Source organism: Neoarius graeffei, chromosome 6 (assembly GCF_027579695.1).
Source record: "Neoarius graeffei isolate fNeoGra1 chromosome 6, fNeoGra1.pri, whole genome shotgun sequence".
In the NCBI taxonomy this organism is placed as follows: domain Eukaryota; kingdom Metazoa; phylum Chordata; class Actinopteri; order Siluriformes; family Ariidae; genus Neoarius; species Neoarius graeffei.
Genome location: NC_083574.1, coordinates 65,407,322 through 65,516,228, shown reverse-complemented (window position 1 = coordinate 65,516,228; position 108,907 = coordinate 65,407,322). Strand labels below are relative to the sequence as shown.

The 108,907-nt window shown below is 42.6% G+C and overlaps 1 protein-coding gene across 1 annotated transcript; it reads right to left on the bottom strand.

Annotated features, from left to right (window-relative positions):
- Window positions 1-13,418: 13,418 nt before the first annotated feature.
- slc28a1 (solute carrier family 28 member 1) lies at window positions 13,419-74,940 on the bottom strand. The gene is given in 20 exon segments (XM_060922981.1): window positions 13,419-13,551; window positions 13,681-13,783; window positions 65,691-65,789; window positions 66,917-67,013; window positions 67,264-67,278; window positions 67,400-67,585; window positions 67,681-67,849; window positions 67,935-68,065; window positions 69,114-69,239; window positions 69,767-69,847; window positions 69,926-70,006; window positions 70,100-70,177; window positions 72,522-72,635; window positions 73,475-73,616; window positions 73,879-74,068; window positions 74,153-74,244; window positions 74,397-74,470; window positions 74,578-74,657; window positions 74,836-74,883; window positions 74,886-74,940. Coding segments are annotated over 20 exon segments (2,076 nt in total). The 3' UTR covers window positions 13,419-13,436.
- Window positions 74,941-108,907: the final 33,967 nt, after the last annotated feature.

Here is a 108,907-nt window from a genome sequence, read left to right as displayed (position 1 = left end):
AGTACTGTACTTGATGTACTTGAAAAAAATCAAAAGAGGCTATGCATAGCTGCAGTTCTTGCCATTTCTTAACTCCAGTGACTGCTTTCTGAAACAGAAACACCCCCCCACAAACAGAGGAAGAACAATAATATTAAGAATAAAACAAAAGTGAGGAAAAGCATTAAGAATAACAGCTTGTAATGTTAAATATACACAGACTATTGACTGATTGACTATTGATTGACAACTTACTGAGCTTAATGTGATGGGTGTACATGCCTCTGTGAACACAGTCCTGCAACGTCTGGGTCAATGGTCAGCTTCAGTCTCAGGTTTGGCTCAGCATCCACCCTGCTTCTGTACTTTGTTTTTATGACAACAAGTGAAGAGAAGCCTCTCTCACACAGGTAGGTGGTCACAAAAGGAAGGAGAAATCGCACAGCCTTGTCAGAAAGCACAGGGTATTCACTGTACTGCTTTATCCAAAAGTCCAACAGAGTGTGCTTTCTGAAAGATGCCGTCAGTGTTTCATCACAAGACAGCTCTATTAACCTCTCCTGCTCAACAACAGTTAAGTCCATTGAGGCCATGTGAGAGGTGTCGATGTTGAAAGGGTTTCTCATCCAGCTGCTAGCTTCATATTTAGGCATCACTGGGAAATAATTGCAGAACTGTTGTCTGAGTGATGTGAGCTGTGCAGCGATGTTCTCCCTGACTCCATCATCAAGCATCAGGTCATTGTCAGACAAAAAACTCTCCAAAGCAGGGAAAGCTGAAACATCACCCGTCTTGACTTTGATTTCAAATAACTCCAACTTTTTCAGCAGTGCATTGATTTTGTCCTGCACATCAAAAACATTGATGGAGAGTCCCTGTAGTCCCAAATTCAGGTCATTTAAACGTGAAAAAAATGTCAGACAAGTATGCCAATTGACTGAGCCATACAGTATCCTCAAAAATGTCTGACAGGGGGAAATTTGTGTCCTGCAAGAACATCTGGACCTCTCTGTGCAATTCGAAAAGCCTTGAAAGCACCTTTTCTCTTGAAAGCCACCTTACTTCAGTATGAAGCAAGAGTTGGACATGCTCACTGCCCATTTCCTCGCAGAGCACATGAAATAAGCGAGCATTCATCGGTCTGGCCTTGATGAAGTTCACAGTTTTTACAGCACAATCCAGCATGGACTTCAGGTCATCAGGCATCCTCTTCACTGCCAGCGCCTCACGATGGATGCTGCAGTGAGCCCAGCACATCTCAAGTGCCACCTCTCGGATGCGAGCTGCTACCCCGCTGTTGCGACCCGTCATGGCCCTCACTCCGTCAGTACATACACCCACACACTTTTCCCAGTCCAAGCCATGCTCCTGGATGAACTTGTTCAGTAACTTGAATATTTGCTCTGATGTAGTTCTGGTCTCCAGTGATTTACAAAACATAAAGTCCTCCTGCGCCACACCGTCATGTTCATATCTCACATAAACCAATAAATTGGCCAAATCTGCAACATCTGTAGTCTCATCAAGCTGTATGGTAAAATATCTACTGTTCTTAATGCGCTCAGTCAGTGTCTTTTTAACATCGTCAGCCATGTCATTTATTCTCCTTGACACGGTGTCATTTGAAAGCGACACCAAGTTTAACTCTCTGGCAGTTTTCTCTCCACACATGATACGTGTCATCTCTTTGGCTAATGGCAAACACAGCAGTTCCCCGATTGTGTGCGGCTTACCGGCTCTGGTGATCAGGAGGCTGGCACGATATGAAGCTTCCTGTGCTTTGGCTACGGGTGTACCATAGGACAGAATGGTGGACTTGGACTGCTTCAGTTCATCACGTTTTCGTAAAAAAAAATCCATTGGTTTGTCTTTTAGTGCTGTGTGTTTGGTTGTAAGATGTCGTTTGAGATGCGATGGTTTCATGGACTCATTGCTCAGAACGTCCCCGCGTACAACACACTGCGGCCTGGGCAGCTCCTCTGTCCCGCTCCAAATGAATCCCAGTTTTATGTATTTTTCGTCATACTTCCTCCTTACTGGTTTCTGCCGTTTGCTAGCAGTTCTGGGGCTGGTTTTGCCACTGTCGTTAGCATCTGCGCTCGGCTCACACACGTCCTCTTCAGTTCTCCCTCTCTCCTGATCCACGCTCCCATTCGTGGATTTAAGCCACGACAGTAATTTTGTCATACTCGTCATAATTAGCAAAGCCACCTCCACCTTTTCCCATCACAGCCTAGTCTACCAATGGCGGATAACCGTCTGTCAGCGGAACCGGCGGGAATGCGTACGTACGCTACATATGGCTACCCAGAAGCACTTGCAAACTTTTTAAAATTATTAACTTAATTTGTATCTCCTTTCATTTTCTTGTCATCGGTTGATAAGATATTTTCATCCATTCGGATATTATGGATAGTATTTCACGTTTTATTTTATTTTTTAAATTTTATTTATATTTAATTAAGTGATTCTTTGGTGTACCACTAGTGGTACGCGTACCACAGTTTGAGAATCACTGTGATAGAAGAAAGAAGAGCAATTCCAGCGTTATGGACGTGACACTTGAACTCAAAATGGCAACAAATGACCCAGTGCATGTTTTATTGTCTCCCAGTATTTAAACAGGTGTTGCATATTTTAAGGCTGTACCATACTGGAGAAGTGATAGAACAAGAACAATTCCCATAGTACATCTAGGGCATGCCAGAAAACGCCAATAAAAGATGCGTTATGGACGTGACAGAAAAAGTATCACTTTTCTTGGGTGACTGTACATTTTTATCAAACTCTGTGAAATTGTAAACCTAATGTCGAAATGGAGAGATCCATTTGATAGAGGGGTCCAAGGTGAATATTAAAAAATCTTTGTTTAAAATATTTTGTATTTCATGCAGAGTTTCGGAAGGAAAAGTCAGCGTTATGGATGTGACGAAATTCCGTTATGGATGTGACGCGTCTGAAATAGACATGGCATATGTTTAGAAAATCAGCAATTTAACCACCATAACCCTTTGAAAAACTCTCTAAATATCAGCTAAAACTATCAAAGTTCTTAAATAATATTTAGGATGGCTATTGTTTTGCTGTTTTGTGGATTTTAGCATACATTTCTGTGGCTTGTGGCAATAATATAGAATTGTACATGATCAAAGTTGATTTTAGCTTGGGTTTTACATTATAAGAAAGAAAGACTGACAGTGACACATTAGGTTGGTTACAAATTGGTTCAACTTATTCACATCTGTAAAATACAGGCCTAGGTGATATCTCTGGGAGTGGTTTTGATGTATTACATGTTGCTTTATTTTTGCATGGTGAGGTTGACATTTACATGGAATTGCCCAGAAAGAAGAATTTCACACTTGTGAAATTTACTCTCTGCATTTAACCCATCTGAAGCAGTGAACACACACATGCACACACACGTGAGCAATGAGCACACACATACCCAGAGCAGTGGGCAGCCATGCTAACAGCTCCTGGAGAGCAGGTGGGAGTTGGGTGCCTCGCTCAAGGGCACCTCAGCCCAAGGCCATCCCATATTAACCTAATTGCATGTCTTTGGACTGAGAGGGAAACCGGAGTACCCGGAGGAAACCCACGCAAACACAGGGAGAACATGCAAACTCCGCACAGAAATGCCCTTGCCGGCCGCTGGGTTCGAACCCAGAACCTTCTTGCTGTGAGGCGACTGTGCTAACCACTACACCACCGTGCCATCCAGAGGTTTTCTCCTCTCAACCATTCACACACACACACATTCACTCCTACGGGCAATTTAGAGTAGCCAGTTAACCTAACTGCATGTCTTTGGATCGTGGGGGAAACCAGAACACCCAGAAGAAACCCACACAGACATGGGGAGAACATGCAGACTCCACACAGAAAGGCCCTGTCGGCCATGAGGTTCAAACCCAGAACCTTCTTGCTGTGAGGTGACAGAGCTAAACACTGCACCACTGTGCCACCCATTAAATATACAGTGTCTTGCTAAAGTATTCATCCCCCTTGGTGTTTGTCCCGTTTTGTCACATTACAAGCTGGAATTAAAATGGATTTTTTGGGGGTGTGGTATTTTCCCTGTGGGTGGGTGGAGCACAGAGGACGGCAGGACAGAGATCAGGTGAAACAAGGCTTTTATTGCCACACTTTTCAGTCTAACAACCTCGGACGCATAGAGACACACATATATCAGCGTCTCGTCCAGGGATGAGCTCCTTCTGCTCTCGCTCTCCCTCCTGATATAGGGCGCAGTCACTGGGAAGACACACAAACACAGGTTAATTGCTCTCAGGTGACGTGATTCTGCCACTTACCTTCCCTGACTCCGCCCTCCTGTCACAGACCGGCGCTTGACCACGCCCCCGCTGCCACATACCCCCACCGCCCGACTCAGGCCGGGCGGCCGTCCGGCCTGCAGCCGACTCCCCCCCCCCCCCCCCCCTTGACGGGAGAGGAAGTCCGCCACGACCATCTGTGCCCCCGGCCTGTGGACCACCTTGAAATTAAAGGGTTGGAGCGCCAGATACCAACGGGTGATCCGCGCATTGGCATCTTTCATGCGGTGGAGCCACTGGAGGGGCGCGTGGTCCGAACAGAGGGTGAAAGGGCGCCCCAGCAGGTAGTACCGGAGGGCGAGAACCGCCCACTTGATGGCCAGACACTCTTTCTCTATGGTGCTGTAGCGCCCCTCACGCACCGACAGCTTCCTGCTGATATACAGGACAGGGCGGTCCTCCCCCTCCACCCCCTGGGACAAAACCGCCCCCAGCCCTCTGTCCGACGCATCGGTCTGCAACATAAAAGGGAGAGAAAAGTCAGGGGAGTGTAGAAGTGGCCCCCCACACAGTGCAGCCTTTACCTCTGAGAAAGCCCGCTGGCACTGCTCTGTCCACAGGACTGGATCTGGTGCCTCCTTTTTAGTGAGATCAGTCAGCGGGCTGGTGACGTCCGAATAATTAGGTATAAACCTGCGATAATAGCCAGCCAGCCCCAGGAACTGTCTCACCCCCTTTTTGGTCTTGGGCCTCGGGCAGGCCGCAATTGCTGCCGTCTTATTAATTTGGGGACGCACCTGCCCATTGCCCAAGTGGAAGCCCAGATACCGTACTTCCACCCGCCCAATCGCACACTTCTTTGGGTTGGCTGTGAGCCCCGCTCGCCTCAGCAACCTAAGGACGGCCCTCAGATGTTCGAGGTGCCGCTGCCAGTCATTGCTATAGATGATTATGTCATCTAAATATGCTGCCGCATATGTGGCGTGAGGGCGGAGGACTCTGTCCATCAGCCGCTGAAACGTCGCGGGCGCCCCAAACAGCCCAAACGGAAGGGTGACGAATTGGTGTAAACCAAACGGTGTGGAAAAGGCCGTTTTTTCTCGGGATAGTGGAGTCAAGGGGATCTGCCAATATCCCTTCGTCAAATCCAGTGTCGAATAAAAGCGAGCAGTGCCGAGTCGATCGAGCAACTCATCAATATGAGGCATTGGGTACGCGTCGAATTTAGACACCGCGTTGACTTTTCTATAGTCCACACAGAACCGGACCGACCCGTCGGCCTTGGGTACCAAGACCACCGGGCTGCTCCAGTCACTGTAGGACTCCTCGACGATGCCCATTTCGAGCATGGTCTGAAGTTCTTCCCGAACCACCTTTTTTTTGTGTTCGGGTAGCCTGTAAGGGCGGCTACGCACTACCACCCCCGGGGGCGTCTCTATGTGGTGCTCTATGAGGTTAGTGCGACCGGGCAGGGGCGAGAACACATCTGAAAACTCGGTCTGCAACTGGGCGACCTCCGTGAGTTGGGTCGGGGAGACGTGGTCTCCACAGAGGACCGGAGAGGTACGTGATGCCAATGTCCCTTTTTGAACCTCCGGCCCCAGCTCCGCCTTCTCCGGAACTACCGACACCAACGCCACGGGGACCTCCTCGTTCCAGAGTTTAAGCAGGTTGAGGTGGTAAATCTGTAGCGCCCCACCCCTGTCCGTTCGCCTCACCTCATAGTCGACATCCCCGACTCGCCGTGTGACCTCAAAGGGTCCTTGCCACTTGGCGATCAATTTGGAGCTCGACATGGGCAACAGTACGAGTACCTTATCTCCCAGAGTGAACTCTCTAAGGCGCGTACCCTTGTTGTACAGGCGGGCTTGCCATTCCTGGGCCTGCCGCAAATTCTCCTGAGTTAGGTGGGTGAGCGTGTGGAGTTTTGCGCGCAGGTCCATAACGTACTGAATTTCGTTCTTACTTTGTGAAGGTCCCTCCTCCCAATTTTCCCGCAGCACGTCCAGGATGCCGCGCGGCTTATGCCCATATAATAATTCGAACGGGGAGAACCCTGTGGAGGCTTGGGGGACCTCTCGCACTGAGAACAGCAAGGGTTCGAGCCACTTATCCCAATTACGTGCGTCCTCACTTACGAATTTCTTAATAATATTTTTGAGGGTGCGGTTGAATCGTTCTACTAAACCGTCTGTTTGTGGGTGATACACGCTGGTGCGGATCGGCTTAATCCCCAATAACCCATACAGTTCGCGCAGTGTTCGTGACATAAACGTAGTGCCTTGATCAGTCAGAATCTCTTTCGGGATTCCAACTCGGGAGATGACATGGAAGAGCGCCTCTGCAATACTGCGTGCTGAGATATTGCGCAGAGGCACGGCTTCCGGGTATCGCGTTGCATAGTCCACCAGAACTAATATAAAGCGGTACCCTCGTGCTGACCGATCTAATGGCCCGATGAGATCCATCCCAATTCTCTCAAACGGGGTCTCGATTAACGGTAGAGGGCGCAAAGGCGCTTTTGGAATGGCCGCTGGGTTTACTAACTGGCATTCGCGGCATGCCGTACACCACCTACGGACATCGCCGCGAATCCCCGGCCAATAGAGTCGGGCCATTATTCGGGCTAGTGTTTTATCCTGCCCCAAGTGTCCAGCCATGGGATTAAAGTGAGCCGCCTGGAATACCAATTCCCGGCGGCTTTTCGGAATTAAAAGCTGTGTGACTCGCTCTTTAGTTTGAGTGTCCTGCGTCACTCGGTATAATCTATCCTTCATAATCGCGAAGTAGGGGAAGGACGGGGTAGCGTTCGGCGGGAGCGTTTGACCATCGATTACTCTCACTTGGTCAAACGCATGCCGCAGAGTCTCGTCTCGCGACTGCTCTAATGGGAAATCCGCGAGGGATTCCCCAATAGAGAGAGGAGGAGCCGGCGGCTCCTCACTCTGATGCGGAGATGACGTAGACGGCTCTGTGACAGCTGCTCCCGCCAAAGCGACACCGGGACCTCCCCCTGTCAAATGGCAGGACCCACTCTCTACTAGGTGTGTCATTAAACCCCGAAATCCCGGCCAATCAGTCCCCAAAATTAACGAGTGGGTAAGGCGAGGATTAACCGCCGCCTTCACTATGCATTTTTCCCCTCTGAAAATAATGTGGACCGACACCAAAGGGTAGCTGTGAACATCCCCGTGCACAAATAACACCTTCACCCCTTGTGCTCCCCCCAATGCCTCGTTTTGAACCAGGCTTTGGCGAATTGAGGTCTGATTACAACCAGAATCCACCAACGCCTGATATGTAGCCCCTTGGATACTCACCGGTATGCGATACGCTCCGGCCCGATCGAGGGCGGCCTCTGGCGCGTCGGGGATCCGAACCACCGCGCCCACTCCCATTGCTGTGCACTGCTGTTGAAGGTGGCCCGGGTCCCCGCAGCGCCAGCAAACCGGCCTGGGCTTTCCCTCTGCACCGGTGATCTGGGGCTCACTCACCTGAGGTGGGGGAGAGACAGACACAGAAGGGAGAAACGGGAGGGCACCGCGGGTGCGGCGGGCCGGCTGGGGTGGTGCCGGCCCCCGCCTCCGCGGTGGGGGAATGGGGCGAGGATGGGACACAGAAGGAGAGGGAGAGAGAGAGAGAGATGAGGAGAGAAGAGACGATGCCATCTGATGTCCTGCCGCCGGGACAGCCGCCAGATGATCCTCCGCCAGCTCGACTGCCTGATCCAGCGACGCTGGGCGGTGGCACTGGACCCACTCCGCGGTTCCGGCTGGTAAGCGGCCGATGAACTGTTCCAGTACCACCTGGTCGACGACTCCCTCGGCGTCGCGATTGTTGGCCCTCAGCCACTGCCAGCAGGCGTCCCGGAGCTGCTGGCCGAACGCGAACGGTCGGCCGACTTCCTCCAGTCGCAGCGCGCGGAAGCGCTGGCGTTGTTGCTCCGGTGTGCGCCCCACGCGCTGGAGGACGGCCCGGCGGAGGTCCGCGTAGGCCAGCCGGCGGTCGGCGGGGAGCTGTAGCGCGGCCAGCTGTGCCTCTCCCGTGAGCAGGGGGAGGAGGCGCGCCACGCGCTGCTCCATCGGCCACCCCGAGGCTTTGGCGACCTGTTCAAACAACGTGATGAACGCCTCGGGATCGTCCTGCGGGCCCATCTTGGTGACAATGAGGGGAGACGGGCCCGCGGCCGGATCGCTGGTGGACCCCGCCGACGCGAGGAGATGCCGGAACGCCTCGCGATCTTCCTGCTGGGCCAGCCCCAGGGCTTCGAAGCGCCGCTCCTGCTCCTTTCGGAGCGTGACGAGCGCCTGGTGCTGGCTTTGCTGAGCCGTGGCGAGGGCGTGGACCAGATCAGCGAACGGGGAGGATTCCATGGGGCTGCTGGTTTGGTGCTCCACGATCCCGGGTTTCGGCACCACTGTGGTATTTTCTCTGTGGGTGGGTGGAGCACAGAGGACGGCAGGACAGAGATCAGGTGAAACAAGGCTTTTATTGCCACACTTTTCAGTCTAACAACCTCGGACGCATAGAGACACACACATATATCAGCGTCTCGTCCAGGGATGAGCTCCTTCTGCTCTCGTTCTCCCTCCTGATATAGGGCGCAGTCACTGGGAAGACACACAAACACAGGTTAATTGCTCTCAGGTGACATGATTCTGCCACTTACCTTCCCTGACTCCGCCCTCCTGTCACAGACCGGCGCTTGACCACGCCCCCGCTGCCACAGGGGGTTAGCACCATTTGATTTACACAACATGCCTACCACTTTAAAGGTGCGAATTGTTTTTTTTTTAATTGTGACACAATAATTAAGATGAAAATACAGAAATCTGGAGTGTGAATAGGTATTCATCCCCAAAGTCAATACTTTGTAGAGCCACCTTTTGTTGTGATTATCAGCTGCAAGTCTCTTGGAGTATGTCTCTATTAGCTTAGCACATCTAGCCACTGGGATTTTTGCCCATTCCTCATGGCAAAACTGCTCCAACTCCAAGTTAGATGGGTTGCATTGATGTGCAGCAATCTTCAAGTTATGCCACAGATTCTCAATTGGATTGAGGTCTGGGCTTTGACTAGGCCATTCCAAGACAGTTCAATGTTTCCTTTTAAACCACTCCAGTGTAGCTTTTGCAGTATGTTTAGGGTCATTGTCCTGCTGGAATGTGAACCTTTGTCCCAACCTCAAACCTTTGGGTAACTCAAACAAGTTTTCCTCCAGAATTGTCCTGTATTTAGTGCAATCCATCTTTCCTTCACTTATGACCAGCTTTCCTGTCCCTGCAGATGAAAAACATCCCCAAAGCAGGATGCTGCCGCAACCATGCTTCACTGTAGGAAGAGTGTTCTCAGGGTGATGGGAAATGTTGGGTTTGTGCCACACATGGCATTTCCCATGATGGCCAAAAAGTTCAAATTTAGTCTCATCTGACCAGAGAATTTTCTTCCATTTGTTTGGGGAGTCTGCCACATTCTGTTGGGCAAACTCCAAACATATTTTATGTTTTTTTTCTTTAAGTAGTGGCTTTTTTCTGGCCACTCTTCCATAAAGCCCTGCTTTGTGGAGTGTACAGTTTAAAGTGGTCCTATGGACAGATACTCCCATCTCCACTGTGGATCTTTGCAGCTCCTTCAGTGTTATCTTTGGTGTCTTGGTTGCATGCTCCTTGCCCGGTCTGTGAGTTTTGGTGGGCAGCTTTCTCTTGTCAGGTTTGTAATGGTGCCATATTCTTTCCATTTTGCTATAATGAATTTATCAGTACTCCATGGGATATTCAAAGCTTGGGATATTTTTTATAACCCAACCCTGATCTATACTTCTCCACAACTTTGTCTCTGACCTGTTTCGAGTGCTCCTTGGTTTTCATGTTGCTTGCTTAGTAGTGTTGCAGAGACAGGGTCCTTCCAGAACAGGCTGATTTATACAGACATCACGTGACACGTCATGTGACACTTTGATTGCACACAGGTAGATCTTAATCAAATAATTATGTAACTTATGAAGTTAATTGGTTGGACCAGCTCTTATTTAAGGGTTTCATATGAAAGGGGGTGAATACCTATGCACACGCCATATTTCTGTTTTTCCATCTTATTGTTTGTATCACAATAAAAAACAAAACACAACAATGTGCACCTTTAAATTGGTAGGCATGTTGTGTAAATCAAATGGCACTAACCCCCTAATATCCATTTTAATTCCAGCTTGTAATGCAACCAAACAGGACAAACACCAGTTGGGATGAATACTTTTGCAAGACACTGTAGCAACACCCCAACCAAAATGGTTAGTATTGCAATGACCTAAAGGCACCCTAGCAACCAACTAGAATATAACAGTAACCACCTAGGAACCAACTGGGTTAGTATAGCAACCAACTAGCAACACCATAGCAAACAACTTGAATATTCTAACAATGTTTTAACATTTTAATACTTTAATATAGCTTTTAGTCTTTTAACCTTTACATGCTCAACTGTTTATCACAGCCAAGTGGGATAGCACAGAGCATTTTGACACTTGAACACTTTTAAACATGTTTACAATAAAGTTAGCAATGTTAACATTTTGACCATGATGTATTATCAACTTTTACCCTTTATGCGCTTAACTGTTAAGTTTTAACATTTTGAAATCAATGACAAAAGAATTGTAATATCTTTTAAAACTTTTAGCCTGTTTTTCAACGTCAAAGTTTGTTCATACACTTTAGCCTTCTTATTTATTTCTGGTTTTCTAACAATAAGATTCAAGAGCTACAAAGTACACTCAGCAGTCACTTTAACAGGAACACCTTTAACCCTAATCATTTATGCAGTTATTCAGTCAGCCAATCATGTGGCATCAGCACAATGCATATCATGCAGATACAGGTCAAGAGCTTCAGTGAATGTTCACATCAAACATCAGAATGGGTTCCACTCCTGTCAAGCAAGAACAAGAATCTGAGGCATGGCATGATTCATGGGCAATAAGCTTACACAAACCAGAGATTCCAAGACTGGAAAAAGACCAGGTGATATTTTTTAAATCTTCAACTCTTCAGTTTCATGCTAAGATGCTTTTCTGCTCACCATGGTTGTAAAGAGGGATTATTTGAGTTACTGTATCCTTCCTGGCAGCTCAAACTGATTTGACCTCTTCAAACTGACTTTTCTTATCAACTAGGCATTTACACAAAGAGAAGCATTATTTGCTTAGTGTTTTTTTCTGCATTCTGTGTAAGCTCTAGAGGATCTCTAGATCTAGAGATTACAGTGATGTGTGAAATTCTCAGGAGCTAAACAGTTTTAGAAATACTCAAACCAGACTTTCTCGTACTAACATCTATGCCACGGTCAAAAATCAATGAGCTCACACTTTTTTCATAATGTTTGATGTGAACATTAACTGAAGCTCTTGACCTGTATCTGCATGACTTTTTGCATTGCACTGCTGCCACATGATTGGCTGATTAGATAACTGTGCAGGTAGTCCTAATAAAGTGGTTGGTGAGTGTTTAATGCTTCAGTGGGCTATAGAACATATCCTGAACTATATGATGTATGTGTGTCTGAGAAGAAGAGAGTACAGAATATATAATGTATTGTAGTCAATGCTGTGAAGTACCTTCCACTTTGTGAATTAAAATATGTAAATGCTGTTTCAATCTGGCCTTCATTTAAATAATAATCATTTGTATTTAGCATACATTATTCAAGTTATACATAAAGCCATATTTATTTTAGAAATATGCATTTGATGGTTTAATAATAACTTTATTAACATTTTGAAAACCAACTTCAGACTACAGTGTCTGACACAATCAAATATGCCAAACAATTTTTGAGAATCAAGCCTAAAATTGCAAGTCTCATAAGATTTTATTCTTAAAGTTCATGGGGAGGCTGGTAAAGGTGAGCAACATGCTTCCTTTGAAATATGTGAAATCAACCACAGCATCTTTTCAAACTGCTTCTTACATCACAGAGCAGTTGAACAGACAAAATGCTAGTATTGTTCATAAGGAGTCCCACAGAAGAAAAAAAAAAGCTCCAAGTTATTTCTTTTTTATTTTTTTTTTTACCAGCTTGAATACTTTATTGTAAATCTTGCTGATTAAATATCTTTGTTTTAAATAAAAACAAAAACTACAATACAAAATACACTTGATCTATCATACAGGCAAATTACTAGTATACAAGCAAATTACTTTGTTATAGCTACATATTCAGAGCATTTTTTAAGGATTTTCCATGAGGAGACCAACTGGTCTGGGCAATACAATCACAGGCCCCAGAGTCCATGTGGCTGCACCACTGTGGCATATTCTGTGATGCAAATTGCCGCATTACGAATCCTCGTTTCAGCCAGCATAATATCAACATAGTTAATGCAGTGCCAAGTTACCATAACTTCATCATAAGTATGGTAAAATACTAAAATTACACTATGAGTTTAAGTTATTGTTTTATCAACTTTCATAATATTATGTATTTTAAGAAACAGTGAAAAATAAGAAATAAGAAAATCTTCAATTTTATTGCTCAATGTGAAACATAGTATCAAATAACTGTATATTTAGTCTATAATTTGGAAACTGGAAGTCTTGACAACCCAACTTCAATATTTCTTAAACATTCCAATCCAAAGAAAACAATCTTATGAATTTGGACCAGCAATTCAAGCATCTCCCATAATCCCATTTCAGTTTTACCTTTCAGCATCAATCTAACATAACTTGGTTTAAAATTTGGTCTCCCAGTGAAGCTGGGTTGGCATTGACTAGGAGACCAAATCTGGCCACTGGGAGACCATTTGGTCTCCCAGTAACTATGTTAAAAAATGCTCCGTTTATTAGTTTTAATTGAATATCATCCCACATAAACAGAAAATGCTGAAGAATTACCTTATACTGTAAAAAATGATTTGTTGTTTTAACTTAAAAAAAAAAGTTAGTACCCGGGCTGCCTTAAAATTTTGAGTTCACTGAAATTAACAGTTAACACAACGAGGTGAACAATTTAAACTTACTATATGAATTTCAGTGAACTCAAAATTTTAAAGTTAGTACCCGGGCTGTCTTAAGTTAAAACAGCAAATCATTTTTTACAGTGTACAAAAATAATGTGCTATGTAAAACAAACAACATAGCTTATAAAATGCAAGGTTTTCTTTGCACTTCATAAAATTAACATGTTCTAAATGTAATCAGTTTCATTATAAAGATGGTAGCACTCTGTAAAATAAAGAGTAGCGTTTTTCACCATGTGCCAAGATCCCTCGAAGGAAATCACTGTTCCGTTCTTCACAGCACTGTAACACAAAAATTCCATAGTAATACTCAAAGCATCTTGGTAAATACATCATCTTCCACTCTGCAAACATTATTTGGGATGGGTAATTTTTGCCTATATTGCTTATGCAGGTAACCTTTCACCTTACCTTTCAAAGAGGTCAGAACAGCAAGTTTGGATTTCATCAGTGGTGTTGAAAACAGAATTTTTAAACACATCTATACAATCTAGTTGAGGAAGAAAAAGAAGGCCTGGAAGTGGACAGAGAATACAACCATGATGTTAAAAGTAATGAACATAAATACCGAATTGACTAGCTAAGTGCTTCACACCTCTAGACCTCAAAGGATCTGCAGCAAATGTCTAAAATGGTCACAATATAAATATATTTTATAATAATGTAAATAACTATATACTTAGTTTTCAAAAATAGATTATTTAATTTAGCTGATTGAGGTGTCCCCATAAAAGAAATACATCATATTTGAAAATTGTGTTAGTACTACATTTGGTTTGTTTTATGTCTAAAGATAGTCTGAAAGCCATCAGAATCAGCATGCCAGATACGAGGTAGGTGGACACAAGTGCAGAAGCAGTTTTAATAATAATAATAATAATAGTGATGTTTATTTACAAAGTGCACAAACACATACAAAGGCAAACAGTCCAAGATGGTAGGCTAAATCGTAAAACAGGCAAAAGGGTTGGGTGAGGCGCAAACAGGATATCAGAGGCAAATCGAGAACAGGAATGAGAAACAGGTATCAAGAAGTCAGAAGCACAGGTATAAAGGCTCAGTAATGCGTACTGAGCTATCATAATACTTCGCAAAGATGGTGCATCAGCACAGTCCTGAAATAGGTGCACATAGCTCCTTAATTGAGTTCAGGTGCGCATTGTTAATGGCGCGCGTGCTGGAGTCCGCTCTATGCACGCGCAGCCCGGGGCGCACCTTCAGGTGCACGCGCCACAGCACACAGGACTGACACAGCAGGTGTTTTATTCATCAATTAAATATTCCAATGACTATACCTATGTGCATAGGCGGTTTTAAACGGGGGCCAGAGCCCCTGTAAAATTGCTCCTGGCCCCTGTTGTGGCCCCTGTGCTGAACAGATAATAAGATTTATTAATTTTGACGTGCGCTGGCTCGAAGATCGGAACTGACATGACGGAGTGTTCTACACGGACTCCTTAAAGCGCTACACGCACACTGTTACCTGCAGCAGAACGACCAGCAGCAGCGCGAATTGTAAACTTCGGACGTGAGTGATAACAGCTGTCACGTCCGAAGTTTTTTGATTGAAAAGCCATCAGATACAGTAGCGTTGACACGTTTCACTGAGCCATATAAAGAAGTATTTTTTGAGCTCTTTAGACTATGCAAAATAGCTGTGGCACTCCCAGTGAGATCTGCCTCTTGTGAGTGGAGTTTCTCCACTTTGAAACTAGTGAAGACCTACGGTACCTCCGATCCACCATTAGTGAGGAGCGTCTAAGCAATCTTGGTGTGCTCAGCATTGAATCCAGAAGGTCCAAGGCTTTGAACCTTGATGCATTTGTAGACCGTTTCTCAAGGAGTCACAATCGCAGAATCTTGTTGTTGTAGTGTTTCAGCCTGCTGTGAATGCTATAGGGTGATTCTGAGACCACTGTATGTGAATTTATTTTTCTTTCTATTTTCCCCCCTGCTGTACATAAAGAAAGAGTGAGATGATGACAGTGTGATTTAGATAAAGATAGTGATTGTACATTCAAGTCTCATGCTGTGAAAAAGAAAATTCATTCATGCTGTGAATTTAAAAAGTGTCATTGGACAGATAAAAGGTTCATTGTATGCAAAAATAGAAATCTTATTTTACAAAAAAGAGAAACATGGTTTTAAGATTTATTGAGCACAATTTATGTTTAGGCTATTGAGACAGAATGTTTATCTCATTGTATTTATGCTCAATGTATTTTTTTTGGTTTTAAATAAACTAAACTAAACATTTTGAACGCTTAAATATTGCCGTTTTTTCCTTATGTGCCCCCCTGAAAAAATACTGGCCCCACCTTGGCCCCCCTAGTAATTTTGGTCTAGAACTGCCACTGCCTATGTGTGTTGTGCTTGTGAAGTGAGGAGAACTATTGAAAATGATTGACATCCCTTGTAAAAAAATTAGTAAAAAGGGTTAGAAAAAATACACCTTTTGGTGAAGTAGCTTCATTTCATACTGAAAAAAATGAGAAAAATCCAACCTTTAATTGAAATACATTTACTCAGAGAAAAACAAATCCCTCATCTCATCTTCTCTTCCCTAGCCACTTTATCCTGTTCTACAGGGTTGCAGGCAAGCTGGAGCCTATCCCAGCTGACTACGGGCGAAAGGCGGGGTACACCCTGGACAAGTCGTCAGGTCATCACAGGGCTGACACATAGACACAGACAACCATTCACACTCACATACACACCTACGGTCAATTTAGAGTTACCAGTTAACCTAACCTGCATGCCTTTGGACTGTGGGGGAAACCGGAGCACCCGGAGGAAATCCATGAGGACACAGGGAGAACATGCAAACTCCACACAGAAAGGCCCCTGTTGGCCACGGGGTTCAAACCCAGACCTTCTTGCTGTGAGGCGACAGCGCTAACCACTACACCACCGTGCCGCCCAAATCCCTCATCAAGAAATGATTACTTTCAACAAAAACACGTGCCACTATTATTGGCACGCCTGTATTTAATACGCCTGTAAAAATACAACGTATCTTTGCCAGTAAACAGCACTGAGTCTTCTCCTATAACATATTCTAAAGTTGGAGAATACAGAGCAGGGCATCTGAGTCCATTCCTGTTGACAGAATCTCTCCAGATCATCCAGCATCCTAGGCCTGCTCTTGTGCACCCTCCTTTTCAGCGCACCCCACAGATTTTCAGTGGGGTTCAGGTCAGTAGACTGAGATAGCCATGGCAGTGGTTGATTCTGTGGTCAGCTAACCATTTTTGTGTTGATTTGGACATATGCTTCAGATAATTTTCCTGCTGGAAGATCTAATGATGACTCAGATTTAGTTTCCTGGAAATGGCAGCCAGATTTTGATTTAAAATGTCTTAGTATTTCATGGAGTCCATGATGCCATGTACCCTAACAAGGAAAAACAGCCCTAAAACATTACAAAACTTCCATCATGTTTTCCAGTTGGGATAGGGTTCTCTTCATTATAGCCATCCTTCTTTTTATGCCAAACCCACTTTGTTTGTTGCCAAAAAGCTCCATTTTTGTTGCATCAGAAAATTTTTGTTACATTTTTGTTAAATCAGTGTTAGAAAGAACATGGTTCCAGTCAAAGCCGGAGTAGCGTTTCACAAACATTAGGTGCTTATATTTGTGGTTAACTGACAGAAAAGGCTTATTTCTGGCATACCTTCTCAAAATCCTACAATCTGGTGGCATGGAGGTGGAGTGTGATGGTGGTTTTGGAGACCTGAAAACCGTAAGGTTTACTTTTTTTTTTTTAAATTTACCAACAGTGATCCTTGTGAATTTTTTGTGCCTCTCTTACCATCCTCCTCACTGTATATGGGGGCAAAAATAAAACTTGGGTCCTCTTCCAGGCATGTTTGTAACAGTTCCAGTTGGTGTCCATTTTTTAAATTATTGCCCTTACAGTAGAAATGGACATTTTTAGGTGAGTAGCTATTTTCTTTATAACCATTCCCTGACTTATGAATATCAACACACTTGTCCCTCATCTGAGCCCTGTACTACGAACAGAGGTTAACCTACCCAGAAGTAACCCAGGATTCCCCCGCTAAACCGGGGTTGACAAAACCTGGTTATCTTGTTTGGGGTTAAACGGTACTACGACGCCAATTATGAAGTTGATTTGTTGAACCTGTGTTAACCTAATCAGGGTTAATGCGCGTTCACGTTAAAGGGGAGGTTATCAGCGCAAATCACCACTGTTCACAATGGCACGGTCGCCGTACTTCACGGAGGAAGAATGCGCTGTCATAATGCAAAGCTACAAGGAGTTAAAAACAATATTCAGAGTAAAATCTAACACAGCGGCTGCCAATAAGGAGCGGCAAGCATGTTGGCAACGAATTGCCGATCGGGTAAATGCGTAAGTACATTCTCTCTTCTACATGTTCCAGAACAGAAGTATAGGATGAGAGAAAGCTTCATGATCAATCACAAGTCACAGAAAATGGTCCTTCGACGTGGCCCCAGTCATATATAGCTTGTTTAATGTCCGAAAAATCCTGAATAAAATTTGGTATGGTAAATTCATGGAGTAGCCTACTTAAGCTGATATGTGCACAGAGTCACATGAATTAGGATGACTGACTATTCAGTCCCTTTGACTAAGTTGGTGTATGTCCTGTGAACATTTCAGAGGCAACAGCAGTGCCAAACGCACCTGGCAACAGGTGAAAATGAAATATAAAAACATCATTCATAATGGTAAGTGTAATGGTAAGTGTAGCGCGTGCAAGCAAGCATTCATTTGCCTTTTATTTATTCAAGTTTTATCTGTTTGCCTAATAGTTCAAATTGTTTTGTATATAGTTTATAATGTTGTGTGATATTAATGATAATATTGTGGGAAAACTACTTTGCACGGACGTTCATTTAATTTATTCTATCGTCATTTTGTTTGTTCTATTTTTCTGTATTTTATTTATTTATCTGTTTATCTAGTTATCTATTTTTCTAATATTTTTTGCATTAATAGTTTTTTTCCTATTAAAATAATCTTGTGTTCTTGTTATAACTTCTATTTATCTATCTATTTATCTGACCGTTTAGTTGTATCTATTTTTGTTACAATTTCAATATTTTTAATATAGAAAGTTTTTTTTTTTCTATTAAAATGTTCTTGTGTGATAACTAGTTCTTGTTATATTTATTGTAGTTGTATCTATTTGGTATCTCAGACTTAAATATTTTTGTAAAACAAGTGTTTTTCTATAAAATATTCTTGCGTTCTTGATAACTATGTTCTTGAGTGGGTTTTTTTTTTTTTTTTTTACAGAAAAGCTGTTCTGCATGGACATTCATTGAAGCCCTCATTGTTTTTTAATGGTTATTTATGAGCATTTAGGGGTTACAATAATGTAAGTCTAGGTTGCTTTATATAAAAGATATGTCCAGAATTATTGATGTCACTGTCTAAGCAGAGGGATCTAGCTTCTTTAGAGGCTGTCTTCTTAAAACTGAATAAATACAGTGGTGCTTGAAAGTTTGTGAACTCTTTAGAATTTTCTATATCTCTGCATGAATATGATCTAAAACAGGGGTGTCAAACCTGATCCATAAAGGGCCTTGTGGCTGCAGGTTTTCATTCCAGCCATGCAGCAGCACACCTGACTTGGCTCATTCAATCAACTGAACTGTCTTCACACAGTCAAATACTTGCAGCCACACCCACCCTTGATTAAAGGGTGGGTGTGTCAGTTGATTGAATAAGCCAAATCAGGGTACTGCTGCATGGCTGGAATGAAAACCTGCAGCCACACGGCCCTTTATGGATCAGGTTTGACACCCCTGATCTAAAACATCATCAGATTTTCACACAAGTCCTAAAAGTAGATAAAGAGAAACCAGTTAAACAAATGAGACAAAAATAGTATGCTTGGTCATTTATTTATTGAGGACAATAATCCAAAATTACATATCTGTGAGTGGCAAAAGTATGTGAACCTCTAGGATTAACAGTTAATTTGAAGGTAAAATTAGAATCAGGTGTCTTCAGTCAATGGGATGACAATCAGGTGTGAGTGGGCACCCTGTTTTATTTAAAGAACAGGGATCTATCAAAGTCTGATCTTCACAACACATGTTTGTGGAAGTGTATCATGGCATGAACAAAGGAGATTTTTGAGGACCTCAGAAAAAGCATTGTTGATGCTCATCAGGCTGGAAAAGGTTACAAAACCATCTCTAAAGAGTTTGGACTCCACCAATCCACAGTCAGACAGCTTGTGTACAAATGGAGGAAATTCAAGACCATTGTTACCCTCCCCAGGAGTGGTCGACCAACAAAGATCACTCCAAGAGCAAGGCGTGTAATAGTTGGCGAGGTCACAGAGGACCCCAGGGTAACTTCTAAGCAACTGAAGGCCTCTCTCACATTGGCTAATGTTAATGTTCATGAGTCCACCATCAGGAGAACACTGAACAACAATGGTGTGCATGGCAGGGTTGCAAGGAGAAAGCCACTGCTCTCCAAAAAGAACATTGCTGCTCATCTGCAGTTTGCTAAAGATCACGTGGACAAGCCAGAAGGCTATTGGAAAAATGTTTTGTGGATGGATGAGACCAAAATAGAACTTTTTGGTTTAAATGAGAAGCGTTATGTTTGGAGAAAGGAAAACACTGCATTCCAGCATAAGAACCTTATCCCATCTGTGAAACGTGGTGATGGTAGTGCCATGGTTTGGGCCTGTTTTGCTGCATCTGGGCCAGGACGGCTTGCCATCATTGATGGAATAATGAATTCTGAATTATACCAGCGAATTCTAAAGGAAAATGTCAGGACATCTGTCCATGAACTGAATCTCAAGAGAAGGTGGGTCATGCAGCAAGACAACGACCCTAAGCACACAAGTCGTTCTACCAAAGAATGGTTAAAGAAGAATAAAGTTAATGTTTTGGAATGGCCAAGTCAAAGTCCTGACCTTAATCCAATCGAAATGTTGTGGAAGGACCTGAAGCGAGCAGTTCATGTGAGGAAACACACCAACATCCCAGAGTTGAAGCTGTTCTGTACGGAGTAAAGGGCTAAAATTCCTCCAAGCCGGTGAGCAGGACTGATCAACAGTTACCGCAAGCGTTTAGTTGCAGTTATTGCTGCACAAGGGGGTCACACCAGATACTGAAAGCAAAGGTTCACATACTTTTGCCACTCACAGATATGTAATATTGGATCATTTTCCTCAATAAATAAATGACCAAGTATAATATTTTTGTCTCATTTGTTTAACAGGGTTCTCTTTATCTACTTTTAGGACTTGTGTGAAAATCTGATGTTTTAGGTCCTATTTATGCAGAAATATAGAAAATTCTAAAGGGTTCACAAACTTTCAAGCACCACTGTATTTAAAAAGAGCCAAATGAGCCAGTCTTTTGAACGGCTCTTTTCAAAGAACGGATTACAAAGATGCGGATCCCATCAAAGAGCCATAAATCCCATCTCTAATCTGCACTCTGATATCGCACGGGTCATCCAGGTATGCTGGCATTGTCTCTAGAGGAAATGTCGGTGGAGAGGTGGTGTTTAAAAAGGGTGTGGTTAATCGGAAACCTCGGGTTAACCAAGAACATAACCTGAGACGAGCAGGTTTGAGATGCAGCGTAAATTGCCATGGCAGCATACCTCGGTTTGAACATGGCCAACTTTCGTAGTATGGGTTAATCGGGAAGTTATGCTGCACGTGATCAAGTTACTCTCGAAGTTACCCTGGTAAGCCAGAAAACCCGCTTCGTAGTACAGGGCCCTGGTTTGTGTGTTCTGTTATCTTTCCCATGTTGATGGCTGACTAAGGGAATTTCGCCTCTGTGTCACCTCTTATTTGTACCCCAGTTAATCAGGAAGTCAGGGATTACAGCTTGAAAGTTCCTACACAGTCCAATCAACTCAGAAATGTACAAATTAAATGTGAAACATAATTCAGTTATATTGCGTTCATTCTAATTTCCAGGGGTACCAATAGTAGTGGCAAATGTTTTTGTTGAAAATAATTATTTCTTGAGTGATTTGTTTTTCTGGCGGCACGGTGGTGTAATGGTTAGCGCTGTCGCCTCACAGCAAGAAGGTCCGGATTCGAGCCCCGTGGCCGGCGAGGGCCTTTCTGTGTGGAGTTTGCATGTTCTCCCCGTGGGTTTCCTCCGGGTGCTCCGGTTTCCCCCACAGTCCAAAGACATGCAGGTTAGGTTAACTGGTGACTCTCACACCAACGGTCAATTTAGAGTCACCAGTTAACCTAACCTGCATGTCTTTGGACTGTGGGGGGAAACTGGAGCACCCGGAGGAAACCCACACGGACACAACATGCAAACTCCACACAGAAAGGCCCTCGCCGGCCACGGGGCTCGAACCCGGACCTTCTTGCTGTGAGGCGACAGCACTAACCACTACACCACCGTGCCGCCAGAAAAACAAATCACTCAAGAAATAATTCTCATCTCCTCTCATAATCTCTAGCCGCTTTATCCTGTTCTACAGGGTCGCAGGCAAGCTGGAGCCTATCCCAGCTGACTACGGGCGAAAGGCAGGGTACACCCTGGACAAGTTGCCAGGTCATCACAGGGCTGACACATAGACACAGACAACCATTCACACTCGCATTCACACCAACGGTCAATTTAATGTGAGTGTGAATGGTTGTGTGTCTGTGTCAGCCCTGTGATGACCTGGCAACTTGTCCAGGGTGTACCCTGCCTTTCGCCCGTAGTCAGCTGGGATAGGCTCCAGCTTGCCTGCGACCCTGTAGAACAGGATAAAGCGGCTAGAGATTATGAGAGGAGATGAGAATTATTTCTTGAGTGATTTGTTTTTCTGGCGGCACGGTGGTGTAGTGGTTAGTGCTGTCGCCTCACAGCAAGAAGGTCCGGGTTCGAGCCCCGTGGCCGGCGAGGGCCTTTCTGTGTGGAGTTTGCATGTTCTCCCCGTGTCCGTGTGGGTTTCCTCCGGGTGCTCCAGTTTCCCCCACAGTCCAAAGACATGCAGGTTAGGTTAACTGGTGACTCAATTGACCGTTGGTGTGAATGTGAGTGTGAATGGTTGTGTGTTTGTGTCAGCCCTGTGATGACCTGGCGACTTGTCCAGGGTGTACCCCGCCTTTCGCCCATAGTCAGCTGGGATAGGCTCCAGCTTGCCTGCGACCCTGTAGAACAGGATAAAGCGGCTAGAGATAATGAGATGAGATTTGTTTTTCTTTGAATAAACTTATTTCAGTAAAGATTGAAAATTTTTTTCAGTGTGAGATGAAGGTACTTCACCAAAAGGTGGATTTTTTTCTAACCCCTTTTACGAATTTGTCCCACTCAAGTTTCAACTCAAATCAAGTTTATTTGTAGAATGCTTTTAACAATAGACATTGTCGCAAAGCAGCTTTACAGAAAATTAAAGGCTTTAAACATGGGCCAATTTTATCCCTAATTTATCCCCAATGAGCAAGCCTGTGGCGACAGTGGCAAAGAAAAACTCCCTCAGAAGACATGAGGAAGAAACCTCGAGAGGAACCAGACTCAAAAGGGAACCCATCCTCATTTGGGTGATAACAGATGGTGTGATTATAAATAACTCGCTTCTATAACTGTGTCCTATAGAGCACTGTTTCGCAGCTACTGAACTGCGGCACACTATACCATCTGGTGTGCCGCGAATTTGTTTATTCAAATTGAAGCTAATTTTTACTCATAGTAGGGTAAAATTGCTAGGTTTCATCTGATGTCACATCTGCCTCATTAAGCTACAGTCACACTACAGCTCGCGATGGTTATCGATGAAAATGCTAAAAGTTGTGGTCACACAGCAGATAAACACTTGACTGTCACGCCTTTGTGCGCTTGAGTGTGGTGCAGTTTGAGTGGCCACGCACACTCCTGGAGCTTGTTGTGTGCACTCTTGGGACCCATTCGTTATGGGAAACACCTGATACTGATTTGAGCACAATCAGCGTGCACAGATACAGACGCTGTTTTTCACAGAGGCTTGCAAAGTATTATCATCACTGTCATGCTTGTTTCTAGTCATGTTCATAACACTGGTTAAATACTCTGCTTTGCTTTCATTTGTGTTTTGTTTTTGTAAATATCACACCTACTGATAAACACTCTTCCTGCACTTAGATCCATCTACCACTGTCTATCTTGTAGTGTTCTGATCCCCAGATCTTTAACCCAGCCACATATAAAAAAATTGTATGCCTCCATGCTCTTCCAGGTTTTCATCTGTTTGTCCATGTAGAACAATGTCTGCAGCACAAGGTAGTTTGAGATGTTGGGGAACTCGATGGATGGATAATTTTCCAATTCACAGGAAAAATCCTTCTTTGATAGCATGTAAGGATCTATCCCATTGAGTGGTGTCTATATCCACTTCTTTTGAGTGTACTTTTTAGTTTTAATAACTTTGCTGTACATAAACATGGCAATAAGTTTTCATGTTAATCGACCAGAGTCCACTTTTGGATCATTTAATCCCTTTTGACTGAGAATACCCCGCATAAATGGTTTTATGTTGGCTTCTGGCACATCCATACAGTTTTAAATACATTACATACAATTAAAAACGGTTTGTTTTTAATTTTATTTATTTAATTCCTGGGCTCCCATCTGTAACAGGGAGTGATGTTGCATTCCATTAATACACTTTCCAATAGATTATTAGATTCTAATAGAATAGATGAACCAAAATAATTGGGGATCTTTGATAACGGGCTCTGACCCGTTACAAGTATGAATAGGTGAGCTTTAAAGGAACAGTCCACCGTATTTCCATAATGAAATATGCTCTTATCTGAATTGAGACGAGCTGCTCTGTACCTATCCGAGCTTTGCGCGACCTCCCAGTTAGTCAGACGCAGTCAGACGCGCTGTCACTCCTGTTAGCAATGTAGCTAGGCTCAGTATGGCCAACGGTATTTTTTGGGGCTGTAGTTAGATGTGACCAAACTCTTCCGCGTTTTTCCTGTTTACATAGGTTTATATGACCAGTGACATGAAACAAGTTCAGTTACACAAATTGAAACGTAGCGATTTTCTATGCTATGGAAAGTCCGCACTATAATGACAGGTGTACTAACACCTTCTGCGTGCTTCGGCAGCACATTGATATCTGAGCTCCGTATCAATGCGCTGCCGAAGCGCGCAGAAGGTGTTTGTACGCCTGTTATTATAGTGCGGACTTTCCATAGCATAGAAAATCGCTACGTTTCAATTTGTGTAACTGAACTTGTTTCATATCACTGGTCATATAAACCTATGTAAACAGGAAAAACGCAGAAGAGTTTGGTCACATCTAACTACAGCCCCAAAAAATACCGTTGGTCATACTGAGCCTAGCTACATTGCTAACAGGAGTGACAGCGCGTCTGACTGACTGGGAGGTCACGCAAAGCTCGGATAGGTACAGAGCAGCTCGTCTCAATTCAGGTAAGAGCATATTTCATTATGGAAATACGGTGGACTGTTAAAGCAGAAAAGGTTGAGAACCCCTGCTATAGGAGTCACAAAGTATAACTGTAAAAACAGGAACATTATAGTTTTGACATGAAGTCTCTTTTTTTTGAAGTTATAAACTGTTCATTGATGGAAACTTGAGTGCAAAACTGTTCATGACAACTGCAGTCCTAAAGTTAGTAAGTCAACTGTAGTCCTCAGACATAAATGCATTACTGCATGGGTCCAGAGCCATCTTCCAAGTGTGACTTTCAACTGTCCCTATGGGGCCATTCTTCACAGGAGCAATGTGATGAGACTCCAACTAGACATAGGGCATCAGGATGGATCAGGCAGGTCTGAGGAGCAGAAGAGGTCAGCATCTTACTGGTGTCTCAAGATCGATATGTAACTCGGAGGGACCGACAGGAATGCCAAAAATCATGGAGGTCACTGTATAAACTTAAGTGATGGTCAGAAATCTTTAAGATGCACAGGAAAGGTGCTGCCAAAAACTTGGATAATAAGTGACACTTTTAGCATGATATTCACCCCATCACACAGCTGTACTAAGGCCATCTCCACTGTCTCACAATTTGTTACCACAATATTCTAGCCAGAAATGTCTGCTTTTTTACACTGTAAATACACACAAAATTGAATTCCTCTGCAGAGATTGGAGGACCTGCTGGAAGGACAACCATCTCAGAAATACTTCATCAATCAGGCCTTGGGAGAATGGCTTGATGGAAGCCACTCCTTAATAAAAGGCATGTGGCAGGTACTTAAAGGCTCATATTAGAGAGCATGAGGAGAAAGATGTCTGTATTCTGACACAAAAATTGAACTTTTTGGGTTGAACTCAAAGCACAATGACTGTCAAAATCCAGGTAGTCCTCATCATCTGGTTAATACCATAATACATATGGGTGCTGTGTGAGACGGCTGCCTCTCCAGTAGCTCTGTAGTTTTTAGCTCTTTAAACCTCTTTTTTCCACCTTTTTTTTTACTTTTCTGCTCTTCTTACGAAGACAGTGTGTTTTACTATATAACATGGATATATTTAACTTTAACACGCAACCAGGAGCCAGTTTTCTCACTTATTCGAGAGAGAAGAGCTGCTGGCCCTGAAAACAATGGGCCGAGCCAGGATACGACACCCCATCCCGGCCGAGCTGAGGAGGAAACCCAGGGGCTGCAAGGCTGGAGCTAAGCTAAAGACTAAGCTAGCGGACAGCTGGCGGCACTACAAACCATCCATTCCCTCCGTTATCATGGGGAATGTGAACTCGCTGCCGAATAAAGTCGACGAGTTTTCCGCTCTGAACAACCAGCGGATTTACTGGGAGAGCAGCTTATTTATCTTTACGGAGACATGGCTAACACGCCTTGTACCGGATGCTAACATGGACCTGCAGGGATTCACTGCTGTGAGAGCTGACAGAGACACTAACACATGCGGGAAAAGCAAAGGTGCGGGACTCATCATTTATGTGAACAACTGCTGGTGTAACCCGGGATATATCTCCGTAAAGACAGTCTTATGTTGCCCAGACTTGGAGCTGCTAGCTGTTAGCCTGCAGCCATATTATCTGCCGAGGGAGTTCAGTCATGTGATCACCATCTGTGTTTACATCCCTCCGAGGGCAGACACAGCCGCTGCATGTGAGAGGATTCACTCTGTCACAGCAAGGCTGCAGACACAGCACCCTGAGGCATTTATCATCATTTCTGGGGACTTTAATCATACTACTTTGGACTCTACTTTGGCTGCTTTTTACCAGGCTGTGGATTGTCCAACAAGGAACAACAGGACAATTGACTTGCTGTGTGCTAATGTGAGGGATGCATACAGAGTCACACCCTTCCCCCCCCCCACTAGGGAAGTCTGACCACAACCTGGTTCTTCTACAGCCGAAGTACACCCCCCTGGTTCAAAGGCAGCATGCAACAACTAGCTCCATCAGGAGGTGGTCCCCTGAAATGGAAGATGCCCTCAGGGACTGTTATGACATCACGGACTGGGATGTGCTGCTTAGCCCATACTGTGAGGACATAGAGGGGCTGACACACTGTCTGACGGATTACCTTAACTTTTGTGCAGACATGGTCTCCCCCACTAAGACTGTACGGTGTTACCCTAATAACAAGCCATGGGTAACACAAGAAGTCACAGCTGTCTTCAACAGGAAGAAGGCTGCCTTCAGGAGCAGAGATAGGGAGGCAATGAAAGCAGCACAGCAGGAGGTAAAATGCTGCATGAGGGAAGCTAAGGACAGCTACAGGAGAAAGGTGGAGCAGAAGCTGAAGGAGAACAGCATGAGGGAGGTCTGGGAAGGTGTGAAAACCATCACAGGCCACAATACAAAGACCAGAATCGTTGAGGGGACAGTGGAGAGGGCAAATGAGTTGAATGACTTTTTCAATCAGTTCAACCAGCCCACGTCCCCCCCACCCTCTCCCTCACTGCAGCCATCTCTCCTTCTTCCCTCAACACACCTCCCCCCAGTCATCACAGCAGCCTCCTCCTCCCCCACCTCAACACAGACTCCTCCATGCATTAATGCAGACCAGGTCAGAGGTCAACTGAGGAAGCTTCACTCCAGAAAATCAGCAGGCCCGGACAAGGTGTGCCCCTGTGCTGCTGAACTGGGTGAACCACTCCAACGCATCTTCAACCTTAGCCTGCAGCTGGGGAGAGTGCCCAACCTCTGGAAGACATCATGTATCGTTCCGGTTCCCAAAATGAATCGGCCCAGCGAGCTGAACGATTTCCGACTGGTGGCACTCACTTCACATCTGATGAAGACCTTGGAGAGGCTCTTCCTCAGCCTCCTCAGACCCCAGGTGCAACATGCCCAGGACTGTCTGCAGTTTGCGTACCGGGCAGGTGTTGAAGACGCCATCCTCTACCTGCTACACTGAGCCCACTCGCATCTGGATAAGGGAAATGGCACAGTGAGGATCCTCTTCTTGGACTTCTCGAGTGCCTTCAACACCATCCAGCCCCTATTGCTTCAGGACAAACTGAACAGGATGCGAGTGGACCCCTGCCTGGTCACCTGGATCTCCAGCTACCTCAATGACAGGCCGCAGTACGCCAGGCTGAAGGACATCATGTCTGACACTGTGATTAGCAGCACCGGAGCACCCCAGGGCACGGTGCTGGCCCCTCTTCTCTTCACCCTGTACACTGCGGACTTCTGCTACAACTCGGAGCTGTGTCACATTCAGAAGTTTGCTGATGACACAGCCATCGTTGGGTGTATCAGTGACAACAGAGGAGAAGTATAGGAGCCTGGTGAGGGACTTTGCTGTGTGGTGCAACAGGAACCATCTGCAGCTCAATACCTCGAAGACCAAGGAGCTGGTCATTGACTTTGGGAGGTCCAGACCAAGGTCACGACCAGTTCTGATCGAGGGAGTCGAGGTGGAGGCTGTAGATTCCTACAAGTACCTCAGGCTGTGGCTGGACAGCAAGCTGGACTGGAGTTGCAACACCAAACACTTATACAGGAAGGGACAGAGCAGGCTATACTTCCTTAGGAGGCTGCAGTCCTTTAACATCTGCAGGAAACTACTGTGGATGTTCTATCAGTCTGTGGTCGCCAGTGTCCTGTTTTACACCATGGTGTGCTGGGGGGCAGCACATCCAAGAAGGACACATCCAGGCTGGACAAACTGATCAGGCAGGCCGGCTCTGTGGTTGGCATAAAGCTGGACTCTCTGGTGGCAGAGAAGAGATCTATGGACAAACTATTGAACATCATGGACGATGCCAGTCACCCTCTGCACACCGTCATCAGCAACCAGAGGAGCCTGTTCAGTGACAGAATGCTCCTTCCCAAGTGCAGGATGAACAGACTTAAAAACTCCTTTGTCCCTCATGCCATCAGACTGTACAACTCCCCTCTGGGGGGGAGGAGGGGTAACAGGAGGACAGAGGATGGGAAGGAGCAGTAGCCTAGCCTAACAATAAGCAATACCGGACAATGTGTAATATAAAGTATATCTCTCCTGCCGCCGCCCCCCTTCTCTTTTTTTTTTTTTTTTAAATTTATTTATAACACACAACTTCAGAAGTTCACCTTTCAGCATGACAATGACCTGAAGTATACAGGCAAGAAAAGAAGTCTCTGAATGTCCTTCAGAATCTCAGCCAAAACCTAGCAGAACCCCACTAAACCCCTGAAGACATCAGAAGATGGCATAGATGCTTCCCATCCAAAAGAATGTCACATTAACAGACATTATAAGTGCATTCAAAATGGGGAAAAATGCTGTCTCAGGAAGATGTCTAACAAGACAGCAAAGCATCAAGGATCATTCAAAACTGATCAAACTCTCGTTTCTTGTCTTCTATGATGTCTTCAAACTGCTCCCAGTTTTATCCCGAATGAATCCCTGATGTATCCCTGATGCCCCCAGTTGGAGACCCTGATGTTTCCTTGATGCTGCCTATTACCCATAAATCCATGCAGCAGCTCCCTGAAGCAATGGAAAAAATAAAAATAAGATGGTGGATATGGCAGCAAGGCAACACAGCAGCAACCTTCTATTTTGAATGCAGTGTAAGATTTACTGACCTTGATTTAGTATCCAACTGATCATAATTTACATTGTGCAAACTGTGTGCTATCACACAGGGCTATTGCAATTGGTGGATGGGAATCAGGGCACTAATCATGCGTAGTTGTGGCAGGCCACAAAGTCAAGCTCAGCCTCAATCCCAGCTACATCAGTTGACTGCTGTAACTTCTCCCCTTTCATGCTGTCTGACTTTAATCAATGTCATTTCTGTATCATTTATGACAGCTCACAACCCAGTCCAGGCCACCTTCTTCCATTGCTCCATGGTCCAGTTCTGATGCTCACATGCCTATTGTAGGCACTTTCCTTGGCAGACAGGAGTTAGCATGAGTGCCCTGACCAGTCTGCCAGTTCCTCAGCCCATACAAAGCAAGCTGTGATGTGCTGTGCATTCTAACACCACCTATCATAGCCAGCATTAACTTTTTTTCAGCAGTTGTGCAGGTGCTCCTCTGTGGTTCATGGATTGTCCTTCCTTAGACCACTTTCTCTTTCCACTTTCTTAACTCTGACAAGACAGAAGTACTTGTACTCGGACCACATGCAGTTAGAAGTAGGTTTTCTGATTACACAGTAACTCTGGATGGCCTTTATGTTTCTTCACATGCAGCTGTAAAAGACCTTGGGGTGATCGTTGACTCCAGTCCTTTATTTGAAACTCATATCGCTAAGATAAGAACTTTAATGTTACTACACGACACAGAAAAACTAGTTCATGCTTTTGTTACCTCTAGGTTGGATTATTGTAATGCCTTACTGTCTGGATGTTCCAATAAGTGCATAAACAAGCTCCAGTTGGTTCAAAATGCAGCAGCAAGAGTCCTTACTAGAACTAGAAAATATGACCACCACCCCTGTCTTATCCACACTGCACTGGCTCCCAATCAAATTTCGTATTGTTTATAAAATACTACTATTGACCTTTTAAAGCACTGAATGGTCTTGTGCCACAGTACCTGAGTGAATTTCTTCTCCTTTATGATCCACTACACCTACGTAGATCAAAAGTTGCAGGCTATCTGCTGGTACCTCGTATAGTGAAGGCTACATCAGGGGGCACAGCCTTTTCTTACAAAGCCCCACAGTTATGGAACAGCCTTTCAAGTAGTGTTCAGGACTCAGACACGGTCTGTGTTTAAGTCGAGGCTGAAAACATCTGTTTAGTCAAGCCTTTGTTAATTTTATTAGGTAAAGGAGTAGATCTGGAGGGTCCTCAGGCATAGAGTGTTTTGGTAAACTGGGATGTATGGATGCTGTCAGTCTCCACTCACTTGCTCACTCGAGTTTGTTGGCGGTATAGTGGCTGGCTGCTTTATGTCCCAGGGCGCCTTCATGCCCGTGTTACCTTCTGGCTCTCCCCTTTTAGTTATACTGTCAGTTAGTTTTGCCAGAGTCTCTGCTTACACTTAGCGCAAAATGTATACTGTTCTTACTCATCAGGTGACATTGGGCATACCGAACAACCTGTGTTTTCTCTCTTTCTTCCACCCATAACTCTGTCCCTCTGAGTTACATGTCAATCCTGAGATCGAGATGCTGACCTATTTTGCTCCTCTGACCTGTCTGATCCATCCTGATGCCCTATGCCTGGCTGGAGCCTCATCACATCGCTCCTGTGGAGGACGGCCCTATATGGAAAGTCACACTTGGAAGATGCTCTGGACACTTAAAGTAATGCTTTTATGTCTAAGGACTACAGTTGACTTGCTAACTTTAGGACTACAGTTGTCATGAACAGTTTTGCACTCAAGTTTCCATCAATGAACAGTTTATAGCTTCAACAAAACAGACTTCATGTTAAAACTGTTAAAATGCTATAATCACACTATCTGTTATCACCCAAATGAGAATGGGTTCTCTTTTGAGTCTGGTTCGTCTCGAGGTTTCTTCCTCATGTCATCTGAGGGAGTTTTTCCTTGCCATTGTTGCCACAGGCTTGCTCATTGGGGATAGACTAGGGCTAAAATTAGCTCATGTTTAAAGTCACTAAAATTCTGTAAAGCTGCTTTGTGACAACGTCTATTGTTAAAAGCGCTATAAAATTAAACTTGACTTGACTTTCTGATAGATGATAATCCCTGCATACTGGGAACATCCCCATGACCTACAATTTTGGAGGTGTGCTGAGCCAGTCATTTAACCATTGCATTTGGCCCTTGTCAAAGAGGCTAAGATCCCTAATCCATGCATTTTCGTTGCTGCCACCCTCCCTGCTTTAGCTGTTCCATGCAGGCACATGGAAGGGCAGGGATGTGCTCTCTCTGCCTCAAGGTTTTCCATGTAGGCACGTGGAAGGGCAGAGAGGTCCCTTAATCCATGCCATTTCTGCTGCTGCCGCCCTCCCTGCTTTAGCTGTTCCACACAGGCACATGGAAGGGCAGGGATCTGCTCTCCCTGCCTCAAGGCTTCCACACCTACAGTAGATACATGGAAGGACAGGGAGGTCCCATATTCCGACCTTAATCAATGTCATCTCTGTCGTCATTGATGTCTGCTCTGTTCTGTACCCTATAGGGGGTTTTGCTGCATCTGTCCCTACTTTAGCCTTTCCGTGTAGGCACATGGTAGGACAGGGGGGCATGCTCTCCCTGCCCCAAGGCTTTCCATGTAGGCATATGGAAGGGCATGGAGGTCCCAGGACAGAGCCACCCGGAGACAAGTGTGAAAAAAATAAGCACTCACTGTAATTCAGTAATATGTAAAACCACCTTTAGCAAAAATAACTTGAAATAAATGTTTTCTGTAGGGGTTTATCAGTCTCACACATCATTCTAGAAAAATTTTGGTCCACTCCTCTTTACAACATTACAACAATGCTGTTCATTGATGTTTTATGGCATTCATTAAGCACAGTTTGTTTACATCCCACCACAGTATCTCAATGATGTTGAAGTCTGGACTTTGACTTGGCCATTCCAACAACCTTGATTTGTTTTTCTTCTTTAGCCATCCACATGTCAATTTGCTGGTGTGCTTGGAATCATTGTCCTGTTACATGCCCCAGCTTAATCTGGCTGTACATTTCTCTCAAGAACATTCTACACTTTAAAAAATATTTGTCGTTTTGAATTTAAAAAATGAGTAACCTGGTTGCCTTAAAATTCTGAGTTCATTAAAACTCATATAGTGAGTGTTGGGTCAAAATTTATTATATGTAGATTATGATCAGAATATGAATCAGAATCAGTAGGTTAAATCAGGATATATGTAGGTGTATATGTAAGTTTAGTGAAATAGTGATTCTTAGCTTATTCTGTGTTAAGATTTAGTTTGAAATGACCTTAGGTCCGGCTGGACATTGTTTGGGAACATTTTGTTTATGAATGTGTATTTTTGAACAGAGACGTGTCTGAAGGTCTGTTTTAGTGTCAGATCGACTAATACCACACTCAGAAATAGTAGAATTAAAGTTCATGATTATGCTTATTCATTCAGTTGAATCTTAGGTCATGGCTTCATAAAGGCTATGAAATACACTGAAATATATTGAAATATACTATGGTAATGATTAATATTAGTTTTATAGATCCCGTAATTAATGAATACATTCCGTGATTAATGTTAATTTCATAGTTCTAGATTAGTTTCATAATGACATTATAATTATAATTAAGATCTCATGATTCTAAGGATTTTTAGTTTAAGAGCATTAACCTAATTTAGTTATAAGTTTAATCCTGTTAGTGGTTTAATTGTTCTCTCTCTTTCAGACATATTCTCATTGTACTTGTGGTTAAGTTGTTCCTTTTTTTTATGTTTATTCTCTTATAACATTCATTATTAAGAGCTGATTGTTATTTGTTAATTACTTATGTTGATGGAATCAATATAATCAAGATGTAATTTACTGACTGACCACACATTCATGTGTTAAGAATTATTCATGTTAATTATTAAGAATTAGTACGATCCTTTCTGTGCAAACTAGTGTTTTTTGACCTTCTTCGTAGGCAAACATTAAACATTATCTATGTTTATACATTCCAAACTATTCCACGAAGAATCAGACATAACATCTATCTGTACCTTATTGTCAGCAAAAATATGTTATTATATTATTATGATTGATTCAAGATCATTACACACTTCTACATAGACACACACACATAGACACACACACACACACACACGAAGACAAAACATAAACACAGCAACACTATAAGACATTCCCACAAATGTTTTCATTCAGACGAAGCGAGCGAATAAACTGGCATGTGAACAACCCACACGTGTTCTCCTGTCTGTTTCTGAGCGATTCGTCTCCTTGTCTCCTTGTCTCCTTCGGGCCCGAAGGGAAGGCATTCACGAAGGAATCCAGGGTCTCTTTCTGGGTGAACCCAACAATTTGGTATCAGAAGTGGGATACTGCCAACCAGGTGAGTAAATTTAATTTTAATTTATAATTTGATTGGTTATTGATTGGTTGACCGCCTGGTTGGTAGTAATTTCAAAAATAGAGACCCAGTAAATTCAGGTAAACCTCGTGTGGAGGCACGGGACGTAAGGACCCTCGTAGACTGAAGATTAGATTAGACCTTTATTTATTTTAGACTCTTGTTTACGGGACGAGACGGGGCTAGTAGAGCCACGGGATTGGGCTGGTAAACCTCGTAATATTTGTTTACGGGACGGTAAGCCTCGTGAAGACACTTCAAGGGGGAGAACTGTCACGAGAAGAGCGCGCTTTTAATCTTTGATTCCTTCGTGCAGCCATGGGGGGTAGTTGTGGTAGTAAAGAGGTACTCAGACCCGATTCTGAAGACACTCCACGGGATTGGATGAATCGATGTGATTTGGGATTCTATACTGCTCCTTGGCTGGACCTTCTAGCCGATTGGTCTACGAAACAATTTCAGTCTCGGTTAATTTATCCTCGTGCAGGGACTTTTAGACCAGAGTATCTAATTTCGGCACACAAACAGATATATGAAGGATTTGGCAACCCAGAATGGGATTATGATTACATGACCAAAGGTTATTTAGAGTGGATTAGAATGAAGCCAATTTGGGATCATTTTCAGAAAATTAAAGAGACGAAAGAACAAAAGAATTCAATACCACATCCCAAGCGCAATGCAGAGGTGCAACCTGCTTTATTTCGATCCCTAGCCTCTGCTCCTCCGCTGATCGAGGAAACAAGAAACATTCCAAACATTCCTGTAGATACACCGGCGAACGCTTCATGTCCCGCTGATAACGTTCCTAGCGTATCTCATAACACAGGCGCTAGAAGGAAAACTGTAATGAGCAGAAGAAACGAGACAAACGAATCTCATACGGATTCTGACGATGAAATAAACACAGCTTGTGTGTGGGCGCGAAGAGGAAAGGGATTTAAGATCTATCCGCCTTCAGCATCAGAATTAAAAGACATTATCAAGCTATTGCCTTCGATAAACAACCCAGTCAATTTCGTAGACATGCTCGTAAGAATGTGCAGGCACAAACAAATGGTTGGTGCAGATTATCGCCTTCTCATGCATGCTGTTCTCGGTGATAAATATGATGAAGATGCATTGCTAGCAGCCGTCCCTTGTCTGAAACCGGAGAATGACGATTATGCTGTTACGGAGGTTAAAGAAGAAGAAGACGGTCAGACCACGACCAAACAGGTAATGAGGTTTTACTGGAAAGATATTGATAGAGCTATGAGAGAATTAAGGGAACAATTGACGCGTTATCTGCTCTCACGAAGACAGGCTAGCCGTGATCTTTCACAGGTTACTAATTGTAAACAGGAGAAGGCTGAACTCACTTCCAAGTTTTTGACACGCTTTAGCGAGACATGGACTTGTTTGGGAAATATGCCACTGAACCAGCAGCAAAGCAATCCTCTCTTTATCTCGACATTTCTGAATAATTGTCGTCCTGATGTGCAGAAGGTGTTGAAACATCATTTGAGTGACCGGAGTAATATGATAGTGAGAGCTCTAGGGGAGAAGATTAGAATTTTGGAGGGAGATGATCTTTTGGATACTAAGCAGGTGGCTTGTCTTTCCGTTGCTAGTGGTTACTCACAACAGAATTGGGGTGATCCACAAGGACGGGCGGGGAATAAGGGATTCCCCAGTGATAGATTGTGCTATTATTGTGGTAAAGAAGGACATTGGAAGCGCGAGTGTAGAAAGAAACGGATAGATGAGGATAGGGCACGTCAAAGAGCTGCTTCTGCTTCTTCTTCTAATCTTCAGCGTGGTGTGTCTTTTCCTTCTCCTCCCCCTCCTTCTCCTGCTTTGCCTACTGCAAGCGTAGGCCCATATCGAGCATAGAGCTGCCTACAGAGCTGTGACCCCATGATGTTACATTGTTCTTTCGACTCTTATCTAGCTAGTGATTTGCCTGTTGTAGAATTGGTTGTGGATGGAAAGGTGCTCCCTTTCTTAATTGACACTGGTGCTACAATGTCCTCGGTGGGAAAGTCATATGAGGGTCCGATGTCTAACAAAACCGTTCGCTCTGTGGGAATTGATGGGGTCCCTTTTCCTTCCCCTTGCACTCCTCCGTTACTGGTAACCTGTCCCGCTGACCCAGCACTTCGTAAACATCACTCTTTTGTGTTGATGTCACAGTGTCCTTTTAACTTAATGGGACGGGATCTAATGAGCCTGTTACATTTATCCATTTCGTTTCAGGGATCCAAGATGACAATTTGCACTCCTGACTCGCTGCCTCCTGCTTTATCTTATCTTTCTTCACATGTGACTGTGCCAAATATCCCTGCTGTTTGCATGACTTCTGTAAACTCTGTTATTCCCTCTGCTGACCCTTCTACGGCTTTGGCTGAAATTCCCTCCTCTCTTTGGGCTGAACAGAAGGATGAGGTAGGCCTGGTTAATTGTGTTCCTTATGAAGCTAAGCTGAAACACCTGCTCCCTGTTTATGTTAACCAGTATCCTCTCTCTGAGGATAAAGTCAAAGGGATCGATGTCATCCTACGGTCTCTCCTTGAACAAGGCGTGGTGAGAGAGTGTATCAGCCCGTATAATACACCTGTCAACCCCGTGCCCAAGCCAGACGGTACCTGGCGTTTTACGCAGGACTTGCGTAAGATTAATGAACTAATTGTTCCTGTAGCACCTATTGTACCTGACGTTTCCTCTGTAATATCACAAGTTCCTGCTGATCATTGCTGTTTCTCCGTCATTGATCTCTGCTCTGCTTTTTTCAGCGTTCCGGTTGGAGAAAACACACAGCCTTTGTTTGCGTTCACGCACAGACGGAAGCAGTATACTTGGACACGCCTACCACAAGGTTTTATCGACTCTCCAGCTGTGTTTTCAGCTGTAATTCGTAACGCACTTTGTGACCTCTCCCTCCCCCAGGGCTCTGTGATCCTGACCTACGCCGATGATCTTCTGATATCCGCTGAGTCCCCAGAAATCTGCCAAGCCGCATCATTGCACCTGCTCCAACATCTGGCGAAAAAGGGTTTCAAGGTTTCCAGAACCAAGCTCCAGTTCTGCAAAGACACTGTTCAGTATCTGGGCTTTGAACTTTCACAAGGTTGTCGTAAGCTGTCAGCTGATCGGGTGCAGGCGATTCTAGACACGAAACGCCCTGCCACTAAGCATGCCCTCATGTCTTTTCTGGGTCTTATCAATTACTGCAGACAATGGATCCCTGACTGCTCCTCCTATGACAAGATTCTCCGTGCTGCAATCTCTCCTCAAGACCCACAGCGACATCCTTTGACCTGGACTGACACTATGATTAATGCTTATCACTCCCTCAAAAGCGCTATCTGCTCCGCCCCAGCTCTGGGTTTACCTGACTACTCCAAGCCCTTTCATCTCTACTCCTGTGAACAGCAAGGTACGGCGTCTGGTGTTTTGGCTCAGGAGCATGGAGGGGGGATTCGTCCGTGTGCGTTCTTATCTAAAACATTAGACACTGTTGCTCAAGGCTTGCCTGCGTGTCTAAGAGCTGTCGCCGCCTGTGCTATGATGGTTTCAGATGCAGAGAAATTGGTTTTGTCTCACCCACTGATCTTGCACTCGTCACATCAAGTTAAACAGGTATTGCAAAATTTGCAGACTCAGCATATGACTGCACAGCGACGCTCCGGATATGAAACCATTCTCCTTTCTACTGATAATCTCGAAATTCGAACCGCATCCTCTAATACTGTAGGTCACGCTCTCGCACGCCTTCTTAACTCTCAGGACGACACCTTAGAGGACACTGATCATGACTGTCTATCTGAAATCTTGCATACTACCAGTATCAGGCCTGATCTTTCCTCCAGCCCTCTGGAGACTGGGGAAGTAATCTTTGTTGATGGCTCTTGTTCTAAACCTTCAGATAATGTTTTCCTCTGTGGCTATTCTGTGTGTTCCCTGCCTGACATTGTACATGAGGCCTATGCTCTCCCGTTCTCTTCCGCTCAGGCAGCCGAATTGTATGCACTAATGCGTGCCTGTATTTTGTTTCAGGGCAAGGACGTCACTATCTACACAGACTCTCGTTATGCCTTTGGGGTGGCTCATGATTTTGGGAAGATTTGGCAGTCACGGGGCTTCCACGCAGCAGATGGGAAGCCCATTTCACACTCAACCTTAGTACAAAATCTTATTGATTCTTGTCATCTCCCTAGGTCACTCGCTATAGTCAAGACTAAAGCGCATGCTTCGGGAAACACCCCTGAATGCATGGGTAACTCTCTTGCTGATCGTATGGCGAAATTTGCTGCTGCTTCTGGTGTCATGTCTCCTGGTCTAGACTCTTCATCATGTAATACATCTTGTCTTGCTAGTAGTTTGATCCCAGATTTAGACCTTATCTCTTTACAGGCTTCAGCTTCTCCAAATGATTCTGCCTTTTGGCAGCTACAAGATGCTTATGTCGCCTCTGATGGCCTATGGTACAGCCAAGATGGCCGTCTTTGCCTTCCATCACATTGCCTTCCTTTCCTTGTGCGTGAATTTCATGGCGTAACACACCGTGCACGAAGGGGGGTAAAGGGGGACATGAACAAACTTTTCTGTATAGCTAATCTAAACAGTTTGGTGGATTCAATTCTCGAGAGATGCCTCATCTGCGCACAGAACAATCACTCCAAAGCAGTCGCGAAACACGAGTGTTTACCCATACCGACATCTCCATTCTCAGAATGGCAAATTGACTTCACACACATGCCTCCCTGTGGGCCGTTTAAATATCTCTTGGTGATTGTGGACAAATTTTCTAAATGGGTAGAAGCCTTTCCGTGTTCTAGAGAGAATGCAAAGGTAGTGACTCGTACGTTGGCAAAAGAAATAATACCTCGTTATGGGGTTCCTATTGCCATAGACTCAGACAAAGGTACCCCTTTCGCCTCAAAGGTCACACAAGATCTGTTTAAGTATCTTTCACTAAACTGGCGCTTTCACATTCCATACCATCCTCAATCTTCTGGTATCGTAGAGCGTACTAATCGAACATTGAAAGACAAACTAACTAAGGCTATGCAGACCACGGGTTCCAGAAATTGGGTAGACCTATTGCCAGCCACACTGGCCGAAATTCGCATGACATCGAAGCCTAGTCTCGGCGGCTATTCCCCCTACGAGATCATTTTTGGGCGACCGTTCCCTGTCCCCTGGAGAAAAGGGACTCCGGCTCTGGGTACCTCTGATTTGAAGACACATATGGATGAGTATTCTGCAGCCCTTATCGATAAATTGCATGAAATTTGTAATTAGGTCAATAGTACAATATCACTTCCACCATCGGCAAACACACACCCCTTCCAAGTGGGAGATAAGGTGCTGGTGCAATTTTTTAAATGATTTGGACAATTGGGAAAACCTCGATATAGTGAGCCTGCAGAAATAGTCGCCATTACTCGTACTGCTGTTTTAACTGACCTTTTTCCACAGTGGATTCATGCCACCCGACTGAAGAAGGCTCCGTAATAAAGTTGTGTTACAATCAGTTGCTATTAACGCTTTTTGTGTCCCTATCTAGTCTCTTTCTCTCTCTCTCTCTTTCTCTCTCCCTTTCTCTGTGCTATAGAATTGACCTGTGTGCAAGCGCTGACTGAGTTGTGCAGCCCGGCTGACTGAGAATCCGTTACTGCCCGTGAGACGTTGTGAACAAAGGGGGGGAGAGATCTTGCGCCCAGATTTGGAACCGTGGAACCGAACCACCTCACTACAATCCATGATGGTCCACATCGCGGGTCTCATGACATCACTGCTCGGGGCAGGGCTACCCGCCCGAGCCTTCAGGATCACTTCCTTGCTCGGGGCAGGGTTACCCGCCCGAGCATTCGTGTCCGCTTCATCTCTGCTCGGGGCAGGGTTACCCGCCCGAGCCTTCGTGGCTGCTGCATCTCTGCTCGGGGCAGGGTTACCCGCCCGAGCCTTCGTGATCATTTTCCTATTGCTCGGAGCAGGGTTACCCGCTGGAGCTGGACCTCGGGACAACATCTTCTGGCAATTTGCTAACTGGACTGCACGGGCTCACACAAATGAAAGTTGTTATGTATGTCATTTGATGCCATCCTCCACTATTATTACACGCCCACCTTTGCCGTTATGCTCTGAAGCTTTATATTATGCTTGGGGGCCAAAAGGCCAACCTTCTAAATTTTGGGGCCCTTTCTGTAATTACTCTCCTCACCCTTCTGTGGTAGCAAAGTTAAACCAGACTTCTTCAGTACATGGCACAAATACCCCCGACATTATATTACAAGATTCTATTCTCACTACTCTGAAAGTAGATATGCCTTCTAATTTCACTTTCCCTCATTGTTTTAGAATGAATTACTCTCAAAAAAGTAATATTTATTTAGGACACATTCCTAAGTCTCAATGTAAGCAGATATATGATCAGAATTCCGTCACCTCTCCATGTCCTCGCTGGATCCCAAATTCATGCCGATGTAAACCTCCGCTAACTGATTGTACACTCAACAGTATCGGATATATCAAAAATACATGTAGAGCTCATCCTAATTGCGTTCCACCACACCCTAATAATTATCCTGGTGTTAAATTGGCATTAAACTGGTATTGGTACTGCGGTAATAGTAATCTCCTTGTTTCGTTTCCCACTAAGTGGTCAGGCATTTGCGCTCCCATACAACTCAAAAACGCTATCACTGCTATCCATCCTCTCTCTGCTCATCGCCCAAAACGAGATGTTATTCATAATTTTCCACCCCTGGAACATCATCTTACTACTCGGTGGCACAGGTTTTGGACATCAATGTTTCCTCATTTTGGTGTAGCTGATCTATGGAAGAATGTAGAATTAACACATTATCGCTTGGCCAGCTTTGTTAATGAAACCATTAAAGCTGTCGATGGTATTAGAACAGAATTAACCTCCCTGCGTCTAATGACTACTCAAAATCGTATGGCCCTTGATATTTTGTTAGCAGAAAAGGGGGGTGTTTGTGCTATGATTGGAGACAGCTGTTGCACTTTTATTCCCACTAATGATAACCCGGATGGTGAAATAGGTGCAGCCGTACATCAAATGAGACAGATTGCTCAACAATTAGAACATGATGAACATGGGGATACGGCAGGGTGGGTGTGGTTTTCTGGACTGTTTGGTAATTTGTCTAGTTGGTCTGCTATTTTTTCTATGTGTATTCCTGTAGTGGTGATTGTTCTTTTGTTTATTTTTCTGGGACCTTGCATTCTGAGATGCTTGATGGACAGAATGCATAAGATGATTTATAGTCTTACCCGCAAACCTCTGCATAGAGAGAATAATGTATATTATCGTCCTGCTAGGGTGTAACACTAATCTTAATCATAATCTTACTTACTTACATATTTACTTAAAAATCTAAAGTTAATACTGTGATTAGTATTAAAGGGGGGGATTGTTGGGTCAAAATTTATTATATGTAGATTATGATCAGAATATGAATCAGAATCAGTAGGTTAAATCAGGATATATGTAGGTGTATATGTAAGTTTAGTGAAATAGTGATTCTTAGCTTATTCTGTGTTAAGATTTAGTTTGAAATGACCTTAGGTCCGGCTGGACATTGTTTGGGAACATTTTGTTTATGAATGTGTATTTTTGAACAGAGACGTGTCTGAAGGTCTGTTTTAGTGTCAGATCGACTCATACCACACTCAGAAATAGTAGAATTAAAGTTCATGATTATGCTTATTCATTCAGTTGAATCTTAGGTCATGGCTTCATAAAGGCTATGAAATACACTGAAATATATTGAAATATACTATGGTAATGATTAATATTAGTTTTATAGATCCCGTAATTAATGAATACATTCCGTGATTAATGTTAATTTCATAGTTCTAGATTAGTTTCATAATGACATTATAATTATAATTAAGATCTCATGATTCTAAGGATTTTTAGTTTAAGAGCATTAACCTAATTTAGTTATAAGTTTAATCCTGTTAGTGGTTTAATTGTTCTCTCTCTTTCAGACATATTCTCATTGTACTTGTGGTTAAGTTGTTCCTTTTTTTATGTTTATTCTCTTATAACATTCATTATTAAGAGCTGATTGTTATTTGTTAATTACTTATGTTGATGGAATCAAGATAATCAAGATGTAATTTACTGACTGACCACACATTCATGTGTTAAGAATTATTCATGTTAATTATTAAGAATTAGTACGATCCTTTCTGTGCAAACTAGTGTTTTTTGACCTTCTTCGTAGGCAAACATTAAACATTATCTATGTTTATACATTCCAAACTATTCCACGAAGAATCAGACATAACATCTATCTGTACCTTATTGTCAGCAAAAATATGTTATTATATTATTATGATTGATTCAAGATCATTACACACTTCTACATAGACACACACACATAGACACACACACACACACACACACGAAGACAAAACATAAACACAGCAACACTATAAGACATTCCCACAAATGTTTTCATTCAGACGAAGCGAGCGAATAAACTGGCATGTGAACAACCCACACGTGTTCTCCTGTCTGTTTCTGAGCGATTCGTCTCCTTGTCTCCTTGTCTCCTTCGGGCCCGAAGGGAAGGCATTCACGAAGGAATCCAGGGTCTCTTTCTGGGTGAACCCAACAGTGAGTTAGCATAATGAGGCAATCAAGTTGCATTGTGCTAACTTGCTATACGAGTTTCAACAAACTTGAAATTTTAAGGCAACCAGATTAATCACTTTAAGTTAACACAACAAATTACTTTTTTTACAGTGTAGAGTTTGTTCTAGAAATCTAATTAATATGAAATTAGCTCATACTGATTGCACAGCCACTACCAGCACCTTTGATCTAATGGTAGGACTATTAAATATTAGATCTCTTACATCTAAAGTGCCAATTGTTCATGAACTTATTACTGATGAGGAGTTTAATGTACTGTGTTTAACAGAAACATGGATTAAACCAAATGAGTATGTAGCATTAAATGAAGCTAGTCCTCCTGGATACACTTATATACACCAGCCTCGTCTGAGGGGCAGAGGAGGTGTTGCAGTTATTTATAATGATTATCTAGGTGTGACACAAAAACCTGGATGTAAATTCAATGTTTGTAGTTCTTCATACTAACATAACATATGCAGCCACAAAAAATAAGTCTACCCAATCAATTCCACAACTTATTAGTTACAGACCCCTGGGGCCATATTCTGAGTTTCTTTCTGAATTTGTGGATTTCATCTCAGACCTAGTTATTTCTTTAGACAAAGCCTTAGTTGTTGGAGACTTGAATATTCACTTCAATAACCCAGAAGACCCTCTGAAAACAGTGTTTGTGTCCATTTTAGATTCAGTAAGAGTTAATCAGAATGTCATAGGACCTATTCATAATGGTGGTCACGCTCTTGATCTAATACTAATGTCAGTAAACCCGCTGAGAGTAAACAAACTACTAACATGGATACTTTGAACTACAGTTCCCAAGATTCACAGCACCCTCTGTCTCCCTCCTACTGAAAGTCAGCGGTTTCTCATTTCCTCATTTACCTGGTCACCTATTTAAGCTCCCCTAAATAACACTCCAGTGTGAAGTTTTGTTCTGTCTTTCCAGTTCATACCAAGCCTCGTTTCTTCTGACTGGCTCTCGTTTCTTCTGACTCTTTCCCTATTTCTCTCATGTTTTCGCTCTTGCCTTATCTACCCTGTGTTGTTCGCCAATCGCCTGACCCTTGCTTGTTTACTGACACTGATTCCTGTCCCTCGCTTTGGCTTCATAATCAGTCTGCGTCTCGCTCGCCTCTGCACATACATCTGTAAGTGCCTGCATTCTAACAGGATACTTTGCCACAACATGGATGTAGCGAAGGATTCAAAACAGACTGCTCTCATTGCGTGGGGCATTTGCTAGGGGAATATCAGTAGATGCTCGCTGACCTTAATACTTGGATGAGACAACTCGCAACTGTGATATCACAGGCCCTCCTAGCATGCCCTGAGTCTCCTCCCAGCCCTGTGTTACAACTACCCACGCCAGAGAAGTTCACTGGAGATGCCGTCGCATGTAAAGGTTTTTTACTTCAGTGTTCTATGTATTTCGCCACCATGTCTAATCTGTCCAATGAGCACAAGATCGCTAAGTTTTTGTCCTTTCTCACTGGCAAAGTGCTCCGCTGGGCTACTGCCATTTGGAACAGGGGCAGGAAACAAACCACTTCATATGAGCAGTTCCTCTCCCTCTCCCTATTCAAAAGGGTTTTTGATCATGAACCTGAAGGGATTGAAGTGGGAGAGAGTCTACTTGCCTGCTCTCAAGGATCTCAGTGTTGCTGAGTACACCCTGGATTTCAGGACACTAGCAGCAGCCAGTGGATGGAATAACCCAGCACTTAAAGCAGTTTTTCGCCAAGGTCTGCGACCAGAGATAATCAGTAAACTGGCCTGTAGAGACGAGAGAAAACTCAGCTCTAAATCCTTTAAGATTCCAGTTTTACTAAAGATGGCATCCTCCACACATCCTATCTGCTTTTGTTGATTCAGGGGTAGAGGGGAACTTTATCAGCAGCAACATGGTAGAGAAGCTCAACCTACCTATAACCCCTCTGCACAGCACACTCAACATTAGAACCATTGATGGAGGACCCATAGGCGATGGGCTCGTCACCACTCGCATCCATCCTGTCCAAATTCAAGTAGGAGCATTACACAAATTCATTTCTCTGTGTCACCTCAACTGTTGATCATGACATCATCCTTGGATATTCCTGGCCGCAGCTATATGATCTGTTACTCTCTTGGCAAAGTAAAGAAATTCTGCAGTGGCCCCCCCCCCACGTGCTTCCTTGCGTCTTTCTTGTCCTCAGGTTAGGGTGTCTTCCACCTCAGTAGACAGTCCTCGGCCAGACTCCATAGACAATGTTCCTGACTGCTATCGGGACCTTCTGGAGGTCTTCAATAAGGGGAAGGCCTGCGGACTACCACCACACCAGCCATATGACTGCATGATTGACTTACTACCGGGTATGTCAGCACCACATGATTATATTTACCCTCTATCCCAGAAGGAGCATGTTGCTATGGAGGAGTATATTCAGGAGGCCCTCAAACAGGGATATGTCCATCCTTCCAAGTCCCCTGCTTCTGCTGGTTTCTTTTTTGTGGAGAAATGAGGAGGTGGTCTAAGGCCTTGCATTAATTATATAGAGGTCTCAACCAGGTTATTGTTAAATACCCCATCCTCTTCCATTAGTCCCTGCAGTGCTTAAGCAACTCAGATCCGCAAAGATCTTCTCGAAGCTTGATCTCTGAAGTGCTTATAACCTGATCAGGATCAGAAAGGGGGATGAATGGAAGACCGCCTTCAGCATGACCGCTGGACACTTTGAATACCGGGTAATGCCTTATGGCCTTTCTTCGGCACCCAGCATGTTCCAGTGTCTTATCAATGACGTGCTCTGGGACATGCTGGGCAAATATGCTATTGCGTACATAGATGATATTCTGATATACTCCTCAGATATCAAGAGTCACCAGGAACACGTCTGAGCCATTCTCAAGTGTTTACTGAAGAACCACCTCGACGTAAAGGCAGAGAAATGCGAGTTCCATCAAAGTAAGATCTTCCTTGACCATATTATCAGCACAGAAGGGGTAAGCATGGACTCGACCAAAGTATCCCCTGTCACCTCCTGGCTGACACCCTGTGGCAGCAGGGGCGTGGTCAAGTGCCAGTCTGTGACAGGAGGGCGGAGTCAGGGAAGGTAAGTGGTAGAATCACTACACCTGATGTCAATTAACCGGTGTTTGTGTGTCTTCCCAGTGACCACGCCCTATATAAAGAGAGAGCAGAGGAAGTGAGCTCTCTCCTGAACCAGACGGCTTGTGTGTGTGTGTGTGTGTGTGTGTGTGTATGACTGGGAGAGTTATTTTGTGTCTGAAAAAAACAAATAAACCATAAGTTATGGAACTTTTATTCTGGCCTGCCGTCTTTCTGTGCTCCTCCCCCTCCTATGAACTGCCACAGTGGTGCCGAAACCCGGGAAGGAGCACAGGAAAAGAACAGCCCCATGGAGTCCTCCCTCTTCGCAGACCTGGTCCACACCCTCGCCACGGCCCAGCAGAGCCAGCACCAGGCACTAGTTACCCTCTGGAAGGAGCAAGAGCGCCGGTTCAAGGCCCTGGTGCTGGTGCAGCAGGAAGATCGACAGGCGTTCCGGCACCTCCTCGCGTCGGCGGGGTCCACCATCTCCACCACCGCAGGCCCGTCTTCCCTCACCCTAGCCAAGATGGGCCCGCAGGACGACCCCGAGGCCTTCCTCATGCTCTTTGAGCAGACAGCAGAGGCCTCGGGCTGGCCAGTGGAACAGCGAGCAGCGCGCCTCCTCCCCCTGCTAATGGGCGAGGCACAGCTGGCCGCGCTACAGCTCCCCGCTGACCGCTGGCTGGCCTACGCGGACCTTTGCCGGGCCGTCCTCCAGCGGGTGGGGTGCACCCCCGAACAACAGCAACAGCGCTTCCGCGCTCTGCGGCTGGAGGAAGTCGGCTGGCCGTTTGCATTTGGCCAGCAGCTCCGGGACACCTGCTGGCGGTGGTTGAGGGCCAACAACCGCGACGCCGAGGGAATCCTCGATCAGGTGGTGCTGGAGCAGTTCATCGGCCGCCTGCCAGAGGGAACCGCGGAGTGGGTCCAGTGCCACCGCCCGGCGTCGCTGGATGAGGCCATCGAGTTGGCGGAGGACCATTTGGCGGCTGTTCCGACGGCAGGACAGCGGACATCCTCCCTCTCTCTCTCTCTCTCTCTCCCCCTCTCTCCTCCTGTATCTCGTCCTCGCCCTGTTCCCCCACCGCGGGGGCCGGCCGCACCCCCGCCGGCCCGTCGCACCCTCGGTGCCCTCCCATTTTTCCCTTCTATGTCTGTCTCTTCCCCCCCTCAGGTGAGTGAGCCCCAGGGCGCCGGTGCAGAGAGGAAGCCCGGGCCGGTTTGCTGGTGCTGCGGGGAGCTGGGCCACCTCCAACAGCAGTGTTTGGCAATGGAAGTGGGCGTGGTGGTTTGGATCCCCGACGCGCCAGGAGCTGCCCTCGATCGGGCCGGAGCGTATCGCATACCGGTGAGTATCCAAGGAGATACATATCAGGCATTGATGGATTCTGGTTGTAATCAGACCTCAATTCACCAAAGCCTGGTGCAAGACAAGGCATTGGGGGGAGCACATGAGGTGAAGGTGTTGTGTGTGCACGGGGATGTTCACAGCTACCCTTTGGTGTCGGTCCACCTTTTTTTCCGAGGGGAAAAATTTATAGTAAAGGCGGCGGTTAATCCTTGCCTCACCCACTCGATAATTTTGGGGACTGATTGGCCGGGATTCGGGGAGTCGATGAGTCATTTAGTGAAGAGTGGGTCCTGCCGTAGTTCAGCAGGGGGAGGTCCCGGTGTCGCCTTGGCGGGAGCAGCTGTCACAGAGCCATCTACATCTCTGCGTCAGAGTGAGGAGCCACAGGCTCCTCCTCCCTCTCTCGGGGAATCCCTTGTGGATTTCCCATTAGAGCAGTCGTGAGACGAGACTCTGTGGCATGCGTTTGACCAAGTGAGAGTAATCGATGGTCAAATGCTCCTGCCGAACGCCACCCCGTCCTTCCCCTATTTTTCTATTATGAAAGATTATACCGAGTGACGCAGGACACTCAGACGAAAGAGCAAATCACACAGCTTTTGATTCCAAAAAGCCGCCGGGAATTGGTATTCCAGGTGGCTCACTTTAATCCCATGGCTGGACACTTGGGGCAGGATAAGACACTAGCCCAAATAATGGCCCGATTCTATTGGCCGGGGATTCGAGGCGATGTCCGTAGGTGGTGTACGGTATGCTGCGAATGCCAGTTAGTAAATCCAGTGGCCATTCCAAAAGCGCCTTTGCGCCCTCTACCATTAATCGAGACCCCGTTCGAAAGAATTGGGATGGATCTCGTTGGGCCATTAGATCGGTCGACACGAGGGTACCGCTTTATATTAGTTCTGGTGGACTATGCAACACGATACCCGGAAGCAGTGCCTCTCCGCAATATCTCAGCACGCAGTATTGCGGAGGCACTCTTCCGCGTCATCTCCCGAGTTGGAATCCCGAAAGAGATTCTGACTGATCAAGGCACCTCATTTATGTCACGAACACTGAACGAACTGTATGAGTTATTAGGTATTAAGCCGATCCACACCAACATTTATCACCCACAAACGGACGGTTTAGTTGAACGGTTCAATCGCACCCTCAAGAATATAATTTAAAAATTCATAAGTGAGGACACACGTAACTGGGATAAATGGCTTGAACCCTTGTTATTTGCAGTGCGAGAGGTTCCCCAAGCCTCAAAAAGGGGAAAAGGAGTGCCTCGCGATCAAGTGGGCGGTCCTTGCCCTCCGCTACTACCTGCTGGGACACCCTTTCACACTCTGTTCAGACCACGCACCCCTCCAGTGGCTCCACCGCATGAAGGATGCCAATGTGCGGATCACCCGTTGGTATCTGGCACTCCAACCCTTTAACTTCAAGGTGATCCACAGGCTGGGGGCGCAGATGGTTGTGGCGGACTTTCTCTCCCGTCAAGGAGGAGGGGGGAGTCGGCTGCAGGCCGGACGGCTGCCCGGCCTGAGTCGGGCGGTGGGGGTATGTGGCAGCGGGGGCGTGGTCAAGTGCCGGTCTGTGACAGGAGGGCAGAGTCAGGGAAGGTAAGTGGCAGAATCACTACACCTGATGTCAATTAACCTGTGTTTGTGTGTCTTCCCAGTGACCATGCCCTATATAAAGAGAGAGAGAGCAGAGGAAGTGAGCTCTCTCCTGAACCAGATGGCTTTGTGTGTGTGTGTGTGTGTGTGTGTGTGTGTGTGTGTGTGAGAGACTGGGAGAGTTATTTTATGTCTGAAAAGAACAAATAAACCACAAGTTATGGAACTTTATTCTGGCCTGCTGTCTTTCTGTGCTCCTCCCCCTCCTATGAACTGCCACACACCCCAAGTCCATAAAGGACCTTCAGTGATTCTTGGGCTTTGCTAACTTCTACCGCTGATTCATTCGGGGTTTTAGCACCATAGCAGCCCCTCTAACAGCATTATTGAAAAAGGGACCTAAATGTCTACAGTGAAATTCAGCTGCAGAGGGAGCCTTCAATCAGCTCAAGCTCGCCTTCACCTCGGCTCCCATACTCCAGCATCCTGACCCTACTAAGCCATTCGTCGTTGAAGTGGATGCGTCTGATGCTGGAGTTGGGGGCATTCTCTCCCAACACTTTGGGGAAAAAACATAAGCTATACCCAGTAGCCTTCTTTTCTAAGAAATTATCTTCAGCAGAAAGAAATTATGACGTGGGGAACAGAGAACTCCTCGCTATCAAATTAGCCTTCAAGGATTAGTGACACTGGTTAGAGGGGGCTACTCACCCCTTCACAATCCTCACGGATCACAAGAATTTGGAGTATCTCAAGAAAGCCAAGAGATTAAATCCACGTCAGGCTAGGTGGGCATTGTTTTTCACCAGGTTTGATTTCACAATTTCATTCCATCCAGGTTCCAAGAACACTAAAGCAGACATGCTGTCTAGGGCATTCAGCCCATCCCTCCAAGACTCAGCATCTCACAATATCCTTCTTCCACAGTGCTTCGTACAATACATCACCTGGGAACTGGTCAAAGAAATAAGGAAGTCACAGCCGCAAAACATCCTATTCATCTCCCACCTGGCCTTCTCTATGTACCCATGCAGCTGACTCATCACCTGGGCACATGCATCTCCTGCCACTGGACATCCGAGCAGTCAATGCACATGCCAAATGCTGAAAAATAAGTATTGGTGGGAGAACATGCTCACAGAAATCAACCAGTTTATTGCTTCATGTTCTGAATGTGCCCAAGCTAAAGTCCCGCGAACCCCCCCAGCCCCTGGCAAACTATGCCCCCTCCTGATTCCCCAGAGACCCTGGTCACACTTAGCCATTGACTTCATCATGGACCTCCCTCCCGCTCAAGAAAACACCACCATAATGGTAACTATTGACAGATTTTCTAAAGCACTTAAACTCATCCCGTTGCCGGGCATCCCCACAGCCACTCAAACCACAGAACTGCTGTTTCAACAAGTCTTCAGATATTATGGCATTCCTGAGGATATAGTCAGTGATCGGGGCCCTTGTTTCACGATTCTGGACTAGCTTCATGGAAAGGTTGGGAGTATCGGTAAGTCTCATGTCAACCTTCAGTTAGGTCCATATATATTTGGACACTGACACAAATTTTTTTTTTTTTACCTGTTTACTGAAACATATTCATCTCATCTCATTATCTCTAGCCGCTTTATCCTTCTACAGGGTTGCAGGCAAGCTGGAGCCTATCCCAGCTGACTACAGGCGAAAGGCAGGGTACACCCTGGACAAGTTGCCAGGTCATCACAGGGCTGACACATAGACACAGACAACCGTTCACACTCACATTCATACCTACGGTCAATTTAGAGTCACCAGTTAACCTAACCTGCATGTCTTTGGACTGTGGGGGAAACCGGTGCACCCGGAGGAAACCCACACGGACACGGGGAGAACATGCAAACTCCACACAGAAAGGCCCTCGCCAGCAACGGGGCTCGAACCTGGACCTTCTTGCTGTGAGGCGACAGCGCTAACCACTACACCACCGTGCCACCGAAACATATTCAAGTTATAGTTATATAATGGACAAAGTCCAGACTTTCAGCTTTTATTTGAGGGTATCCACATTAAAATTGGATTAAGGGTTTAGGAGTTTCAGCTCCTTAACATGTGCCACCCTGTTTTTAAAGGGACCAAAAGTAATTGGACAATTGACTCAAAGGCTATTTCATGGGCAGGTGTGGGCAATTCCTTCGTTATGTCATTCTCAATTAAGTGATTAAAGGCCTGGAGTTGATTTGAGGTGTGGTGCTTGCATTTGGAAGATTTTGCTGTGAAGAAAACATGCGGTCAAAGGAGCTCTCCATGCAGGTGAAACAAGCCATCCTTAAGCTGCAAAAACAGAAAAAAACCATCCAAGAAATTGCTACAATATTAAGAGTGGCAAAATCTACAGTTTGGTCCATCCTGAGAAAGAAAGAAAGCACTGGTGAACTCATCAATGCAAAAAGACCTGGACACTCACAGAAGACAACAGTGGTGGATGATCGCAGAATAATTTCCATGGTGAAGAGAAACCCCTTCACAACAGCCAACCAAGTGAACAACACTCTCCAGGAGGTAGGCGTATCAATATCCAAATCTACCATAAAGAGAAGACTGCATGAAAGTAAATACAGAGGGTTCACTGCACGGTGCAAGCCACTCATAAGCCTCAAGAATACAAAGTCTAGATTGGACGTTGCTAAAAAACATCTAAAAAAGCCAGCACAGTTCTGGAAGAACATTCTTTGGACAGATGAAACCAAGATCAACCTCTACCAGAATGATGGAAAGAAAAAAGTATGGTGAAGGTGTGGTACAGCTCATGATCCAAAGCATACCACATCATCTGTAAAACACGGTGGAGGCAGTGTGATGGCTTGGGCATGCATGGCTGCCAGTGGCACTGGGTCACTAGTGTTTATTGATGTGACACAGAACAGAAGCAGCCAGATGAATTCTGAGGTTTTCAGAGACATACTGTGTGTTCAAATCCAGCCAAATGCAGCCAAACTGATTGGTCGGTGTTTCATAATACAGATGGACAATGACCCAAAACATAAAGCCAAAGCAACCCAGAAGTTTATTAAAGCAAAGAAGTGGAATATTCTTGAATGGCCAAGTCAGTTACCTGATCTCAACCCAATTGAGCATGCATTTCACTTGTTAAAGACTAAACTGCAGACAGAAAGGCCCACAAACAAACAACAACTGAAAACCGGTGCAGTAAAGGCCTGGCAGAGCATTAAAAAGGAGGAACCACAGCGTCTGGTGATGTCCATGAGTTCAAGACTTCAGGCAGTCATTGCCAACAAAGGGTTTTCAACCAAGTATTAGAAATGAACATCTCATCTCATCTCATTATCTCTAGCCGCTTTATCCTTCTACAGGGTCGCAGGCAAGCTGGAGCCTATCCCAGCTGACTACGGGCGAAAGGCGGGGTACACCCTGGACAAGTTGCCAGGTCATCACAGGGCTGACACATAGACACAGACAACCATTCACACTCACATTCACACCAGAAATGAACATTTTATTTACAATTATTTAATTTGTCCAATTACTTTTGAGCCCCTGAAATGAAGGGATTGTGTTGAAAAAATGCTTTAGTTCCTCACATTTTTATGCAATCATTTTGTTCAACCCACTGAATTAAAGCTGAAAGTCTGAACTTCAACTGCATCTGAATTGTTTTGTTCAAAATTCACTGTGGTAATGTACAGAACCAAAATTAGAAAAATGTTGTCTCTGTCCAAATATTTATGGACCTAACTGTATCACCCTCAGTCAAACGGCCAAGTAGAGCAAGCAAATCAAGGAATCGGTTGTCTTCTAAGAATTTACTACATGTGTAACCAGGGGGACTGAGCACACTTCCTTCCTTGGGCAGAGTATGCACAAAACTCACTCAAACACTCAGCCACCCAGTTAATGCCATTTCAGTGCATACTCTGTTGCCAACCGCCCTTGTTCCCCTGGGACGACACTCCTAGCCAGGTACAAGCAGTTTATGACTGGTTCAGATGCAGTCAAGCTGTGTGGGAAGAGGTTCATCAGCGTCTTGCAACAGTTTGTGTCAAGTACAAGGAGTATGCGGATAAGCATAGAGGAGAGACTCTGAAATTTTCCCCTGGTGACAGAGTTTGGGCAGCGACAGAGTTTGGGCAGCAACAAAGAACCTACAAGAACACAACACCTGTAGAAAACTTCAGCCACGTTACAACGGGCCATTCAAGGTAACATGTTGCATTAACGAAGTAGCATATCATCTTGAACTTCCCTCACATAGCCAAATATCTCCCACCTTCCATGTAGCACATCTAAAACCTGCAATCCCGGGACCTCTTGCCAGCAACACACCAGCCCAGGAGCATCCCAAACTCTAGCTCGAGGGAGAGACCATCTACCAGGTAAATAAGATCCTTGACTCAAGAAAAAGAGGAGGCCAAGTTGAGTACCTAGTGGAATGGGAGGGATATGGACCCAAGGAACAAAGTTGGGTCAGGGCCAAGGACATCTTAGATCCCCTGTTAAAACAAATTTCACACCCAGCATCCCAACAAACCAGCACCCAGAGGCAGGGGTTGTCCAAGAAAAAAGGTAGCTCCCAGAGGTAGCTCCTGGGGGTGTGTGTTTCTCTCAGTAAACCAACTAACAGTAAACAAACTACTAACATGGATACTTTGAACTACAGCTCCCAAGATTCACAGTGCCCTCTGTCTCCCTCCTACTGAAAGTCAGCTGTCTCTCATTTCCTCATTTACCTGGTCACCTATTTAAGCTCCCCTAAATAACACTCCAGTGCAAAGTATTGTTCTGTCTTTCCAGTTCATACCAAGCCTAGTTTCTTCTGACTCGCTCTCTCATTTATTCTGACCCTTTCACTATTTCTCTCATGTTTTCACTCTTGCCTTATCTACCCTGTGTTGTTTGCCGATTGCCCGACCCTTGCTTGCTTACTGATGCTGATTCCTGTCCCTCGCTTTGTCTTCATCACTCTGCATCCTGCTCTCCTCTGCACATACATCTGTAAGTGCCTGCATTCTAACAACTACCAATTGGGTTAAATATAGAAAAATAGTCACACTTCCACAGTCTGAAGCTAGCTCAGATCATTATCTCATCTTATTCAAAATATGTTTGAGCAATAATATATGCCTTTACCACACTACTGTGTCAAACATACATTCACGTCAACTACTTCACAAAGATTTATGAATAGTCTCCCAGAGTTACCAACTTTGATTGGATCACTGTTAGACCCCACAGAATTTGATAAGGCAACTGAATGCTTAGAGTCAATTTTCCACTGCACTTTCGATAATGTAGCTCCACTTAAAAGAAAAATGATTAGAGAGGAAAAAAAACAGCACACTGGTATAATGATTACAAGGGCAACATGGTGGTGTAGTGGTTAGCACTGCCTCATAGCAAGAAGGTTCTGGGGTCGAGCCCAGTGGCCAATGGGGGCCTTTCTGTGTGGAGTCTGCGTGGGATTCCTCCACAGTCCAAAGACATGTGGTTAACTGGATACTTTAAATTGTCCATAGGTGTGAATGGTTGTTTGTCTCTATGTGTCAGCCCTGTGATGACCTGGCGACTTGTCTAGGGTGTACCCTGCCTCTTGCCCATAGTTAGCTGGTATAGACTCCAGCTTGACCGCAACCCTGCATAGGATAAGTGGTTACAGATAATGGATGGATGTTTCATCCTTGTTTTAATGTTGCTGTTCCAGGTTTTTTTTTTAAATTGTTTAACCACCTTTTTATAATCTTCTTTGATCATTTTTGGTAAGCTGTCCTTGCTACTAACATCCCTCTCATAACAGCTTTAAGCATATCCCATAGTATGATAGAATCTACTGGGCTGTCTTTGTTTTCTTCTATGTTTAATATCTTTCTTAACTTCCTCCTGTATTTTCTTTGAGGACAAAACTCAGAGAGGTTGAGAGGAGAAAACTTCTACAATAATCCAGTAGAACGAAACCACTACTATAATTCTTCCTGAGAAATTTTGGCTGAAGCTACTGGAAGTCAAACTAATATACAATTTAAGTAACCCTATAGTTAACAATATAACTGTATCAGATCAGCAATTAGAATGTTTTACTTCCCTTAGAGAAAGTGAACTAACTTCATTAATTTTCATATTAACCGTTTGATGCACAAGCTAAGCAAACCCAGCTTAAATAAAAACTCAGCCGGGTTACTTTTGACCCAGGATGTGCATCAAAGGGTTAAAGTTTCAACTTGTGTACTAGATCCCCCACCAACATGACTCGTATCTCATTATCTCTAGCCACTTTATCCTGTTCTACAGGGTCGCAGGCAAGCTGGAGCCTATCCCAGCTGACTACGGGCAAAAGGCGGGGTACACCCTGGACAAGTTGCCAGGTCATCACAGGGCTGACACCTAGACACAGACAACCATTTGCATTCACACCTATGGTCAATTTAGAGTCACCAATTAAGTTTGCATGTCTTTGGATTGTGGGGGAAACCGGAGCACCCGGAGGAAACCCACGCGAACACGGGGAGAACATGCAAACTCCACACAGAAAGGCCCTCGCCGGCCATGGGGCTCAAACCTGGACCTTCTTGCTGTGAGGCCACGGTGCTAACCACTACACCAGCATGCCACCAGAATCAGAATCACTTTATTAATCCCCGGAGGGAAATTCAAAATTGCAACCAAGCTCTTGAATCAAGAAAGAAGTAAATGTCTAAAAATAGAAGATAAAATAGTCCTTAAAAAAGAATAAATAAAAATAAAATAAATTTAAATAAATTCAATAACTTAAGTAAAAGCCAAATGAAGTGATTTTATATACAATGTTTCCTATATACATATATTGCACCTGAGTTAAGGATACAAGGTAAGAAGTGTACCACAGTTATACAGTGGCATTGTACAGCTTGACAGCAACAGGTATGAATGATTTCCTGTGTCTCTCAGTTGTGCAGCGTGGAAGAATCAGCTGTTTTACTGAATGTGCTTCTGTGGCTGATCAGCTCCTCATGTAGAGGGTGGGAAAGACAGTCTAAGTTTTTTTATTTTGGACGGTGTCCTCTTCTCCAACACCACTGTCAGAGAGTCCACTTCCACGCCTACAACATGGCCGGCCTTCCTGATGACCTTATTGAGTCTGTTAGTGTCCTTCACCTTCAAGCTGCTGCCCCAGCAGATGACAGCGTACAGAATGGTGCTGGCCACCACAGACTCGTAGAACATCCGTAGCATCATTCGGCAGATGTTGAAAGACCTTAGCCATCTCAGAAAATGGAGACGGCTCTGGCCCTTTTTGTATACAGTGTCCACGTTTTTGGACCAGTCCAGATTATTGTCCAAGTACACCCCCAGGTACTTGTATTCCTCCACCATGTCCACACTGACCCCTTGGATGTTAACAGGGTTCACCGGAGCCCTGATTCTCTTCAGATCGACCACCAGTTCTTTTGTCTTCATCACGTTGAGCTGTAGGTGGTTCTTCCTGCTCCACGTGACAAAGTTGTCCACCACCATCCTGTACTTGCTCTCATCACCACCGGTAATACGTCCAACCACTGCAGAGTCATCAGAAAATTTCTGGAGGTGGCAGGTCTCCATGCAGTAGCTGAAATCAGTGGTGTAGAGATTGAAAGGGAAAGGAGAAAGGACAGTCCCTTGCAGAGCCCCGGTATTGCTGATCACTTTGTCCGACACACAGCCCTGCAAGCGCACGTACTGTGGTCTGCCAGTCAAATAATCTACAATTCAGGACACCAGTGGGGCATCCACCTGCATCACTGTCAACTTCTCACCCAGCAGAGCTGGCTGGATGGTGTCAAAAGCACTGGAGAAATAAAAAAACTTGATCCTCACAGTGCTGGCTGGCTTGTCCAGGTGTCCGTAGACTTTGTTGAGCAGGTAGATTGTGTCCTCTACTCCAAGACAGGGCTGGTAGGTGAACTGAAGGGGGTCAAGAAGTGGTTGGACCATAGGCCAGATCTGCTCCAGGATGAGTCTCTCCAGGGTCTTCATAATGTGTGACGTCAATGCCAAGGGCCTGTAGTCTTTGAGGTCACTAGGACGCAGCTTCTTTGGTACAGGGACAAGGCATGACGTCTTCCACAGCATGGGGACCCTCTGAAGACCCAGGCTCATGTTGAAGACATGCTGAAGTACTCCACTTAGCTGGAGGGCACAGGTCTTCAGGGCCCTGGGGCTAACACCATCCAGGCCTGCTGATTTTCCTGCATGGAGTCTCTTCAGCTATCTACTCACTTGCTCCTCGCTGATGATCAGTGTGGGGGTGAGGGGTGGGGGAGGGATGAAGGTGTTTCTTGGGGTTGTGTGCTCAGCCAGGGGGTCTGTTGAGGAGGTGCGAGCAAAGTCATGAAATGGGGATGAGGCAGGGCAAGAAGAGGTGGAGGAGGGGAGAGAATGTAAAGTGTGTGGTTGCAGCCATCCTGCAGAAGAATGGTGGTGGTGGGTTGGGGTCACCAATTGAACCTCTTCTAAAAATGATCAATTCTTCCCTTAGAATTGGCTATGTACCCAAATCCATTAAATTAGCAGTTATCAAACCCCTGATTAAAAAAAACCTGACCTTAACCTGTGTCAGCTATCCAATTATAAGCCAATATCAAATCTCCCTTTTATCTCAAAGATCCTAGAAAAAAAACTGGCACAGCAGTTAAGCTCATATCGACATAGGAATCACATCCATGAAATGTATCAGTCAGGATTTAGACCTCATCATAGCACAGAGACAGCACTAGTGGAAGTAGTAAATGACCTACTGTTGGCATCTGATCAGAGTTGTCTCCCTGCTTGTATTGCTTGACCTTAGTGCAGCCTTTGACACCATTGATCTTGGGCTGCTTATTATTATTATTATTATTATTATTATTATTATTATTATTATTATTTCATTTTTTGAGCATTAAAGGGTCTGACCCTTTAATTTGCTGGGAAACTTGGCAATAGTCTTCAGTGCTCTCCCCTTCTCACTGTAGAATGGTATATTTTAATGGCCAGTTGTGTATCTGAGGTCATGGCTGATGTCCTTTCTTCTTGGAATGATGTCAACACACATCTGAGTGCTCCAGATCACCAAACTACCCAAAAGTCTGATTTACTAAAGGTAGTAACACTTCTTGATAATCAACTAAACTTATGTATTTCATTTGTAACAACCTGGCTGCTAATTATGCTTCTGGAAATAGGAATGGTGTACTTATTTTCCCACTCAGTTTCTGAATGTTGCTTTACTTGTTGGGGGGGAAAGATTACCTTTTGTCATCTGAGGTTATTTGTTTGTTTATAGAAGTTGGTGAAGACCACACAACTGTTATTTAGGCCCAGATAAATACAAAGGAGGGTGTACTTTCTTTTTCCCATGACTGTGACTTTGGATCAGAAGTGGAAATTCAATAAAAAAAATATTTTGAAGATGTTGCCATTTAACAATTTTCAATGTTAAATGCATTGAAAGACATTTCAGTTAGGTATAATTCTCACTTGAAATTTGAGAAGCACCAACATTATGGTCAGCAATCAAGCTAGCTCACTGTAAAGAGACTGGTATGGAATGTTCTAAACATACGGTATGTTGCATGATATTCTTGCACAATGTGGGTAAATCAAATGGATGTACATGTGTGATATGTGAGATATTCTGGAAAATCACTACAGCTGAATTCTTGAAAATAGAACAAAATACATTTTGATCAAAACTTTTTTTGATAATATACTTGGACATAAACTACATGGCCAAAAGTATATGGACAGATGAGCTTCACAACCATATGTGGGAATTAAACTGTGTACACAAAGGTGGAAGCACACAATTGTCTAGAATGTCTTTGTATGCTGTGGAATTAAATTCTACTGGAATTCAGGGGCCTAGCCCAAACCTGTTCCAGCATGAAAATGCCCCATGCACAAACCAATGTCCATAAAAACTTGTGGCAGTGAAGGTGTGGTCAAATGCCAACTGTGAATGGCAAATAGTCAGATTGAACCAGTAGGTAACGTGATGAGTTACACCTATGCCTAATTACTGTCTATTAATGTGCATCTTGTGTCTTGCAAATAGCCAGTAATGAGAGACCGAGAGAGAGAGAGAGCTGTGTCACCCCGTGTGTGTTTGTGTAGTATTCTTATTTTTTTTGTTTTAGTCACTGAAAAGGGAATATAACATTAAATAAGTGAAGACTGCCTCCCTGTTCCTCATTTACCCCAGCATAAAAAAAAAAAAATTGTTATACTGGTGCCAAAACCTGGGAGGGGGGGAATTCCTTCATGAAGTCCTCACCATTCAAGCAGCTCATCCATGCCCTCGACACTGCCCAACAGAACCAGCACCAGGTGCTGGTTGCCATCCACCATGAGCAAGATCAGCACTTTGAGACATTGCTACAGGCCCAGCAGGAAGACTGCCAGGTGATCCTGCATCACATTCTGCCAACAGCTGCCCCAACCACAGAGTCCATGGGCTACCCCCACAGCATCCTAAGATGATCCTACATGATGACATAGAGGCCTTCCTGGTGCTCTTTGAACTAGCTGTGGGGGTGGCCAGATGAGCAATGAGTGGCTCACCTATTGCCACACCAAACCAGGGAAGCCCAGCTCACAGCCCAACAGCTGCCCACAGACAACAGGCTGGTGTATGGCGACTTGAAATATACTATCCTGCAAGGCATCGGCCGCAACCCCCAGCAGCATCACCAGCGCTTCTGCCCACTGACATTGAAGGAAGTCAGTCAGCTGTTCATGTATAGCCAGCAGCTCTGGGACACCTGCCTTGGTGGTTGGGGGCAGAAGATCACGACATCAAAGGGGTTCTTAACGCAATGGCACTGGGGCAGTTCACTGCTTGGCTGCTGAGAGGAACAGTGGAGTGGGTCCAGTGCCATGGACAGGTGTCACTGGACTGAGGAATCTAGCTGACTGAGGACCATCTGGTGGGATTTCTGGGAGCAGGTGCTCTCACAGCTTCTCTCTGTCTCTCTCCCCCTTTTTCTCCTTGCCTACCCCAGCCCCATAGAAATGGGGGCCAATTCACTTGAAACCCACTCCCTGTCCTCATGTCTTTGCTCATGTCTCTTCACACCTTCTCCTTCTGTGTCTGTGCTGCTGCTACCTGTGGTCTCTCTCCACAGGTGGACCTGTCCATGCTCACCAAAATCAGGAGCAAGTCTAGGTAGGTCTGTCAACAGGGCAGGAAGGCTGGGACTTGCCTGAATCAGCATTTCTGCAAAGAGGTAGGGATTCTGACTCACATTCCTGATACAGCACGGGCTTCCCCAGATCAAGCAGGAATGTACTGCATCTCTGAGTATTCTTTGGGTACCTATCACAGCTCATACCAAATTTAAGACATTGGTGCTAGCTTACCAAGCTCTCAAGAGGTTAGGACCAGCATACCTCCAGAGTCTGATCCACCCCTACACGCCAGCCAGATCCTTACATTCCGCTACTACTGGTCGCTTGGCCCCTCTTCCTGTCTGCTCCTGCACAACCTGCTCAATACTACTGTCTGTCCTGGTTCCCCATTGGTGGAATGACTTCTCCATTGAGGTCAGAACTGCCAACTCCCTGACCGCCTTCAAGTGCAGACTGAAGACTCACCTCTTCAGGCTGCACCTCCCTCCTCCTTCCCTGCCCACTGTGTAACTGAATTTTGGTCTAGACCAACCCAGGCTGTGTGTGGCATAGCCTGGGGTTAGCTGTTTTTAGTTATACTTTTATTTGGTTGGTTTGTTTCTTTTGGCTGTTTTGAGTATTGGTTTTTCAACAGTATATTACACTAGGTATTGCTGTCACTTGTTCAGTTGGCATTAGAACTTTCTTGTCTAGAAGTTCAGCACTTTGTGTACCTGACTTTTGCACTCATCGTACGTCGCTCTGGATAAGAGCGTCTACTGAATGCCATGTAATGTAATATTCAAGGGGGTACACATCAGGCTTTGGCGGATTCCGGTTGTAATCAGACCTCCATGCATCAAAACCTGATTCAATGCAGGGCACTAGGAAATGCAAGACTGGTGAGGTGTGTACATGGGGATGTTCACAAATATCTGCTAATGCCCATAACTATTTTATTTCCAGGGAGAAGAACATAGAGTAGAAGCGGTTAGCTCAAGCCTCACCCATCCACTTATCGTGGGGACAGACTGGCCAGGGTTTAGAACTCTAATAAAACAGTTAGTGGTGGAAGGGTCCTGCAGGAGAACCTCCTGTGGCCACATTGGCTGGGGAGGCAGTCTCAGGGTCGTCTGTGTCAGCTCCACATAATGATGTGGGGAGGGCACCACTCCTCCTCCATCTTTGGGAAATCCTTCTGGGGATTTCCAACTAGAACAAATGCGAGACAAGATTCTGAGGTACGCTTTTGACCAAGTGAGAGTAATTGATGGCCCAAACCTCCAGCCAAATGTTGCACTTTCTTTCCCATATTTTTCCATTATTAAGGATAGGTTATATCAAGCAATGCAGGACACTCAGACTAAAGAAGAGACAACACAGTTGTTCCCAAAGAGCCGTAGGGAACTTTTATTCCATGCGGCTCATCATAATCCTATAGCTGGGCATTTAGGTCAGGACAAAACAAATTGTCTCATGGTCTGCTTCTATTGGCCAGGGATTCATGCTGATGTCCACAGGTGGTGTGTGTGTGTGTGTGGCTTGTCGCGAATGCCAGCTGGTAAATCCAGTGGTCATTCCAAAAGTGCCATTGTGCCAATTATCATTACTCGAGATCCCCTTCGAGAGAATTAGGATGGATCTCGTTGGGCCATTAGATCAACCTGTATGTGGGTATCACTTTTTATATTAGTTACAGTGGATTATGCAATGCGATACCCAGAAGCAGTGCCTCTTTGCAATATCTCTGCACATAGTGTTGCAGAGGCACTCTTGCATTATCTCCTGAGTCAGGATTCCAAAAGAAATCCTGACTGATCAAGGCACCATTTTCATATCATGTACACTGTGTGAACTGTACAAATTATTGGGGATTAAATTGAGTGTTCACCATCTGCAAAAGGATGGACTAGTTGAATGATTTAATCAAACACTTAAAAACATGATTCTTAAGTTCATTCATGGGGATGCTAAAAACTGGGATAAGTGGCTAGACCCTCTGTTCACAGTGCATGAGGTACCACAAGCCTCCACTGGATTTTCCCCATTTTAACTGTTATATGGACGCAAGGCCCGTGGCACCTTGGATGTCATTAGACAAAACTGGGAGGAGGAACCATCACAAAGCAAAAGTGAACTTCAGTACATTCTTGACCTGAAAGAAAAACTCCATGCACTGAGTCACCTAACACAGGAGAATTTGCTACAGGTGCAAGAATGTCAATCCTGCCTGTATAACAGAGGGACATAGCTAAAGGAATTTGCATAGGGAGAGAAGATGCTCATTTTACTGCCCACATCGAGTTCAAAATTACTCGCCAAGTGGCAAGGGCCCTTTGAGGTCACACGGCGAATTGGGGAGGTCGACTATGAGGTCAGGCGCACAAATGGGGGCAATGTATGCCAAATTTAACACTTCAATCTCCTGAAACCTTGGAGAGGAGGAGGTTCCTGTGGCTCTGGCAAGGGTAGTTCCTGAGGGGGTGGAACTGGGACCAGAGGTAAGTCCAAAAGACATGGCCCAATTCACCCTGGTCCCCTGTGGAGACCACCTCTCACTGTCCAGAGAGCACAGGCTGTCAGTTTGCAGGAGAAATTCTGCAATGTGTTTTCACCCCTTTGTGGTTGTACTGACCTCACTGAGTACCACATAGAGACTCTCCACATAGAGGCAGTGGTGCGAAACTGCCCATATTGGCTCCTCAAGCACAAAAAAAGTAGTTCACAATGAACTCAAAGCAATGCTCGACATGGGGGTAATTGAGTCGCACAGCCACTGGAGCAGCCCAGTGGTCTTGGTTCCCAAGACTAACAAGGTGGTCAGGTTCTGTATGTGCTATGGAAAAGTCACCGCAGTGTCTAAATTTGACGCATATCTGATCCCTCCTATTCATGAACTACTCAATTGGTTAGGCACAGCTTGCTTTTATTCAACACTGGATTTAACAAGGGGATATTGGCAGAGTCCCTTGATTAAATCTATGAAAAACAGCCTTTTCCACTCCATTTGATTTCCACCAATTTGTCACCCTTTCATTTGTGTTTGGGGCTTCAGCAGTGTTTCAGCATCTCATGGACAATCCTCTGTCCCCACAGTGTGCATGCCTCTGCCTACTTAGATGACATTATTTATAGTACTGATTGCCAGCAGCATTTACAACATCTAAGGGTTGTCCTGAGGTCGCATGGCAACTGTTGGTACCAAAATTCTTTTGGTCCAGAATGTGGAGGCCAAGTCAACACCTTGAACTCTTTGACATGTTCCTCAAACCATTCCTGAACAATGGCAGGGCACATTATCCTGCTGAAAGAGGACACTGCTATTCGGGAATACTGTTGCTATGAAGGGGTGTGCTTGGTCTGCAACAATGTTTAGGTAGGTAGTATATGTTAGAGTAGCATCCACATGAATGCCAGGACCCAAGGTTTCCCAGCAGAACATTGCCCAGAGCATCCGCTGCCTCCACCAGTTTGCCTTCTTCCCATAGTGCACCCTGGTGCCATCTCCCCATACATGTCAACCTATACGGAATGTCCGTATTTTATACGGATTTGATTCAATAAACGTAGTATACGGGCGTACAAATAAAGTTATACGGATTCTTTAAAAAAAACTTCAATATTTATTTAGAGCTACAATCAATTCCCACGATAAGAGCGCATAACATTTACAAACCTACTGTACACCACAGAAAGCACAGACAGCCAGTAAAGAGTCTTATGAAATTGTGCATTATCTCGTGGTAGCGAGACTTTGTTCCACTTTTGATCATGTGCACACCGCATTGCGAGAATCCCAGCAACCGTGAAGTAACATTTTGTTTGAAAAGCGTATTTCCACCTGAGCAACTTTCAATAGCGACTGAAAAGATTCTGAATGGGCACTCCAGCAAAGAAATTCAAAACACAATACAGCGGTAGGTTTCTCCCTGAATGAAAGGACCTTTTCAATGGCGTAATCCAACCGGCAGCCTCCAAAAATGAATATGCACACTGTGTGCGCGTTACATCAAAGTTGCAGCATCGGGAGTGTATGATGTGAAAGAACATTTCAAATCGAAACTACATCAGCGGAATGCAAGCCAAAGGCAAAATCAGCCACTGATGACAGTATTTGCGCGCTCAAAAACTGATATGCCAACAACTGGAAAAGACAGAAAACACAAGGTAGTGGGCGTTTTAGTTCAAGTTAAGCAGTGCTCTGTTTACCCTACAGTAATGCTGACTGTGAGAGAGTTTTCTCTCAAGTGAGGAAGATATATATATATATATTATATATATATATATATATATATATATATATATATATATATATATATATATATACACACACACACAGAGAGCAGAAAGAACCTGAATGCAGACACACTGACCTGGCCTACTGCAGTGTAAGATCAACACAGCTAGACACTTGCTGTGACATGCAGCCTAGTGAGGTATTGGTGCAGAGTGCTAAAAAAGCTGTCATGGAGTACAATTCAGAACATTAGAGTGACACTTTGTGTTTTTGTCAAACATTGGAGCTTTGTATTCATTCTGAAGGTTTATTGTTATTAATATTGAATAAAAAGTAACTGGGATATATCATTGTTAATTATCATTCAAATTTTAGGTAAATTATTTTAATTTGCATCTTATAAGGATTTTATAAGGGAAATAAGGATTTTGGAGGTTGGTTATACAGGTTTGATTGACCAAAGGTTGACATGTATGTCTCCCACCCAGGTAAGCAACGCACATGCACCTGGTCCTCCACATGATGTGAAAGAAAACGGCTTCATTAGACCAAGCTATCCTCTTCCATTGTTCCATGGTCCAGTTCTGATGCTCATGTACCCATTGTAGGCACTTTTGGCTGTGAAGAGGGGTTGGGATGGGCTCTCTGACTGGTCTATGGCTATGCAGCCCCCCACACACAATAAGCTGTGATATACTTTGTGTTCTGACACCTTTTTATCATACCCAACATTTTTCAGCAATTCGTGCTTCAGCAGCTCTTCTATGGGATAGGACCAGAGGCTAGCTTTTGGTCCCCACGTACATCAGTGAGCCTTGGAAGCCAGTTCACCAGTTGTCCTACCTTTGAACCACTGCATGCCAGGAATACCCCACACCCCACCTGCTGTTTTGGAGATGTTCAGACCAAGTCATCTAACCATCACAATTTGGCCCTTGTCAGAGTTGCTCAGATCCAATGATTGCCCACTTTTCCTGCTTCCAACATATCAACTTTAAGAACTGACGGTTTACTTGCTGCCTAATATATCCTACCCCTTGACAGGTGCCATTGTAGTGAGCTAATCAATGTTATTCACTGTAGCGGTCGCCGAGTGTTTGTTTCCCCTATTATCGCTCACTTGGCACCGCCATTTTGAATTCTCTCCCATGATGCTTTGCACTACGTCCTGTAAGAACCGGCGCCAAAACAGAAGAACTGAATCCTATTATCGCTCACTTGGTGCCGCCATTTTGAATTCTCTCCCATGATGCTTTGCACCACTTCCTGTAAGAATCGGCGCCAAAACAAAAGAACTGAACACAACTTGAGATGTTTTCCTAACTTAAAGATGAATCAGCACCTGTGCCAAATAGTTTACAGATATCAGTAAAGTGGTGGTAATAGATGGATGTAATTGCTGGAAGAGTTTATTGTAAAAAACAACTAGTGGGCATATAATCCTATATGTTATGGAACTTCATGTGTACAATTGTACACATTATGTTTGAAGGGGATAACCAAAAGGCTTGGTAAAGTCAGGTACTGAGCGCATTACTTTGCAAAACCTGTTTAAGTTCAGCATCCTATTAAGCACCTGCTGATTGCGCTCTAATCTGAGACAGGTGCATGTAATTACTCCTTGTGGTGTGCACAGATGTGCATGGACGAGAGTAACAATTTGAGGCGTCACTCATGAATGCATGCTGATGTGACCACAGACAAGGCACAGAGATGGAGCAGACAGTATAAAGTGCACAGAATAATCACCATCAGGGTAGATTCAAAGAACAGAATACAAAGTTATGCCACCTCTGTTCTGATGAGCTATAAGTTGTTCTAAGGCTATCATGGCACAGAGATTGCAGAGAGAGGCAGTGATGTGGAAGTCAGATTATTATTATTATTATTATTATTATTATTATTACTCATAACATCAGATCCTAATCTGAGATATAGCTATTAAATTGCAACTGATTAGGATTTACAGTGCTTGTGTGCATTACTTACCAGCAATAGAAGCATTAATCAGGGACACACAAGTGGCTGTGAACAAGGCTCTTAGCACTAAAGCAGAAATGTCACTTTTTCTTGAAGGACAAATAGAAGCTGTCATAACAAACATCATTGACATGGACATTATTAACACGTAATTCTTATCCTCCTGCATCACTACATTTTTGTTACAGACAGTTAATATTTACCACCATGCTCTGCAGATTCTTAAAAAGTCTTAACATCTTAAAACATTTTTGAAATGTAAAGTCATAAAATGTCTTAAATATACTGCTGTTAACTATTAGGTATTTAATTCTGAACTGCCTAACCTAAATTTCAACAGTAAATTGTTTTCAAAATTTAGCTAGTGTTAGCAGTCTTAGTTTATGCCATCACTTTGTTCACTCACATTGGGTTGCTAGTTACAATATCAGTACAGTGAAGGCCTCCCTGCTTAATATATACTGATCCTGTTGAAAGTGTTTATTTATGGTTTGTCTGATGTATGTCGTTGACAGTTTGTTGGTCTAGAAGTGTTACAAAAAGAAAGTTCACATAATGTGTTTCAATATGATGTGACTTGGGAAAGTATTAACTCAATTTTGATATTAAACAGTATATAATACAGTATAATATCTTGCTAGCAAGCTAATCATCTTCCCTTCACGGTCATTCAGTTTGCTAATGCTATCTAGGAAGTAACTAGCTCAGTAACATGCTAGGTGAGGCATCACCATGAGCTACATACTGGGGAAAATGCAAGCAATTCACTGATGAGGGTTTAACAGTTTTTACAGCAAAAGAAGACATGGCTTTGCTATAGAACTGTCAATGTTGTTAACACTGTATCTTTTTAATACAAAGTTTTTGAAAGATGTTAAATTAAGTTAGGTGAGAGAGAGTCTCGATAAGAGCATGCTGGAAAGTTCTATAGGTCTCATACTCTATTTTGTGAAGTAGCACTTAAATATCCATAAGTCTTATTTTTAATGCTTCTTATTTATGTAGATCTATCTGTACATGTACTGTAGATGTACCAATCATGCATAATATGTACAAAATATTCACTGATTTCTGCAAAACTTTATTTCATCTCTATACTACTTTCGACAGCAAAGCTTAATGGAGCTTAATGAAAACAGCATTACTGTTATGTATTTATTTATTTATGAAATCTTGTCAATCATGTGAATTTAAGTTTTCTTAGCTTGGATGTTTGTATGAAAGTCGATACTCACACATGCCTCCAATCACAATTCCAAGTGAACTGAAGTTGGCAAAGCCACACAGTGCATAGGTGCTGATGATTTCTGATCTGACCTTAAATGACACAGACTATATACTTAAGGAGGAAATGGGAACTCACATAACCAAATGTAATATTTCTACTACTTTTTAAAAAAAAAGTTTTTCTAAGCAAATACTGAAATGCTTGCCTTATTAATTATAAACTGTTAATCATTATTTACATTACATTTTATTTTTTAAGATCATTTTAAAGGTTTAATTAAGTTAAATGAGGAGCAGATGCAGAAATAGTCATGCTTTTTCTTTGTCCTTGACAAAGTATAACTTTCTTCTTGACTTATATTTCACAAGCCTAAATGAATTCAGAATGAATTCTAATACTCTATATTTTCCATTTGAAACACAAGACACTGTAGTAAGATATACAGTGTATTTCAAAATTTGAGCTTGAAGAGCAGAGTAGAGCAACTCACTGTAATGTATTTTCCCACTTCTGTGATGCCATTTAGTCGATTGTTTTTCAGTTTTGACAGCTTCTCATAAGCTATGAACTCGTTAAGGAACAGTTTGGTGCCAATAAGTTCAGCCACAGTGAAGCACTCACTATATGGTATGCCCATCATGAAGGCCACCGGCATGAATACATATGAGCAGATGAGCTATAGTGTTGGAGGCAAAAGTCACTTTTAACATGCTGCTTATTACTGTTAGAGCCATTATAATGAAGGACATCATGATTTTGATGATACTGGACCTCAAATGTGATGTCTGGATATCCCACCATTCCACCCAGCCAGCTCAAAGCTGAATTGATGAACTCCAGAATGGCAAGAAATCCAATCAAGTTGGCAGTTATGTTAGCCACAAGCCCAACAGATTCAGATGCTCCAGCAGAAGCAGCCTCTAGGATATTCTGTTCACCACTAATCAAGAAAAATAGACAAATAGTCTTTTGGGCACAAATGTCATATTATGAACATTACCGCTTCATATTTTTTGGGAACTCACCCGCCTTCTATGATGATATTGTCATCAGATTTAAACTTGCTCTCTTCAGTTTCAGGATATGAGAGTTTGGACATGGCCAATGCACATGGAGCAGCCATTACAGAGGCAGCGATCAAAGAGGATGCATCAATCTGTGAACATTAATCTTGAAATCAGCACAAAAGATTATAAACCATGAAGCATGCCATGAACACACGCTTGACTTGGGGGCGGCATGATGGTGCAGTGGTTAGCGCTGCTGCAAGAAAGTTCTGGGTTTGAACATCACAGCTGACTGGGGCTTTTCTGTGCAGAGTTTGCACGGTCTCCCTATGCCTGTGTGGGTTTCCTCCCACAATCCAAAGACATGCGGATTAGGTCAAGTGGCTACTCTAAAATTACCCATAGGTGTGAATGTGAGTTTGAATAGTTGTTTTGTTTACTGTTAACAGGTGTCACCCCTCCCCACCCCCTTCACATGCACTGGTCAGGTCCTGGTCTTGACTTGGTTTCAACTTCTCAAAGTCTTGGTCTTATCTTGGTCTCAATACACTACTCTTGTTCAATACAATACTAGTGGATGGGCTATAACAGCAGAAGACCACATCAGGTTCTGCTCCTGTCAGCTAAGAACAAGAATCTAAGGCTATCATGGGCATAGGCTCACTGAAGCTAAATAGTTGACAACCGGGAAGACGACCAGGGAATTATTTTTTTTTTAATCTTCAATTGTCCAATTTGGGTAATCCTGTGCCCATGATAGGTTCAGATTCTTGTTCTTGGCTGACAGCAGTGGCCTGATGTTGTCTTCTGCTGTTGTAGCCCATCAACTTCAAGGTTCCATGTTTTGTGCATGCTGAGAAGCTTTTCTGCTCACCTCAATTATAAAGAGTGATTATGTGAGTCTCACATATCTTTCCTGGCAGGTTGAACTAATCTGACCATTTTCCTTTGACCTCTCTTATCATTATCAACAATATTCTGATGTTTGATGTGAACATTCATTTTTATGCATTGTGCTACTGCCACATGATTGGCTGTTTAGATAACTGCATAAATGAGCAGGTGTAGAGGTATCCCTATTAAAGTGGATGGTGTGTGCATTTTTCTATGCTCCAGTGATGTTGAAAAAATGCCTGATGATCACCCCAAAAATGATCATTGTGGATTTGGATCTTTTAGAGTGACAATCTTTCTTACCCCAAATGAAATGAAAGCTCCCATCACACTGCCTGCGATTGTGGCAAAACCTCCAACAATGACAGCATGCATCTCAGACTTGGTCATGTCTTTTAAATAGGGACGAATTAGCAGTGGTGCTTCTGTCTTATATATATATAAAAAAAGCAAAGCTATTAACATCACTGTTTGGACAGAACTACATATTCAAGGTGATTTTATTTTATTCTGAAGGCTTGAGAATAATCAAATGTTGCCTGGATATTCTGCACCACTCATGCTGATGCTTTTTTTTTTTGAAAGAATGAATTTATTTCAGTTCAAATTCAGCAAATTGTAAAAGGTGCAGAAGACACATTTATCTGGTTGCTGGATTACATTTTTTACATTATTGGGTTAAATGAGGAGATTACTGGATTAAAAAATATGCAAATTAACCTGTGCTAAACACAAGGTCAGGTTTTAGCATAGCCAATTGTAAAGCATGGGATTAGACCAAATTTGTTTCCATCTTACTCAATTCCGTTTAGAAATTACAATGAATACATGCATAATCACAAAATGTAACATTTATGAAACAGACTCCTAGTCTGCCTTTTTACTCAGTACATATAATGATACTGAAAAATATTAAAATAATTCTCAAATTAAAAATAAAGATTGATTATAATCACCTGTCCAACAAATATATTCCCTGCAACACTCAGTGATTCTGTAGGAGAGGTTCCCATTGTTATCTGCATAATCCAGGAAATCTGTAGAAACAGACAAAATGTTCACAAATACACTCATTCCAAGGATGTTACATACTACAAGATTATAATGACCCTCACCTTCATGATAATCCATTGCATCACACCAAGGAAGTAAAGTACTGACATAATACTGCTGAAAAATATCACTATAGGTAAAGCCTACAGAAAAATAGACAGAATCAAGTCAGTTGCTTTATAAATCACACAAAAACAGTTTAGTCAGTGTTCTGCAGAAAGTTGATCCTCACTGACCTGAAATGCGAAGATGTTGGACTCAACCAGACTGCCAAAGACAAAAGATGAGCCAGCATGGGTGTAATTTAAAAATGTCTAGAAAGAAAGAAAGAAAGAATATGGACACAAAAGCCATAACAATATTGGCTTTCAGTTACTTCTCTGAACTACTCTTTTTTGTGTCAGAATAATTGTATAACATACATATTTAAGAAAAACAAAACAACAAAAACCACAATGTCTGATCTAGTTTCATCTTAGCTGAGGGTGACAGTATGGGTCTTCTTCCAGTAGAGTGGCTTGGCAAAGTGGCGACAACTCCCAATAACTTGTACTTGCATACAGTTGTTTGAACTGATCATCTTGGAACCTGAAGTTGCTTAGAAATGGTTCCAAGAGACATTCCTGACATATCAATTTATAATACTCTTTCTCAGATCTGCACTGAGAAATCAAAGACATTTTGAAACTATCTGCACCACTGAATTAATAATAAGAGTGGGTGTATGTATATTTTTGATCATTATCTGTTTCAGAAAACACAAAATGAATTAAAAATTGTGGATCAAAATTCATGGGGTTTTGTTTTATTATTATTAAAGACATATGTTGTCCAATCATTCTGCCACAGAGAAAGAACAGTTAAAAGAAATCGCTGCACACACACACACACACACATATATCAGTGCATATGGTTTTCACATAAATGAGAGAAATCTGTATCCGAGTTTTGTGAGATGTTCCAAAGCATTCGTTTTCTATTGTTTTACCAGCGCAAGCTGTAGTGTGTTCAAAATTGCGCTACATTATCAACATTTAGGGTATCTATGTGACCAATCGCATCGTCTCTCTGCATGTGTCTCTCATAAGTTACTGCAGTTACACCACTGCACTCTATATAAAATCTGGAGAGCTCATAAGCTCATCAGAGTGAAGCAATCTGGCCACCATCTTACCACCCCCATCGCGGAGCGGAACTGTCATTTAGACTACTGGAAGCTACACAAAATTGGACAAGTTATTTATGTAGTTGGTGAGAAAAATTAGAAGAAAAATGCCTACATGTGCAGCAGGGAACTGTACAAATTGTCAGGTCAAAGGTTGTAGACAGACATTTCACCTGTGAGTATTGATAGCTAGTGTGTGATCATTTTTACACGTGTGCACAGCACCATTTGCGTGGACCTCCTATAGGAAGAGAGAGAGAGAGAGAGAGAGAGAGAGAAAAGTCTGTCTCATCGTCTTGTCTGTTTTTGTTGAAAATATGACATTGATATCTGGGATGAACACTCTGACTGTGTCAGATTTTCAATGGAAATGTCCCAGACTAAATCAAAGGCAAAGTCTAGACATAGTTGATATTGAATGTGAGAGCTCAAGTTTAACGGCTGAAATGAACTGAGTAGACTCAGGAGCCTAATGAAAGAAGGATCATAGCCTTTGGCAGAAAAGGCAGTGAGGGATGCAAATTAAAAAGAGAGATGTTATTGCTCTAGTTTGGTCAGTAGTTATTTTCATTTATCTAAGGCTAAGCACAACTGACTATGTAAATCATCTACACGTCACACTCACTTGCACAAATTGACAAAATGTGCATGATTAAATAACGAATAACATGAGAAAATGATCCCTTCATAATTCAACAACTGTCCTAAACAGAAAGGAAGTATTGTACAGCCTTTGTGTTGGTATAATAATTAGTGTGTGCGTGTATGTATGTATGTATGTATGTATGTATGTGGGGGTGTGTGGGGGTGTGTGTGTATAAGGAAGAAGAAATATATGAAAGAGAAAGGTACACTGTATAAGAGAAAAAACTGAAATAATCTCTGTAAAAATAATTACAGTAATTATCAGAGACTGAACTGGAAAAAAAAAACCTAACAGTGAAGGGGAGCATTATAGAGATATGTAAGGAATGTGGGTAAAGTGGAAAAAATAGGAGGAGGTAATGAAGGGGGGGGGGGGGAGTCAGGAGATGCTTTTCTTGGGGCAAATTTGATTGGATACCACGGTTTAACACACAAGCCAAATACATGCGATGAGAGTGGTAATATGGCGGCCAGATGGCTTCACTCGTCTCTACAGCAGGGAATAGGCCATGAGCTCTCCAGGTTTCATATAGCGCTAAGTGAATTACACCCACTGAGCAGCAAAATTCTATGAACTTCTACTGGTGTGTACGCTCCATTATTGTGGTTTCCATGTAGCCAAAGTGGCCCAGAAGTACATTGACCTAAAATGAACAAGTTTTGTGTGAGCTCGCAGTTATTGCAAAGTCTCATAAGAGTACATCTTTTTCTCCTCCATGTCCCTTTCAGGGCTCCGTGGATACCTTGTGTCAACAGCATAAAATAAAGACCCACTTTCATGTTATTTGAATCAGTCACCATGAAGAACTACTGATTCACTAATTTGTCTGTGAAATAATTTGTTTAACCTGTACTTGTGCTCCCAGCCATTTGAAAGCTATGAAACCAGGCTCAGTCCTTATGACAAACAGGCCCATGACAAACTGTAAACCAAGACCCCAGAAGATTGTCCTCCAGCACACCTGTGGAGAAAGACCCAGAGTTTGTGTGCATTTGTGTCGTATCAATCTATCAGCAGTTCAATAAAATCATGAAACCAGGGCTTATTACCAGGGACTCTTAGATAACCTCAGTGTGATAAGATTCCCAGGAAATCTAAGGATGTTTCCTTCTGCAAAAATACCTACCTCTTCAGACAATATCAAGGATAACACTTGCTTTTATTTCTGTACTTAAACTGATCATTTTTCATTTACTTTTGAATTTGTCCTTTTATGTCACTTAAAATTTTGGGGAAAGCAATTAATGCATGCATATTTATAGTTCCAGTCAAAAGTTTGGATACACCTACTTATTCACAGGGTTTTCTGTATTTTGACTGTTTTTCTACATTGCAGAACAATACTGAAGACATCAAAACTATGAAATAACATGGGACATATAAGGAATTGTGTGATAAAAAAAAGTGTTAAAATATTTCATATTTTAGATTTTTCAAAATATCCACCATTTACCTTAATGACAGCTTTACACACCTAGCATTATCTTAACCAGCTTCATGAGGTAGTAATCTGGAATGCTGTTCAATTAACAGGTGTGCCTTGTTAAAAGTTTATTAGTGGAATTTATTGCATGCTTAGTGCATGTAATAATAAAAATACAGTAAATAGCCCTATTTGACAACCATAGTAATCCATACTATGTCAAGAACTGCTCAACTAAGTAAAGAGAAATGACAGTCCATCATTACTTTAAGATATTAAGTCTTTGAATTAATAAAAATAAAGAAAAACATTGAATTAGAATATGTGTCCAAACTTTTGACTGGTACTGGATATGAGTTTCTGGTATCAGTGCTCACTGCATATCTTTTTGCAGAAAAGATGAATAAGCCAATGATAAAGAGACAGACACCAGCAAATGAGATGAGCTGCTCAGGGTTTTGCCTTGTGTCAACTGCAAGCCAGGCCACCAACAGTCCTATCACCACTAATATAAAAACCCTGTAACATACGAATAAAATAAAATAAGCTGGGTTTGTCTTTCTAAAATTCATTAATTATGATAATTGTTTCAGAAAAAGCAACATATCAAACAAACTTTACATTTATACATTCTTTTTAAAGAGGCTGAGAAAAATTAAATAAGAATATGTGTGGCAAGTTAGGAAATATCGAGAGTTATTGTCTAATTCAAAGGTAAACCAGGTGTTGCCAACTCAGCTTTCAAAGTAGAAAGTACAAATCATGTCCAAAGTGCACTTACCATTTTATCCACCTGATGTTGGCTTTAAAGCATCTAACAGCAGGCTTTAAGAAGTGTTTTATAGTGTCTCCCTTGGACCTCTTCACAAAATCATACAATGTGAAAAACACACCCACACTGGTAAGGACAACAAGAGCAGTGGCTTTCTGGAAGTTCAACCAGCACGCAGCAACAAAGTATGCCACATAGCCTGTGTTGTAAAGCAAAATACGAGACATTTAGGATTATAGGAATCCAGTGCTATTAATACAGTGACATGATTTGTATTTTGTACCTGCAGCAAGTATCCCCAGGGCAAGGTATCTGAAGGTTCTAGAGTGAGCCTTCAAAAAGTTTTCAGTAGCCATGATGGGTTTGCATATTTTGCTATATTGTCCACAAACAAGTCATAATTATGTGCTTAATGTATCTATTAATTGTTACTATATATTATTTGCAAATCACTTTTAAAAAGGTTCAACAATAGGTTCCAATATATTGTAACCAATTATATATTCAACTATAGTCTCCATACACACCTTGTAAATAATTTGGACTCTTTTTCTGAATCTTTCTCTGCTGTCTCACTGTTGTGATCTGACATTGTTTCCTCCTAGAGACCCAAAGGAGCAAACATTTGATTATTTTCTATATAGGTAAAGTATACAATCATTCATTGGTTATGTTGGCAAATGGCAAATTCTCCAAACATCTACGTACCTCAGCCTCAAATCCCGGATTGTCCTCTCCATGTGCATTACTTTGAATGACATTTTTCAACTCTATGTCACCAATATCCACTGTAGGAGAAAGTTTGATTTTAACATTTCGTACCTGTAACCACCAATCATAAAATAATAATGGCCTAATAAAGTACAGCTGCAATTTCTTAACATTCAGTAAAATAACTATCATTGTCTATTCCCTTTCTAAAGCAAGAAAGCCAACTATACAGCAGAGAAAGAAGTAATGGCTTACTCATTCTGCTTCCTCTTCAAATAAGCAGCAAATGTGTCATTGTAAACCTTTACTAGCAAGTATCGTCAGAGCTTTTAGTAGGATCTTATTACTAATTAACTGCATGGTTGTAAGGTCCTGTACTATCATTTCTGTACAGCCCATATACAGTGGTGCTTGAAAGTTTGTGAACCCTTTAGAATTTTCTATATTTCTGCATAAATATGACCTAAAACATAATCAGATTTCCACACAAGTCCTAAAAGTAGATAAAAAGAACCCAGTTAAACAAATGAAACAAAAATATTATACTTGGTAATTTATTAATTGAGGAAAATGATTCAATATTACATATCTGACATATCTGTGAATGGCAAAAGTATGTGAACCTCTAGGATTAGCAGTTAATTTGAAGGTGAAATTTGAGTCAGGTGTTTTCAATCAATGGGATGATAATCAGGTTTGAGTGGGCACCCTGTTTTATTTAAAGAACAGGGATCTATTAAAGTCTGATATTCACAACACATGTTTGTGGAAGTGTATCATGGCATGAACAAAGGAGATTTCTGAGGACCTCAGAAAAAGCATTGTTGATGCTTATCAGGCTGGAAAAGGTTACAAAACCATCTCTGAAGAGTTTGGACTCCACCAATCCACAGTCAGACAGATTGTGTACAAATGGAGGAAATTCAAGACCATTGTTACCCTCCCCAGGAGTGGTTGACCAACAAAGATCACTCCAAGAGCAAGGCATGTAATAGTTGGTGAGGTCACAAAAGACCCCAGCGTTAACTTCTAAGCAACTGAAGGCTTCTCTCACATTGGTTAATGTTCATGAGTCCACCATCAGGAGAACACTGAACAACAATTGTGTTCATGGCAGGGTTGCAAGGAGAAAGCCACTGCTCTCCAAAAAGAACATTGCTGCTCGTCTGCAGTTTGCTAAAGATCATGTGGACAAGCCAGAAACTATTGGAAAAATGTTTTGTGGACGGATGAGACCAAAATAGAACTTTTTGGTTTAAATGTGAAGCGTTATGTTTGGAGAAAGGAAAACACTGCATTCCAGCATAAGAACCTTAACCCATCTGTAAAACATGGTGGTGGTAGTATCATGGTTTGGGCTTGTTTTGCTGCATCTAAGCCAGAATGGCTTGCCATCATTGATGGAACAATGATGTCTGAATTATACCAGTGAATGCTAAAGGAAAATGTCAGGATATCTGTCCATGAACTGAATCTCAAGAGAAGGTGGGTCATGCAGAAAGACAACAACCCTAAGCACACAAGTTGTTCTACCAAAGAATGGTTAAAGAAGAATAAAGTTAATGTTTTGGGATGGCCAAGTCAAAGTCCTGACCTTAATTCAATTGAAATGTTGTGGAAGGACCTGAAGCGAGCAGTTCATGTGAGGAAACCCACCAACATCCCAGAGTTGAAGCTGTTCTGTATGGAGGAATGGGCTAAAATTCCTCCAAGCCGGTGTGCAGAACTGATCAACAGTTACCGGAAATGTTTAGCTGCAGTTATTGCTGCACAAGGGGGTCACACCAGATACTGAAAGCAAAGGTTCACATACTTTTGCCACTCACAGATATGCAATAATGGATTATTTTCCTCAATAAATAAATGAATAAGTATAATATTTTTGTCTCATTTGTTTAAGTGGGTTCTCTTTATCTACTTTTAGGACTTGTGTGAAAATCTGACGATGTTTTAGGTCATATTTATGCAGAAATATAGAAAATTCTCAAGGGTTCACAAACTTTCAAGCACCACTGTACTTGTTAAAATAAATAAGCCACAGGGACCAATGTCTAGGTTTATAGTTCATAGGGTTAAGAACAGGGATATGAACACAATGGACTTCTTGAGTCACAGAATTAGGTTCAGCTGTAAATTATACTTAAATTATAACATGGGGAAACAAGAAACAAATAAAGAAGTCAACAAATGGGGCATGTCACCACAAAATGAGTCGGGTTTATTTAAAAAATGAAAAGTTGTTTTATTGGATATTCCAAAACTACAGTTAATTATCTTTAAATTTAGGGTTGTTTGGTAAATTTGGTGTAGCCAATCCAAAGGAATTAGCAAAAATGTTCAAGGTATCGTCATCTTAACAGAAATTCAAGTTTGGAGAAAATCAGCGATAAACTTTGTGATGTGTAAATTAAAATTAAGGCATAGCATGTTTATTTGGCCTACAAAGTCATATTTATAGGTTGTTTTACATTATAATATATTCGTGATGGATACATTATAGATTAAAGAATGTACTTACAGCAAAATTAAACAAACAACATGAGGATCTTTTTTTGACACACTCGTTACAAATTGCTATATCGCTGAGTGTACTTTTGCGACACTAGACTCATGATATGCTCCAAATGTTTAAAACTTTAGCCAGCATGTAAGTATTATATCAGCAGTAATACCTGATTATCTGTCAGATTTTATTATGCGTAACTGCATGAAAAACTGGATTTTCAGCCCCATGAACACCCGCAAACTAGGCCGGTCACGATAACAAATTTTGTTGGACGATATATTGTCTCAGAAATTATTGCGATAAACAATATTATTGTTGACGTCTTTTCAAGACAATTTTATGCCACTAGTAAAATAATAACGATCATGCAAATACACCCTTTCAAAGAACAGTAAACTTTTTAATTAAGTCAACTTATTCAATTCAACAGTGGAACATAAAAAAAAATAAATATGAATAAATAACCTAAAGAAATAAAACAACAATCAAACAAAGCCACTCACAACAAAAGCAATAAATAAAAAACAATCTATGGCTCTTAAAAATTGCACTTATGTAAGTAAATATTAACTTGGCATAGGGTAATAAAAAGACATTCTTTTCTTCACAGGCAACATTCTGCCAATCCAGTTTCTCAAAGATTAGTACCCAGATAAACAAAAAGTGCAAAGTAACAACGTATTGCCAGCTGTAATTTGGATAAAAGTAATAACAATTAGAATGAGATAACATATAGGCAAGGGTGTAGGTTTGGTATTAACATTGGTGGGGACAAAAACCCAATGCCAACTTCAGGTCAACATTAGACGGTCACAATATTTTGCTCCGTTACTAGGCCTGTCGTGATATTCGATATACCGACTTATCGTATGGTAAATGAAAATGAACTCTGTATTTTTTTTACCTCGATTTTGCCATTTACATGCTGTACATCTACATAAGGAAGTCCCCAAAGTATTAGCTTGACCCATTGAATGAATAAAAAAACCACGCTGTTTTCTGTCATCTCATGCGCCTCTCTGTCAGAGGCGGGGCCTCCCAGCATGCAACAGTTATCCAGCCAGGGGATCCACTGAATGGGGAAAAGACAACAACAGGTTGCTCCGTTGTACAGACCATAGGCGTTGAATCAGGTATGGGCGGGTCCCTGCCAATATTTCTGATTGAAGAAAAAAAATCCCGCTCTGTGCGCGGTACTCAAGTGGTTACTGTTAGGTTTCCACTGGGCAATAGTGTTGTGACGTTCGCGAACGAACTGATTCTTTTGAACGGCTCCTAGGCATGAACGATGAGAACCGAGTCTCGAGCTGGGGGAGCCGTTCTTTCTGTCGTTCTTTTTCTGTACTGTGTTTCAGATGAAAAAGCTCCTCCTTTACTCCTCCTCCCTTCACTGAGGCCCTGTCCACATGGCAACGGATTCAGGTGAATCCGATACAATTGTTTATCGTTTCGGCCTGGCGTCCACACAGCACCGGCGTTTTGGGTGCCCCAAAACACAATCTTTTGAGAACGGGTTCCAGAGTGGAAAGATCTGGCAACGTTGCCGTTGCGAAGTTGTCTGGATGAGTAGAATGGATTTGTTTACGATGACGTCACAACCACATGACTGTGAGTGCTTCACACCGGGTAGAAGTGTAACGAACTCGATGCGAGTTGTCAACAAATCCTATAACTTGGTTCATGAAACACGCTTACAAAATATTTTCACTGTGAATATTTATTGTGTAATGGTGCAAAGTGAGAGACAGAGAGAGAGAGAGAGAGAGAGAGAATAGCCCTTAGGGCAGAGTCAATCCCGCCAGCAAAAATAGGCAAAAAAGGAGCGATCTCACCTCTTCAGATGTTGGTTTAAGTCCTACAATACATTCCTCAAAAAGGGCGTAGGAGAACAAATTAATCCATCAACGTGTAGTATTCAATTTATTCCGGACCATTAAAGACGCCGCCTTCCACGTAGAATCATACGTCATCCTCGCCGCTATATTGGATGGGTCAAAGCGGAGAATAAAAATGCCTCATTCATGTGCTGCGTTTAACTGTACCAACAGGTTTACCGTCCAAACGAGATCACATGGGATTACCTTTCAGAGGTGAGACTGGAAAAATACTTTTCATTGTATTTGGTCATTATAATGTAATTTTACGAACAGATTTTTCTGACTTTGTGGCTAATATGAAGTCTCACGCATAATAGTTTATGCGCATGCATCCTTACTTCTTCTATTGTTCTGGTGTCTCCGAAGGGACCGTCTTACAGTGCCCCTAGAGGTGTGGCATGTGTATTGCATCGTTTTCAGCAAGCGTTGCGTTGCCATATGGACCTGATATTTTACTGATCATTGCCCATATGGACGCAATATTTTTTTAAATAACATCTCGTTGCCGTTGTCGTGTGGATGTAGCCTGAGTTAGGGAAAGGTTACGGTGAGGGCACAGTGGTGCCTATTTGTCTGATATGCAAATGTAGCTATCAGACAAATAGGCACCGATGTGACATCAGGGAGTGGGAGGTGGTTGTCAGAGCGCAGCCCGTTGTGGTCATGCTGCTTGCACGTGCGCTCTCCAGAAAGAAAAAAAAAACCCTGCATGGCTCTGTTTCAGAGTAGTTATTTGGAGAATTGGATGTTGTTGTGTGATATTAATGATAATATTGTGGGAAAACTACTTTGCATGGGCGTTCATTTAATTTATTCTATCGTCATTTTGTTTGTTCTATTTTTGTGTATTTTATTTATTTATCTGTTTGTCTAGTTGTATCTATTTTTCTAATAATAATATATTTTTTGCATTAATAGTTTGTTTTTCCCTATTAAAATAATCTTGTGTTCTTGTTATAACTTTATCTATTTATCTGACTGTTTAGTTGTATCTATTTTTGTTACAATTTCAATATTTTTAATATAGAAAGTTAGTTTTTTTCTATTAAAATGTTCTTGTGTGATAACTAGTTCTTGTGTTATATTTATTGTAGTTGTCTCTATTTTGTATCTCAGACTTAAATATTTTTGTAAAACAAGTGTTTTTCTATGAAATATTCTTGCGTTCTTGATAACTATGTTCTTGAGTGTTTTTTTTTTTTTTTTTTTACAGAAAAGCCGTTCTGCATGGACATTCATTGAAGCCCTCATTGTTTTTTAATGGTTATTTATGAGCGTTTAGGGGTTACAATAATGTAAGTCTAGGTTGCTTTATATAAAAGGTACGTCCAGGAATATTTATGTCACTGTCTAAGCAGAGGGATCTGGCTTCTTTAGACGCTGTCTTCTTAAAACTGAATATTTAAAAAGAGCCAAATGAGCCAGTCTTTTGAACAGCTCTTTTCAAAGAACGGATCACAAAGATGCGGATCCCATCAAAGAGCCATAAATCCCATCTCTACTGGGCAAAACCATGCAAAATTCGCTCATGAATAGTCGCTCTGGGGGCGTGGTCACGAAAACAGCATGCATTTTGGCTACCATGCCAATTAGCAAGTGCGGTTGCAGTGCAGTGACCGGCTGCTAGCTAGTAAGCTAGCAAACTGTCCTTGAGGAATGTAACGTTAGATTAGTTCGTAAAATTAATCAGTTAACAACCGTAGGAGAGAGAGATCTTTATTTCATACTAAACACTAAAATTTACGAATAACAAAAACATAAAACAGACAAATAGTATGATGCTGCCTAGAAATAACTGAAAAGCTAATTGAGCTAGGCAGCAAATCTTTTATGATTAATTGAAAAAGTCAGACAAGGCACAAATACAATCAAACATTGACAAAAAAAGAAAAAAACAATGAGAAATGAAAATGAAGATGCAAAAACATAAAAACCTAAAAAAAACAATTAAACAAATTAGGAAGAGACTAATATGAATTTAGCTTTAATAGAAGACTTGAATTTACCGAGATTGAAAGATTTAAATAATTCATTAATACTATTCCAGATTACTGCTCCTTTAAATCGAATATTAAATTTACCAAAATTAGTACAAATTGGAGGCAGAGAATAACTTGACCTTGAGGCCAGCCTGGTATTGTATTTGTGCCTTGTTCTGACACTTAAGAAAAAAATTATCAAAAAAAGAAGGCAAAATATTCGTGTTGAATTTATACATAAATATAGAATTACAATATAAGACTATATCACAAAATTTGAGAATGTTCAGCCTTTTAAAAATATGAGAAGTGTATTCAGTAAATGAAGAAAAAGTTATAATTCTTACAGCTTTCTTTTGTAATATTACTAAGGGCTTTAAAGTTGTTGGGTAGGTGTTTTCCCATACTAAAATACCATAAATTAAAAATGGGTAAATAAGAGAATAATAAAGCTGCACAAGAATACAGTTCGTATTCTGTGTGTAAAAACGACAACATACGAATATGACTGTTTTCTAAGTTTGTGTGGCATGTAAATAACCAGACCCTCCAGGATGTTGCAATTTGCAAATTTAACCAATCCCCGCAAATTCAGGGCGGTGTTGCAATTATATCCAATCACCACAACTTTTCCACAAATTTGACCAATCGTTGGAGTCATCTTGAGGTGACGTTGACAAACTACCTTCCGCCTTACTTCCGTGTATACGTTCATGAGAAGCAGCATGTGTGAGTCAGTGTTTATGTAGGCTTAAATTCTGTTACTGAAAGTGTGTTATGTTTACAGTGAAGGACTGTGTGCACTTTACATTATTTTTTTTACTTAATACAAGAAATTAATGGATGCCAACATTTTTGCCAAAATGGTATTTTATTTTCCATTGTTTAGGCAGCTTCAGCATCATACTGTGAGATCCTGTTCAAATTGGTTTTTTTTCTTCTATGAAGCCTGAGCCATTTATTTAATTAGTTTATAATTATTGTTTAATTTAGTCTTCAGGAGAGACTGCCTGCACACAGTACTAGTATTAATAGTTTTTTTTTTCTTACGTGAAAGCTGAGGCATTTATATTGGAATAGAATAGAATGCCTTTATTGTCACTATACACATGTACAATGAGATTAAAGCATCTCCAATAACAGTGCAAACAGCGTGGAGAGAGAGAGAGAGAGAGAGAGAGAGAGGAAGGGGGGAGGAAAAAAAATATTTTAAGGTAACTTCAAGTTGTGCTGTGAGGTTCTATGCACTTTAACTTTTGAACCAACAGGTGCATTTGGATAAGTAAAGCCTATTTTTCTGCATTTTTGTAGTCCTAGTAATCTTTTATATTGGTAAAGTTGTTTATAGGACCATTTCTCAGTGTCTTTGTTTTTTTAATCAATAGTTTTTCAGTAATAACTTAATATTTAACATGTCACTCAATTTTAATCACAAAAAGAGAAAACTGCAACAATTTCTTGCAATTTTCACCTCCTCCCGCAATGTAATTGCAACAAAAACCTAAAAAACACCGCAACTTTCATCCCAATTTTTTGGAAACCCCCCACAACATCAGCCATTTTAGCCCGCAACAATCACAAAAAAGGCCCGCGAAATCCTGGGGGGACTGAATAACAATCTGACTTGATACTGACAACAACTGGTGTTCATTAAGGTCACAAAGACATTACTAAATCATATCAAATTGTGCTAATGTTGGCTAATATTGCACCGAGTCTTGCTTGTGAAGTGCCTGCAAATTTTAGCAGCCCGCTAACCCTTAATTTGAAGTGGTTCAGTTAAGACCTGCAGAGCCCTGACCAAGTTCGTATAACATGACATGTAAACAACCCGATGGTGATGTGGAACATTGTTCGTGGCCCAGAGACCTTTTAATCAAAAAAACATTTTCATGTAATAAGCATAACAGCCTCCACCTTCTTGATCAGACATTTTTGATTACTCCCGTCTCTCTTGAAAACGTCACATACCGAGTACATACATACGCTGAACTGATTGGTTTTCGAGGAGGTTTATTTGAAAGCGGTAGGCTAAAAACTTTTCTCTGTAGAACCCTGTTCTTCTCTCCATGCTGGGCTCAAGAAGACAACTAAAGGGCAATAATATAACCAATCAGAATTCAGATATATTCTGTTGCCAAGTAAAATTGTAACCTTTCAACGTGTCAAAAAAGTTCTAGAGCCCTTGTCCTGTTTTACCGTTAGATCAATCACGTATCAGCTTAAACTAGCATTCTAAAACTAGTTAAAGATCACACAGAAGAGAGCCTACTCCCCCTGCCAGCCTCATGGAACACAGTGTTTAAGGCTCCGTATGTGTTTTACTTCCATTTATGAGGGAAAGGAACATGCACCCTCCCAACAGTCAAAGTGTTATTCGCTTGTAAAACACATTTGCAAATTGGTAGAATGAGTTAATCATCACATGCAAGATTTGCAATTAATCAAATGAATTGCATATTATTATTATTATTATTATTATTATTATTATTATTATTATTCATGAATTACTACAGTTCTGAACTTCTCATCTCATTATCTCTAGCCGCTTTATCCTGTTCTACAGGGTCGCAGGCAAGCTGGAGCCTATCCCAGCTGACTACGGGCGAAAGTTCTGAACTTCAAATTTTAAAAGTCTGGACTTTGGAGAGATGATGGATACTCTTTTGGTGGAACACAACGGAGCAAAAATATTGTGACCCTCTAATGTTGACCTGAAGTTGGCATTGGGTTTTTGTCCCCACCAATGTTAATACCAAACCTACCCCCTTGCCTATATGTTATCTCATTCTAATTGTTATTACGGTACTTTTATCCAAATGACAGCTGGCAATATGTTGTTACTTTGCACTTTTTGTTTATCTGGGTACTAATCTTTGAGAAACTGGATTGGCAGAATGTTGCCTGTGAAGAAAAGAATGTCTTTTTATTACCCTGTGCCAAGTTAATATTTACTTAAGTGCAATTTTTAAGAGCCATAGATTGTATTTTATTTATTGCTTTTGTTGTGAGTGGCTTTGTTTGATTGTTGTTTTATTTCTTTAGGTTATTTCATCTCATCTCATTCTCATCTCATTATCTCTAGCCGCTTTATCCTTCTACAGGGTCGCAGGCAAGCTGGAGCCTATCCCAGCTGACTATGGGCGAAAGGCGGGGTACACCCTGGACAAGTCGCCAGGTCATCACAGGGCTGACATATAGACACAGACAACCATTCACAAGGTTATTTATTCATATTTATATATTTTTTTATGTTCCACTGTTGAATTGAATAAGTTGACTTAATTAAAAAGTTTACTGTTCTTTGAAAGGGCGTATTTGCATGATCATTATTATTTTACTAGTGGCATAAAATTGTCTTGAAAAGATGTCAACAATAATATTGTTTATTGCAATAATTTCTGAGACAATATATCGTCCAACAAAATTTATTGTGACAGGCCTACAAGTAACCAGTCTTCTATGTTTTTTTTTTGCATCAGGACAAGTGCATGGAGAGAAAGCAAGAACTGACACACAGTGTCAGTGATCAAAGTTCTACTTGTGATAATTTATCAACAAAATGTAAGGGATATGAGGGAGGGAGGCAAGGGCGGCTGGTGCATAAGGGCGATTGGGCGACGCACTGCCAAAATGAAAAAAAAAGTTTTTTTTTCTTTTTTTAAAACAAACTTTCACCAGTGCTGCTCGAGGCCGTTTTAATCTGTCTTTGGGTATCATTGTCCAATCAGGGTGGTCTTGCTTCTAGAGTACCGCCCCTTTTGGGGTGATTTCAGTCACGCTGAAAATCGCCCAAGAGTTCACTGATAGAGTCTCATCTCATTATCTCTAGCCGCTTTATCCTTCTACAGGGTCGCAGGCAAGCTGGAGCCTATCCCAGCTGACTACGGGCGAAAGGCGGGGTACACCCTGAACAAGTCTCCAGGTCATCACAGGGCTGACACATAGACACAGACAACCATTCACACTCACATTCACACCTATGGTCAATTTAGAGTCACCAGTTAACCTAACCTGCATGTCTTTGGACTGTGGGGGAAACCGGAGCACCCGGAGGAAACCCACGCGGACACGGGGAGAACATGCAAACTCCACACAGAAAGGCCCTCGCTGGCCCCGGGGCTCGAACCCAGGACCTTCTTGCTGTGAGGCGACAGTGCTAACCACTACACCACCGTGCCGCCCACTGATAGAGTCCCATGTTAACATATTTTTTTTCTCCTGACTGACACTATGGGTTCTGGGGGGGCTTGCCCTAACGTGCTTATGTCACTGCGAAGCATGGCAAAGTTGCATTCGATCTGCTCAGTTTCTGAGGTGAGATGGATGCGGACATAGACATATAAACATAGACGCCGCATTCTGCGTAGAATCATACGTCATCCTCGCCGCCATATTGGATGTGGCAAAGTGGAGATTCTTCAACTGTCTCTGGTATAGCGTCTAGACAGTAGCCGAGAATAAAGATGCCTCATTCATGTGCTGCGTTTAACTGTACCAACAGGTTTACCGTCCGAACGAGATCACATGGGATTACCTTTCACAGGTGAGACTGGAAAAATACTTTTCAATACTGTTCCTTCAGTTTCCCAGCTCATCTCCACCGGGTAGGTGTATACGGTAGTTATAAGCAGTGAGAATTAGATAATACAGTGCCACACTATGATGAATGTTTTTGAACGTATGATGAATGTTTTTAACCTTTCTGAATGTGAAGGAATCAGTGATATATTTTGTTTTGGTATGACGTTAGAACCTGGCCGAACTCAGTTTGGTGGTCATCCAGCTCACTTTATTCAACGAGAGTAGGTCTGTGTGGTGACTCAATAAATAAAACAGTAAATTTTTATTTTCATTCACTATTTCCAGTTTTTCCACTATTTCCATCATTTATCATATTCAGTTTTGTAGGTTGGTTATTTTGGCCTCAGGTTTTGGTAGCTTGCTACGGTATGCTGACTGATTAGCTTACCTGAGCTATCTATCGTGTATCTGTCGCTAGTTTGCAGTGTACAGGGTATTTCGCACACTATTTATAACCATCACATTTAAAAGTTATATGTGTTGTTTTGATGCCTGTTTGTTTCCCAAATATATACGTGTGTGTCTTAATGGGTGAATAAAAGGCATCGAGTTAAACATTATTGTAGAAAGGGGCTTTATGAAGTTCAGTCCACTTACTTGCATTGGTTTACGGGGAAGATTTGCCACATCAAATACGGCGGACACTCTGACGTGTCCCAACAACGGGCCACCAGCTCAATGCGGCGTCTATGTTTATATGTCTATGGATGCGGAAAGCAATTCAGTGCGGTCCTTAAAAGAAGTTCCATTTAGTCAGCGATCAAATTGAGCTAAATTGGCAACAAAACAAGCTGGATCCCCCTCGACCAAATCTAAACATAAAACAAATTTTGACAAGGAGGGGAATCATATACTCGAGGTTTTACTTCAACATGGTCCCAGCGCAAATCCTGAAGAGCTGGCTGCAAGGACGCCTCAGCGGTTTTCTGCTCCCCCTGCTTACTTTCCACCCTGGAGGTGGCTCCACGGACAACACTGCTTGGACGATCACTGGAGTTTCAGACATGCATCATTTGTCGGAGAAAATAAAAAAACATGAGTCATCAAAGATTCACATGGGCAGCTGCCTGAAATTTTCGGCTTTTGGGAGAGTGAACATCGCTACACAACCGGATGAGGGCTACAGGCTAGCAGTTCGCCGCCACAACGATGAGGTGAGCAAGAACAGGCACATATTAAACCGGCTCACCCAATGCGTGAAATTTTGTGGAGTGTTCGAGTTAGCTCTACGAGGCAAAGACGAAACTGAGGGCTCCAGTCACCGTGGTGTTTTTCTGGGTTTGGTTGACTATTGACTTGCTACCTAGGTCAATTTACTTCAGTCCTGTGGACATTTATGGTCCGTGTAGACATAACGGGGGAAAATTGCCCCCCTGAAAAAAAATTCAGAAGCCACCACTGGAGGGAGGTCAGTATTGGAGATAGATAAAGGATTGGTGCATGAGCAAAATATGTCTACATCTTATCATGAAATGTGCTGACGTGGGCGCTCCACACAGTCTTGATTCTTTGTACCTCTTTAGTATAGAAGGCGTTGTTCCTGTTATTCTGAGCATTACGTCTCATACTGATAAAGCTTATGTAACCACTGTCATGGAGTGAGCCATAATGCTCACGCAGCATGCAGGCAGCCTTTTGCTGGCACTTTACCATCAGTTGACCTGCCGCTAGTGTATTGCTATTTTCCTTGTCCATACCGTTTGCATTGTTCAATATAACTGGTTTCACAAGTCATACTTGTCATTAATCACTGTCTACCATAACTTCATTTTCATGCATTTAACTTTGTTGTGTGGAGTGCAGGGGAAAGGTCTACTGGCATTTTTGGATAGCAAATGTTTGTCATGTCTTGTTCAAAATGCTCATTTCATGCTCATTGTCATTTACATCTCTCCTCTGTGTTAACTCTGTCTAATATCAAGAAATGCAAATGTACACATGGGCTGTGAAACACCTCATTTATTGGGTAAAAATTTGTAATTACATTTCCATATTCAGTTTACTCACCGCCATTCAAACTCCAGTACTTCCCGGTTTACGTGGGGAAACCGAGGGATCAAAAATAGTGAAATTGAAGGCCTAAATATATTTGGAAGTCAAATAATAGTCAATTAGCGGATGATACAACCTTATTTAAAAAAAATGAAACTCAAACTGCTTTAGCCTTACAGTTGATAAATATATTCTCGAAAGCGCCAGGACTACAGTTGAATGTAGACAAGTGTGAAATATTAACTTTGCATGACTATCCCCTGCAACCATTATACAATATAAGGATTAAGAAAGAGGTTAAATACTTGGGTATGGTTATTTCTAAGGATAAAACAACAAATGAGGATTTGAATATTGGGAAGAATGTAGATAAATGTAAATCAACTATGAGTAGGTGGTTGCAAAGAGATATTACAATCTTTGGTAGATGTGGTGGACATGCTTATCACCACATTTGCTTGGAGAAATGCCAACAACTCAGCTGCAGGAGGTGTAGGACTCATAGTCGAAAAAAGGCAGAAAGTGCACTTGCAGAAGTAAAACCCTGGAATGAGAGAATCTTGATGGCGAATTTTGTAGGAAGGGGATTCCCAACACTAACCATAATTGTCCACTACACTCCTGTAGAAGGCAGTGATAATGCAGAAGAACACTATGAAAACCTGCTGGCGGCTATAAATGACATGCCTAAGCATAATATCCTACTGGTTCTAGTAAATTTCAGTGCCCACTTAGAAGACATAGCCAGGTACACCTACCACAAGCATACCACCAGCAATGGAAAAAAATGTTAACGATCTTGTTAACAAGGCTGGACTAGTTGTTACCAACACACAGTTCCAGAAGAAACAGGGTAAGTTATGGACTTTCATCTCTGACATGAGTGGAGTGAAATCACAAGTCAACTTCATACAGTAATGATCAACAAGAAGCGGAGAAATTCAGTTAATTCAGTGAAGCATACAACTCTTTCAGCAGCTTTGTTTCAGACCACAGAGTAGTCAGCCAAATTAAAGTTAAGTCTGTGAACAAGCAAGGTTCCCACACGAGAGATACTTGACTGAAATGTTCTACACATCCAAGACACTAGAGACCAGTATAACCTGCAAGTTAAGAACAGATATGAGATGCTGCATGTAGAGAATGAATCTTCAACTGAAGATTACGAGCACTTCATACAAGCCAACAAGGAAGTGGCAAAGGAAATTATACCTCAACGAAAGAAAGACGGAAATGTACCTCTGAGGATGCAAGAGTGCAGAATGCAAGGAATGAAGTGCAGTATATGGTCAGCAAGTACCAAAACCAACCAAGCAACACCAATTATGAGAACCTGCAAAAAGCAAAGACAAAGCTACAAGAGGCATATGATGCAGTATCTGAGGATGAGCTATCTGAGATGATACAGAAGGTAGAGGAAGCTGATGAGAGTAGTAGATATGGTCAAAGTTGGAGACTGATAAATTCAATAACTGGAAGTAAGTCTGCTTAAAAAGGTATATTGAAAGGCACAAGCAAAGGAGATCAAGTAAAGAAATGGCAGCAATACTTCAGTGGGCTACTTGGAAGTGAACCAACAGTAGAGGGAGATCCAAATGAAGATATACCAACTGTTCTACATGACCTTGATATCCAATCTGGTCCATTTAGCAAGGAGGAGTATATAAAAGTGAAGAAGAGTTTGAGTCTTGGCAAAGCAGCTGGATCTGATAACATACCACCTGAAGTATTAAAGTTATGTGATTTTGATGACATTATCCTCTCTTTTGCAAACAGGTTGTTTCAAGGTGATAAACCAGATTAATGGTCAATAGGAAATCTCATTACAGTTCCAAAATCAGGAGACCTGATTTCTACTGAGGTATCATGCTCACAGTTATTGCTGCCAAAATCACCAACAAAATGATACTGAACAGAATTCAACCAGAAATTGACAAGCACTTGTGGCCAAACCAGAATGAGTTCCGCCCTGGACGCTCTACAACTGCTCACATCCTAGCATTGCGTCACCTCATTGAGGGTGTGCAAAGCAACATCTTAAAAGCCATCATCACCTTTGTTGACTTCCGCAAAGCCTTTGATAGCATACACACTCACTACGTTTACATGCACATAGAGAGAATCGAATTTCTGCCGTTGCTCGACTGAAATCGAAGTTCAAAATGCCATGTATACACCTTAATTCGGCTGAAATTGAACCGAACTTGATTTCTCGGAATCGAGCTACACGACCTAGTTTATGCGATTTCTGCCGAGCTACTTTGTGCATGTATACCCTATCGAGCTAGTTGTCGAGCTACTTCCAGAAGTGACGAGTGACGAGACCACAAGCGGGAAACACAACAGCCTCGGTCGGCATGACAACAGTAGTAGCGAGCAGCAGAAGAGGTCAGGAGGAACAAACGAAGAAGAGAAAATGGTGATGTAGAGCTCTCTGAAGTGTGGGTGGAGCACAGAGGACGGCAGGACAAAGCTTCTGGTACTAATAGGCTTTTTATTGTCAGACTTTTCAGTTTAACAGCCTACTTTTATTCTTGAGAGAAAAACACACACGCGCACGCGCTGTGTTCTAGTCCCGGGATGAGCTGTCCCCTCTGCTCTCCCTCTGCCTCCTTAAATAGGGCACGGTTACTGGGAAGACACACAAACACAGGTTAATTACCGTCAGGTGAAGTGATTCTGCCACTCACCTTCCCTGGCTCCGCCCTCCTGTCACAGACCGGCGCTTGACCACGCCCCCACTGCCACAGGCAAGCAGAAACGTGCACTTCTGGAGCAATGAGGAGACAGAGTTCATGCTCATTCAGCTTAAGGAGTTGAATATATTAAAATTCATGGATGGGAGAAAAACGTGCAATGGAGAACACGGAACTGATAACTTTGTTTACACTCTTGAATAGCTCTTCTTCATGACGACAACCGGAAGTGTACCAACACGATGGGGCGTGTTGCGCCACCTGTGGCTCGGGTGCACAATGCACCTCACACAATAGCCCGATTTCATTGTGTGCATGTAGGATTGGATTTCTCTGGCACCCTGCTGGGACCTTCAGCTCGATTACCGACAGCAGCTCGATTTGGATGTGCATGTAAATGTAGTCACTGATGAAGATCTTGGAAGCATGTGGAGTCCCTGAAGATCTGGTAGCAGTTATCAGCAGGCTCTATGAAAACACATGCGCTAGAGTGCTGTCACCTGATGGGGAGACTGATCTGTTCAGCATTGTTGCCGGAGTACAACAAGGTGATGCTTTGGCCCCATATCTTTTTGCAATTGTACTTGATTATGCCATGCGTCAAGCAATAGAGGGTAGGGAAACAGATCTTGGTTTTGAATTAGAAAGGAGAAGGAGCAGGCATTATCCAGCAGTATCCATATGCGACCTGGACTTTGCTAATGACATAGCTTTATTGTCAGAGGAAATCCAACAGGCTCAGGAGCTACTAATGCGAGTGGAGCATGAATCAGCAAAGGTGGGACTGCAATTAAATGACAAGAAAACTGAGGTCATGGCATACAACCAGGAACAGCCCGTTAAAATCATCACAGGAAGCGGTAATACCTTGAAAGTAGTCAGCAACTTCAAGTACCTTGGATCCTGGTTGGAAAGTACAGAGAAGGATTTAGAGGTTTGGAAGGCACTAGCTTGAAGTAGCTGCCACAAATTAAAAAAGATCTGGAATTCCTCACTCCCACGCAAGATCAAAGTAAGGTTGTTCCTTGCTACTGTTGAGAGTATACTACTATATGGCAGTGAAACGTGGTCACTCACAGTCTTTGGAGAGGAAGCTAAATGGATGCTATACACGAATGTTACGAATGTGCCTAAATGCCTCATAGAAACAAAAACTCACAAAATGAGGAGCTCTACCAGGAATTGTCACCAGTTACAGATAAGGTAGCAGAAAGAAGGACGAAGCTTGCTGGTCACTGTATTAGACACCCTGAGCTCACTGCATCAGCACTTGTGCTCTGGTAACCATCAAAGGGTAGGGGTAGAGGTAGACCTCCAACCAACTATATTGACAACTTGCGTAGAGACACAGGTCTTCAGGAGGTCACAGAAATGAGAGCAGCAATGCAAGAAAGGATGCAGTGGCACGGCTCGAAATTCGCGGTGGTCCGGTCGCCCGAGGTGACTTAATTTGTCATTTGGCAGGTAATTCCTGTCACTAGCCAGCCCGACTGGCTAGTTGAAAATAAAAAAATATATATAATATATAAAAATAATAATAATAGGTTCAATTTATATAGCACCTTTCTAAAACCTAAGGATGCTTTACAATTATAGACAGGAAAAAATAAAGGCAACCAAATAGGGGTCAGGATGTAGTTCCAGCTAACACTGCCATTGTACATAATATGCTGTTTGTTTGTTTGTTTGTTTGTTTGTTTGTTTGTTTGTTTTGCCCACCCACTTTTGTGATTTTATTCTTTTTGTGATTTTATTCTCTTGCTCTTATTTTAATGTACCGCTCTTCGCCCTTCTAATTGCCCTTTGGGGATAAAGTTTTGTCTGATGTCTGATGACAGTCCCACCAAAAGGCGCACGAAAACAAGTCCCACACCACCAGCACAGCCACCGTGCCACCGCCAGCAACATCGCTCAAACACCACGCCATGGATCCACAAAGCAAGCACAGAAGCACCACCACGCAGAGCACTGGTGTGTCCCAAACCGCCTGCACAGCCACCGTGACATCACTGAGCAACATCGCCCGGAACATCACGCCAAGCATTAAAGCACAGAGCGCTGGACAACCATGATGTTAAAATGAGCAACGAGCCTACTGCAGTCCACAGCTGGGAGCACAGGCATCACCCACAGCGAACCACGGCCTGGAGGGAACCGACGCCCAAAACTGGGCCCGGAGCTACACCACAACCGGCGGACAAAACACTCAAATAAACATCAAACTACAAAAACACACAGAAAAAAAAGAGTAAAAATAAAAAAGAGAGAAAATAAAATAAAAAAGCTCCAGTGAAGCGAAGATTCAGACACACCATCAACTAAAGCTGCCACATATTAAGCGTGTGCCGTGTCTGTGTTAATCGATGTGTTTATCGGCAGGACGGAAAATACCGAAGAATTCCGAATCATATCGTGTATGAGTCAGGCTGTCGGTTTTTTCACTACTGCGTATGCATATAACACATCTCGTTGAATATCGTGGTAATCACGTAATCAAATTCAAAAGATATGGCCACATTATCGCCCATTTAAACACGTTTTTGTTGTTGTTTACATCTACGTCTGCCAAAGCTACTTTGCGATGTGGAATTTTCTGAAAGGTGTACAGAAACCGCCAGAGACGGGGACAAAGCGACCTCGGTCTGAAGAGGAGAAAAAGGCCACTGATAAAGCATATGAGAAGGAGAAACGACAAAGGACTTGTAAGCAAACGTGGGAGCAGGGTAGGCCTTGGCTGTGATACGATTTTTATGGAGTAATTAATTTTTTTCAAGTTGATTCCTAGTCAATATGAAGCTCCTAATGCTTTCTCTCTCATAAATGGTTAAATACAGAAAGCATGTTGGACATATTTTGGGTGCTATAGTCATGATAGTAAGTATATTTGTTTTCAATACTCATACACCAAGTTGCCAAGTTTTCCAATATATTATTATTTGTTGATATTATATTATGGTGCTCTGTGTTGGTCTCATTTATGTATTTAACAACAGTATCAAAATACTCGGGTCTTGAAATAAATGCACATTAGTCATGAACAATGGTAACTACTCTCTTTTGTGTTATTTTTGACAGAAGTAAAATTCATACATGAACAAATTTTGGCTAGTTGATTTTCTATTTGGCTAGTTACTTTGGAAGGTAACTAGTCTGGCTGGCTGGTGAAAGAATATATGAATTTCTAGGCCTGAGTGGAGTAAGCAGTCAAGATTGGTTCGAGCGGGAGCTCGGACTAAGTAAAGTAAGTAAGTGGTAGAGTGTTATTAACCAAAATGAATGGTCTGTCTAGACTTACTTATCCAGCTTTCTCTTTATCTATATCTGCAAAGATGATTAACTCAATCAACAGTGTCAACTTAAATTTCATATGGAGAAACAAATGTCATTACATTCGGAAAAATGACATGGTTAAAAATTATGAAGAGGGGGATGTTAAAGCGATTGACTTTAATATTATGAATGGGGTTCTGAAATTAAAATGGTTACAAACATTTATTAGGAACAGGCATTCTTTTTGGTTTATTATCCCAAATGGAATTTTTCAGAAAATGGGGGGAATAGACTTCTTTCTTCGATGTGATTTTGACATTAACTCAGTACTAGTTAAACTTTCTACTTTTCACCAGCAAGTGTTACTCTATTGGAAGCTAATCTATAAACATAACTTCACTCCACATAATACACCAGTTTGGAATAACAGATACATATTACTTGGCAGAAAATCTTTGTATTTTGAAGAACTGGGGTCGAAAGGGATTTGGGCAATTGCTCATTTCTTGGATGACAATGGAAATGTATGACAACATGGAGAATTTTGTCAGAAATTTCAATCCAAATGCACAGTTAAATTGTATAATAGGATTATAAAAGCCATACCACTTTCTCTGAGGTCAATGGTCAAAGAAGACATTGTTTATTCAATGGTCTCTCCAGGACTAAGACAGCTTTGCATTGAGGGTGTTGATTTCTGTGACTATAAATGTTCCAACAGGGTTGTCAGATACATGCTGATGCAGGAATGTCATCCCAATCCAATCTATCCGACAAATGAAATCTATCCAACAAATGAATTCCTAAGATTGAGATTTAATTTTGATGTAAATAATTGTGTATTCTGTGAGAAAGAAATTGAGGATCTGGAACATGTGTTTTTTTTTTTTTTAAATTGTGACTTAGTACAACCTTTTTGAATGATATGCAAAGCTGGCTGCAGTCCAAAAACATTGATTTGTCACCTCTGACTGTAAACATGGTCAGATTTGGTGTATTTATTGATAATAGAAATCTTGATTTTGTTGTTAATGTTTTATTAATACTTGGAAAATTCCTTATACATAAATGCAGGTATTTTAAAACTAAACATTGTCTGATTAGGTGGATGAATGAGCTTAAGGTCCTAAGGAAGTCATTAAAGCTGATTCATGATAAAAAAAAAAGCCCTTAAATTGTTTTCATTACTTGATACTTTTAAATTAATATGAGAAAACCCTTTATTTTATATTTATTCTTTATTTTACTTTATTTTATTATTTTTATTTTGCTCAACCAAAAGAAGGAACTGTATATGACTTTGAAGTGCCTTGTTTGTACCTATATGTTCTAAATAAAGTTTTGGAGAGGAAAAAAGTGAGGAAACCGAGGAACTGTACCACTTGGGTCAAATAGCGGGGTTTCCTGTTTCACAGGTGGATGATGTGGGTTGAAGCTTCCTCTATATTGGGTAAAGCATCTTTGATGGTTTCTTTGTTCAGTTTGCAGTAGTCGATGCACAATCTGATGCTGCCATTCTTTTTCTTTACCACAATGATGGGAGAATTTCTGATTCATGTAGGATATTAGCATCTCGAAGCTCCTTTAAATGAAGTCTGACAGCTTCATAGTCAGAAGGGTGGATTGGTCTGTTTAAATGGAGATGGGTCTAACAAGTGAATTTGATGTTTGACTTCAGTGGTATGACCATAGTCAAGGTCACTGAGTGCAAAAATATCAGACATGGAGTTAAACTTCTTTGTGATTCTCTCCTTCCACTCAGGTAATGCTGAGTCAGCAAAGTCAAAGGTGAGTTTACCAGAATCCGACACATGCATGGAGGTGCAAGCTATGGAAGCTGGTTCAGGATGGGATTGCTCATTTGAGCTGGCTTTGGTATCATGTGTTGGCAATGGGGATACAGCCATTGGAAGAGAAAGCTCAGCAATCATGTGACCTGCAGGTACTTTGATGTCATGTACAGTCTCATTTTGACCAAAATGGGCACCTTGAAAGATGGACATGACGGGCTGGTCATGATGTAACTACAAAATAACAGACTACCAGGTAAGTTTGACTGAGGATGCTCCACTAAAACCAGTGCATTAGCTGCTACTGGAACATTTCATTCATCTCCCATCAAAGCTATCCTTTCTCCTGCAGGAATGATACGTTTTTTTCTCTGCAGATTCACAGTTCCAACTGTAGGTGCAATTAATAATTAAGTGATCAATCTCATTAAATCAGTCTCATTAAATAATACCTTTAATTTTGATGCTTAATAATAAATTATCAAACAGCTAAATTATAGTATGTTCCAAATTATTATGATCACTTACCGTATTACATAACTCATATGCACCTTGGAATTCTTTTGAGATTTGGGCAACTTCAAAAATATTGGGACAACAAATAAACACACACAGTTTCAATAATAATGGAATTTATTATGACAAAGATAAAAATGAATAATAACAGTTGAAATCTTCAGCAAACAGTGAGGTAGGTATATGTGTGTGTGTTTGTGTGTGTATTAAAAGGAAATTAAACATGAAACATGTAGTGTGTGTGTAAAGCCTTCTGGCCTACAACGAGGGAGTTAGCTTTGGTTGCTAAGACAAAAGAATTAGCTTTGTGTTGCTAGCTAAGGCAAAGGAAGGCTAGCTAGCATGTGTTTGTGTGTGAGAGGCCTGGTGACCACGTGTTTCTAAGTAAAACAAGAGAGTTAGCTTTGGTTTCTAATTAGACAAAATGATTAGCCATATGTGGCTAGCTAAGGCCCAAGGATCCTACCTCGTGGAGTTAAGACAAAAGGTGTGTATGTGAGTGTGGGGGAGGACTGCCATGTGTTCCCTTGAGACAATACCCTTAGCCCTAGATGCTAATGAGACAAAAGAATTAGCCGTAGGCTAATTTCACTACCTTATAACAGTACTAAATCCACTGAAATCTTGATGTGGTCAAAATATGTAATAAGGAAATTAAAGATGTTAGTAAGGAATCAAGAAGCATGCACAGCCTATCTATTAAACAATTGAGAGATTAAAACAAAATAGAACAATCATCAATTCAACACGCTGCATGTCTACAGTGTAAACAATTAAAACGTTCCTGAGTTCAAATTCACACTATTTCAAAAACTAATTCCTAAGACTAGTTTTTATGCCCAAAATGCCAAGTCTTACGGTACTTCAGTATCTCACCCTTTTGTAGAAAGCAGAGAATTCTTGGAGAGGCTGAGTTTCACAGGAGCTCGTGGAGACTTCTGTAGGAAACAGAGAATTCTTGGTCCGACGCTTCGTAGCTCGTGGGAAGAAAACTCTGGTCAAACAATGTGCACAGCTTTTTAGTTAGAAGGGATCCAGCCGCTTCTTAACTTTGAATTAAACTGCTTGGGCTGCAGTCCGTATATACGTATAATGAATAACTGAAAACCGGTTGTAACTCAAGCTGAGTTTAAAGATCGCGCGATCCTAGAATCTACCATGGCCAAAGGTGAAAGAAAAGCGCGAAACTCTGATTCTTGAGGAAAAGAAAAGACGTCTTTATCAGCGGAGCAAATCTCTTTGTGTCCAGACGGCTTGAAGTCCAGATGAGAGAGAAAGAGCGGAAACGTGTTCCATTACTTATGCCTTCATGGAGGATGTGACGTTGGTGATCCTGCCCTGGCGTGACACAGGTCACGCGGAAGCTGGTTGATGGGATTTGTAGTTCTTAGATGGACTGTGGTTGAGTCACTTATGTGCTCATGGAGGAAGTGACGTAGATGATCCCGCCCAGGCGTGACGTAGGTCAACGCAGAAGTTGGTTGGTGGGATCTGTAGTTTTTTAAAGAGAGACAGGCTGTTGTACCTACACAACTCTGCCATTTTGTTGATGGCTTTTGAACCTGCAGTACAAGCCTTTCACAAGTGGAGAACAATGGCTGCTTTTGGTCTTGTATCCTACACATTTGTCATGTGATAGTGCACATTGTTCATAAAGAGGACCCAGTGTGTTTGTTCTTATGAACAAGGCAACTTCGAAGTTTGTTCTGTGATCAGGCACAACAAGTGTGAGAGTATCAACTGATTTAGGCATCCCCATGATATCCACTGGAAAATGGGTGTTTACTACAGTATAAACTAGGTAGGGTACCTCTTGACCACCAGCACCTTCAATATGTAAAAGGTCTTGAATGGGTAAGATAGATTGACGGGAGAGGTGATTTTCATGAAAGGACTTTGAGATTGTGGTTACCTGGGAACCTGAATCAAGAAGGCTAATCACATTGAACTCCTTCAGTGGTGACAGAAGCCATGCACTTTGGTCCAACCAACCCTTTTGGGAGGACACTGTTGAGTGACTGAGCTGGGGAATGACTTCCGTGGATGGCTGTTTCTGCTTTATGGTTTTGTATGGAATGTTTCAGTTCTTTTCTGGGTTCAGTTAGTCCCTTCACTGCGACCCAGTCCAGTTTAAATTGCCATATTTGGTCTGCCATTCATCTTGTCTTGGCTTCAGCTCTTTGTGTTTTTCATTTACCAAGAGCCTATTTGGAGAATTTTCACACTGTCTCGCTATATGACCATCATTGGCACATTTGAAACAGAACCAAGGCTTTGGCCTGTGTTTTGGTGCTGTTTGCTGGGCTTGGATTTCTGCTACATCCAAGTAGCAGGGCTTGGATTTCTGTTACATACATCATCTTTGCTCTTTCTTTTTGCCAAGTTACATTTTTAGTTCAGCAACCTGCTTTCTTAAATCCTCTGTTTCTCTCATATACATGTGGAGTAAGTACATTAGAGTTTGCTTCACAGGAAGAAGGTTCTGGGTTTGAGCCCAGTGGCCAATGGGGGCCCTTTTGTGTGGAGTTTGCATGTTCTCCCCGTGTCTGTGTGAGGCCAAGTTTACATTAGACCGTATCTGTCTTGTTTTCTTCGCGGATGCACTGTCCGTTTACATTAAAACGCCTGGAAATCCCAGGAAACGGGAATCCGCCAGGGTCCACGTATTCAATCCAGATCGTGTCTGGTCCGGTGCTGTGTAAACATTGAGAATACGCGGATACGCTGTGCTGAGCTCTAGCTGGCGTCGTCATTGTACAACGTCACTGTGACATCCACCTTCCTGATTCACTGGCGTTGGTCATGTGACGCGACTGCTGAAAAACGGCGCGGACTTCCACCTTGTATCACCTTTCATTAAAGAGTATAAAAGTATGAAAATACTGCAAATACTGTTGCAAATACTGCCCATTGTGTAGTTATGATTGTCTTTAGGCTTGCCATCCTTCCACTTGCAAGTGGTAAGTGATGCCCGACATGCACTGAGATCACACACACAGCGGCTCAGTCCCAAATCACTGCTCATGCGCTCCACTCGCGTGCACTGTGAGCTGCACAGGGCCGGAGTGTGCACCCTCCAGAGGGCACTCGCTGTTCAGGGCGGAGTGATTTGGAGCGCAGGATGCCTGCGGAGCCGAGCGTATCCGTGTATTGGCGTTGCTGTGTGCATGCGAATTGTGTATTGGCGTTGCTGTGTGCACGCTAATCATTTTAAAAACGTTAATCTGATGATCCGCTGATACGGTCTAATGTAAACCCCACCTGAGTTTCCTCCAGATGCTCCAGTTTCCCCCACAGTCCAAAGACATGCAGATTAGGCTAATTGGTGGCTCTAAATTGACTGTAGGTATGAATGTGAGTATGAATGGTTGTTTGTCTTGATGTGTCAGCCCTGTGATGACCTGGCAACTTGTCCAGGGTCTACACCACCTCTTGCCCATAGTCAGCTGGGATAGGCTTGAGCTTGCCCACGACCCTTCACAGGATGAGCGGTTACAGATAATGGATGGATAGATGAATGGGACTTCTGGAAAGCCTTTGACAGTCTGCATCATGACACCCTATGGAAGCTCTTGTGATCAGATGGAGATTCACCAAAGATGCTCACACTTATGGGATATTCTATCATCAGTTTTAGTCCAGCATCATAGGCAACGGAAACCTGTCAGAATGGCTTCCCATGGAGTCTGGTGTATGACAGGGATATCATCTCTCCAATCCTCTTTCTGGTTGCCATCAACTGGATCATGCGAAAGCCAACATCTGACAAACCTAGAGACATTCAGTGGATTCTCTTTACCCAACTTGAAGACCTGGATTTTGCCAATGACTTAGCTGTTTTCTCCTTGAAAATGCAACATCTGTAGGAGAAAACTGACTGGTTGAACACCTTTGCCAAGTAAACAGGTCTAAACCATCAGCACTTCCAAAACCAAAGGGATATGCATAAATGCCAACTCAGATGCACCCATCACAGTGAACAGTGACCTACTTGAATATGTTGAGGACTTAACCTACTTTGGCAGTCTTGTCAGCAAAGACAATACAGCACAAAAGGACAGAGGCTTGGGAAAAACACAGAACATTTGCAAACCTTCGGTGTATATGGAAGTTAAAGCAGTACAGCCTGAGAACAAAGGTCAGACTCAACAACAGCAATGTCAAACCTGTTCTCCTTTATGTCTCAGAATGCTGGTGCATAGTAGGTGACATGAATAAGATCAACACCTTCCATAATGGATGCTTTAGGAAAATGTCATGTCTTCTGGACTAAAAAGATCTCAAATAAAGAACTCTATGAAGACTAAGAGCCAGAGTGTGTCAAGTCAAGTTTATTTGTATAACGCTTTTAACAATAAACATTGTTGCAAAGCAGCTTTACAGAATTTGAATGACTTAAAACATGAGCTAATTTTATCCCTAATCTATCCCTAATGAGCAAGCCTGTGGCGATGGTGGCAAGGAAAAAAATTCTCAGATGACATGAGGAAGAAACCTTGAGAGGAACCAGACTCAAAAGGGAACCCATCCTCATTTGGACAACAGACAACATTTAAAATGAAGTCAGTTTCGTTGATGTTATAACACTTCATTGATGGAAACTTGAGTGCAAAACTGTTCATGACAACTGCAGTCCTAATGTTAGCAAGTCAACTGTAGTCCTCAGCCATAAAAGCATTACTGTAAGTGTCCAGAGCATCTTCCAAGTGTGACTTTCAACTGTCCATATGGGGCTGTCCTCCACAGGAGCGATGTGATGAGACTCCAGCCAGACACAGGGTATCAGGATGGATCAAGCAGGTCCGAGGAACAGAAGAGGTCAGCATCTCGATCTCAGAATTGACATGTAACTCAGAGGGACAGACAGAGTGTGGGGGGAGGGGAGAAAAAGAGAGAGAAAACACAGGTTGTTAGGTATGCCCAATGTCACCTGATGAGTAGGAACAGTATACATTTTGCACTGAGTGCAAGCAGGGACCCCAGCAAAATTAACTATGACAGCATAACTAAAAGGGGAGAGCCAGAAGGTAACAAAGGCATGAGGGAGCCCCAGGAGATAAAGCAGCCAGCCACTACATCATCAACAAACTCAAGTGAGCAAGCGAGTGGGGGCCTGACAGCATCCATACATCCCAGTTTACCAAAACACTGTCTGAGGACCAGATCTACTCCTTTACCTCATAAACACTATTAACAAAAGGCTTGATGAAACATATGTTTTCAGCCTAGACTTAAACACTGAGACTGTGTCTGATTCCCAAACACTACTTGGAAGACTGTTCCATAAGTGTGGGGATTTGTAAGAAAAGGCTCTGCCCCCTGATGTAGCCTTCACTATATGAGGTACCAGCAGATAGCCTGCACCTTTTGATCCAAGTAGACATGGTGGGTCATAAAGGACCAGAAGTTCACTCAGGTACTGTGGTGCGAGACCATACAGTGCTTTAAAGGTCAATAGTAGTATTTTATAAACAATACAAAATTTGATTGGGAGCCAATGCAGAGTGGATATGACAGGGGTGATGTGGTCATATTTTCTAGTTCTAGTAAGGACTCTTGCTGCTGCATTTTGAACTAACTTGAGCTTGTTTATGCACTTATTGGAACATCCAGACAGTAAGGCATTACAATAATCCAACCTAGAGGTAACAAAAGCATGAACTAGTTTTTCTGCATCATGCAGTGACATTACATTTCTTATCTTAGCAATATTTCTGAGATGAAAGAAAGCTATCCAGGCAATGTTATTGATATGAGTTTCAAATGAAAGACTGGGGTCAATCACCCCGAGGTCTTTTACTGTTGCACGTGAAGAAACAGAAAAGCGATCCAGAGTTACTGTTTAATCAGGAAACCTACTTCTAGCTGCATGTGGTCCTAGTACAAGTACTTCTGTCTTGTCAGAGTTAAACAGAAGGAAGTTAATAAGCATCCAGTGTCTCATGTGCTTTACACTTTCCTCAGTTTTATTAAGCTGGTGTCTCTCATCTGGTTTTGCAGAAGCATACAACTGTTTGTCATCAGCATAACAGTGGAAACTAATACCATGCTTATGAATAATATCACCCAGAGGTAACATATATAAAGAAAAAATCAGTGGGCCTAAGACAAAACCTTGTGGAACACCAAACTTTACCTCAGTATGTCAAGAAAAATCACCATTTACATCAACATTTTGACAGTGATCAGTTAAATAAGACCTGAGCCAGGAGATGGCTGTTCCCTAAACTCCCACATCATTTTGTAGACTATCCAAAAGAATGGAATGATCAATGGTATCAAATGCTGCACTAAGTCAGGCAACACAAGCAGCGAGATACAGCCCTGATCAGATGCCAACAGTAGGTCATTTACTACTTTAACCAGTGCTGTCTCAGTGCTATGATGAGGTCTAAATCTTGACTGATACATTTCATGGATGTTATTCCTATGTAAATATGAGCATAACTAATGTGCAACAGCTTTTTCTAGGATCTTGGAGATAAAGGGGAGGTTTGATATTGGCCGATAATTGGCCAGCTGACAAGGATCAAGGTCAAGTTTTTTAATCAGGTCTTTGATAACTGCAAGTTTAAAGGATTTGGATACATAGCCAATCCTAAGATAAGTGTAAGAGTCATGTTTGTTATGTTTTGTGTTTATTATAGTGTTTTGCATAGGTGTGTCCTGTAGGGGTCACTCTTGGGATAATTGATTGTACAATAGGTGGGAACCTTTTCCTCAGGTGACAGGTGTTGCTGGAGGGAAAGTGCACAGAGTTTTTTGACCGCTTCACTTGACACGCTATGCTGGGCTAGCAGGAATTTTGTATTGGTGGTGAACTGCACTGCAGTAAATAAATGTACAATTTTAAGCATCTTATATTCTAGGTCAGTTAATCACTGGACATTACTTCAACAGGCAAGTGCGTTCATTAACAAGACACCATCCAGCAGCCCTCAGCTGTTTCAAGTATTTGACTTAGCTGTTTATAATTCAGTCAAAAAAACTGTTTAGCCTATTTTATGTGGGAGCTTCATTACTTTACCATCGAGTTTAGGTGGATCATTGGAAAAGGAAAGTCTATGCATTGATGTTGTTTATGATGAGCTGCAACTACAGCAAGAGGACACTGCTCTGTTTAACTTTGTGGATTATATATGCAAGTCCTTGTGCCTTTGGACCAAGGCTATCCGCAAGTGTGACGAAAGACACCAGAGTTGCTCTACAAACACTGGCAGAGGAGTTGGTTTAACAGAATCTTCATGGCACCCAACGTGAGGTGGTATGTGTAGTAGCACTACTTAAATTGAAATGGCCATTTAAATGTGTACACACATCACGGGGCGCAAATCCAATGCATTGGTGATCGAATGAGATAATTAACTTTGCAAACTAATTGTGTTCGAATGTACTTGTGAATATTTCCTTGGATTATGGAGGCATCTGAAACAGCGGACAGGCCTGTGGAGGCCTCTCAAACAAACAATGTTTCTATTGACAAGGTGGAAAAGAGCAAAGAAAAGCATGTTGTGAAATTAACTCCTAAAGCCTTTGATGAAAAGATTGTAAAGTTTCAGAGTGATAAAATCCGTATCAAATAAGGCTGCTAATTTAAGAAAAAATGTACAAGGTCTGATACAAAAAAAAATGTGAATAAGGTACAAAAGGCTCTTGTTGATCTTCTAAACTTATGTGATGAAGCAAAGGGTATTCATGGTTCTTTGATGGGTATGCTACCTGAAAGTGAAAAGGACAAACATGACATATGGTTCAAAGCAAAAATGATTGTGAATAATGATTTTATTGTTGAAGTGAAAATGTGGGTATCATATGCTGAACATAATGATAAAATTGTAAATGAGGTTATTAATGGAGGGAATTTTAAATGTCATCACTAATGATAAAGTTGATGGTATTAATCCAGAGGACAGCATTTCAAATGTTGGTAGCAGACATTCAGCTAAAAGGAGTACATGTAGTCGTACTACTTCTGCTAGAATCATAGCTAAGGCAAATAAGGCTGCATTGCTTGCTTGAATGGCAAAGTAAAAGGAAAAGCATGCTTTAGAAGAGAAAGAGCAGCTGATCAAGAGGAAAAAGGAGCAATTGGAGTTGGAAGCAATGCTAGCGGAATCCACTGCTAAACTTGCAGTGTTACAGGCCTCTGAAAGTTGCAGTGTTTCTAAAATCTCTAATGCTATGAATCCTTACTTGGAAAAGGAAATGGGAAAAACAACTACAATTGCATTAAATCCAATGGCAGAGGAGTTTGACCCTGTTGTTCATAGGAAACCACAGCAAAGTTATGGATACTGCCAGCAAGTAACCCTTTACCATCTTCCATGTTGCATCAAGGAAGTACACAGCAGCCTGAACAGAAATGGATGGACTCAAGAAGGTGGAATTTCCCTCATGCACCACTAGATGATCTAGCTGTTCAGCTTCATGAACCTTTTGCATCTATTAGGCCTTCTAAGCCAGGGAATGAGAGTCAGTGTGGTGACATTTTCACTATATTGCAAAGACAAAATGAAATTACAGCAGCTCTTGTTCAGCAACAATGCATCTCATCTTTGCCAGAGGGAGATATTCCTTTGTTTGGTGGAGATCCTTTGCAGTATCTCTCATTCATCAGAGCATTTGAGAAAGGAGTGGAGGAAGAGGCCAGTCATGGTGATTGCTTGTACTACCTTGAACAGTTCACAAGGGGACAGCCAAGAGAGTTGGTCCACAGCTGTTTGCACATGACTCCTGACTTTGGCTATGCAAGGGGAAAACAGCTGTTGCAGGAGCATTTTGGTAATAAGTATAAGATCACTGCTTATTTGGAAAGAGCTTTGTCTTGACCTCCAATAAAGAGTGATGTCGTCAATGCTCTGCAGTCCTATTCTCTCTTTTTACATGGATGTTGCAATCCTATGGAGGAATTACAATACCTACAGGAGTTAGATATGCCAAGCAATATGAGAGCCATTATATCTAAATTGCCTTTCAAGCTCAGAGTGGTGGAGAACTGTTGCACATATCCTGGAAACTTCTGAATGCAGAGCCTTGTTCAAGGATCTTGTTACCTTCACTGAACGACAAGTCAGCATCCTAATGGATCTCGTTTGGTGATATTAAGGACTTGCCAATTAGTGTAAGGGCTGCTAATTGTTCAAAGCCACATGCAGAGGGCAAAGTTAAAGGAAACATCTTTGCCACCACTATTGCACCTTTGGACTCTGGGGATAAAGATTTGTCACCTTGTGTTTTGTTGTGCTAAGCAGCACTTGTTGGAACACTGTCAAAAGTTTAAGAGGAAGAAGCATCAAGAAAAGATGGACTTTGTAAAAGAGAAAGAACTTTGCTTTGGTTGCTTAAGTGCTGGGCACATGAGTTGTAATTGTGGCAAGCAATTGACTTATAGGACTTGTAGTCGACACCATCCTACTGTGCTTCATGTTGACAGACAAACAGCTAGCTTAGACACAGCCTCCAAGGAGTCATGGGCACATAAAATTCTTAGGATCCACTGAAACTTGTGGTCATACAGGGGCCGGAAAGGAGCACTGTTTGCTATTCATCTTGCCAGTACAAGTTAAGTTCAGTAAAGGAGACCAGATAATCCAAACATATGCATTCTTGGATCCTGGAAATTCTGTAACTTTTTGTTCTGAGAGTCTTATGTGGCGGCTCCATCTTGCTGGTAGAATAACTCAGTTTCTGTTACAAACCGTGGGGCAGGAAAGACTTGTGCTAGCACATGTACTCTCACATGTGCTCGTGCTTAGAAGTTTCTGCAATTGATGGTAATATCATCTATCAGCTCCCAGAAACACTCACACAAACAGATGCCTGTAAGTACTGATAACATTGTGTCTAAAGGTGACTTGGCAAAGTGGCCTTACCTGTCAAAGGTTAAAGTTCCCAGTATAAGAGCTAATGTTGACCTGTTGATTGGGAACAATGCTCCTAAGATGTTGGAGCCTTGGGAAGTCATAAATAGCCATGGGGATGGCCCTTATGCTACAAGAACAGTGTTGGGTTGGGTCAGGTTGGGTCATCAATGGTCCTTTGCAGACAAACAGCTTTGTGGCTGAGGACTGTTCTGCAGTGGTAAACAGGATTGTGTGCAGATTGGAGGAACTGCTGTAGAAGCAGTATAACCATGATTTCAATAAGCAGGCTACAGAGGAGCAATGTCTGTCAAGGGAAGACATCAGATTCTTGGAAATTGTGGAAGGTTCTACTAAACTTGAGGACACTCATTACAGCCTTAAATTGCCATCTAAAAGGGAAAGTGTATCTGCCCAACAACTTCTCTGTGATAAAACAGAGGACACTTGGACTGAAAAGGTGGTTTCTGAGAGATGAGCAGTTTTAGCAGGAGTACGCAACATCTCAATGAGATTATAAGCAAGGGGTATGCAGAGCAAGTGCCCAGCAGCTGAAAGGCAACAGCGGTAAGTTGTGGTACATACCACATCATGGTGTATGTCATCCCAGGAAGAGGACCCTGCGGGTGGTGTTTGATTATGGTGTGGTATTCAAAGGAACATCATTGAATCAAGTTCTCTTGCAAGGTCCTAATCTCACAAGCATGTTGCTTGGAGTACTCTTGAGGTTTAGGCAGGAGCCAGTAGCAGTTATGGGTGACATACAGGCAATGTTCCATCAGGTCAAGGTGGCAGATGATGATAGAGACTTTGTACATTTTTTGTAGAATGTAGAATGTACATTTTGCAGAATGGGGGTTTAACTGAGGAGGTGGCAGAGTTTCACATGAAAATAATAAATAATAAGTTACATTTATATAGCACCTTTCTCAAACTCAAGGTCGTTTTACATAGGTCAGAGAAAAAAAGCAGAAAAAAATAAGAGTTGCTAATGAGTGGTGAGTTTATGCACTGGTGGATAAAGGTTCATGAAACAAAGGTTTTGAGATGAGATTTGAAGAAAGGAAGAGAAGAGCAGTCATGGAGGGGTTGAGGAAGAAAATTCCAGAGCTTGGGGGCCATGGCACTGAAGGACCTGCCACCCAGGGTAAAGAGTCTAGTGTGAGGAACAGCAAGGAAATTATAGCTAGAAGATCTGAGAGAGCGGGATGGAGTATAAGGGGTCAGGAGATCACAGATGTAAGAAGGAGCAAGATTTTGGAGAGCTTTGAAGGTGAGTAGTATGATTTTATATTTAATTCTGGACAGAACAGGTAGCCAGTGAAGCTGAGAAAGAATGGGGATGATATGAGCAGATGGTTTGGTATGGGTGATGCATCTCACTGCAGAGTTCTGAATGTATTGTAATCTTTGAAGGGATTTAGTAGGGAGGCCAATGAGAAGGGAGTTACAATAATCTAGGCAGGACATAATGGAGTGGACCAACGTTTGAACATCATGAGTGGAAAGAAAGGGGCAAAGGTGGGCAGTGTTCCAGAGGTAGAAAAAGCAGTCTTGGTGAGGGATTTAATGTGGGGATCAAAGTTGAGTGAGGGGTCAAGCAATATTCCAAGGTTTCTAACAGTGGGGGAGGATGTAGTGAGAGATACTTGGATGTCATCAGCGTAGCAATGGAAGTTAAGACTATGGTTACAAATAATTTGGCCAAGGGGCAGGATGTATATAAGGAAAAGGAGGGGCCCAAGAACAGACCCCTTGGGGACACCATGAGTAATAGGCGACATGGAGGACTTATGTAAACCCAGTGTGACAAACTGTTGTCTGTTGGTGAGGTAGGACCAAAACCATTGGAGGGCTGTCTGTGATACCAATATCTGACAGATGGGAGATGAGTGTGTCATGATTGATAGTGTCAAATGCAGCAGATAAGTCAAGGAGAACGAGAATGTTAAGTGAACCACTATCAGCAGAAAAGAGGTTGTCATTTACCACTCGCAGGAGAGCAGTCTCTGTACTGTGATGTGTGCGGAAACCAGATAGTTTTCAATGAGAAAGGAATGAAGTTGTGAAGCAACCACTCTTTCCAGTATTTTTGCTAAAAAGGGGAGGTTGGAGATTGGTCGATAATTAGAGAGGTTGGATCTAAATCAGGTTTCTTTAAAATGGGAGTAACTGCAGCCATTTTGAGGGCAGTGGGAACAATACCAGAGTTGAGGCATGAATGAACCAACAATGCAATTGGTTCACAGATGATTGTGGAGCATGCCTTGAGTACAGGAGTTGGGGCAGGGTCAAGCTGACGTGAGGAGGAGTTAGACTTAGCGATGATATTAGAGACAGAAAGGGAGTCAACAGTTGTGAAGTGGGTGAGTTTAGGGCCCAGAGGAGGAGAATAAAGTGAGAAAAATACAGTAGTTTGAAAGCACTGGTAAACTTGGTTAATTTTGTCTTCAAAGAAATTTAAGAAAGCCTGACACTGTTCAGCTGTCTTAGGGCAGGCTGCCACAGGAGGTTTGAGAAGTTTATCAACAGTCCTAAACAGTGTTTTCAGCCTAGACTTAGGACCACTTATGATTAATGAGTAGTAATTGGAACGGGCAGCATTTAAGGCATCCCTAAGTGAACCACTATCAGCAGAAAAGAGGTTGTCATTTACCACTCGCAGGAGAGCAGTCTCTGTACTGTGATGTGTGCGGAAACCAGATAGTTTTCAATGAGAAAGGAATGAAGTTGTGAAGCAACCACTCTTTCCAGTATTTTTGCTAAAAAGGGGAGGTTGGAGATCGGTCGATAATTAGAGAGGTTGGATCTAAATCAGGTTTCTTTAAAATGGGAGTAACTGCAGCCATTTTGAGGGCAGTGAGAACAATACCAGAGTTGAGGCATGAATGAACCAACAATGCAATTGGTTCACAGATGATTGTGGAGCATGCCTTGAGTACAGGAGTTGGGGCAGGGTCAAGCTGACGTGAGGAGGAGTTAGACTTAGCGATGATATTAGAGACAGAAAGGGAATCAACAGTTGTGAAGTGGGTGAGTTTAGGGCCCAGAGGAGGAGAATAAAGTGAGAAAAATACAGTAGTTTGAAAGCACTGGTAAACTTGGTTAATTTTGTCTTCAAAGAAATTTAAGAAAGCCTGACACTGTTCAGCTGTCTTAGGGCAGGCTGCCACAGGAGGTTTGAGAAGTTTATCAACAGTCCTAAACAGTGTTTTCAGCCTAGACTTAGGACCACTTATGATTAATGAGTAGTAATT